General features: G+C 43.1%; 9 protein-coding genes and 1 long non-coding RNA gene across 12 annotated transcripts in view; 4 read left to right on the forward strand and 6 right to left on the reverse strand.

Annotated features, from left to right (window-relative positions):
* Positions 1-22,534, forward strand: part of LOC306917442 (CLIP-associating protein 1-B-like) — a 106,182-nt gene extending 83,648 nt beyond the window's left edge. For all 3 annotated transcript variants that reach the window (XM_079495666.1, XM_079495667.1, XM_079495668.1), the window contains 14 exons: positions 229-292; positions 954-1,117; positions 2,325-2,547; positions 4,135-4,227; positions 6,055-6,201; positions 10,920-11,029; positions 14,359-14,500; positions 18,249-18,486; positions 18,599-18,652; positions 19,451-19,653; positions 20,294-20,422; positions 21,523-21,729; positions 22,104-22,220; positions 22,381-22,534. In XM_079495666.1, the coding sequence (XP_079351792.1) occupies positions 229-292; positions 954-1,117; positions 2,325-2,547; positions 4,135-4,227; positions 6,055-6,201; positions 10,920-11,029; positions 14,359-14,500; positions 18,249-18,486; positions 18,599-18,652; positions 19,451-19,653; positions 20,294-20,422; positions 21,523-21,729; positions 22,104-22,220; positions 22,381-22,464 (1,975 nt within the window). In that variant the 3' untranslated portion in view covers positions 22,465-22,534. The remainder of the gene's footprint in view (positions 1-228; positions 293-953; positions 1,118-2,324; positions 2,548-4,134; positions 4,228-6,054; positions 6,202-10,919; positions 11,030-14,358; positions 14,501-18,248; positions 18,487-18,598; positions 18,653-19,450; positions 19,654-20,293; positions 20,423-21,522; positions 21,730-22,103; positions 22,221-22,380) is intronic.
* A 21,745-nt stretch (positions 22,535-44,279) lies between these two features.
* Positions 44,280-45,468, forward strand: LOC306917262 (uncharacterized protein). The gene is made up of 2 exons (XM_079495403.1): positions 44,280-44,714; positions 44,920-45,468. Exons 1-2 carry the CDS (start codon positions 44,443-44,445, stop codon positions 44,987-44,989), a joined length of 342 nt encoding a protein of 113 aa, XP_079351529.1. The 5' UTR covers positions 44,280-44,442; the 3' UTR covers positions 44,990-45,468.
* A 1,347-nt stretch (positions 45,469-46,815) lies between these two features.
* On the reverse strand, positions 46,816-67,997 carry cyp27a2 (cytochrome P450 family 27 subfamily A member 2). Its single transcript, XM_079495964.1, has 10 exons — positions 67,569-67,997; positions 65,995-66,185; positions 65,295-65,494; positions 64,283-64,480; positions 59,978-60,141; positions 57,361-57,527; positions 52,327-52,408; positions 50,560-50,769; positions 49,997-50,132; positions 46,816-48,806 (listed from the first exon to the last, which is right to left on the reverse strand). Exons 1-9 carry the CDS (start codon positions 67,908-67,910, stop codon positions 50,016-50,018), a joined length of 1,671 nt encoding a protein of 556 aa, XP_079352090.1. The 5' UTR covers positions 67,911-67,997; the 3' UTR covers positions 46,816-48,806; positions 49,997-50,015.
* Positions 60,356-61,828, reverse strand: LOC306917127 (UDP-N-acetylhexosamine pyrophosphorylase-like; the record flags this gene model as incomplete). The annotated part of the gene is made up of 1 exon (XM_079495260.1): positions 60,356-61,828. The coding sequence occupies one exon, from the start codon at positions 61,826-61,828 to the stop codon at positions 60,356-60,358; it is 1,473 nt and encodes a 490-aa protein (XP_079351386.1).
* A 5,284-nt stretch (positions 67,998-73,281) lies between the features above and the next one.
* LOC306917566 (uncharacterized protein) lies at positions 73,282-76,023 on the forward strand (the record flags this gene model as incomplete). The annotated part of the gene is made up of 5 exons (XM_079495859.1): positions 73,282-73,444; positions 73,988-74,116; positions 74,915-75,064; positions 75,723-75,865; positions 76,018-76,023. 5 exons carry the CDS (start codon positions 73,282-73,284, stop codon positions 76,021-76,023), a joined length of 591 nt encoding a protein of 196 aa, XP_079351985.1.
* A 3,314-nt stretch (positions 76,024-79,337) lies between these two features.
* LOC306917567 (kelch domain-containing protein 3-like) lies at positions 79,338-80,381 on the forward strand (the record flags this gene model as incomplete). The annotated part of the gene is made up of 1 exon (XM_079495860.1): positions 79,338-80,381. One exon carries the CDS (start codon positions 79,338-79,340, stop codon positions 80,379-80,381), a length of 1,044 nt encoding a protein of 347 aa, XP_079351986.1.
* Positions 80,382-82,377: 1,996 nt separating this feature from the next.
* On the reverse strand, positions 82,378-85,271 carry LOC306916938. The gene is made up of 2 exons (XR_013789062.1): positions 84,379-85,271; positions 82,378-84,172 (listed from the first exon to the last, which is right to left on the reverse strand). It is a non-coding gene; the product is annotated as an uncharacterized lncRNA (long non-coding RNA).
* Positions 85,272-90,126: 4,855 nt separating this feature from the next.
* map3k2 (mitogen-activated protein kinase kinase kinase 2) lies at positions 90,127-109,574 on the reverse strand. The gene is made up of 17 exons (XM_079495818.1): positions 109,145-109,574; positions 106,201-106,273; positions 104,939-105,060; positions 103,848-103,888; positions 103,202-103,301; positions 101,903-102,016; positions 100,870-100,966; positions 99,933-100,063; positions 99,606-99,685; positions 98,162-98,226; positions 96,234-96,326; positions 95,459-95,710; positions 94,658-94,806; positions 94,103-94,234; positions 92,746-92,875; positions 92,370-92,547; positions 90,127-91,752 (listed from the first exon to the last, which is right to left on the reverse strand). The coding sequence occupies exons 2-17, from the start codon at positions 106,253-106,255 to the stop codon at positions 91,533-91,535; spliced, it is 1,959 nt and encodes a 652-aa protein (XP_079351944.1). The 5' UTR covers positions 106,256-106,273; positions 109,145-109,574; the 3' UTR covers positions 90,127-91,532.
* Positions 109,575-112,669: 3,095 nt separating this feature from the next.
* On the reverse strand, positions 112,670-121,458 carry sumo1 (small ubiquitin like modifier 1). The gene is made up of 5 exons (XM_079495382.1): positions 121,301-121,458; positions 120,860-120,934; positions 120,491-120,568; positions 118,119-118,190; positions 112,670-116,758 (listed from the first exon to the last, which is right to left on the reverse strand). Exons 1-5 carry the CDS (start codon positions 121,310-121,312, stop codon positions 116,690-116,692), a joined length of 306 nt encoding a protein of 101 aa, XP_079351508.1. The 5' UTR covers positions 121,313-121,458; the 3' UTR covers positions 112,670-116,689.
* A 6,055-nt stretch (positions 121,459-127,513) lies between these two features.
* Positions 127,514-130,087, reverse strand: part of fzd7b (frizzled class receptor 7b) — a 3,713-nt gene continuing 1,139 nt past the window's right edge. Inside the window, exon 1 of the mRNA XM_079495453.1 lies at positions 127,514-130,087. This exon is cut by the window's right edge and continues 1,139 nt beyond it. Within this exon, the coding sequence (XP_079351579.1) occupies positions 128,781-130,087 (1,307 nt within the window). The 3' untranslated portion in view covers positions 127,514-128,780.

The raw sequence follows: 130,087 nt of genomic DNA on the forward strand, positions 1-130,087 counted from the left end.
GTGTGTGTGTGTGTGTGTGTGTGTGTGTGTGTGTGTGTGTGTGTGTGTGTGTGTGTGTGTGTGTGTGTGTGTTCGCTGACTTATGGCCACTTTTCTCTTTGTCTTCTGTCATTCTGTTTGGCCATCCCTCCTTCTGTTTCTCTCTCTCCTGCTCACGTTCTCCCCTCTACTCTTTCTCTCCTCAATCTCTCTCTCTCTCTCTCTCCTCAATCTCTCTCTCTCTCATAGTCGTGTGGAGTTGAAGAGGCTTTGTGAGATCTTCACCAGGATGTTCGCAGACCCACACAGCAAGGTAAGACCCCCCCCCCCTCACACACACACACACACACACACACACACACACACACAGTGCATGCACCCCACCCACGTCCTCCCCTCGCTCCAAGTCCTCTCCTCGTTCCAACTAATCCAAATGACTACAGTCAGTAACTTGTCTTTTTGTTTTTTGTTACATCGCATGTCTGTCTGTGCGTCGCTCGCTGTGGACTCTAACCCCAGAGAGTAAGTGTCCATCTCACATCTTTGATCACGCCAGATTACTGGTTTATGTGTAACAGATTATAACCTAATATAACACAACACAACGTTGTGTTCTGTCAAGTCTAATCGCCCACTGGGCATTTAGAAACAATATTACTTAGAAACTTGATTTAATTTCTTGCACAAAGTTTCCCCAAGGGAGTTGGGTTGAAACAAAATGGATTGATATGGGATAATGATAGTAGACACCTTTTGGCAGATTTGCCACACATTTCGCTAACTTATGGCCACTTTTCTCTTCTGTTGTTTCTGTCATTCTGTTTGCCCTTCTGTTTCTCTCTCTCCTGCTCACGTTATCCCCTCTACTCTCTCTCTCTCTCTCTCTCTCTCTCCCCCCTCGCTCCCTCCCTCCCCCCCCTCTCTCTGTCTCTCTCTCTCTCCCCCCTCTCTCTCTCTCCTCCCCCCCCCCCCAGGTGTTCAGCATGTTCCTGGAGACCCTGGTGGACTTCATCCTCCTCCACAGGGAGGACCTCCAGGACTGGCTGTTTGTGCTGCTCACCCAGCTGTTGAAGAAGATGGGTGCTGACCTGCTGGGCTCTGTGCAGGCCAAGGTGCAGAAGGCCCTGGACATCACCAGGTGAGAGAGACACAGAGAGAGAGCAACATCTAATTCTAACGTATAAGCAACATATAAACAGAGCAACTAACTTTAATTCAATACCATTTGAATGAATTGCTGCTACTTGTCGCGTAGCCCTGGTCCAGTGCTTACAGCGAGTCTCTCTCACTGACGCCCTGCCGGAGTCCCATCCACTGCTCACTAGCAGCTTCTCACTGACTCCCTGCCGGAGTCCCATCCACTGCTCACTAGCAGCTTTTCCCCTCTGCGTGCGAGGGTTTACAATTCCCCAAAAATAAACAAAACGACTTAACTACTCACCGACACAAAGCCTGCTAGACCTTAAGGTAAAAGTCTATTCTCGAAGCTGGGAAGCGTCTCAGGTCCCCAGCTTCTCTCTAAAATGCACTATTTTAGTCATTAAATAAAGTGAATCCAACCAGATCGGCGCAGGCAAAACCCGGAAATGCCGTAGTAGAAGAAATGACTCTGTCCGGTACATTGCTTTATTAAAATGGCACGAAGTGCATTTTAGAGAGAAGCTGGGGACCTGAGACACTTCCCAGCTTCGAGAATAGAGCAGTAGATGGGACTCCGGCCAGTGAGAGACTCGCTGTAAGCACTGGACCAGGACTACTTGTCGCGAATGTTTTCTGACTGCTGTCAAGTGTCAACTTTCAAAAGTATAAAGCTAACGTCTCCTACATGATGTATTTCTGCCAGAAAATGCACAATCTTTTTTTATAGTTTCACAAGATAGTATTACCCAAAGTATGAATGTAACACAGCTCTGTTTACACCAGAGGGACATGTTAATGTTCACATTATTAAGCCATTAAAACCATTTTAGATTTTTAGCTCACAGCGTGTGTGAGTGGCCTAATGCAGAGGTTACCAAAATTGGGGTCGTGGGACGGTGGTGTTGCAAAATTATTTTGGGTTACATTTTAAAACCTCTATAGCCCTAGGATAAATACATTACATATGCGGGCAAATACGCACCAATAAGCGTGCACATGTGCTTAAAATTACATCCGGAGTTGGTAGGGTCGAGAGTCAGTGGCAGCATTATTTTGGGGTTGCGGGCTGAAAAGCTTTGGAACCCATGGCCTAATGAATACCAAACTGGGGTTATTACTTCCAAATAAAAAGTTACTTGTAGTAATTCTCTCTCTCTCTCTTTCTGTCTCTCTCTCTCTCTGTCTCTCTGTCTCTCTCCATCCAGGGAGTCGTTCTCATTGGAGCAGCAGTTTAACATCCTGATGCGGTTCATCGTGGACCAGACCCAGACGCCCAACCTGAAGGTGAAGGTGGCCATCCTGCGCTACATCGAGGCCCTGGCCCGCCAGATGGACCCCGGGGACTTTGTCAACTCCAGCGAGACCCGCCTGGCCGTCTCCCGGATCATCACCTGGACCACCGAGCCCAAGAGCTCCGACGTGCGCAAGGTAACGGCGATAGTACTGCTAATTATTATCGTTACTGTAATACAATGTTTCTCAAACATGTCAAGGTCTCCCCTTAACTCTGACAAATGGAACATTTAGTTCCATTTGTATGAGTTCCATTTGTAGAATGCCGAAGTCCTGGCGTCACTGGCTCATCCCCTGGTTCGCAGAAGTTTTTTCTCTATGGAGAATAACATTGGGTCGTCTCAATATGGTCTCAGATAAGAATTGTGGTCCAAAAATGAACAAACTGTCTCTGCGATATTGCCGGGGAGGTGTCTCTGTATCGATTTGTTTCTTTTTTCAACACAGTTCTTGTTGGTATGTGAGGCGATCTAAGATCCCCCTATGGGGATTATAATACAAATAAAAAAATACACCAACCCGTGGAATAGCACCGTCTAGCGTTTGGCCTTTGGTGCTGCAATGAAGGACAGATACAGTTGGGTGCCACCGATATTGTCCCTTATCATTTGACCCATTTAGGCCTGACCTCAAAACATTTAAAAATCCTTCTAAATCCTGAAAAGATCCTTCTAAATTTTCACGATTTTTCAAAAATAGCAGACCTACAAGCTCGTAGCGCGCCACTCGGTGGCGCGCTATGAGCTTGTAGATCTGCTATTTTTCAATAGCTAAATTATAACAATGTTTAAAACACCAAAAGGGGTTCCCGCCCAAAATGGGTTAACTGTCCTTTTGCGCAGATCACGCAAACCTCAGCAAAAATAAAAGGACAATATCGATGGCCTCCAACTGTACATGTACAAATGAGTTGGTGTGGTAAAAAACATGGCTTCAGACCGTCTCCATCATGGTCAACGATGTTTGTGAGATCCATCGCTTGAAAGATGGCCTCCTTGTTGTTCGCTGGGTTTGCAGTTTGTCTTTGCATTTAGTGTCTGTCTTTAAGTTCCGTGTTGATTCTTCATCACATCACAGCAGCGCTGTTTGTTTAGTATTCTAAGCTTTTAGGAAACCCAAACGGGGGGTTTTCATTTCAACAGACCAGGACCGTGTCAGTCATCGAGTTAGCAAAGAGCTAACCAGTGGACGTTGATCTATAATTAGCTACATAATACATCCTCCATTTTGTTTGTTCCCCATCGTCGTCATAACCAGTGATGATACTACTGTAGGTTCATCAACACTAGCTCTGTTAGATTTGTTATAAAGGGACACTTCGCCGATTTTGCACCCAAATCCTGTTTTGATGAAGCTGAGGACATAAATAAACATGACGTGTGAGTGTAATCTGGAACAACATGGGCTGTAATCCATGACAAACTCACATTCAACTCTGTCATGTCAAAGGGGGGAGAAATAAAAAAAAAACACTAAACACTAAAATCACGTTGATTATGTCTTCAACTTTGGCGAAGTGCCACTTTGTTATCTTTTTTTTTGTTTGTTAAAATCCCATGTTTCTTCTTTCATAATCTTTTGAGTTGCATCATCCTCTGTTCAGCTTTTTTTATGTTTTTATTTTTTTGTGTTGTGTTTTGTCATTATTTTTCCAACGTCCTGTTTGTCTTTGTTTCTGGAATTCCCTCCTCCTCCTCCTCCTCCTCCTCCTCCTCCTCCCAGACCCTCCATAACTGGGCTGGGGAAGAGCTGCGTCCCCCCAGCACCGTAGCCTCTCTGCCTGGGGAGGGCAACCTGGAGGAGAGGTGTAAACAGGTAGAACCATCCAGCCAACGAACAGCATGAAAAACAAAACCCCCTCCTTACCGTTGCATAATAACCTTCAATCTCTAACCCGCCCGGCTTGGCCTGTGACCTACGGGAACGGGGTGGGGGGGGGGGGGGGGGGGGGGTGTGGGGGGGGGGGAGGGGTCTGGTATCAGGTACGGTCGCCCCTAAACCATCTCACCCCTCGATCTTTCCGCCGACCTCTCGGTCCGCGACGGTTCTTATATTCTTTATTTTGTTTTACTGAGAATAAGGTTAGAAATAAGTTTAGGGTTAGGAATAGTTTTACTGGGGGTTAAGTTTAGGTATAGGGTTAGGTTTAGGCATAGTTTTACTGAGGTTAAGGTTAGGAATAAGGTTAGGTTTAAACGGTTACTTTAGGAATACCAGGCCGCGCAGTTCCGCCGGCCGTACGCCCGGGGCGAGTTGGTAAAGGGGCGACTCGTTTGGTATTCCAGCTATTCGGAGGGTCAGCTTTAACGGCAAAAACATGGATGTGATATGTGTTGTTGTTGTTGTTGTTGTTGTTGTTTTGAATAAACACAGGACAGGATATCTGGATCATATATAGCAGGCACGTGCACACACATAGACATCAAAGGGGGCTTCAGACCCTGCCCTTTTACCCGTCTGTAAAACAACTGCTCTTTCCAGACCACTAATGCAGCATTTACTACATGGTGAAAGAAATGCAAATGGCCACTCCTTTCCATACCGGAAGGCAGCATTCAGGAGAACTGCTTTTTTCCCCCGAAGTCTCCTGAACTTGAATGCAGCATTTTACGTTGAACTAATTTGTTTCAAACTCCATGTGGTACACAGCCGCATCTCCAGTAGATAAAGAGTGCTGGGTTTTGCGCCCTGAAAATAGCTGATCTACAAGCTCACAACGCGTCGCGCTGCGACGCGTTGTGAGCTTGTAGATCAGCTATTTTCGCTATTTTTGTCCAAAAGTGCCCTCTTACAGGATTTCAGCCCCTGCCTCTCTAACACTCTCTGCACGTCCCTGATATATAGGCCTAAATAATGAAAATGAATGTCATGGGAATGGACTAACTGCTGTGCGGACCAGTATGCTGCCTATAAAGCCTGTACACACATTCATACGTAACCTGGTGAATTATCTTAAATATAATATTTAAAAAAAAAAAATTACAGCCCAAACTGCAATTTTCTAACACGTCTGCGCTCATGCTTCAGTGAGCCACGGTGGCATGCTTTTTTCAGCCACGGTGGCAGGCAGGGTGGGAAAGAAATTACGGCTTGCCAGGCGCCAGTCAGTCAGTCAAAAATGTTGCTGGCGATGCGTTGGATAAATTAATTGGCACTGCAACTCCTCTTCTCTATAGTCAGAAGAGATACATGTACAGTATATATCAGTATGTTGATAAAACAGTGAAAATGCCTGGTGAATTTTCGCAAATTCTCCCAGGCCAACTAGTTGTAAGTTGACTTAATATGTAAAAACTCCAGTTTCCTACCCTGATGGCAGTATGTGACATACCTACACACCTGCATGGATCGCTGGCTGTTTGTTGATTGACTAACCGAACCGTGCCAACCGAACCGATACCTTTAAAAAAAGTTGACCTCTCTCTCTCTTTTATAGCGGCTGTGCATGACCTGTGCGTGATGGCAGGCGGATATATACGTGGCGAATACGTAACGAATCGCCGTGAAGAATCGTTAGATTATCTGAGCTCCTCTTTGACGCTTTGTGTCTGTTCTTGCGTGCGTGTATGTGTGTGCGTGTATGTGCGTGTGTGTGTGTGTGCGTGCGTGCATGCATGTGTGTGTACGTGCGTGCGTGTACAGGCAGCCCAGGTGGTGCTGATCGCCCTGTTTGAGCTGAACACCCCAGAGTTCACCATGCTGCTGGGAGCGCTGCCCAAGACCTTCCAGGACGGAACCACCAAGCTGCTCCACAACCACCTGAGGAACGCCAGCGCCAACACCGGCTTGGTAACTACTAACTAACTACGCTTATGCTTTTACTTTATGGTACTTTAACCCATTTAGACCTGAGAAAAGATTCTACAAATGTCATCTAAATCCTGACAGTTTTCAGTGGTTCTCAAACTATTTCATGTCAAGGATCCCCAAGATTATATGTAGTTGGCGGCCGACCCCCATCTGAAAATATGTTGTTCCAGGGACCTTTCCAGAAGCAAAGATTTGAGCTAAAAATGTTCACTCTGAAAGAATATATATTCAAAGATTTGCGGCACATTTTCACTATTTTTCAAAAATAGCAGATCTAGTAGCGCGGCACTCAGCTTGTAGATCTGCTATTTTTCAATAGCTAAAGTTTAACATAATGCTTACAACACCAAAAGGGGTTCCCGCCCAAAATGGGTTAAGTCAGTGCTTACAATTTACAATTTACAATTTAGGCATTTAGCAGACGCTCTTAATCCAGAGCGACTTACAATAGGCAAGAACAAAAGCATGGGAGTACATCACATATGTAAAAATGCATTTATCGCGAAACATGCGTAAGCTAAGAACGTGACTAGAACATATCTATATATAATGACACTATACATATAAACTATAACTAGAACATATCTATATAATGACACTACACATATATGCTATACTATGCTGTACATATATACTATGAAGTGCTATGACTACATACAATGCACTTGTTGTGCTGTCTACATGACATGCTATAAGTCTGTTTCAAATGCTATATAAGTCTAAGAAGTGCTGTCTAAGGGGGGTAGGGTAAGTGCTATGGGCCATGATGGAGTCTGAAAAGGTGGGTTTTCAGACTACGGCGGAAGATCGGGAGTGATGCTGCAGTTCTGATTGCAACGGGAAGTGCATTCCACAGTTTTGGGGCCAGAAGGGAGAAGAGTTTGGGACGTGTGGAGCGTTGTCCCGGCGTTTTTAGTGAGGGTACTTCCAGCTTCCCTGCGTTGGCTGATCTGAGTGCGCGGGAGGGTTTGTAGGGTTCAATCATGCTGGCAAGATATGGGGGAGCCATACCTTTGGTTGCTTTAAATGCCAACATCAGAGTTTTGTATTCTGTGCGGGCAGCGACCGGGAGCCAGTGCAGGGAGCGGAGCAGGGGGGAGACATGTGAGAATTTTGGCTGGTTGAAGACCAAGTGAGCTGCGGCATTTTGGATCAGTTGGAGAGGCTTCAGTGCACATGCCGGTAGGCCAGTAAGGAGAGAGTTACAATAGTCAAGTTTTGACAGGACTGTTGTCTGGATTAGGAGCTGGGATGATTCCTGGGTGAGGAACGGTCTAATTCGTCGTATGTTATAGAGTGTGAACCTACAGGATCGAGTGACAGCTGTGATGTGAGTTTTGAACGAGAGCTGACTGTCCAGGACAACACCAAGGTTCCTGGCTGTTGGGACAGACGTTACCAGGGCGTTGTCTACGGAAATAGTTAGCTCCCGCATCGGGCAGGACTTAGCTGGGAAGAAGAGAAGCTCAGTCTTGTCTGGGTTCAGCTTGAGGTGGTTGGAGGACATCCACTGTGAGATGTCAGCCAGGCAAGCAGTGAAGCGCTCTTCCACCTGGGTGGCAGAGGGGGGAAGGATAGAAACAGTTGTGTGTCATCGGCATAACAGTGATAGGATATATTGTGAGCAGAGATGATAGTGCCAAGGGATTTAGTGTACAGTGAGAAAAGGAGGGGACCAAGTACAGATCCCTGTGGGACCCCAGTTTGGAGGGTTCGGGGGGATGATAACAGACCTTTCCAGGAGACCTGGTAGGTCCGGTCGGTGAGGTAAGAGGAGAACCACTTTAGTGCCGTCCCGCCGATGCCTAGATCCGCTAGGGTGTCTAGGAGCAGCTGGTGGTTCACTGTGTCAAATGCTGCTGATAGGTCTAGGAGAATCAGGACTGCAGAGTGGGAAGCAGCCTGGGCAGCATTTAGTGCTTCTGTGACTGCCAGCAGGGCAGTTTCTGTGGAGTCGGCCTTTTTGAATCCGGACTGGTTGGGATCTAGCAGGTTGTTATGTGAGAGATGGAGAGAGAGCTGGTTGGAGACAACACGTTCAATGCTTTTTGATAGAAATGAAAGGAGTGATACCGGTCTGTAGTTCTTGACATCTGAGGGGTCAAGGGTTGGTTTCTTGAGGAGTGGTGTTACTCTGGCTGACTTGAGGGCAGATGGGACGCAGCCTGAGGTTACTGAGGTGTTGATGATGGAGGTGATGAAGGGGAGCAGATCAGGTGCGATGGTCTGGAAGATTGGAGACGGGACAGGGTCGAGAGGACAGGTGGTAGGTCTAGTGGAAGTCACTAGTTGTAGGACCTCGTCTGGGGAAAGAGGAGAGAAGGAGGACATGCATGGTGTGTTGGGGTTAGTGTTGGTTGAGTCAGATGCCACTTTATGGGGGAGGGGGGGGAAGGAGCTGCTGATATCGTCAACCTTCTTCTCGAAGTAGTTGACAAAAACATCAGCAGTGAGGGATGAAGGTTGGGTGGGGGGAGGGGGCTTAAGGAGGGAGGAGAAAGTGGAGAAGAGCTTCCTTGGGTTAGAAGTACAGGATTGGATTTTGGTGTGGTAGAAAGAGGTTTTAGCAGTGGTTAGTGAGAGGGAGAAGGCAGAGAGGAGTGAGTGAAAGTGGGATAGGTCATCAGGTAGCTTTGTCTTGCGCCATTTCCTTTCGGCTGCCCTTAGAGGTGTTCGTTCAGATCTGAGAGTTTCAGATAACCAGGGAGCCGGTGGACATGAGCGAGCTGGCCTGGATGAGAGCGGGCAGTGTTGGTCGAATGCAGATGAGATAGAGGAGAGGAAGGATGAGGTTGCAGAGTCAGGTGAGAGAGAGAGGAAGGACTCCAGGGAGGGTAGAGAGGAGAGAATAGAGGATGAGAGGGAGGAGGGGTTTAGGGATTTGAGATTGCGTCGGGTGGTGACGTTAGGAGGGTTAGTGGGTTTAGGCGGGAGGGTGGAGAGAGAGAGGGAGAAGGCTATGAAGTGGTGGTCAGACCTAATTAACGGAGTAACAGAGAGTGTAGAGGGAGAGCAGGCTCTGGAGAACACAAGGTCCAAAACATTACCAGCCTTGTGAGTGGGAGGGGAGGGAGATAGTGAGAGGTCAAATGAGGCCAGAAGGGATGTAACGGGAAGATACTTCTCTGCTGTAGGTAGGTTGAAATCGCCCAGTAGGATCAGGGGGGTGCCATCTTCCGGAAATGAACTAATCAGGGAATCTAGTTCTTCCAGGAAGTTCCCAAGAGTTCCTGGGGGGCGATAGAGCACAATGAGGGTGAGGGGGACTGGTTGTGATATTGAGATAGCATGGAATTCAAATGGACAGAGAAAGGTGAGAGAGATTTAAGACACGGAAATTCCATTTGGGGGACATTAGTAGTCCTGTGCCACCCCCTGCACCTGTTGGGCGAGGGGTGTGGGTAAACTTGTGGGAAACAGAGAGGGCGGCCGGGGTTGCAGAGTTGTCTGGGGTAATCCAGGTTTCAGTCAGAGCAAGGAAATGCAGAGACTTGAGGGAGGCGTGGCCTGAAATGAATTCAGGCATTTTCTTTTTGGTAGCTGCATGGCAGTTCCAGAGGCCTCCCTCCACCACCATGTGGTGACTGGGTGAACGAGCTGGATAGATGAGATTTGAGGGATTTCTGAGACGGTGGAAGTAGTGACTAGGACGGCATGAGGGGGAAAGTATGGGGATGGTGGGAAAACACATTGTACAGAGAAAAATAGGTAATATATATATATATAGTGCTTCCCAAACTTTTTCATGTCAAGGACCCCCAACATGATACTCATTAGCCCACGGACCATCCATCCATCCATCTTCAACCGCTTATCCATAGTCTGGTCGCGGGGGCAACAGCTCCACCAGAGTGCTCCAGACTTCCCTCTCCAGAGCAACATTAGTTACTTCCTCCTGGGGGATTCCGAGACGTTCCAAGGCCAGTGAGTCCAACTGTGCCTTGGTCTGCCCTCCCAGTGGGACGTGCGTCGAGGACCTCCCTAGGGAGACGCCCGAAACCAGATGCCCGAAACACCTAAACTGGCTCCTTTCCAGGCGAAGGAGCAGCTGTTCTCTCTTGTGTGACTGAACTTCTCACCCTATCTCTAAGGGAGATGCCAGCCACCCGTCGAAGACCCCATTTGAATATATATGCCAGGGACCCCCATAAGAGAAGATTTTGACAGTTCTAGCAGTGATTCTCCTCTTAATTTTCATTTCAAGGGGCCCTGGTTTGACCTAAATTAGACTACGGACTCCAGTTTAATGGCATTTCTATCTCTTGACACCCAAATGCATATTGTAAAGTCAATGTTAATTTAACTCGAATTGAGAGCGGGTCCATTTGGTTCAATTTGTACACTCTCAGAGTTACAGACCAATACGAGTCCATTTGGTTCCTGGTTCCTAACTATCAATTAGCTGGGCACCCCCTGTAACTCCCTCAAGGACCCATGGGGGTCCCCGGACCCCACTTTGGGAACCACTGCTTTAAGTACATTATTTTGAATTGTGTACTTCTTAGGAGCATTTCTTCGTTGCAGTATTCTCATACTTTTATTTAAATAAGAAGTTTGTACTTTTTTTTTTTTTTACCACCACCGTAAATAAGTATTGTATCTAGAGGTGCTGCTGTATATATTTTTCTTTTAACACTGTAGTGTACATGTACAGTAGCGCTAAAGACAGCTTTGTGTGTTTTTGGCGTCCCCTACAGGCGTCTCCCAGTAACACAGCAGACCGACGAACGCCTCCCCGGCACCCCAGCAGTCGCAGCAGTCCTCTGACCTCCCCTACCAACTGTTCACACGGTGGTCTCTCTCCCAGGTACGCTAATGCTAATACCTCCCCTACCAACTGTTTCACATGGAGGTCTCTCTCCCAGGTACGCTAATGCTAATACCTCCCCTACCAACTGTTCACACGGTGGTCTCTCTCCCAGGTACGCTAATGCTAATACCTCCCCTACCAACTGTTCGCATGGAGGTCTCTCTCCCAGGTACGCTAATGCTAATGCTAATGCTAATACCTCCCCTACCAACTGAAAATCACAGTACCCCCCCCGGAAATCACAAGAGGATACAGATACTATGCAGTCCTTTAGAGAGTGCTAAACGTTCACACTGGCTCAGGGTTGAAGTGGCCGGTAGAACACCCGGATCGGAACCGTGAGGTTCCCAGTTCGATCCCTGTGGGCTCCCCCAGAGACAGAGTTAGTGTCCAAGTGTCCTTGAGCAAGACGCTGAACCCCTTATGAATGTGTGTGTGAATGTAATGCACAATCTATGTAAAGCGCCTTGGATAAAAGCGCTATATAAATGCACCATTTACCATTTAAACTAGTGGTCGCTATATATATCGGCCTGATATATTGATATATTGTTTAATTCGATATGACGGACTAGTCTGAACTTCATATTCCAATGATGTAATGCAATAATCCAGATTCTTTTTTTAAATCATCTAGAACCTGTTGGACATTGATTGAAACTGAGTAATTCTTGCCTTGTGTGATTTCTGAATGTTTTCTTTTACACCATGCTGTCGAACTCTTACTTCACACGCAGCACTTGTTTTCTTCCTTTGACCCGTTGCTCACGATCTCTCTATCTTCTCTCCACGGATCTCTCCTCTCCTCTTCCCCTCGCCCTCCCTCCTTCACCCTCCATCTCTCTCACCGCCCATACCTCCTCCTTCCTCCTTCCTTCTCCTGCTTTCTCTCCTCTTCTCGCCTTTCATCTAACCTCCCGCTACACTTTTCTCTCTTCCTCAACGCTATCCTTGTCCCTCTTCTTTCTCTCCCTCTTGCCTCGCCATCCATCCCTCCATCTTTCAAACAGTCGTCTGTGGGGTTGGAGTGCAGACGGCCTCTCTAAATACCCCCCCGTCCCCTTCCCCACCCCCCCTACGCCCCCTTCCTCGCTCAAAGCTCTCCGGCGTGCCTACTCTCCCAGGTAACCCCAAACCCCCCACCCGGCCCGACCCGACCCCACTCCACCCCCAGTCCTCCTCTTCCTCTGCTTACCCCTCTTATCCTCCATTTGGGGTATCACAGTACAGCGACTGGGTTTAGAGGCCAAGCCATTTACTGACAAATTGATTCATCCAAAGGTAACCTTTTAATTGGAAGGACGGTTCCATTTGTAAGTAAGAGACTCAACACTCCAGCAGGTTTTCCACCAACTGGAACTCATTTTTTCTTCTCTGTGATTTTATGTTCATTACCGTGACAGAGATCACTTGGTACTGTGAAACCCTATGACTTTAACCCATTTTGACCTGAGATCAGATTCTAAAAATGTCTTCTACATCCTGACAGTTTTCTGAAAAAGCTATGTTTCTATGTCAGTGGTTCTTCGATTTTTCAAAAATAGCAGACCTACAAGCTCGTAGCGCGCCACTCGGTGGCGCGCTATGAGCTTGTAGATCTGCTATTTTTCAATAGCTAAAGCATAACATAATGCTAACACCAAAAGGGGTTCCCGCCCAAAATGGGTTTTAAGGTCCCCAACACACTGTTGTCACCTCTGCACTGCCGGAGCGATAATATGTCCGTTCATCCGCTCACGTTTGTTTGTACTTTCATTCTGTCGTTGTTTGTATCTGTGGACGATGTTTAAAACGTGAAGTTTATTCAGGTCGTGTCTGTCTTTGTCTTCAACTCGTCTCGTCTCGTCTGTCCTTGTGGGGGTTTTCGTCTACATGCACACAACGCAACTATGCATGTGATTGTGCACTGCACCGTGAACCGTTTTAAATGTGGGGTGGCGTTCTGTGACTTCTGTCCCGTTTTACCCTGCCATGGATCAAACACGCTGTCGTACCATTTACACACACACGCACACACACACACACACACACACGTTACGTTACCTTAGGGGTGCAACTGTTTGAATTGTTAAAAATCGGTTGGAAAAAATATTCTGAAAATGGAATGTGCTTGTATTTCGGCTATTTCCTTTACTTTTGTGTGCTTGTATATCTTATCGGCTATTTCGGCTGAATCGGTTAGTCGGACTACTGAATTTAGTTGAGTATAAAAATATTGGCATTTTTTCCCACATTGATTTGTTGTTTATGTATACTATTTTAATTAAAAAATATATATTATTCAAAGAAGTAAATGACAGAATAATTGCTAAGAAAAGAATGGAAAGTTACCAGTTGCACACCGATCGCCAAAACTCTACAAGCTCAACAACTTTTGGCAGAAGTGAACCTTTCAAGCCTGTTTTCTCAACTCGCTGTTGTCAATTTTAAGCTATGATTCCCTGCTTTCGTATGACATGAGCAAACGAAAATTCAGTAAATTTTCCCTCAGTCAAATTTGGTCACATATGTGACACAGTATGTTTGCGCTCGAAAACTTTGGACAGACAGATAGACAGAATGTGAGTGGTCGCAGCTAAAAGATATTCCACTTCCCATTCTGTGTGTTCTGTGTGAAGACGGGAAGGCTTGTTCCATGGCAGGGTCACTCTGTGATGTAACTGTATTGTGCTGTAATGCAGTGGTTCCCAAACTTTCTCATGTCAAGGACCCCCAAATTGACACTCATTAGCCCGCGGACCCCCATTAGAAAATACATGCCAGGGACCCCCATAAAATACGTTTTTTATGGCTCTAGCTGTGATTCTCAACCTGTTAAATTTCAAGAACCCCCCAGTTTGACATGCATTAGTCTTCACGGACTCCCGTTTAATGGTATTTCTATCTCTGGGACCCCCGATTTATATTGTAAAATCAAGGTTAATTTAACTCTGAGAGTGTACAAATGGAACCAAACAGACCTGTTAGGGTCCATTTGTACACTCTCAGAGTTACAGACCCATAAGGGTCCATTTGGTTCCAAACTATCATTTAGCTGGGGACCCCCTGGAGCTCCCTCAAGGACCCCTGGGGGTCCCCGGACCCCACTTTGGGAACCACTGCTGTAATGTGTAGAATGTGTTTATGTGTAAAGCTTCAGAGAATATAGCGCAACACATCCAGGACCACCGCTGGTGACCATCTCTTCATTCTCATCGTTCTGTGTGACAGTGCAGCGCTCGTATAAGCCTACTACTGTTTAATAAGGTCCGTCTGTCTGTCTCTGTGTGTGTGTGTGCGTTTGTGCGGCCGTGTGTGTGGGTGTGTGTGTGTGTGCGTGCGTGCAGTTTGCTGGAGTACGACAGCGAGAACCTGAACTCGGAGGAGATCTACAGCTCGCTGCGAGGCGTCACGGAGGCCATCCAGAACTTCAGCTTCCGCAGCCAGGAAGACCTGATGGAACCTCTGAGGAGAGACGGCAAGAGAGAGGTGAGGGGAGGAGAGGGGAGGGGAGGGGAGGGGAGGAGAGGGGAGGAGAGGGGAGGGGAGGAGAGGGGAGGGGAGGGGAGGGGAGGAGAGGAGAGGAGAGGAGAGGAGAGGAGAGGAGAGGAGAGGAGAGGAGAGGAGAGGAGAGGAGAGGAGGGGAGGGGAGAGGAGAGGAGAGGAGAGGAGAGGCCTCCAGACTGTACTAGGCCTACAAATAATATACAAAATATAGAGCGGTGGTTTTCAACCTTTTTCATATCAAGGGCCCGTTATTTATTCACTATTTGGTCCACAATTCCATGCTGTTGGCAAACGTTGATCAACAATTATTCTACATATTATTGAATTTTAAAGTTGGTTGGTTTGAGTTGGTTTGATCTAACCAGCCTGATGATGATGAACAATGTAACCACAGCATTAATACATAAATAATAAGTGATCTAAGTTATGTTTGTCTAGTTTATTAGGAATACAAACTGCAAGGCAAAGCCATTTGCATATGACAGTGAGAAACATCTTATCAGTTCTAGAGCTGATCAGATATACATCTCCAACAAAGCAAACTGAAAAACACAAAATATAGATTAAAATGTACACTTTAATACCAAACAAATGCCAAGAGAAAAGAAAATATTTGTTAGTCAATCATGTGACAGTCAGAACAATGAGAGCAATGCATTTTAATGCGGGAGCTGCAATGCATTGTGGGTAACCTGACAAAACCACACTTTCTACACTTATATCATACTGTGGGAAACACAATCTGTGGTTTTAATCACACAAACACCACAGAATGATGTAAAATCTTTCACTATGGATGATAAACTGAATCCACCGAGAGCAACCATAAGTGAAACAGTTAGGCAGAATGTCATAGCTTCACAGCAACGTTCCCTTTGCCATCTTTCCTTGTCTTGGGGTGGTATTGGTTACTCAATGAACGTCTAGTGAGAGCAGCCATGCTAACACCATGAGAACAACATATACGCATCACCCGGGCCTCGTGTCTGGGCTATGATGCAATTTTTGGAACCTCTTATTAGTAAGAGAAACATTTAAAATGTTGTCAAAATGTCATAAGATTTGCCCCATGCTGCCTGCCTGCCATCTGCTGGACATGTGATGTAACTGCAGATGTTTCTCTACATGACTTTTCATTAATTCTGTAGTTACCTAATAATCAGTGTTGAGACTTGTTATTCACACATACTTCAATAAAAGTAGTAAATGCCAAAGGGGAGAAACACAGGAGAAGGATAAGTCCTGCATTCAAAATTGTACTTCAGTTAAAGTAAAATGATTAGGATCAAAATATATTTGACACCAAAAGTAATAGTACTACTAATTATGGAGATTTCAGATTGATTGATTAATACAAAGAATTTTAGGGGATTTTAGACCCCCCCATTATATATTTAAAAATGTGTTAAGTTACTAATATTAAGGCACGACTTGCAGTGTTTAATAGATTTTTTTAAATTTATTTTTGCTGTTGAATAGATTTTTCATGTTCAGTAAATTCCGCCTTTCACAAGCGTGAAAGGCGGGGCCATTGCCTAGGTGTTATAGAGTGTCGCAGTCCTGCCCCCTTTCATGACGACGCCAGGCCCAGGAAATAATTCCCAATGCATTTTTCCCATAGACATTTCAAAAAGTATTTATTTACAAAGCCAATTCGAGTTGTGACAAATCATGACAACAAACACAATATTTTGGACCAAACAAATAATTACAAAGAAGAAAAACAACAAAAAAAGTGTCGTAACCTGCCGTTTTTTCCTTCTTTCTAATTATTTGTTGTCGTGATTTGTCACAACTCGAGTTGGCTTTGTATGAGGCTTAAAAGGTCTTTAAATAAATACCTTTTGAAATGTCTATGAGGAAAATGAACGGGGAATCATTTCCTGGGCCCTGGTAGGGGGCGGGACTGTGACGCTCTATATGTTAATTCTATTCAGAACCCCTGAATAGGCAGAGTTCCTCTTCTTGACACTTCTTTTCAGTAGCAAAGCAGTAGAATTAGCATTAAACCATTCTGGGCGGGAACCCCTTTTGGTGTTAGCATTATGTTATGCTTTAGCTATTGAAAAATAGCAGATCTACAAGCTCATAGCGCGCCACCGAGTGGCGCGCTACGAGCTTGTACGTCTGCTATTTTTGAAAAATCGAAGAACCACTGACATAGAAACATAGCTTTTTCAGAAAACTGTCAGGATGTAGAAGACATTTTTAGAATCTGATGTCAGGTCAAAATGGGTTAAGGCTAATCAGTGACTCAGACCTGCAGGACCACCAGGGACATGCAGAGAAGTGTCAGAGAGGCAGGGGCTGAAATCCCGTAAGAGGTCACTTTTGGACAAAAATAGAGAAAATAGCTGATCTACAAGCTCTCAACGCGTCGCAGTGTGATGCGTTGAGAGCTTGTAGATCAGCTATTTTCGGGGTGCAAACCCTGCACTCTACGACATGGATTTAGAAACAATTTAGTTAAACACAAAATTCTGCGTTCAAGTTCAGGAGCATTCGGAGGGAAAAAAAGCAATTCTCCTGAATCCCGCCTTCTGGTATGGCATGGAAAGGAGTGGCATTTGCATTTCTTTCACCATAGTAAATACTACATTCGTGGTCTGGAGTATGGGGCGGTTGTTGGCTGAAGCCCCCTTTGTGGTCTATGTGTGCACAGACAAAGTCAGAGAGAGAAGGATGAGGCTGGCAGGGCACTGTGTCAGGCACCCACAACTTGACGAAAGTAAATTGACTCTGTGGGAGCCAACTCACTGCCAAGCAACACTGCGGTGCGACAGCTTAGCTAACACTGTAGAGCTCAAGAACCTGATGTTAGTTAGATAGGAGAGTGTGGACTGGACCTGATGTTAGATAGGAGAGTGTGGACTGAACCTGATGTTAGATAGGAGAGTGTGGACTGAACCTGATGTTAGATAGGAGTGTGGACTGAACCTGATGTTAGATAGGAGAGTGTGGACTGAACCTGATGTTAGATAGGAGAGTGTGGAGGGCAGCGATCCAGGAGTCCTGAGTTGGTGTTGGCTAAAGCAGGGGTTCTCAACCCGTGGGTCGCGACCCCTCGGGGGGTCACCAAATTATTTTGGGGGGTCCCCAAATAATAAAAAAAAAAAGGGAAAAACCCCTTTTTAATTTTTTTATGCAACTGAATGGCTGGAAAATGGAAATGAAGAGTTTACATATAGTACACATAGTACATGCATACACCTTACCTAATGATTATATCTGGTTTCAGTATTTATTTATGGTGTATTGTCTCTATTATTAAAGGTTATTGTAGCAGTCAATTTATATTGGGGGTCGGGAGTGGGCGGGGCGGGGGTCCCGAGACGTTGTATTTTCGGGGGTCCCCGGCTAAAAACGTTGAGAACCCCTCCTCTAAAGCACACTCTCTAACTAAAAGCCTGCAGGGAAAACATGCATTTTCAGAAAACCTTCGGGAAAGCATGAATAGTTGGAATGGCACTTCTCTGAGGTTGTACACTATGGAAGCATAACGCTGGCAAAATTCAAATGAAAAGGCATTTCTCTTATTTCAATTGACTTTTCGTATTTGCCATTTCATTTGAATTTTGGCAGCTTTATGCTTCCATAGTATACAAAGCAGAAAGCACCTGTGCTAAACCCCTCTCCTCTCCTCTCCTCTCCTCTCCTCTCCTCTCCTCTCCTCTCCTCTCCTCTCCTCTCCTCTCCTCTCCTCTCCTCTCCTCTCCTCTCCTGTGGTCAGCTGGGTGGGGGAGCGTCGTTGGACTCGGGAGTGGACATGGTGGAGGGAGGAGGAGGAGGAGGAGGGCGCATGGCTCTGGACAACAAGACGTCCCTGCTCAACACCCCGTCGCCGCGCTCCTTCTCCGGCCCGAGGCTCCGCGACTACAACCCTTACAACTACTCAGACAGCATCAGCACGCTGGACAAGGCCTCGCTGAAGGAGACCCTGTACGAGGACGAAGGCCACATCAGAGACGGTGAGATGCACACACTGCTAATGATCTTATTGATTACCAGTGGTGGAAAAAAGTACTTGCCTAGTTTTTTTTTAACATAAACTAATCCTTTGATCCTACGGTTGGTTTGTAGGCCGGCGACAGGACGGTGGTGAAAACAAGAGCATTCACCCCAAGGGCTTCCCTGGTGAGTTCCTGTTTTATTACTGATCTACTAACTAGACAATAATTGATTGATTATTACTACGAGTTATGTCCCAAAACGTTGTTACTGTACCTAGCTATAGCTATAGTTTCTCTAGAATGTAGTGATCTATTTGCAATAATGTATAAACATCATTAAAGTCATCATTGCACAAAATAATGGCATCAATATTTCATTCAGTTGATCGTCCCTATAAGATAAGGACGACCTCATACATAAGTTACCGAATGTCATTGAATATTCATGTACATTTTTAACCTGAGCCTCATACGCGGTAAAATCCTCACTGTTAAAGGGACACTTCACCCTTTTTGCAAAAATTATAGGTCTATGTTAATGACTTTTAGAAGATTTTTGAACACTTTCCTGGGGGTCTTTACGTGTGTAATGTGTGGTTTTAGATATTTTAGATTTTAGCAGTGAGCCCAGTGTCTCTGATGTCATCGACACTAGGCTCACTTCCTTCCACGACTACATGTTGTCTCAGTAAGACAGCCCCTCCCCCTATCCACAAGGAGGAGCAGTGCACCAAAGCATCATGGGAATTGTAGTCCAGGAAGTAAGTGAGCCCAATGTCCATGACATCAGAGACACTGGGCTCACTGCTAAAATCTAAAATATCTAAAACCACATATATTACACACACAAAGTAAATCCTCTAAATGTCATTAATATATATATTTTTTGCAAAAAGGGTGAAGTGTCCGTTTAACATTACTCCAAGGGGGTAAGTTTTGACGTTGGCCCTCCTGTGTGTCCCGTTGCTTGTCACCCATGCAGCGGGTCCCGCGGAGCAGCTGGAGCTAGTAGGGGAGCTGCTGAAGGAGCTGACCCAGGGCCAGGCGGGCGAGAGGGGCCCAGAGGAGAGGCGGGCGGCCCTGCTGGAGCTGCTGAAGGTGGCCAGGGAGGACAGCCAGGTGATCTGGGAGGAACACTTCAAGACCATGCTGCTGCTACTGCTGGAGACTCTGGGAGACAAGGACGTAAGGGCACACCGTACCGCCGGAAATGAACCCATTTAGACCTGAGGACAATTAAACCCTATGTTTCTATGTCAGTCGTTCTCAAACATTTTCATGTCAAGGACGTCCAAAAATATCTGTATTTGGCCGCCGACCCCCATGTGGAAATATGTTGTTTCAGGGACCTCCCCAGAAGTAAAGATATGAGTTAAAAAGCTTCTTGCTTGTGAAAGAATATATATTCAAAGATGTGTGCCTATATGTATCGGGTCTGGATCGCAAGTGTCTGTGATCAATCGTTTAGTGTGAAAACCACGCCGATATAATGACAGCGACTGATTTGTATTTAGTTCATAAGTTAAAATAACTATAACTAAATGCATTTGAAATTAAATAAAAATGTTACTTTTCAGGATTCCAATTCAAAAATAGCGTCACAGTGTGACGCGTTTTGAGCTTGTAGAGCAGCTATTTTTTGCTACGACAGTAATATGCAATGTGGCCCCTCTGGAATGAGTGTGGAAATATAGTGGCCCTCTCCATCGTCAAAGTTGCCCACCCCTGCTGTAGAGGATTTTGCTGTGCAGAAAATAGTAAAATACCCTAAACACATCATCTCTCTGTGTCGTCCACCTTCCTCCTGCCACGGCGTGACGTGCAGCACACCATCCGGGCTCTGTCGCTGCGCGTCCTGAAGGAGATCCTGAGGAACCAGCCGGCCCGCTTCAAGAACTACGCAGAGTTGACCATCATGAAGACCCTGGAGGCCCACAAGGACTCTCACAAGGAGGTGTGTGTGAACCAGTGGCGTGCACAGATAGACACTAGGGGGTGCTAGAGCACCCCCTGCCCTTTTGGCAATGTGCCCTTTTGAAAAAAAAAACAAAAAAACGTTTTTTTCTTTTTTTTGATTTTTCAAAAATAGCAGACCTACAAGCTCGTAGCGCGCCACTCGGTGGCGCGCTATGAGCTTGTAGATCTGTTATTTTTCAATAGCTAAAGCATAACATAATGCTAACACCAAAAGGGGTTCCCGCCCAAAATGGATTAAGGCAACCGGCCGGTTCCACGCACTGCACAAGGTGCCCTTTTTTAACTTGAGCACCTGCCCCTCTAAATGTCTGTGCACGCCACTGGAGGTGTGTGAACCACGAGCAGGGTTCTCCTTAGAGCCGGACGCCCTGGGCCCATTATACGTGTCTTAGGCGTTTGCACATAGGACGCGTTTTTCAGGCCGAATATCGGAGCGAATGTCGGAGCACGGGGAAAAAAAATCGACCACACTGCTGCCGAATAATAATTGCGTCCGTATAAACAGGTTTTCGGGCCCGGGGTCTTTTACTCAAGTACATTTTGAATTCCGTGGCTTTTACTTGTAACAGAGTAATTTGTAAATTGCAGCATTGATATGTTTTTACTTAAAGGAGAATTTCAGGCTAGAAGGCTTTCTTAACTTTATTTGTAGTCGTTACATCCCCACCAAAGAGGTCCAGGTGTTATTTTGTGCAAAAATGCATTATTGGCTATTTCCCCTACCATAAGCCCTCAATGGGGCGTTGCGTTTTAGTGCTAATTCACTTATTTCTATCGCTCGAAAATCGAAAATCATCATAATGTAAATAGTGTCCCAAGCAGCACACTTTACTACTTATTTCGATGGAAATATGCAAATTAGCACTAAAACGCAACGCCCCATTGAGGGCTTATGGTAGGGGAAATAGCCAATAATGCGTTTTTGCACAAAATAACACCTGGACCTCTTTGGTGGGGGCGTAACGACTACAAATAAAGGTAAGAAAGCCTTCTAGCCCGAAATTCTCCTTTTCATAAAACAAGTAAGTACTTCTTCCACCACTATGTGTGACTAACTATGCCGCTGTGTTTTGGCAGGTGGTGCGTGCTGCGGAGGAGACGGCCGCCACCCTGGCCGGCTCCAGCCATCCAGAGCAGTGCATCAAGGTGCTGTGTCCCATCGTGCAGACGGCCGACTACCCCATCAACCTGGCCGCCATCAAGATGCAGACCCGGGCTATAGAACGCATCGCCAAGGAGTCCCTGCACTCCCTGCTGTCCGATATTATCCCCGGACTGCTGCAGGTATGTAACACACACGATGGGGGCTAAAAGAAAAACCCTTTCTTTGTAACATTCTCTTGTATACGGAGTAACCTCGCGGCAGACTATCCAGCATATAGCTATATCCACCTCGGAGGAAAGTCTGGTAAGACGGACAGTGTCGGTAGGCCAATCAGAGGCATGTCTGTGCTCGGACGTAGAATATAATTAGGCATGTGCTGTGTGTCGCAGGATTTTGACTTCACAGTGCCGTTACAGTGTGGTGTGTGTGTCGCAGGGTTATGAGTGACATCACTGTGTGTGTGTGTGTGTGCGTGTGCGTGTGCGTGTGTGTGTGTGTGTGTGTGTGTGTGTGTGTGTGTGTGTGTGTGTGTGTGTGCGCGTGTGCGTCGCAGGGTTATGACAACACAGAGAGCAGTGTGAGGAAGGCCAGCGTGTTCTGTCTGGTGGCGATCTACTCTGTGATCGGAGAGGAGCTCAAACCACACCTGGCTCAGCTCACAGGCAGCAAGGTACGCATGCACGTAGACACACACACACACACACACGCTCGCGCGCGCGTGCGCAGTTGCGCACGCACACGCACATATACACACACACACACACGCGCGCGCGCTCGCACGCACGCACGCACGTTCTATAACCGCCGTCGTATTTCTCTCCTCCTCTCAGATGAAGCTCCTCAACCTGTACATCAAGAGAGCCCAGACGTCCACCAGCAACAGCAGCAGCTCCTCCGACATCTCCTCCTACTAGTTCTACACCTTCACACCACCAAACACCACCCAAACACCACCCGCTTTTACTGGCTTGCAATAGAGGGGAGAATAGTAAGTGGGGTGGATGGGGGAGGGTGGGGGGTCTTGGTGAATAAGGGGTTTCGAGGAGACTGGGTTCTCTAGTACTTTCAGCAATTTCCCCCCCCCTTCTGTTACGACCTGTATACCTCCATGCCTAGCTTGGCTTTCACTGTCATCGACCGTAAACCACCACCACCACCACCAAGTTCATCTTCTTCGCGTGGATTGAATAAAGGAGATGACGACGTCCATGGAAACCACTCAAAGACCACCGTCTCACTGGGATGAAGGAGACCTTTCAGAAAGGAGGGAGAGAAGAGGCTTCGTGAGGCGAAGAAGGCCTCGATTCCCACTAGTTTGTCCATTATTATTATTACACTCCTCCCTGTTCTGGTTCGGTTTTCAGGAGCCGACCACCCAGATGAACTCAGTGACTACAGTATATTTTAAGAGGCGAGGCTTTGCACCCCCAAAAGCTGTCCTAAAACTGCTATTCACTCTCCCTCCTCCTCCTCCTCCTCCCTCCTCATACAGTTAAGGTTTAAAAGTCATTGATCACGGTCATTCATTGGCCTACGATGGAACCGAAGTGATGTTGGAGATGACAGTGTTTTTGAAAGGACCAAGCATTATACAGTAAACCCAAAACCTAACTGGCTCTTATCCGGCTCCTTAAAGGCTCAGTTATCAACTTTGTTGAGGGACTAAAACGTCTTATATTGGTTACTGATGGAACGGAGCTCCGTTGATCTCTCAGAAATTTGTGCGGGTCCTTCTTGTGTCCAAGACAAATTTATTGAGCTTAAAAGTAACTTGTTTTAGCGAAACGAGTTGGAGCGGCTTAGCTTAGCAGCAAAGAAAAAGGCAATATGAGGTGTTTCTTTATATAATACGAGACCAGGCCTTGCGCCACGCCCCAAACCTTCTTTGTTGCTTATGCCGTGTTCATACTATACAGTTGCACGCCGCGGTGTCGTGCACCGAAAAAGAAAAAAAAAAGCAGATCTACAAACTCACAATGCGTCACAGCGCGATGCGTTTTGAGCTTGGAGGTGTCTTATTTTCTGTACACAACAACGCCCGCTTGCGACTAAGTGTGACTGCGGCTGTAGGGCGTCTTCCCAGAGGCCGGGTATACGGTGTGTACCCCTCCCATACGGTGTGTACCCCTCCCAGAAGCAGGGGGTACGATGTGTACCCCTCCCAGGGGCTACGGTGTGTACCCCTCCTCCCCCAATCTCTCATCCTCCTCCAGCGATGAAGGCTGCATTCCTCTACAGGGGAAGTTAACTTGACCTGTGTTTATCAGTATTCTACTTTTTTGTTCATTTATAGTACCTTAACTCTACTTCTCTTAACAATATCTTGCTTTGACACATCAGACCTGGTGGTTCCCAATTTCCCGTCCATATTCTGGACAAGTTACAGTTCTCCTGAGTGTCTCTTCTTTAAACCAGGTGATTCAATTAATTGCATTCAACCTGGTGTTCTATTGGTCAGCGAATTAGTCCCAGAATCAGACGACCTAAATGAAATAAGGCTGTACTACGAATTGAGAACCACCATTATATTTTATTGAATGTAAAAAGCGTTGGAATGATAATGGGTGTCAGTTATTATTATTAATATTATTATTATTATTTCCTCTTTACACTACTGCCTCGTTGCATCCGGTCTCGAGGATCAATTTAAAAGGGCATTGGAGTGAATTCCAATCAGTCGACGATCGATGGAGGAGCATTTAGACGTGTGTGTGTGTGTGTGTGTGTGTGTGTGTGTGTGTGTGTGTGTGTGTGTGTGTGTGTGTGTGTGTGTGTGTGTGTGTGTGTGTGTGTGTGTGTGTGTGTGTGTGTGTGTGCGTGTGCGTGTGCGTGTGCGTGCGTGCGTGCGTGCGTGCGTGCGTGCGTGCGTGCGTGCGTGCGTGCGTGCGTGCGTGCGTGCGTGCGTGCGTGCGTGCGTGCGTGCGTGCGTGTGTGCGCGCCATATCGGGCAGTTAATGGTGGCACTGCAGTTTGGAAGGCTGTGTTTTAAGCGGTCCTTGTGAAAAAGAGTAATAGTGGTTGACATGGTGGTTCTCCGTCTTGGAAAAGTTACATTCACATTTTGCTTTCTAAATAAAGCCCTAACCACACCAAAGGGTCGAGACGGTTTTCTGCGTCGTCCCAGCGGTGTGTTATGTCCTGTTGTACGTTGACACATGTCGTCCCAAATGATTCAACGCATGGAATTCAATGGCCGCCCAAACCACACCAAAAAAGTCACCATGCAACTCCTTGCAACCGTTTGGACGTTTGGTGATCCTTTGGTGTGGTTGGAGCTTAAGCATTTAGCTAATGCCGTCGCCCTGCTGTGGCAGATTACCGCACGTGTGACAGTTAGACATTTCTTCCAATTACTTTGTGCTTCTGTTTATTCCGAATTCTATTTTAATTTATTTTCAGATCTGCCTTAAAAAATGTTTTAATTACCGGCTGCTATTGATAAATCGACAGAAGGACATCGGCTCTCTCTGTCTTCCACTGTTAAATAGAATGACTACATTTTACTTTTAAAAGAGTTTTTCTATTCTACTGTTCTGCGCCTCTTTTTGTAAGTCGCTCCGAAGGAAACATGAAATCCCAGATTAATTAACAGTCTGTATTCATACTATAGGATCATTTGGCTGGCCAGTGATTGTGTACAGAGAATCAAATGGAATGTTTAAAGGGTTTGCATACAACTATCAGATGTGTCCATAAAGAAACAACACATCTACAGAAAGACATTGATGAACCATGTATTTGGGTTTTTCTTTTTTACATGACACAATTGGATCTTAACAAGGTTTTAGAATCCCAGCATTTCATGGAAGTTTTTCCGCATGTTAATGACCGTGTAACCTTTCAGTTAAACCGGTGGTTCTCAAAAGTGGGGTCCATTCATTCATTGACCCTCAGGGTTCCCTGAGGGGGTTCTAAATGGACCCTTACAGCAGTGGTTCCCAAAGTGAGGTCCGGGGACCCCCAGAGGTCCTTGAGGGAGTTCCAGGGGGTCCCCAGTTAAATGATAGTTTACAAATGGAACCAAACTCTCAGAGTTAAATTAACATTGATTTTACAATGTAAATTGGGGGTCCCAGAGATAGAAATGCCATTAAATAAGGGTCTGTATACTATAGACTAATGCATGTCAAACTGGGGGGGGGTCCTTGAAATTAAACGGGTTGAGAATCACTGCTAGAGCCGTAAAAATATTCTATTATGGGGGGTTTCCTGGCATGTATTTTCAAATGGGGGTCTGCGGGCTAATGAGTGTCAATGTGGGGGTCCTTGACGTGAAAGAGTTTGGGAACCACTGCCTTACACGTCTGTAACATTGGTATATAAAATGTTGAAAGTTTGAGAACCACTGAATTAAAATGGAGAAAAAACGGGACCTGCTAGAGCTGCAGCTACAGTATGTCACATTTGAGTGATGGCAGTGACGCACACTAGTACTGCATTATTATTTATTTACCCTTTTCACAAGGACCTGAATCGAAGCCCTCTCTGTTCTTTTACTCAGCAGAATCCTGCGCTGTTCCTTTATCTCTGAAAGGGTAAAAAAATGTACCCATTAGAGGAGTCCAGAGTTAACGGAACATTTCAGGATTTTGCTGTGTGGGGGGGTGGAGGGGGGGGGGGGGGGGGTGTCTGCTGTCTTACAAGCTTGTGAATCTACAAGCTGACAAGTCAAGACTACTGTGATTTGTCGAGTTTTGTTCCAAAATACCACATTATTTAAAGATGGAGTGGCGTGATTTAAAAAAAAACATTTTCCGTTTTGTATGTGTCTGGAGTTAACATTACTCTAACAGACCCCCAAGTGTGGTTATAATATTCAAATAGGTCTTCCCTGTCTGTGTATTTTCGCTTTCTTCCTGAAAGCTGAAAGCCTTTGAATCAAAAGGCCCCAAAACGAAATACACCACTTTAGTGACATCATAACATTATCCCTAACCCCTCCCTCAACAGCTGTGGGCGAGGCTTAAGTGCAGGGGGGTGGTGCTAAGGTGAAAACCAGGTATACTTAATGAACTGGTGGGTGTGGCCACATAAAAACACAATTTTAACACTTTCTGTACACCTTTTTGAAAGAAATCTTCCCCCTAGTATAGTCATAGTACCTGATGATCATGTTTTAGGGTGGACAAAAATCCCAGCACTCCATCTTTAACACAATTATTTATTATATATACATACTATATGTACAGTATGCGCAGCCTGTCCAAAAATGCCATGTTTCATGTATGTAGAATTTCCCAAATAGTACACCACCATATAATGGTCATTATTTTCTCAATGCCAGTAGACAATGGGTCTATAAATGGGTCTCTTTTAGTGCAAAGTGACACTGTATTATGTTTTTATTTCAGAGCATAAATTGATCGACTGTATTCATTTGGCAGATGGTTTGCCTTGATAGTATTTTGGAACGAAACTCCTTATCCTCATCAATTGTTCCTAAATTGAATGTATACGCCGCTCGGGGAGGAGTCCTTGAAGAGTAAAAATGTGAAATATTAGTATTATGCTTTTATAAAAAGAGCAAAATGGGCAATACTTAAAATCTAAGAGAGAGAGAGAGAGAGAGAGAGACAATCTGACTAATGAGAAATGACGTATAAAAGTCAAATCTATTTACAAATGTTTTAAAAGTGCCAGCAATTTTTGGGGAGTTCAATTCCTGTGGAACAAAACAGAAGGTGAATGAGTATGAGCGAGTATGCTATTAGGTCTTTGGAAATTAGCAATAAATACTCACATTAATCCAACTTGGATTGTCATTTTCCATGTCGAAGCACTGTATATGTACCATTGTATTCCTACTTTAAGATGCTCTCTCTCGCTGGTCAATGTACAGATAAGTGTCTTTTTCTTTCCTTTTTTTTCGTATTTTGTTTTGTGCACCTATAAAAAATGTTATTGCTGCTTAATAAGAGAACACATTCTAATCACTGCGCCTAATAAACTCCAGTGTATGTACTGTATGTACTGTACTGTGTCTTGGCAGAATATGGTAAGGCTAATTCAGACCGTGACGTTCCGATGCGTGTATGTATGCTCCGCCGTACACCGTTGCCGCGCGTCGTGACAACGTTGTGCGACGAAGTATTGTTCAGTTACGTTCTTTCTTCGGTCTGAACTAGGCTTTATAGCTGCAGTTACCATGGAGACGAACACTTCCTATAGGCGGGAAGATCAAAGACCTGTTTAGAATCTATTTAAAATACTTATGCGAAGGGGATTGACTTATCTTGTCTGGTGCAATAGACGCACTCAGATATCCCAAATGTCTATACGCACGTCACGCGCCCATTTTTGGCTTACTGGGCACTAGGCCCAACCAAACTGTCCAGATTCAAATGAAATCGCTTCTTAATCGGTCTGCCGGACTATTAGGGTTATTTAAATACTGTAATGTGATTGATTGCTCTAGCCTGATGCAATAATAGAGCCAATTGTGTCATCCCAATTGTCTAAACCCTGCCCGTTCGGCACAAAACGGAAGGCAAAATGTACTAGAACGCCAGACCAGTGGGTCGCAAAGCGGGGTCCAGGGAGTCAGACAGGGACCCTGAGGGGGTTCCCAAATGGACCCTTCCATGTCTGTAACTCTTCAGAGCGTACAAGTGGAACCGTTATGCTCTCAGAGTTATTACGAGGTCCTTGAAATGTAATAGTTTGAGAACCAAAATGCACTAGACTGAAGTGAGTAATTTCTTATTGGGTGTGTCTTGAAGGGAATGCTTGTTGTGTAATCGATGCTAGACCAGGCCTTATTCTGTCTCTGTAATGCTGTACAACCTTGAAACAGGCTACATTCACTACGACTGTTAACGTACTGTACCAGTGCATCGGACATTTTATTTCATTTTCTCAAATGTGAGAACTGGGCAATTTTAACCACTTAAAGCTCCATTTTATAAAAACATAAAATACAAAGTATTAAAAAAAAATTAATGCTAGCAAAAAATACCGAAATAACGTGTTGCAACGCAACACATTATGGCCTATTTTTTTGTTTGTTGCTATTTTTGAGAATTGTCAACATGCCCAAAATAGGTCGGAAGTGGTTAGCCGACTCCACTCCACGACTGAATGTCACTTCCGTCGCTGATGACGCTCTCTCGGCGTCTCGTCCAGTGAAAGTGTTGAGCGTATAGTAGCCTAGGCGTACAGCTTGACTGAATCTCCTTCCCCGTGTTTTTGTACAGTACGTGTGACACATTATGATATAAAAGCCGTGAACCTCCATGTCAAAGTAGTCTGTGAATGCATGACATCACAACGATCTTAGATTGTCAACATTCCCTGAATTATGATGTTGTCAAACGAGGTTAAAAGCGCGTTTGACGGAATTAGATGTGTGCTTTGACAATGCGCTGTTAGTTCTAGATCTAAACATGCAAACAAAGTTCCTGACCAACACGACAGATCTGTATGTTCTTAATTATATCAGCAGGCTACCGTATACTTAAAATTGGCTTTCATGAGGGTGGGGGGGGGGGAGCAAATGGCGACTGTTGTGCCTTGCGAAGACCTGGTTAACACACTGCTCCGGGCAGCGCACCCCCCCACGCCTCCGCCTCCCAGTTCCTCTGTGTGTGTGTATAGTGTCAACACACACAGAGATGACAGATCAGAATTGGAAAAACAATTATACATTTTCAAATTATATTGTCATTATGCTTAAATTATCGCTTTGGCTAAAACGCTGAATTCCGCTGATAAAGTAGGCTATGTACATATAACTACAGGCATTAATATAATCTACCGCATATGTACAATTATATAGCCTACATTTAACAAACAAGCTTGATTGACATTTGTAAATACAGTAGGTCAATACAAAAACCAATAGGTCGAGGATAAAACCAGAAAAGCACTAAGGCTTCTTTACATCAGGTATAAAGTAAAACGAAAATGTGACAACCGTATCGAAAAAGGGGCAGAAGAAATGGGAGGCGGAGGCGCGGGGGGTGGGCTGCCCGGGGGAAGTGTGCTAACCAGGTCTTCGCTTGTGCCTTTCCTTGTTGCAATAGAAATGGTTCGGTAATATTTTTATCGTGCTCCTGTTCCTGGTGTGGATTTGTCTATTTATGGAGTATTTTAACTGCACAGTAGTACCGCTGCAAAAGTAATGAAAATCTCCCTAATATAATGTACCATATTATAATTAATATAGTAATGTAATCACAATAACACAACGTAAACACATTTGGATTGTGTCATTACATCGGGGGCGGCAGTGAGTACTAGTGACTATGGGCCGGGGTAGAGTGACCGTATGGCAACTGCAAGGTTCCCAGTTCGAACCTGCATGGGCTGCCCCTGAGTTAGTGTCGAAGTGTCCTTGAGCAAGACTTTGAACCCCTAATTGCTCCTGATGTGCAGGTTGGTGCCTTGCATCATGGTTTCCTCCGCCATCGGTGTGTGAATGGGTGAATGTAATCTCTGTAAAGCAGTGGTTCCCAAAGTGGGGTCTGGGGACCCCCCAGGGGTCCTGGAGGGAGTTCCAGGGGGTCCCCAGCTGAGTGATAGTTTGGAAGGGTAACCAAGGGTCCATTTGATTCCATTTGTACACTGAGTTAAATTAACCTTGAATCAGGAATCAGGTGTTGAGAATCTCTGCTAGAGCCGTACAGATCTTCTCTTATAAGGGTCCGCAAGGCTAATTAGTGTCAATTTGGGGGTCCTTGACAAACGTGAAAAGGTTGGGGAAGGGGATAGCATTATTTCAACAGTATTGCTGTGCAATTGGAATACTTTGCCGTTGGTTCATCCACAGATAAAGCAGTGTTAATTTAACTGTTTTATGAATACATGAATACAGAGTTTTTTGTTTTTTTTGCAGTGGAAACACACTGTAACAAAAGTCATTTATGAATTGTTACAGCTTGCTCTACTAATCCACTAATCACATGCTCGCAGTAAAACCCAGGGTGTCAATTTATCTCTGTAGTACAAAGTGACCCGTAAAAGAGTCCATTAATTTGTACACTTCCAGAGTTACATTAACACTGGAAGGTTTTCCTGTGCAGGTACAGTATATATAGGCTGTGGCGTAACTTGAGACGGACAAAAGTGTTAAAAATGAAGAGATGTTCTGCTGTAAATATGCTTAAATGCCACTGGTGTGATGGTAATATTTCCATTGAAGGCCTTTGGCGGTTTGTACTTTGCTCCTATAAAGAAACCACTCACGATGCATGCGTTTATTTTTTAGTTATTAGTATTATTTCATGCTATACAATATTTATATTATGTTTCATGGTTTCCTGTGTATGACTGTACATATTTACATGTTTTGGTTGTCTTTCACCTGTGATAGACTTTACAGACCTTAAAAGTTGAAAATAAACCGTCAGACTTCTAAATGATTGCCTTTGGTCCTTTGTCATGATGAAATAAATAATTATGGAGACCGCAAGTCGCATTTACTATGAAATCATACATTTTTGTCCGTCAGTCAGTCACAGTCACTCCAATTCCCCATATATGGGAAAGCCCCCATATATGGTGCCCAGGTCTCGTGACATCACTCATGATGTCTATAGTAATTGTGACGTGCTGTCGCAATTAAGCCCATATAGGATGGAGATCCCTGATGGCGTCAATATTGGCCAGCAACTCTACATCTGACCTCAAACCTGGAATGTCAGAACAGGTCAGCTCCATAAATGGAGATCTAAGGGTTTGAGCAGATGTAGAAGAGTTGCTGGCCAATATTGATGACATCAGGGATCTCCATATATGGGCTGCCTTAACCCATTCTGGCGCGCTATGAACTTGTAGGTCTGCTATTTTTGAAAAATCGAACGACTGACAAATCTGCCTCAAATCTTTCAGAAAATTGTCATGATTTAGAAAAAACATTTTTAATTTCGACGTCAGGCCTATGTCACAAGGGTCACTCATGCTCCAACCAAACAAAAATAAACAAGATTAAAAAAATAGAGAAGGTCAAACTTGTAGCATCTTCCAGAAGATGCTACAGTAAAGTTCACTAGCCTATTGGTTTCCAGGCAGCCCATATTAATGTGTGGGTGAATGTAATGCACAATCTATTGGATAAATGCACCGTTTACCATTTAACCAGTTGCCCCACTGAGGAGCAGACATGCAGCTACTTAATTGCTTTTGTTTGTAAAGTAAAAAGACTGTAAAACAACCTGGAGTTCACAACATGTACTGAACACAGCACAACACTGACACCTGCTGGACACAACGAGACACAGCATGTATTAAGCCTAGTGCAGGTGGTTCCAAACAAAGCAATGTCATTGGGCAATGGGCATACAGGACAGGTGTCAATCAACTCTAGTCAACATATTACAGGTTTGACAGAGTCTGAGAGTGTGATCCCAGTATGGCTCAAGAGATAAATCTGGAACTTAGAAACCGGAGGTGCAGTGTTCAAACCTCACATTTTCACTGTTCATCTAATTTCTGAAAGGTGGGTCAAGTAAGACGTTCTCACTTGAAATTTCTGTGCCAGTGGCACAAGTAATAATGTCCGGGGTTTATAAACTGAAGGTTCTAAGTTCAAAACTCAAAAGCAACTCAATAAAAAAAGGTTTATAAACTGAAGGTTCTACTAAGGTTCAAAAATCTAAAGCAACTCAATAAAAAAAGATTTATAAACTGAAGGTTCTACTAAGGTTCAAAACTCAATAAAAAAAGGTTTATAAATTGAAGGTTCTACTAAGGTTCAAAAGCAACTCAATCAACAAAAATAATAATAGTGTTCAAACCTCACATTTTCACTGTCCATCTAATTTCTGAAAGGTGGGTTAAGTAAGACGTTTGCCGATATATCTAACATCCCAGTATGGCTCAAGAGATAAATCTGGAACTTAGAAACCGGAGGTGCAGTGTTCAAACCTCAAATTTTCAGTTTATTCATCTAATTTCTGATAGGTGGGTCAAGTAAGACGTTTGCCGATATATCCAACATCCCAGTATGGCTCAAGAGATAAATCTGAAACTTAGAAACCGGAGGTGCATTGTTCAAACCTCACATTTTCACTGTTCATCTAATTTCTGAAAGGTGGGTCAAGTAAGACGTTTGCCGATATATCCCTCATCCCAGTATGGCTCAAGAGATAAATCTGGAACTTAGATACCAGAGGTGCAGTGTTCAAACCTCACATTTTCACTGTTCATCTAATTTCTGAAAGGTGGGTCAAGTAAGACGTTCTCACTTGAATTTTCTGTGCCAGCGTGGCACAAGAAATAATGTCCGGGGTTTATAAACTGAAGGTTCTAAGTTCAAAACTCAAAAGCAACTCAATAAAAAAAGGTTTATAAAATGAAGGTTCTACTAAGGTTCAAAACTCAAAAGCAACTCAATAAAAAAAGGTTTATAAACTGAAGGTTCTACTAAGGTTCAAAACCCAAAAGCAACTCAATAAAAAAAGGTTTATAAACTGAAGGTTCTACTAAGGTTCAAAACTCAAAAGCATCTCAATAAAAAAAGGTTTATAAACTGAAGGTTCTACTAAGGTTCAAAAATGTAAAGCAACTCAATAAAAAAAGGTTTATAAACTGAAGGTTCTACTAAGGTTCAAAACTCAAAAGCAACTCAATAAAAAAAGGTTTATAAATTTAAGGTTCTACTAAGGTTCAAAATCAACAAAAATAATAATAGTGTTCAAACCTCACATTTTCACTGTCCATCTAATTTCTGAAAGATGGGTTAAGTAAGACGTTTGCCGATATATCTAACATCCCAGTATGGCTCAAGAGATAAATCTGGAACTTAGAAACCGGAGGTGCAGTGTTCAAACCTCAAATTTTCACTGTTTATTCATCTAATTTCTGAAAGGTGGGTCAAGTAAGACGTTTGCCGATATATCCAATATCCCAGTATGGCTCAAGAGATAAATCTGGAACTTAGAAACCGTAGGTACATTGTTCAAACCTCACATTTTCACTGTTCATCTAATTTCTGAAAGGTGGGTCAAGTAAGACGTTCTCACTTGAATTTTCTGTGCCAGCGTGGCACAAGCAATAATGTCCGGGGTTTATAAACTGAAGGTTCTAAGTTCAAAACTCAAAAGCAACTCAATAAAAAAAGGTTTATAAACTGAAGGTTCTACTAAGGTTCAAAACTCAAAAGCAACTCAATAAAAAAAGGTTTGTAAACTGAAGGTTCTACTAAGGTTCAAAAATCTAAAGCAACTCAATAAAAAAAGGTTTATAAACTGAAGGTTCTACTAAGGTTCAAAACTCAAAAGCAACTCAATAAAAAAAGGTTTATAAATTGAAGGTTCTACTAAGGTTCAAAATCAACAAAAATAATAATAGTGTTCAAACCTCACATTTTCACTGTCCATCTAATTTCTGCAAGGTGGGTTAAGTAAGACATTTGCCGATATATCTAACATCCCAGTATGGCTCAAGCGATAAATCTGGAATTTAGAAACCGGAGGTGCAGTGTTCAAACCTCAAATTTTCAGTTTATTCATCTCATTTCTGAAAGGTGGGTCAAGTAAGACGTTTGCCGATATATCCAACATCCCAGTATGGCTCAAGAGATAAATCTGGAACGTAGAAACCGGAGGTGCAGTGTTCAAACCTCACATTTTCACTGTTCATCTAATTTCTGAAAGGTGGGTCAAGTAAGACGTTCTCACTTGAAATTTCTGTGCCAGTGGCACAAGTAATAATGTCCAGGGTTTATAAACTGAAGGTTCTAAGTTCAAAACTCAAAAGCAACTCAATAAAAAAAGGTTTATAAACTGAAGGTTCTACTAAGGTTCAAAAATCTAAAGCAACTCAATAAAAAAAGATTTATAAACTGAAGGTTCTACTAAGGTTCAAAACTCAATAAAAAAAGGTTTATAAATTGAAGGTTCTACTAAGGTTCAAAAGCAACTCAATCAACAAAAATAATAATAGTGTTCAAACCTCACATTTTCACTGTCCATCTAATTTCTGAAAGGTGGGTTAAGTAAGACGTTTGCCGATATATCTAACATCCCAGTATGGCTCAAGAGATAAATCTGGAACTTAGAAACCGGAGGTGCAGTGTTCAAACCTCAAATTTTCAGTTTATTCATCTAATTTCTGATAGGTGGGTCAAGTAAGACGTTTGCCGATATATCCAACATCCCAGTATGGCTCAAGAGATAAATCTGAAACTTAGAAACCGGAGGTGCATTGTTCAAACCTCACATTTTCACTGTTCATCTAATTTCTGAAAGGTGGGTCAAGTAAGACGTTTGCCGATATATCCCTCATCCCAGTATGGCTCAAGAGATAAATCTGGAACTTAGAAACCAGAGGTGCAGTGTTCAAACCTCACATTTTCACTGTTCATCTAATTTCTGAAAGGTGGGTCAAGTAAGACGTTCTCACTTGAATTTTCTGTGCCAGCGTGGCACAAGAAATAATGTCCGGGGTTTATAAACTGAAGGTTCTAAGTTCAAAACTCAAAAGCAACTAAAAAAAAAAAAGGTTTATAAAATGAAGGTTCTACTAAGGTTCAAAACTCAAAAGCAACTCAATAAAAAAAGGTTTATAAACTGAAGGTTCTACTAAGGTTCAAAACCCAAAAGCAACTCAATAAAAAAAGGTTTATAAACTGAAGGTTCTACTAAGGTTCAAAACTCAAAAGCATCTCAATAAAAAAAGGTTTATAAACTATAGGTTCTACTAAGGTTCAAAAATGTAAAGCAACTTAAAAAAAAAAGGTTTATAAACTGAAGGTTCTACTAAGGTTCAAAACTCAAAAGCAACTCAATAAAAAAAGGTTTATAAATTTAAGGTTCTACTAAGGTTCAAAATCAACAAAAATAATAATAGTGTTCAAACCTCACATTTTCACTGTCCATCTAATTTCTGAAAGATGGGTTAAGTAAGACGTTTGCCGATATATCTAACATCCCAGTATGGCTCAAGAGATAAATCTGGAACTTAGAAACCGGAGGTGCAGTGTTCAAACCTCAAATTTTCACTGTTTATTCATCTAATTTCTGAAAGGTGGGTCAAGTAAGACGTTTGCCGATATATCCAATATCCCAGTATGGCTCAAGAGATAAATCTGGAACTTAGAAACCGTAGGTACATTGTTCAAACCTCACATTTTCACTGTTCATCTAATTTCTGAAAGGTGGGTCAAGTAAGACGTTCTCACTTGAATTTTCTGTGCCAGCGTGGCACAAGCAATAATGTCCGGGGTTTATAAACTGATGGTTCTAAGTTCAAAACTCAAAAGCAACTCAATAAAAAAAGGTTTATAAACTGAAGGTTCTACTAAGGTTCAAAACTCAAAAGCAACTCAATAAAAAAAGGTTTGTAAACTGAAGGTTCTACTAAGGTTCAAAAATCTAAAGCAACTCAATAAAAAAAGGTTTATAAACTGAAGGTTCTACTAAGGTTCAAAACTCAAAAGCAACTCAATAAAAAAAGGTTTATAAATTGAAGGTTCTACTAAGGTTCAAAATCAACAAAAATAATAATAGTGTTCAAACCTCACATTTTCACTGTCCATCTAATTTCTGCAAGGTGGGTTAAGTAAGACATTTGCCGATATATCTAACATCCCAGTATGGCTCAAGCGATAAATCTGGAATTTAGAAACCGGAGGTGCAGTGTTCAAACCTCAAATTTTCAGTTTATTCATCTCATTTCTGAAAGGTGGGTCAAGTAAGACGTTTGCCGATATATCCAACATCCCAGTATGGCTCAAGAGATAAATCTGGAACGTAGAAACCGGAGATGCAGTGTTCAAACCTCACATTTTCACTGTTCATCTAATTTCTGAAAGGTGGGTCAAGTAAGACGTTCTCACTTGAAATTTCTGTGCCAGTGGCACAAGTAATAATGTCCAGGGTTTATAAACTGAAGGTTCTAAGTTCAAAACTCAAAAGCAACTCAATAAAAAAAGGTTTATAAACTGAAGGTTCTACTAAGGTTCAAAAATCTAAAGCAACTCAATAAAAAAAGATTTATAAACTGAAGGTTCTACTAAGGTTCAAAACTCAATAAAAAAAGGTTTATAAATTGAAGGTTCTACTAAGGTTCAAAAGCAACTCAATCAACAAAAATAATAATAGTGTTCAAACCTCACATTTTCACTGTCCATCTAATTTCTGAAAGGTGGGTTAAGTAAGACGTTTGCCGATATATCTAACATCCCAGTATGGCTCAAGAGATAAATCTGGAACTTAGAAACCGGAGGTGCAGTGTTCAAACCTCAAATTTTCAGTTTATTCATCTAATTTCTGATAGGTGGGTCAAGTAAGACGTTTGCCGATATATCCAACATCCCAGTATGGCTCAAGAGATAAATCTGAAACTTAGAAACCGGAGGTGCATTGTTCAAACCTCACATTTTCACTGTTCATCTAATTTCTGAAAGGTGGGTCAAGTAAGACGTTTGCCGATATATCCCTCATCCCAGTATGGCTCAAGAGATAAATCTGGAACTTAGAAACCAGAGGTGCAGTGTTCAAACCTCACATTTTCACTGTTCATCTAATTTCTGAAAGGTGGGTCAAGTAAGACGTTCTCACTTGAATTTTCTGTGCCAGCGTGGCACAAGAAATAATGTCCGGGGTTTATAAACTGAAGGTTCTAAGTTCAAAACTCAAAAGCAACTAAAAAAAAAAAGGTTTATAAAATGAAGGTTCTACTAAGGTTCAAAACTCAAAAGCAACTCAATAAAAAAAGGTTTATAAACTGAAGGTTCTACTAAGGTTCAAAACCCAAAAGCAACTCAATAAAAAAAGGTTTATAAACTGAAGGTTCTACTAAGGTTCAAAACTCAAAAGCATCTCAATAAAAAAAGGTTTATAAACTATAGGTTCTACTAAGGTTCAAAAATGTAAAGCAACTCAAAAAAAAAAGGTTTATAAACTGAAGGTTCTACTAAGGTTCAAAACTCAAAAGCAACTCAATAAAAAAAGGTTTATAAATTTAAGGTTCTACTAAGGTTCAAAATCAACAAAAATAATAATAGTGTTCAAACCTCACATTTTCACTGTCCATCTAATTTCTGAAAGATGGGTTAAGTAAGACGTTTGCCGATATATCTAACATCCCAGTATGGCTCAAGAGATAAATCTGGAATTTAGAAACCGGAGGTGCATTGTTCAAACCTCAAATTTTCACTGTTTATTCATCTAATTTCTGAAAGGTGGGTCAAGTAAGACGTTTGCCGATATATCCAACATCCCAGTATGGCTCAAGAGATAAATCTGGAACTTAGAAACCGTAGGTACATTGTTCAAACCTCACATTTTCACTGTTCATCTAATTTCTGAAAGGTGGGTCAAGTAAGACGTTTGCCGATATATCCATCATCCCAGTATGGCTCAAGAGATAAATCTGGAACTTAGAAACCGGAGATGCAGGGTTCAAACCTCACATTTTAACTGTTCATCTCATTTCTGAAAGGTGGGTCAAGTAAGACGTTCTCACTTGAATTTTCTGTGCCAGCATGGCACAAGCAATAATGTCCGGGGTTTATAAACTGAAGGTTCTAAGTTCAAAACTCAAAAGCAACTCAATAAAAAAAGGTTTATAAACTGAAGGTTCTACTAAGGTTCAAAACTCAAAAGCAACTCAATAAAAAAAGGTTTGTAAACTGAAGGTTCTACTAAGGTTCAAAACTCAAAAGCAACTCAATAAAAAAAGGTTTATAAACTGAAGGTTCTACTAAGGTTCAAAACTCAAAAGCAACTCAATAAAAAAAGGTTTATAAATTGAAGGTTCTACTAAGGTTCAAAATCAACAAAAATAATAATAGTGTTCAAACCTCACGTTTTCAGTCCATCTAATTTCTGAAAGATGGGTTAAGTAAGACGTTTGCCGATATATCTAACATCCCAGTATGGCTCAAGAGATAAATCTGGAACTTAGAAACCGGAGGTGCAGTGTTCAAACCTCAAATTTTCACAGTTTATTCATCTAATTTCTGAAAGGTGGGTCAAGTAAGACGTTTGCCGATATATCCAACATCCCAGTATGGCTCAAGAGATAAATCTAGAACTTAGAAACCGGAGGTACATTGTTCAAACCTCACATTTTCACTGTTCATCTAATTTCTGAAAGGTGGGTCAAGTAAGACGTTTGCCGATATATCCATCATCCCAGTATGGCTCAAGAGATAAATCTGGAACTTAGAAACTGGAGATGCACGGTTCAAACCTCACATTTTAACTGTTCATCTCATTTCTGAAAGGTGGGTCAAGTAAGACGTTCTCACTTGAATTTTCTGTGCCAGCGTGGCACAAGCAATAATGTCCGGGGTTTATAAACTGAAGGTTCTAAGTTCAAAACTCAAAAGCAACTCAATAAAAAAAGGTTTATAAACTGAAGGTTCTACTAAGGTTCAAAACTCAAAAGCAACTCAATAAAAAAAGGTTTGTAAACTGAAGGTTCTACTAAGGTTCAAAACTCAAAAGCAACTCAATAAAAAAAGGTTTATAAACTGAAGGTTCTACTAAGGTTCAAAACTCAAAAGCAACTCAATAAAAAAAGGTTTATAAACTGAAGGTTCTACTAAGGTTCAAAATCAACAAAAATAATAATAGTGTTCAAACCTCACATTTTCACTGTTCATCTAATTTCTGAAAGGTGGGTCAAGTAAGACGTTTGCCGATATATCTAAAATCCCAGTATGGCACAAGAGATAAATCTGGAACTTAGAAACCGGAGGTGCAGTGTTCAAACCTCACATTTTCACTGTTCATCTAATTTCTGAAAGGTGGGTCAAGTAAGACGTTTGCCGATATATCCAACATCCCAGTATGGCTCAAGAGATAAATCTGGAACTTAGAAACCGGAGGTGCAGTGTTTAAACCTCACATTTTCACTGTCCATCTAATTTCTGAAAGGTGGGTTAAGTAAGACGTATGCCGATATATCCAACATCCCAGTATGGCTCAAGAGATAAATCTGGAACTTAGAAACCGGATGTGCAGTGTTCAAACCTCACATTTTCACTGTCCATCTAATTTCTGAAAGGTGGGTTAAGTAAGACGTTTACCGATATAACTAACATCCCAGTATGGCTCAAGAGATAAATCTGGAACTTAGAAACCGGAGGTGCAGTGTTCAAACCTCACATTTACACTGTTCATCTAATTTCTGAAAGGTGGGTCAAGTAAGACGTTTGCCAATATATCCAACATCCCAGTATGGCTCAAGGGATAAATCTGGAACTTAGAAGCCAGAGGTGCAGTGTTCAAACCTCACATTTTCACTGTCCATCTAATTTCTGAAAGGTGGGTTAAGTAAGACGTTTACCGATATATATCTAACATCCCAGTATGGCTCAAGAGATAAATCTGGAACTTAGAAACCGGAGGTGCAGTGTTCAAACCTCACATTTTCACTGTTCATCTAATTTCTGAAAGGTGGGTCAAGTAAGACGTTTGCCGATATATCCAACATCCCAGTATGGCTCAAGGGATAAATCTGGAACTTAGAAGCCAGAGGTGCAGTGTTCAAACCTCACATTTTCACTGTCCATCTAATTTCTGAAAGGTGGGTTAAGTAAGACGTTCGCCGATAATTCCAACATGCCAGTGTGGCATGTCAGGAGATAAACCTGAAACTTTGAAACCAGAGGTGCAGGGTTCAAACCTCACATTTTCACTGTCCATCTAAATTCTCGAATGTGGGTTAAGTATTACATTCCCGATTATAGTTTACATGCCAGAGTGGCTCAATAGATAAAAACTAGGCTTCATAAACCTAACGTCATAGGTTCAAACCTCAAACAAAACAAAAATGCCAACCAAAAACCTAAAAAAGAAAAAAAGCCAACTAAAAACAAGAACACTCAAACCTGAAAAAAGGAAAAAAAAACAACAACTCAAGCTAATGTGAAATCATTAAATAAAAATTGCTGCTTTGCATAATATGTAAATTAATTAAGCTCCTCCCCAAGGAGGCAGGCTCCCAAAAAAAGATCATCCCTCTAGAGGCGGGCTCCTAAAAAGATCCTCCCCCTGGAGGTGTTCCCCCAATGCTCCTCCCTCTTCTACCGGAGCCAAAAGAGAGCGTGAGGAGGGAGGCGGGCTTCCTCGGCACTCTTCGCCTTAAAAAGCCAGAAATTGAAGGTTTACCCTGAGCAAGATTCAAACCCACCACCTTCAGCTTGTGAAACCTCTGCTTTTCTCTTGCGCCACTCGGCTTTTCACACTTATAAAGATTTGGAGGTTGTATTTAAGGTTGAAGGGAGAGGTGACGGGTCAAGGGATGAAAATCCACATCAGACACCTCTACCCCTGACAGAATGACTGAATTTGGAGGTTGTATTTAAGGTTGAAGGGAGAGGTGACAGGTCAAGGGATGAAAATCCACATCAGACACCTCTACCCCTGCCAGAATGACGGAATCTACAGATATACCCCCTGATGATCAGGGTTCATGACTAAACTGAGATTTAGACTATTGTTTAAAACCATCTGTGGGAAAATATTTCATTCTGTTACCCACATTTACTCTTTCATTGAGCAAACAAGATGTTTAGTTTGCATACCAGTTATTGGCATCTCTCTTTTCTTAGTTTTAGATAACTATAGCACTTTTAATCAACCAGAAATATAAATGTTCTTGTTTAATAAAAACTATAGCATTTTTAATCAACCAGAAATATAAATGTACTTGTTTGATACATTACTTTTGCTGTATACTCATTTCAGACTTTACATTTAAAGAAGGCGGATTTACATTTGTCATAGTATGACAAATATCAAATTAATAATCAATTATAGGCTGAGACCCATACTTGTGAACTGCATTCTGTCTGAGTGACCCGGGATGAAAATTTAATCCAACCACTTATACATTTCATGTATTTATTTCAACAAACACCAATCAAAACATCTGTGCTGTGAACAATTTAGACTAACAAGAATAACACATTGTGACATTGTATGCCTTTCTTTTTTTAACTATAGAGCACTGTACTAAATACTAACTACAGTTTTTTACAACTTAATGACATAGTATATCATAACTTCATATACTATTCCGATGTCAATGTAGGAATTTTAAAAAGTGACACCTTTCTGCTTGTGATGTTGGCAGGATTTCATTGAAAAGGTTCAATTGAATTAAAAATAAGCATACTGTAGGCTACATCATGACATTATTAGTAGGCTAATGATAATTATGATGACTGTTTTCTTTTACATGGGTAGAAGGCAACATTTATGTATTTACAACATACTTTTTAAGTTGTTTCCCTTCCAGCAGGTTACCTAGGATACCTATAGGATTAAGTGTAGCCTAAGGAGCCCAACTAAGGCCAGTTTACCCATTTACAGCATAAATACAATTACATTTACAGCATAAATAACCCAAATATAATCATTGAATCATTACTAAGGTGTTTAACAACATATGTACTTACTGATAATGTCTAACAGGAGAAACAATTTAAACAAACAGACATTTCTGATCCTGAAACAAACATTTCTGAGCCTGCATGTTCTCAATCAAACTAATTACATCCTGCTTTCTGGAGTTGTCATGTGACTAGCCCACAGCAACAGGGTTGGTGTTTTGGACTTTATTTGAACCTAAACCACAGAAATACAATTCGCAGCATAAATAACCCAAATATAATCACTGAATCATTAGTGTTTAACAAAATATGTGCTTGCCTTAGCCTACTTACATGTCTAAACAGGAGAAACAAACATTTGAGCCTACACCTGATCTGCCATTTTCAGCGAATATATGGAAGGGACCAAGTACCAATATTATAATAGCCTACCACGGCTACCAGTATAATGCCGAATTGCCGATATAATGTAATATAGCACCTAAACAAATGCCACACATGACGTATGGTAGGCTATAGGTAGCCAATGCTACCCTCTGGCGCTTGAAACCATGTATTACATTTAGCAATTCAAACTTGCCACAAGGACAAGGGCATCAATTTTAGAGTCTGCTACTACAACTCTACAATTAAAGCAATTTCAGTGAAATTATAAACAGTGAAATAAGGACATTATTCTCTGGACTTTGGATCACATCTCATTTTCATATGGGCCTTGTGTGCATGACTGTAACGGCGGCTACCTAGCACAGCTCTGCATAGCATAGGTATGGACCGGTATAGAGTAAACAAAGACAGAATGTAACAAATGCATTTATTGAAACTATAGGGGGTGCAGGCAGCTCAGAGTTATGCAGGGGGGACGCCGAGTTGTCTGTATTTCTTGGAAGGTGCGGACGTGCCGATCTCATCATACACCTAAATGAACAGATAAGGCACATTAGTTTAGGATTAAACAGTACAGCATACTTTTTAATTGACCAGTAATGGTAAGACTTGTGAAGAAGGAATGTAAATCTCTGATGTCTAAGCGTACCTCTGTCTGTTATCATCAATAAAAGGTTCTCATCCATCCTCCTTCTGTTCCACAGTGGGTGTGTAGTACTAGTGTTCGGGCAAAAGAGTTCCCTTCGGGTATACGCACCCCTTTTATTAGTTCCGGTTGGAGTGGACTATAATGAATTTAATCATGGTGTGTGTATATTTTAGAGAACTGGGGAACAGTATGGGCTAACCAGGTAATAGGTACTCATAAAAGGCAGTCAGTTGACTCAGTTGGGTCTAACCAGGATACACCGATACAGGATAGGTGGGCACAAATTAGGAGGGGTCCGTCCAGGTAATATTAACATATCTATGGCCAAGTTGCCAACACAGTTTTACACATTTCTTCAGAAGTTTAACACACACACACACACACACACACACACACACACACACAAAACTTAACTTAAAAAAAAAACACAACTTAAAAATAAAAACGTAAAAAGAAAAAAATTACAAAAAAAACCTTACAAAAGAAAACGTACACAAAAAAAACTTACAAAAAACACACACGCACGCACACATACACACTAAAAAAAACTTAACTTAACTTAACTTAATTACGTACGTAATTTGTTCTAATTGTTATTGCAATTCTTACTTGTTGAGGAAGATAAGGTTGAATGAATCTAGATTATATTAAGGATAAATGGGAAATATTCAGTAAAGTATATAAAAGAGCTTAAAGGGTAGGCTATACATATTCAGTCAGACAACTCAGCCCGAAAGTGAAGACAACTCACCCCGAAAGTGCCCGAAAGTGAAGGCAGCTCACCCCCGAAAGTGAAGTGAGTTGTCCAGACTTTCAGGGTGAAATGTCCGGACAACTCACTTGGAGGTGCAAAAAGGGTGAGTTGTCTTGTTACCCTCTAAGGTGGGCACCCCTCGTGGGCACCATAGAGTTATATAGGCCTAAGGTGGGCACTGGCAGTACTGTACTGGGCAGGACATCTGGGCACAGATGTAAAATTGTCTATTTTGTTCAAAATGGAAAAAAATAAATGTAATATTTGAAAAGTAATGTAAAAATGTAAAGTATAGGCCTACTATAGCTACATACATGATGTGAACATGCTGTCTATCATCATGTCTATCATTAGGCTTATTAGACTATCAAATGACTGGATATAGCCTACAGGTTTTGAAGCAATTGCAGAAATATTAGACCATATTGTCAAATCTTTTAAGCATGTTAATTCTAATCATTTGTATAGGCTACCTTACATTAACATTTTCCCCATTATAATAATAATTATTATTATTATTATTATTAACATTTTGGAGCCAATTGAGTGCCCACCTGTCCTGCCATGTCTGTCAGATGAAAGCGACTCGGGTTTGAAAATAGCCTTTATATAGGCTTGTTTTCATAGACCTGCATGCCTGCTTGTGTCTGTCGCGAAATCTGGCAACACTGACGATGAGCGGCAGTGGATGCAGCAGGTGTTTCTCATCGTAATCTCAGGAAGCCTATTGCCCACTTCAGTACTTTCTTTCATTCCATCATCATATCAGTAAACTGAGTAAAGAAAGAATACTTTGACTCCGCTCTCTTGACGCCATGGCAACCACCAAAGACTACCAAGTCTACGATACAGAAAGCAAAGTGGTTAATAACTTCGTCTGCGGCTGCAGACGAGGCAATTGTATCGTAACACAACACCCGGACTACATCGTGGACACCCGGCACTACTGCGCCGCCATGACGGCCGCCGAGAAGGAGTTCTTCATCTGCGGCCTGCTGTACACGCAGTGGGGCCGAGGCAAGAGGTCCATGCCTTACTGGGTGGAGGGGATCCAAGTCTGCCAAAAGATGTTTGAATTCGTTCACTGGTAAGCTAAAGCAGTGGGTCTCAAAACCTTTTCATGTCAACGACCCCCAAATTGACACTTGTAAGGAATAATTAGCCCATGTAATGCCAGGGACCCTCATAAATCATACGATTTTTACGGCTAGCAGTGATTCTCAACCATGTTACCATTGTTTCCATTGCGGTCCTATGTCTGACAAGACAAATGAATGTGTTATTTCATATAGCGTGGACCACAAGACCCTGACTGACATCGTCAAGAAGTTCAAGGCAAGATTTGTTCCCATCTCTCCCTGATCCTATGGCAATGGCATCATCTGGCATGTGGTGATGGATGGAAATGTTCAAAACCCACAAGTTGATGCAATAAGGGACTGCTGCATGTGACGTGTGATTTTTGGAATAAGTTTGTGCATATACTTTAGACATTTTACATTTGTTTTATTGTAATGACAGCGATCTGTAATATGCAAAGTTCGTTGTGCATATTTTTTGTGAAAATTGAGTGCGACAGTGATTTTTGGAAGTTTGTGCATATATTTTTGTTAAGAAAATTGATATTTGTTTAGTGTAATGGCAGACAGCGATCTGTAATATGCAATGTTCGTGCATATTTTTGTGAAATTTTACTTTGATTTAAGTAGGCTACATTCATTGTAGATTGTAAACCAATGCATGCAAATGTTCAGCACATTCTCAGAATGTTTCTGTCACCCATATTTTTGCCCTCCTCCACCATTCTTTATGCAGTGCATTAAAATTTACTTTTAGGATCACTTTTGCCTTTTATTTCCCACAGCTAGGCCATTAATGTGACTATCATACATGTATTGTTTTGTTTACTATAGTAAGACTTCTTTCGAACCCTCCTCCATTATACAGGTGGTAGACTTTTGTGTACTTTTGGTTGTAAAACAATGGCTTGTGAACCATTGAAGTATTTATTAACAGTTTGCAGAATTACAGTACATTTCAAGCACAACTCAATACAAAAACTGTTAACAGTGAGTGGACGACCCAATAAAGCACTACACTTGTTTACAAGAGGGTCCACCTTGTTCAATTCATCAGACCCAATATAGTACTACACTTGTTTACAAGAGGGTCCACCTTGTTCAATTCATAACATTAGAGACGTACAAATATACACTTCTATATAGCCAAAGAACAGGAAATCATCATGGGAGGTAAAAAGGGAAAAGAAAACATGTGAGGGGAAAAAGCGGTGGGTGGGGGATTCAGATTTTCGAATTTTCGGGGTCCAGTTTCGAATTGGTGCCCTCCGTAGATGAGCTTGCCGATCAGCTAGCTTTGAATATTATATTTGATGTAGTATGAGGCGGTTAAGGATAGACCTCTGGGGGACCCTGGTTGAAATATACCTGAAGTGCAAAATGGCGTCAACCCTAGTGTCCCTTTTCTGGGCATGTCAGAACTCATAATAGGAAAACAAATAGGACGTTTGCATTGACATCCCATCCTGTTTTTCAGGGCCCTTATGCTATGTACAGTATATGTACCAAAAAAGGTCCACGATAATGGAACTGCTGTGACCAATGAGGGCCCGCGATGTCTACATTGAGTAAAGTGGGAGCAGCAATATCGACAGTGCTTTCCCATCCCATTCCCCATAGTGGTTATGAGCATAGAACCCAATATGTAGCCTAAATGTTATGGAAGAAGCTCAGCATAGTTCCAGCAGTAGTCTCGCTTGGCCAGTCCCCAGCGGTTGCCCAAGTCTACATACAATTTATTTTATTTTTGTCGTCTGTATTTGGTACTATACTGGTTCATCCAGAGGATAATTCTAAACTATGAAAAGTATTATAATTGTGTTAACTGCCAGTAGCTACACATTTGTTAAACTGACAAAGGATAAACTTATAATTAAGGATTGTCAATTATTGTAACTGAATCAGGCCTGCAAAGGGCTTAATTTAGAATGGTTAGCATAGGATGTTTCACCATAACGTCAGTAGGTGGCAGTATACACCAACTTGAGATTCATTTAGGATTAAAACTACTTGACTTTCTATACCAGTGTGTATGTTATTTCAGTACCCACAGAATTGTCTCTGCCCTTCTCTATATTAACTCAGTTTGTTTTCACATACAAAAACAAAACTTCTGACAACTTTATTCAACACAATGTGCCATACAACAGTCATCACACATTAATACAGAGACGTGAGTTAATTAATACCTTGATATGTCAAAGTGCACTTGATTTCACTCAAACACAAACATACAGAAAGGGCTAACTTTACAAACACCACAAAGACAAAGTGCAATTTACTATTGCATTGAGACTTGAGTTAGAGAGCAAGAGATGGAATCTCTCACACACACACACACACCCTTGTACAGCATTTCACCAACATCTAATCAGAGCTTTCATTAATAATTACAATGATGACAAAGTCCAATTTGTTGCCAGTCATGGGTTACCATGACTGGCAGCCGATAAAAAGGTAGGTTTATAGTATACTCTATAATAGCTTTCATAAATTCATAAACAAAACATCATATTTTCCTAGGCATTCATACATAAATGTAAAGAGTCTTTTACACACCCATACTGTTACATTTTCCAAAGGCTCAAGAAACTTCAACCATTTGTCACATCATTCTGAACTTTGAAGGGACACAAAACCCTACACTGATTTCACAGTTTGTTTTCAGGTTCAGGTTTAAAACTACAGTGGAATAATAACATGGCAGGCTAATAAGCAACACACCTGCTGAAATGAAAATGGGGTGTGTTACGGCAAGGTCACACATGATGACGTACTGTACGCTTAAGAAATGTTCACTTCCATTCTACGGAAGCAAGGGAGTAGACCAGGGTTTCTCAAAGTGGGTGCCGTGCCACCCTAGAGTACCGTGACTCAAGTCTTATTCAGAATACTATATTTGGAATTCATCAATTAGTAAAACACAGTTGCACTGTACTTGGTGAGTTCCATAAACACTCTCTTAAGTCTTAAACTCTTAAAAAAATAGCAGATCTACTGTGACGTGACTATTTTTGGTGAACGTTAACCCCAGCATCCCAGAATAGGGATGCTGGGGTTCAAGTGGTCAAGTATAAGTTATTTTCAATCTGTCCCTATAAATGGAAACTGATATTCTCTCAAGTTCTTTCCTCCGTGATATACTGTATCTTGGGGGGAAAGATTTGCATATTTACGTACCGTAATATGACATAAGATTCTAAAGATTACGTCATTCAGGGGTGCCGTGGATGAAAAAGTTATTTACAGGGTGCCCTGAGTCAAAATAAAGTTTGAGGACCACTGGGGTAGAGCATCCGGCTGCAGTGTTTTGACGCAATGCTTTCAACGGGTCTGAAGTGTGGATTTCAACATCGATAACATTTGACCAGGTGTTTCAGGTGTCAGAAGCACCATGGTTGGTAGACATCTAGCTTGTTGTTTTCTGACATTGAAGCAAACACGCCAATGTCAGTCCAACAAACTAAACACCAGGAAAAAAACGGCACTGCCATGCATCCGACACCTCGTCGGCATGCGTTGGCTACAACGCTTTCTGGCGCAGATGTTTGACCCGTGCCCAGTGCCACGGGTGTGCCAATGTGCAAGCATAGTACATAGTAGGTTGACAGTAGTCAGCCTAAATCTAAAATACCCATTGTTCATTTTATTAGCTGCAGCTGTGTGTTGCTTCCATCACAGTGTACTATAAGGTCAGTCTCATGCAGCCTGTCATGTTTTCAGCCTTCTGAGGTTTTTAACCCAACTACGAAATCAGCCTATGGTTTCATGATGGTTGTTTGATGTTGATATCAGGCGGAACGTATACCATATACGTATACGTAAGGCTCAACCAGAGTGTTCATTAACTTATGAACAGAAACAATTATAAATTAACACTGATGATTTTACTGTGTAGTGCAGCTGGCTACCTGTAAAAAAAACCACACATTTTACACATTTACAGTGCAGGGGTAGTTTCTTGTGTGCACCACTCCACTTAAAGTATAAAGTGAACTTCCGTGGTGTCGGCGACAACCAGTTGATTTCATTTGATTTCTAAAACAAATACCCTTCGTGTCTTCTTGTTCTACAGGTTTTGACAGCTGATGAGGCAGAGCCTGCAAAAAGTATAGAACGTGAAATTAAAGTGATTACTCTCATGACAAGACAAGTTCAGAAACTTCACCGATAGAATTTTTATATAATTAATGTCCTGTGTGTGTTGTGTGCATCACCAAGAGATGTGTAAAATGATTTAAACTGAAATCTGTACATTGTATGTCCTACACAAGATTCAAAACCAAAACGTGAGAGCCCAAACATCTATTGTTCAGCCAGGATAGAATCCCCACTTGGCCTGAGGGGATGCTAGTTACAGTATGTTGTATTAACATGCTCTACCATACAGATCATTTTATTCACTAAAATAAGTTACAGATTGCAGCATTAATGCTGCTTAATGGACTCTTGATTGTGATCCTAAGGTTAGAAATAGATTTGTTTTAGCCTAATATTGTACCTGCTGTTCTACAAGGTGCAGAAATCACAGTTTGAGGCTTTAACCCTTGTTTTTCTATGCCATATGTGAGACTATTAAGATTTTATGAAAGCACATTTTGCTAGTTTGAACACTTCAAATGCTCTAATCTTAAATTAATGACCGAAAATAGCCTGAGAGCTTGTAGATCGGCTATTTTCGCTGCACAACATGGTTCCATAAGACATGCTGGCTTCTCAGTTCTCAGTCATCGCGACCGAGAACTTTAATTACAATTTAGGCATTTAATCCAGAGCGATTTACAGTAAGCAAGAACAAAAACATTGTAATCTATACTAATCTATACTATGACGTGGCCTATAGACGCCTTATCAGACCTATCAAACCACCAGACTTATCAAACCACACCTCCAGTCGCTGTCATAAGAACGGGAGGTGCGCTCATGATCACGACAGCAGAGCCTATTTGTGCACAGCTGCACGCGCACCTGCAGTCCATCAAGTATAATTTATGCTTCGTCCCGCGATGGTGTCGCGCACGCAGACCTCTACGCTCACAACAGTCGCATCTGCGATGCGATGTGAGCTTGTATATCAGCTGTTCTCTGTGCGCAATACAGTTTGGCTTTGAAGTATAACTGTCTCCTAGGGTGCACCTCACTAGCCAACTCACAAGAGGAGGTTGAATGGACTAAAACCAGCGCTCCCCAAAACAACAGGTTTGGAGATCTGTTGGGATTTGATTACATGAAACAGTCACCCGTGCGCCCAGTCCCAATGTTTGTAAACAAATAATTGGTCTATAGTTACCATGTGTAGGTTGACTGGTTCATCCTCTGGGTATGAAACGCAGGTTGATGGGTTGTGCTGGGATGAGCAGGGTCCTGGTCTTGGCCTCTACACTAGGGGCGCCCTCCTCTGGATGAACCTCATAGTGCTGCATCAGCTGAAGAAGAAGAAGAAGAATGATCAGAACGCTAGAACTTAAGTGATGTCACTATTGCTACTTATGTGGAGCACCTGAAGTCTAGATCAAAAAAACTGCCTGAGATGTTTCGCTGAATTGAGACTCACAATTATATGAACTTGTGACTGGAGCCATACTGTTAACTCATTTTCCTTTCCCCTCTCCTCTTTATTTATCTTCCCTTTCATCTGATCACTTTCTTGGTCCATCACTCTCATCTGATCACTTTCTTGGTCCATCACTCTCTCTCAACCTCCCTCTGTTTCTCATGGTGTGACCGCAGTTACCGTTGTTGCCAACACTGTGTGTGTGTGTGTGTGTGTGTGTGTGTGTGTGTGTGTGTGTGTGTGTGTGTGTGTGTGTGTGTGTGTGTGTGTGTTTCCCTCCATTCCGGTCACCGACTCACCCTGGAGAGAGCAAAGTACATCTCCATCTCGGCCACCCTCTTGCCCACACAAGCACGCACACCGACCCCAAAGGGAATGAAGCTGTAAGGGTGGTGCTGGAAGCCACCGGCCCCCCCGTCACGTAGCCAGCGCTCTGGGATGAAGCTCCCTGCGTTGGGGAACTCTTCCTCGTCGTGACTGGCCGCGTAGTGGCACAGGTGGAACTGGGTCTGGATGTTCACACACGTAGGAGACAGAGGGAAACGAGGGAAGGGGACGAGGAGTTGGGGCGATGGAGAAAAGTCAAAAGTCTTCCCATAGCGCAGGTTTACATACAGTAGTCACAGTACAAACACTAGTGATACTAGTCTGACAAGTTACAACACAGAAGTCTACTTTATTGCAAGTTTGTCCATCCAGCAGTTAAACTTTTATGTTTGTTTTGTTTTACAATGATGTAGATGTTTGCTGTAGATAAATGTATGAATGAGAGATGTCTGCCAGTTCTGTCTGTGATTCTCTGGTCCTGTGTCAGCCGTACGACCATAAACCTAGTCACACAAGTACATTTCAGTTTCCAGCCAAACACCACCAGATGATTTCACAGCTGCCTGCACCAACATCTCTTGTGCCATGTCTCTCTGTTCCTGAGATGACCATGATCATTTTCTTGTCTTAATTGTGGCCTTGACCTTTGAAACACTAGTGAAAATATCTTTCAGTATTACAAGTATTTGGATATTTTCACCTGTAATGACAAATAGAGGTTCAGTTAAAGTTGTTAATTAGCCCTTCGCTAAGTCCCTCCCAAACCCTTCCTTGTCCAATAGGCACGTTAGCAGCGAGGAGACAGGGAAAGCTGTCCTTCTCACCCACTGAGATGCATGTTAAATGACGGGATTTCTCAAAATGTCTTCTAAATCTAGTCAACCAGGCCTGCAGTAGGCTATGCGCTGGACATGTGCATGGCATTATTTAAATAAACTATAAATACGAGGAAATGACAGAGGGACTCGAGAAACGGTACCCAACATCAACTTTAACGACTGCCCGACAGGAGTTTTCATGTTGCACGGTAAGACTATGGTCATTAGTACCAGTAAGATGCCCTAAAGGGCGAGGTCGCGTGCACGCATCCGCCTGGGTGACCGCAGACTGCTGGGCGAGCACTGGCAACTTTGGCATGGGGGGGTCAGATCAACACATGGAATGAATTCTGTACTGGCCATATATGGAGCGTGTCTTGAGTGTACAGGGTTTGATGAGTTCAGATCAACATAAGGAATGTCAGAACAGGAAGGACGGGTGGGGATGGATCAACATATGGAATGTCAGAACAGGTCAGCTCCATATATGGAGATCTAAGGGTCTAAGGTTTGAGGTCAGATGTAGAGTTTCAGGTCGGCTCCATATGCATATCTAGGTGATGATCCAGTCTTTTCCACGGTTAGATGAGGTCAGTGTCGTGATCTTCATCTATGTAGATGACCATATATGGTGGTGTGATATATGGAGACATGATGTCACGAGGCATTGGACAATCTGTTTTTGGGGTTTAGCGAAGGGCTAATTGTGTCTTTGGGACAGCCTTCTCCTTATTTGTTTCATCAAGTTTCATGACAATAGGCCCATCTGTTCTTGAGTTTGAACTTGTTTGTGACCTATTATTTATGTATCTGCCCGTTAAATCAGCTGGTGTTTGTTTGGACTGAAACACTGCATACACTCGGACTGTCATGTCCCTTGATCACACGCCACTGGACATGTGAGTGAGTGAAAACACCTACCTTCTTTGGGAACCAGTAGTTGTCCACAACCACTTCATTGTCCACTGTCAAACGGCCATTTCCAGGAACCACAGGATACAAGCTGGTGGAATAGAATATATATGACATAGTATTTTAGACAGCAAAGCTCAACAGCAGATATATATATATATATATATATATATATATATATGGACATAACATGTGAAAAAGAAAGAAAGTCTGCACAAACAGCTTTCATTTCATTAGGTGATGAAGGCCAGTCATGGCCGAAACGTCGTGGACTATGTCAGTGTTTTAATCTAATAAAAACACTGTGGAGCAGTAGCTGTTTGTGCGGACTTCCTTTTTTTTCACTGTATCTACCTATAGTCCAACACCAGCGAGGAACTGGATGTGCGCAACTATACACAACTATACTTGTGTTTTTTAAAATATGGACATAACATAACACACAAGTTCTATCGTATGGACTATGTTCTGAGTCAAACTCCCACACACCATTTGCAAAAAAGATGGCAATGTGCACAGGTTTCTCTATATACATTATTCATTGACCTTTCTCCCAGCAGCATCCATGCGGCTGCTGAAAATGAGACATATATTGTACTGTATTTGTGTGGATACCGGTATGTCTGTGTGAGTGCGCATGTTCACCCCTGTGTGTCTGCAATGCATCTGTGTTTTTAGGCATGAACAAACCTATTCAACATCTAAGCACGTTCCACATCATGTCTGCTGGTATGCAAAAACAACAGTGAAATCTGATTTGGAGAACACAACAGTCCTGCAGGTTCTTGCATTGCACTGCATTTCCCTTGAGTGAGTGAGTGAGTGAGTGAGTGAGTGAGTGAGTGAGTGAGTGAGTGCAGAGTGAGTGAGTGAGTGAGTGTTTGTTCACACGTAGTCAAATTCTGCAGTCACAAAAGTCACTGTGGTCAATGTGTGTGTTACACAAACATTGTGTAAAGGCACAAAGCCAAAAACAGTGCTCTGTTTTGAGAATACACCGTTCTGCAAACCAACCTTCCTGTGCTGGAAGGAATGTGTGCATTTCCTGACTATCTCCATGTCCTTACATAACCCCGCCTGCACACAGCCCTGAAACGGTTGTCCCTCCCATACCGCTGTACCTTATCTACTGCATCAGACACAATCACTTTCATGTTCTCTGAGGAGACTTCTGTGTAAGTCAAAACCAAACGTTCTGTAAGACAGTGGTTTTCAACGTTTTGGTGCCCAGGCAAGTCAAGATCTCAAGGTGCACCTGTATTCATAGCGAAAAACAGACAATCTACAAGCTCCCAACGCATCAGGATGTGACATTCTGTGAGCTAATACTGTACTGTAGATCGGGTGTATATGGCAATTTATGGTTTGAAGATTTTCTAAAAAATATTAATTTAACAGATGTTTTTGTTAAATAACTTTATATATCGGCTAGTAATCTTTGCTATAGTGTGTTTGTTCAATAACAGGGGTCTCCCGTCGCTTCAGTAAACAGAAAATACATTTCAGACTGGATACAGAGAGATAAGGCCAACCAAACATAAGACAACCAAACATACTGTAAAACATTTGACTCTGAAAGCAGGGCCATTGACAGTACATATATTGCACATTGGAGCAATAGGACCTTATGTAACATTACATTGAGACATCAGACTTGGACTTAATTGCAGACATAAGCACAGACCCACAGCTTAATATTTTGACATTAACCACAGAGAACCCACTGCTTAATATTTTGAAACCGGCACAATGTCTGATGTTCTCATCGGAGTGTAGACACAGAGCAAGTAGCAGTGTTACTTAATACTTATTAGGTTACTAATTGCAATAACTTGCAAGTAATTAGTCATCTGCAACTGACTACATTTTAAATAAAATATTACCAACCCTCCAAGTTGCTATGATGGACTGCAAGATATGAATTGTGGGTTTATTAAGTGCAAACAATTACTACTCTATTTACCTCTGTCACGAAGGAGAAAACTGACCACAATTGTTTCCAATTAGGGCAAGCAGAGCAATAGGGGAAGTAGTAATCACACTACATAGCTCATGCGCAAATACAGTAGGCCAAAGCCTGCTAACAGATAACAGATCATCAAATAACATGATGACAGAAACGGTTGTAAACAGGGTAGCAGACAGTGAGACAATCCTGGCACTGTGTGTCAAAGTGTGTTTTGTGTGCCAGACACAAACGACAGCTAAGGTCACTCAAGTTTACATTGTATCGAAGCCTATACACCAGTGGTAGGCAACAGGCCTGTCGGTGATATCTGGCCCGGAAAGTTGTTTTGCAAATAATTTACAATTTCTGACTCACTTGACCAGTCCAACATACTGTAGGTAGGATGTGGTTAGCAATGATGGCTTTGCACTGATGAAACATTCTTTGAATGTTCTGTTTTCACTGTCTACTTTAATCTCTATTTTGATAAAACTAAACATGTTTAAAAAACAATCCCAAACTGTGTTTCACATGCCTAAACAATGCACCGTTTGTCCGTTTCTCTCGGTTCTTAAGGAGACCTTGAAACAATGAATGAGCTCTTGTTCTAAAAAGGAGTAACGATCCTCCAAGTGCCACATTCAAGGATGGTGCCTGCACAAAATGATTACACAAGCGTTTCAATCTGCAACATTTGACTACACACATTTCAGTAGTCATACCACACACACACACACACACACACACACACACACACACACACACACACATCTATTTATTAACCTCTATAGCAATATAATTGTACATAAGGTGGTTGGTTGCATGTTCCCATTCCTAAATTAGCCATTGATTGTATTCTGGCACACTTGGGAAAGGCTCGCTCAACTCGAGGACAGACTAGCGACCGCGGGGGGATTCGAAACAAGAATAAAGTCTGGAAAGGTTATAAGAATATACTGGGTGCAAATTCAGATAATACGTAAAAAGGTATTACAATCCGCACTCCCTGCAGAGGTCTTAGGAGAATGTTCATGATAAGTAGCAGCAGTCTAACAAACGGACACGTTCGTGGTAACAGGTACGGTCGCCCCTTTTCCATCTCGCCCCACTACTCTACCTAGCTGTAAATGACAAACATAATTCATGTTGGTGATTATATAAAAGGTATTATCATATTAATTTATCATTGTTAAGTTCACTCTGTATATCCACAGGCATGATGATGCCATTACAAAACATGGGCTACATGGAAGAAATGTGTTTAATAAAACGAAATTACCTGCTAGAAGGTCCTGAATGAACTTAATTAAGCAGTCACCGTCTCTGTGTCATGTTAATCTTTCTTCGGAGTATAGAGATCGACTACTATACAATCAAATAAATCTGTATACAAGATAATTTCAGATTTCAGAGAGGGAGGGAAATACTAAATGAATTGTTAACTACATTAAAACATTTTGCGGGGGCGAGTTGCTAAAGGGGCGAGTCGTTTGGTATTCCATTTCAGCACGCAAGCCTTCATCAGTGTTAGTCAGTTGATGATGGAGGGCCAGTTGTATTCTGGCACCCCGTCAGATGGCTTAGAAGAGAATTGGCCCAGTGCCAAACTTACTTACTGACCTCTGCTATACAGTAGAGATCTTTATATTTGAGTTACTGAACTTTACACAGACAGACGCACAGAAAAATCCAGACATCAAAGGTGTAAATTGCGCTGCAACATTAAGGTACGGTCACACATGCAGGATTGCATGGTCGTCAGGATCTGCAACACGCTGTCAGGCTGGATTACCAGCCTAGGTGCCCGGACCACTAGGCCGGCCCTGGCCGGATGCAAATGTTTTAGTTGTGGGTTTGTAACTCTACCCCAAGTGAAAATTGTGCACTGCAAGGCACAGAGAATGAACATCTGATTTATATAGCCAGCAGCTAATTACACAAATCAGTACAAGGAATCGCCTTCTATAGCTGTAGAGATGCAGTGGAACCACCAACCAGCTCAAGAATAAAAAATCACACCTGTGTGAACTGAGTGGTGTTAGGTCTTATATAGCCTGATCAGCTCTGATCTGACGTAATGAAATCACACCCGGATGTGATTTCACAACTGGCTTTTTTTGTGCAGAAAAAATGAGCATGGTTGCTACGGTCATCCAGTTCACCCGGGTGTGATTTAATTACGTCAGAAATTATTTTGAACATAGCAACCATGCTCATTTTTTCTGCACACAAAAGCCAGTTGTAGGAGTGGTTTACACCACTCAAAAAGAAAGCCCGTCAGTGATACTGACATTGATTCAATGCTAAAACATTTTGGAGGGACAACTGAGAGAAATCAAATGTCGGTGATGATTGCGTATAAAAAACTAAACTTCTGAAAAGAGATGACAAAGATTTAGTGCCTTCCTTTAAAGGATGACTTGATCATCCATCGTGTGGGCATGTTGAGAGGTAGGTTCAAAGTTGTCTCCGATTTCTTGCGCCACTGCTTGATCTACGGTTAGATTATTTAGTGATTCTCTGGGCGTGTCCTTATGTGCAATCTGTGACTCCTTGCTGCATTCCCTGTCATCTCCAGGCTGCACAAGCTTCTTTTAGGATACCAAACCCTAGCATGCCTTTCAGTCAATCCAGAATGTGTATTCAATCACACGTATCACATCTCAGAGTGCAATGGGCTCTATGCACATAGAATAACTCTTCCTATTTCCGGGTCCCTTCCCTACTTCCTTCACAGGTGTTACCGATGATACTAATTAAGGCCCTGTTCCATTTAGTGTACAGCGGTTCTCAAACTGTTTAATTTCAAGGACCCCCATGACTCTGAGAGGGGTCCATTTGGTCTTACAGACCCGTATGGAGCCATTTACAGTAGAACCCACTCAAGGACACTGTGAGACCCACTGGTGTAGCAGAGTGTTTACAGTGAGCCAACATACAGTAGCACAATAGCAGCACACTGACTACATTAGTATCATCGGTAACGCCTGTGAAGGTCAAGGAAGAAGGGAAGGGTTCCAAGTTCCTTAAAAAATGGTGTGCGTTCATAGAGCCCATTACGCAGGGTTTTTTCACGGAGGTGGCGGTGGCCTCACCGTAGTGTCTCCTTTATCACGGCCTTCATGTACGGCATCCTGGCCAGGTCTTCTGATGTGGGCTCCCGTCGGCCGGGACACACCGCCTGGACCTCACTGTGGAGGGCCGTCTGGACCCGCAGGTCCCTGGACAGGTGGTACAGTGTCCAGGACAGCGTGTTAGACGTCTGGGCCCGGGAGTTGGACAGGAAAGAAGAGGGTTGGGTCGACAGAGGGAAAGATAGTCGGAAGTTCGGAACAAGCGAGAGAAAATGCAGACAGGCAGGACGGAATGGAGGCAAGGGCAGGGAGGAGGAAGGAGGAGGAACAAGGCGGGGAAGAGAAGTCAAGGGAGATGGAGAGAGACAAAGAAAGAGAGGGTTGAAAACCAGTTACTGCATATAAGGCCTCTTAACCACATATACTTAATATATACTTAATTGACCGGGATACCCCAGGTTTCTATACTGTACTTGGTCCACTCCTTTTTCCCTTCCCTTTTTCCCTCCCTACACTGGAAATGGATAATCTTTAGAGTACAATCTCCCATTTGTGAGCACAAGTTTGTGAGCTTGTAGATCTGCTATTTTTGCCAAATGTTCAGCCCAGAATACACTGTGGGTTCATGTGGTTCAAGGACCAAACCACCATCCAAACACAATCCACCATCTATTCACAGCTTCAGCCATATATCATACCTTGTTTGGTGTATGTAAACCACTTATTTCCAACATGAATGTTAAATGTTGGCTAAACATCATTGTGCTGTAATAAGTAATGGAAGTTTGAGTTAGCAAATCAATCCTTTCTGCAGGGTCTATTTTCAGCGACACCAACAGCAGCACTAACAGCACAATTTATTACTGTATATTTACCATGTTGGATACCTATCTCGAGCAAGTTACACAAGTCCCTGCAAGTTGAAGTTAAATTTCAAATGCTGAAGATTGAAAGGTACATGGAGGTGTTATTATTATTACAGATTATTTGTGTTAACTCAATAGCTTCGGGGCTTGTTAGCTCATCTCGACATATTATAAAGCCGTCACTGAATCTCCAAGGGAGAACACATGATAATAGCAGCGTGCACCACAACAAACCTAGACCACACCAGGGAATGCAGCCTGACTGGCTGAAGTATGTCATTTTAAAGTATGTGCACATGCGTGTGTGTGTGTGTGTGTGTGTGTGTGTGTGTGTGTGTGTGTGTGTGTGTGTGTGTGTGATAAAGAGAGATAGAGAACATATTGTACACTGTGTGGCAACATATACCCTCAAGAAACAACAAATCAACTACACACCGAGGAAGGGAAGCCATTTGTGCCCTGCAGCTGTAAAACTATTTGAACAGCATGTCTATACTTCAAGTAATTTATCCGAGCACTGAGTCCCATCTTGTATTCTCACTCCCATCTAGAACTTATGTTAGTGAGCAGTTTGTGGATTCAAGGACAGTTGGAAAGGACAGGCTGTTGCTGGGATACAACTCAACATTTTGGCAGGCAGACAGGTTCTCTGAAGAAAAATGCACCCGAGGTGTTGGAGAACCCTCCCACATTTTGTCGAGACCAAAACATTCATGTCTGACATTAACCTTTGATCCCAATTAAAAAGCCCCCAAAAGATCTAAAATAATCTTTGATCCCAAAAGGGTCAACTATCTCTTCGGGGCAGCCCAACTGGTGATTCCTACAAAGTTTCATGAAAATCCAGTCATCCATTTTTATGGACAGGTCAATGCCCTGAGACATGTTGCTGCAGGCAGTGTAGTAAGAGGTGTAAAGTGTAGACATTTTGAAGTGTCATTAGAAAACCAGACCGCTGCAAATATCTACCTGCCAAGTCTGTTTCTGCTGCCCTGCCAAGAACTACAATCTGCCCTTCAGCTGAATTTAACTGATAAGTGTTGTATGCCAAGGGGCATGCTGTAGCATCCGATATTTCATTAATTTATTATGGAAATAAAAAAGGTATGCAACACAAGCCAAGACTTGACACACATCATGTGTGTCGAGACTTAGCTCATCTCTTGTTTGAGATCATCTGTTGATTTGAGTTTGACAGCAAAACGTGATTTAGTTTGTCATATTTTAGTCATCTGAAATGTTTTAGTTTTAGTCTAGTTTACCTAAAATCTCATGCTATGTTTTGTGTTGTGAGCTTGTAGATCGGTTATTTTCAGCATGCAACCAAGCATAAAATGACTTGTCTTTTAGTTCTACTGAATCTCTTCTCCACTAGTCCCTCCCTAACATTTTAGTCTAGTTTTTATTTGTTGTTTATTGCGAAATTGTCAGTATAGAGTGCCGAAGTCCTGACGTCACTCAATCATCCCCTGGTTTGCGGAAGTAATTTCTCTATGGAGAATAACATGGGGTCATCTTAAAGTCTCATAAGAATTGTGGTCAAAAAATAAACAAACTGTCTTGTCATCTTAGCCTATTGTGCTGAATATAAGTTGGAATTTTTCCAATGGAAAGACCCTAAACAACAGGGTGGTATTATAATCGAGGACTAGACTACCGTATGTGACATTCAATGTTTTTATTCCACAAATGAGTCTTGAAAAACGGGGGTCGTCTTATATTCGGCATGATTGCGGTATTTTGATTTTATTTAGTTATTCGAGGCCTCTTACCGTGTCGACTCCGCCCAGCAGCAGTTCGGTGAGGCTGATGTAGACCTCGGGCAGGGAGATCTTGTCCGAGGACAGCAGGTAGGTGAGGTACATGCCCTCTGCTGGCCGGCCCTGCTTCACCTGGGCCTCGATCTCTGCCATCTTCCTGTTGATGAGGCGGTTGGCTGCCATGCACGCACATGCACGCACCCGCGCACGCGCACACACACACAAACACACACACACACACACACACAAAGTCTTGTTTTATAGGGAATTGTTTTATAATAATGATAATATTTGAATATATTCGATATTCGGGCCAATATTGTAAGACCAATATTCAAATTGAATTTCTGAGAAATGTTCACAGCTCTAGTAGAATTAAGTTTCCACTATTTATTGTTTATTATACGTTATTCTCCCCAGACCCTCTTCCAGACCCTCCCCTCCGTATGACACCAGTGGGGAGATCTCACATGTCACCGGCAGATCCGTTCCACCCCTCAGGCCGGGCGCGGCGGTCACGCGGGTGCCGTTCTCGTCGACCAATCGTCCCCCGGCGTTGAGAACCCAGCGGTGGTGCAGTGACATGAGGGCGTGTCTGGCCGTCGTGGGCGTGTCCTTACCGTCCGGACTGTCCGCGTTCTTGACGGGAGAGAACTCGTCCTCCCTCGGCACCTCGTACACCACAAACGTCTCGGCGAACTGGAAGCAGTCAAAGACGAACTTCTCCATTTTGATCCCGTTCGGCCTGTCCGGTTCGACCGTCCGCCCCCGCGCGTCCACATGGGGGATCTTCTTGTGGGCCGCGTGGTGCCGCAGCCGAGGCTCGTGCTTCCGCACGACGTCCTTGAGGAAGGGCAGGGCGAAAACGTGACTGGCGGTGTTGCCGGCGTTGAACAGCAGGCGCCCGTCGGCGCGGCGCTTCTCCGCGGTGGCTGGGCTGATCTCGCTGTACTCCACCACCCGGTGACGCCCGTCCACCTTACAGACCACGCCCACCGCCTCCGTGGGGTCGGTCTTCTCCACGACCTTGACCCCGCAGTCGGCGCCCTTCTGCACGCACAGGCCGACGAAGGCCGGGTCGGCCACTTTGACCAGGATGTTGTCCACGCAGTACACGTGGACGTACTCGATCCCCCTGCGGACCATGTCGTCCACGATGCCCTGGCTCCCCAGCGCCCTGTACAAGCCTCCGTTACCGTCGGGCGCCATGGACACCTTTCCTTTGCTCTCCAGAATGATCTTTCCGTCGTAGTCCATGGCCGGCAGCGTGCCCTGCTGGAAGATGATGACGTCATTCTCGTTCAGGCCAAAGTAGTCGTGGCGGGAGAAAAAGTCTCGCGTGGATTCCGTCGTCCCGCCGCTGGTCATGATGTACCAGGGAATGCGGCAGTTAGTCTTGTGCGTCCGCTCGGCCAGCCGCTGCAGCTTCAGAATGCGCTCGGCCTGGAGCTGGAAGAGGGTCTTGCGGGAGGGCAGACCCACGTCGTACATGCCCTTGGGATAAGGAACGCCCAGCCTGGTTCCCTGGCCCCCGGCCAGGAGCAAGGCGGCGACCGCGTTCCGGGCGATGCGGTGCTTACCTTGGGCCTCCCAGTGTTCCAGGCACCCTTCGTCTCGCGTTGCGCTGCCGAGCATGTCTCTGGGCACGGGTTCCATGCGGGAGTCCAGCGTCTGCTCGTTGCCACCGGACATCGCCATGGCGTTCTTGAAGAATCCATTGATCTCCTGGAAGTCCATGGCCTCCAGGTCAGTGGTCATGGCATGCTGCTCCTCTGGGCTCAGCTCTTTCCAGAATCGCAGGAGGTGAGACTGGCCGGCTTCGGCCAGCCTGTGGGCTAGTTTCTCCCCGTTACTCGGGTCCATGATTAGACTTAAGACTTTTTTTTTGGTTCTCTCTCTTCCATCTTGTAAAGGTTAGCCAGTACTAGAGAGTTGCGTCGATGAGGGGCAAGAAAACAGCACCAGTCACGCGGTTCATGTAACTCAAAATAGTGACAAGCGCTCGTAGACTTCTGTAACAACGTCCAGATCAGGGCTTTGTTACTGTTCGCCAATAGAGGTTTATGTTGAACCAAGGCCAGTATTGGCCTTGGTGAACGCAGGTGAATAGAATGCTCTGGCAAGTACTTGGAGGCTGGTGTATGTCATCTATGAAATCAGTACAGTGACGTCACCCTATCTTCATATTTGGACATATAGTATCAAGAGACATACATATCGGCATAAATGTATGTGGATGTATGTACAGTATGTGTGCATCGGGTGGAAATGTTACTGCCAAGCATGTCATATTACGTCACATCAAATCCAACGCTTGACTGCCAAGCACGCAATATTGCGTCTTATCCTTTCAGTAAACATTCAGTAACATATGAGGTAGGTTGCTAGGAGATGGATGCAACCGGAAATTAACCGGAAGTGAACATTTCGCCTGCCGTTCGCCGCCACGTATTATCAGATTTAGAAAATCTTTTCCCAGATTGCGTTTTTGGTCAAAACAAACTATATTCAATGTAAAGAAGTAAAGAACCAATGATCGTGTTTACGAAATGAGCTTTCCGGGTGAAAAACAAGACGCGTCGTGGGTCCCGTGGGTCGACAAAATAAGGTAAAAACACTGACAGAAGAATGAATTAATGAATACCTGGCAATCTTAATAAAAATGAACAATGAGAACAATGCACTTTATGACATCATGTTTATCTTGACAATGAGAGCTGTTGCGTATTATCCATGATAAGAGATTAAAGTGAGGGTAAGTTTCCATTATGTAATTTAATTAATTGGGTGCATCAGCCTGTTCATAAGATAAGATAAACTTTTACTGGTCCCCAGAGGGAAATCCAGGTGTCATAGCAGCAACAGCAGCAGTGTCGATTTTGAAAGCAACTTTTGCTTTAGTTTTAGTCATAGTATTTTTAATACAATTTAATTTAGTCTTAGTCATATTTTAGTAATCTGAAATGTTTAGGTTATTCTAGTTTTAGTCTACAGTTGACTTTGTCGACTAAAATGTATTTTGGCGGGACCTTGATGGCGTCGTAAATGCCTGATTTTACACGTGGTTGCATGCTGAAAATAGACGATCTGCAAGCTCACAACGCGCTGTGAGCTATTTTCAAAGCGAGCGCAAACCAAAATGACTCTACTTACTGTGTGGAATGAAGGGTGTATTATAAAGATCTCAAAGTCTGCCAAAAGGGCCCTCTCGTGCGATTGACAATTTGACATTGGGACAGCCCTAAGCCATTGAGCAGGGAATTGCGTCTCAAAGTCCATGAGTGTGTGTGTACACTGGAATCGGGCCACCGTCTCTGGAGCGGTACAGGGTGTCCTCGCCTGGCCTGCAATCAAATCCCAGCGCAGAAGCACAGACTACGCCCAAGTAATCTCAGACGAGCTAACTCTGTACCATCATTTAAAATCTCCTCTCAAAGCTTTTGATTGATTGATTGATTGAAATATTTATTAACAGTTTGCAGAATTATATTTCAAGCACAAACTCAATACAAAGGCTGTTAACTGTGAGTGGACGACCCAATTAAGCATTACACTTGTTTACAAGAGGGTCCACCATGTTCAATTCATCAAAAGCTCTCCTTCACTAGTTTATTTGTCGAAAAGTTCCAAATCATGGAACCAAACGTGAAGGCATTTGGTGGCCTTTTATGTGATAGGCCTGTCTAGTTACCGTAATAAAGGCTTTTTTAATCTATCCTTGCTCAAGAGTGTGCTTGAAGCCCGTCCCGATGGGACACCTCCTCACTATAAACTAGTTTTAACTTTGAGCACCTCATCACCACAAGGACTCATATCAGTGGAGTCATCATCACCTTTTTGAGGTAGCCTATGTCAATCATATTGACGTGTCTACATGACGTACAGTATGGTACAGTAGCTGCACCAGCAGGAAAGTAAACAACCCCTGCGAACGACAACAGTGTTAACGAACGTCTGATTCATTAGATTCAACACTTTTTAGAAACCCCTCACGATTGTGTCGGATGTGTAGGTCACGTCTTCGCTTGCTTTCAAGAATAGAAGACGATTTTCCAATTTTAAGGCGATAGGACATACAAATTGCAACAGGCGCTTCTCGATGGCGTCACACCCGTTCTTGCCAAGATCCCGCCTGTAGCTGACGCCGATTTGTTCGCCCCGGGCATGGGACGGTTCAACGCCAGTCCCCGAGCGATCCCAGATGAACTTGTGAATCAATCCAGGCCCCCATCTGGCGGAGTCAGGTTATTCGTGCATGGGTGTGGCCTGAAAAGGTGGAGGACCACTGTGCTCTCTCTCTCTCTCTCTCTCACCTACCTACGTCGTAGAGGTCGTCCCAGGCCTGGACGAAGCGGTCCCAGTGGGGCAGGAAGGCGCGGGTCCAGCGGGGCATGAACAGGACCGTCTCGGACAGCGTCAGCATGGAGTTGACGGCGGAGATGAAGCGCAGGGTGTCCTCCGGGATGTCCTCCAGGAGACAGCCCAGGCGCGTCTCGAACAGGATGGACGAGATCCCTGCATGCGAGCAGGGAGGACGCAAAAGGTTACAATTAGTTTTGTATTTTTCCATTTCAGTTTAGTTTTAGTTTGTTTAGATGTTTTTGTAATTTTTCTAATTCGGTTAGTTTAAATTAGTTTCTAAAGCGGGTTTTAGTTTAGTTAGTTTTATTTTATACTTTGGGTTATTTGTCACTTGAAAAAAGATATAGCATTTAAAAATGTATTCAGTCACAGATGAACCAACCACTAAGTTTTGTTTTTGATGCCCCGGGACTTTCCCCAACTAGCGGTACTCTGGGGGACGAGGATTTACTATTCTGTGCCTCTGTTGCAACTCGAACGGGGATGAGTCGGCTCAAGCGAACTTCGCAATGTTCCACATGGCAACTTGCGCGCTTTAGCACACTCGTGGAGTCTCTCGTGGCTTCCGCGGTTGTTGGACAAATAGTGGCGGCAGTGGGATTTGATCCCAGGAGGTGTAGGTTGAGAGTTCACACGGAAGGGAGCAGAGGTTCTCATATTCTATTGCCTCCCTTTTACCCCCCACATGGGGGAGGGGTGGTCCAATGCAGAGGAAATGCAGCTATTCGTTCCAGCCAAGCTCCACAATGGTTTAAATTAGCTTTTTCAAATCGGGATGTCATTTCATTTTATAAGCTCTGTTTGAAAAAAGATGAAATGCTTCCATCAAAGTTGCATACCGGTATAACTAGCACAGGAATTAATTGACATATTCTGCATCCCTAGGGCAACATTTTATAATGTCTCTGACCAACCGAGATTGAAAGGACCCATGTAGTTTACATGGTTTTAGGCCCGATTCCCCCACCTTCGAACCCAAATCTGTAGAGTTCGGCGGGCAGGTCCGAGATGGTGGCCCCGTCTGGGCTGCGTAGGCGGAGCACCTCGATGCGCTGGAGCAGGTCGCTGACCACCTGGTGGATGACGGGGGCGTAGGCCGACACCTCGCGCAGTTTCAGCATCTTGGGGTTGAGGGCGCTGCGGATACGGTACCACTCTGGACCCGTGCTGAAATGGAGGGATGGTGGGATGGTAGACAGGGGAATACCATTCATTTTCAACATTGAACTATGTCATTAATATACCTTTAGAGTTGTTGTGTGAAAATAAGTGGAAAAAAGAATCCCCCCCCCCCCCTGTTTAGCCTAGAAGTGGAGGTCTACAACTTGGGGTCATGTGATCAGTGACATAGGGAAGGTGTACTCTGCAGGCCAAAGAGTACACCTACAAGCCTACAAGCTCACGCGTGTCACAGTGCGACACTTCGTGAGCTTGTAGATTGGCTATTTTCAGCCTACAACCAAGAGTAAAATCAGCCATTACGACACCATCAAGGCCTGCCAAAAAATGTCGACTAACTCAACTGTAGAGTTAGTCGACTACAACTAGACTAAAAGCAAAACCTTTCAGGTGACTAAAACTTAAAAGAATTTTATTCTTTTGACTGCATGACCAAAACTAAGTCAAAATGTTGCTGTAAAAATCAACACTGCCACCCACTCACTCACTCCACATGCAGTCCGTAGGCCTGTCCTCGGAGGTCCCGGTACTCCCTCCAGTGAGGGAGGTCGGTGCGGACGGGGTAGCGACCCTCCTGTCTGATGACCTGGGCTATGAGCTCCGGAGACGCCACGTTGATCACCTCCAGCGCTCCGAACTTGGACCGCCAGATCGGCCCGTAAATGCGCTTGTGATCGACCTGCGTTGAACGAAACATAAATAAATGTAAGCGAGAATACGTAGAATTGATCAAATTAACGCACGAAGTAAAACAAGAATCAAATGTCTCATATCCCATATCCAACAGCATATATATGGGTACGTACGGATATGCGCACCGGGAGCGCACTTACGTATTAGTTTGCAACTTTGCATTGCACAGTGCGCTAGATAGCTAGATAGCTAGATAGATAGATAGATAGATAGATAGATAGATAGATAGATAGATAGATAACGTGCGTGCGTGCATGCAAGGTTTAATAAACTGATGGCATCATCAAAGACATAATGTTTAGAACATAAATAAACTATAGGGCCAACAGTAAAAGATTATGTATTGACCTAATGAGCTTTTCCAAACAAACTAGTGCAGGCGGTAGTGCCAGTACAAGTACAAGATACAACCAACGCAAATGTTTATGGTTGATAAAGGCAACGTTGTTTTTTTAGAGCCTTCAATATGTCACTATATGTAACTGGATAGTGCCAATTCAATTATTTTGCACAATAAACTGGAAAGCCTATGGACCTACAGCCCTAAGGTGAACAACAGGTTACACTAGGCTACTACAAAACAACACGAGTTGGAAGGAGAAGAAAGTCAACATTGGAGAACAAATAAAGCACAAGTAGGCTATTACTTGACCCCCTCCCTCAAAAAATCCAGATCACTTACATATTTTAAAACAGACCTGAAGATCCACCTTTCAGCAGGCCCAAGGGAGAGGAAATTATCACCCCCCCCCCTTCCCTTTTCCTCACTCTGTACATAGTACATACTTTTTTTTGTTATAGATGATAGTTGTTATTCTTCATGTCATGTCTATGAATTGATTGCATATGGCCTTAATGGAAACAAGACCACAAGGACTTTTTTTTGTGCTATCCCTTTTGAACTTGACTGTACTCTGTTGCTGTTTTTACACTTATGTTTAATAAACTATTCAATTGAATCAATCAACATGAATACTGCAATGTAAAAATACTGAATTCAAAATTCAAATTCAAAATTTACTTGAGTAAAAGTATTCGTATCAAAATGTTCTAAAAGTACTCCATGTGCAGAATGTCTCATTTAAAGTTTTCAAATGTATATACATATTTTGAAAATAACAGATCTACAAGCTCACAGTGCATAGCAAAGCTTGTAGAAGTGGTTAATGTGTGTTGTAAGAATAATCAAAATCTACAAACTGCAAAGTTTTCAAATAAATGTATACAATAGTTGGATCTGAGATGTAGTGGAGTAGAAGTACCAAAAAAAACGTTAATCAAAGTACAGTAAGTTTATAGAATATTCCACCACCGCAGAGGGGGCAATAAGCCTAATTATAATATGAAAATTATAATTAAGTGACATTACTTGCATGTGGTGGGTCCTAGTGGCGTATCCCTTCACAAACAACCCATACACCGTGGTAGCCACACTTGGTCCTGGCAGGTCGTTAATGCTTTTATATCGCCCCGGGACGGTGTTGGTTCTGGTGGGGACACTGCTGGTATTGATGGTCGTGGCAGTAGCAGCAGCAGCAGCGGCAGCGGCAGCGGTGGCGGTGGTGGTCGCAGCCTGTCCATTCAGGTGTCTACAACATGGAGACAGCCGGAGATGATGATCAGAACCCTCCAGGGTGCCGCCACCACGGCCACCGCCGCCTCGGAGGGCTGTGAGCAGCGGCCTGAGCGCAGCGCCAGCTGGGGTTCCCATGGTGCGCGTCCCGTCCGTCGCGCGTCAAGAAAGAGAGGCGAGCGCACCTGGGAGAAGATCTGTGGTGGTTGTTTTGTTAAAACAAATTCACTGTGTAGGGTGGGCTGGGCTGGGGACGCCCATTCAGCACGGCAGCACGCCCATACTGCTTCCGTGATGTCTGTGTGTCAATCCTGCAAAACTTGTTATGTCATACTGATAAATGCAACAGAAATCTGACTGTTTACGTTGATGTCACTGTGTGCCACCACGGGGGATCGAATGAGGTCAAGTTCAGTCCATTGAACTCTATTGACCTAATCTGTAGTGCGAGATGCTGGGACTAATTAGTTACTTCAAACCACCCTAGCGTCCTTTCAAAATATACATATATTTTTTTTAAATAGGCAAATTGAAAATGTGGAAAAAATATTTAATATGGGGATTAAAAGTGAAAATCAATTGCCAATTGACTAGCATAATGACGTTTTGGATCGGCCACTTTGCCAATAAAAGAAACAAAATAAATGCCTCATTGGACGTTTAACAAACACGGAGTTTGTGTTCTAATGCTGCCATCTAGTGGTGGTAGTGCGCTTATGAACATACTAGGGGTAATTTCATTTTTGGATGGTTTGGCTAATTGGCTTGAATCTTGATCATAATTAAACTCTTGGCGTTCACAATACTGGTTCCAAAAATCTGAAGACAGGAGAATTTTGAAGTGTCTAAGAGGGCTAGCAGAGAATGGTTTAGGACAGGGAAGCTGAGAGGGAAATGAAGCAGGGACCCCTTATTACATTACATACAATTGTGTTCCAATCTGCAGATTAAACCATTTTTTTTAGATTTCATAGATAGTTCCATAGACTAGTTTGACAGCACAATCACCAGTGTATGTTGAATTCATGTTAATGTGTATCATCAGACTTTCATCAATACTAAGTCAACTTGACATGCCACACTGTTTTTTTCTAAAAAGAATACTATGGAATCTAGCATTTCCTGTCAGTGTGTTGGTTGGTTGGTCACCCCAGGCAAGCCCCCAGGTCATTGTGACATCACGTGACATCATCAGGGATGGAGCATGTGACATCACGTGACATCATCAGGGATGGAGCATGTGACATCACGTGACGTGACATCACGTGACATCATCAGGGATGGAGCACACGACATCACGTGACATCATCAGGAATGGAGCATGGGACATCATCAGGGATGGAGATCCCTCATGTCATCAATTTTAAGCCTATGGAGATCCCTGATGTCTTCTATAGAGGGTATGCGCATGCATAAAGTGAATGGCAAATCGAGTGGCAAAGTGAGTGGCAAAGCAACATGCTAAGTGAGTTTAACATTGTTTAACGTTGTTTAATGCAATCAGATAGGACTTTTCTGTTTGGATGTATGGGCTGACACTCAGTAGGCATAACTTCCTGGTTTGATGATGATGTCACGCGCATACCCTCTATATTGGCCAGCAACCCCACATCTGACCTCAAAACTCAAACCCTTAGATCTCCATATATGGAGCTGACCTGTTCTGTTCTGTTGATCCTTCCCCATCCATCCTTCCTCTTCGATGTCTCCCTTTTGACTGATACCTGTCCATTTAAACTCTAGACGGGCCTGCTCCAAAGTTATTAGTGCAGCTGCGTACCGAAAGACGGCGAAAACTAGAGTTCTTAATAGGCCCGAAAATTAAGATCTTACCCCCCATCCCAAAGCGCCAGCGCTCGCCCAGCAGTCTGCTGTCACCCAGGTGAATGCGATCTCACGCGACATCGCTTCTCGCCCTCAGGCGTCTTACTGTTTTTTAACTACACCAAGCCTACACCAAAACTTACACCAAATAATAATAACAAAACTTCTTTGCCGAAAATACAAGCTGAGCTTGTAGCTCTGCTATTTTTGGCTCAGGTTTTCCACAGAATAGGGATACTAGGGTTCAAGTTTTAGTACCCTCCTCTGTAGTAACTCTGAGGACCCCCTATAGGGGTCCCGGACCCCCTGTTGAAGACCCCTAGGGTTTAGGAGGTTAACAAGCTATATAATCAACTCACTCACAGCACACACACTTTTGTTCTTGTTGTGGTCAGAGTTGTACACATGAAGACATAGGCAGACAGAGCTGCACCAGTGGTTGACAGGAAGCTGCATCGACCACACAACAGCAGCGTGCCGCCCGGTTTGATTCCGTTCAGAGACCTGTGTCTGTGTGTGTATTGCACGTCTCTGCCTTCAGCTTCCTGTCTCTACTTTTCAAGAACAAACGCAACAAAGTGGTCAATGTGTGATCGCTCATGCATGTTCTGAAACGTGTGTGTGTGTGTGTGTGTGTGTGTGTGTGTGTGTGTGTGTGTGTGTGTGTGTGTGTGTGTGTGTGTGTGTGTGTGTGTGTGTGTGTGTGTGTGTGTGTGTGTTCCGTCTCTGTTTCAAAGTGGAAAAATAGATTGTTGTACAGAAACAAGGCATGTACTTTCTTTCATGAGTAAAAGATGATTCCGAATTAATTCAGGATGTGGTATAAAATGATCATTATTATCATTATCATTTCTTTGACGTGTAAACGTTTTTGTTCTCAGTTGCTGCACACCTAGAAGTTTTATTTTTCCGTTGCAGGACAGCACTCTAAACAGTGAGATGGCCTTTCAGAGTTGTTGCTCTGTGTTTGGGGATGCTGTGTTTTGCTGCTGGTTGTGCCTGTAAGTATTTCCATGTCACAAACCTATACTACTACATCACTCACCCAGGGACTATGTTGCCTGCCACGTTCTATCTGTACCAACTACTGTAGGTTCCTGCAACACTTCACTAACACACACACAGGACATCTGTCTGTCCCTTCCCTATATGACACCCTGGCCCTCACTTCCAAGTGTCCTACGATAGGACTCCTACCTATAGAATCCCCTCCTCTCCCTGTGTAATGAATGTCCATCCCAGTCAAGACTGCTGACTATCTCGCCAGTCTGAAAACTCATCTCTCTTCAGACTCCACATAACACCCTATAGGAGGAGTTTTCAACAGGTGGTCCGTGGACCACTGGTGGTCCGCGAAGGTATTGCATGTGGTCCCTGACCATGCATTTAGTAATGTTAAGATTTGTAGATATTTAAAAATGTCTTTCCACTCGTTGAGAAACAGTGAACTGAATGACCCGGTGACCTATAATGACCGTCCATGTAGTCAAGTTGGAGGTCAAGAAATTCAACAGAAAAAGGGAGTTAGAATCTCAAGAGGGGGAACTAGTGCACCAGATTGTCTGGTTGAGTCATTATTAGTAGTAGTCAATGGACCATTGGTTGAGAAACAGGATGTATAGCATAATATAGCAAGTGTTACAAAAGCACTAATCTTAGCCCATATCCCTATCCAGGTTCCCAGGTTGATTCTAAGTCAGGGTGGTGGTCCCTCGTTCACAATCAGTTGAAAAGCCCTGCCCTATAGCACCCCACTACCCCACTACAGCACTGCTACATTTGCTGCGTGAAATATAGCAGACAGGAAGAGGGGGGCTGTGTTTTTAACCACAAACTGGCATCACACATTGTTAGTTATCCTTATTACAGTCTAATCACATTGTCACCAGAATTAATTTGAGGCAGGTGGTACTACTTTTATTATGGCTTTAATGGGTGTGTGAAATCCTGTGCGGAGGCCCAGGATTTCACACACCCAAAAGCCATCATTCTATTGGTCACTTCATCACCTCAAGTGTAGCCTACTGTGTTTTGCATGCACGCACAGTCAAGTGTCTCTGAAACTACTTGCTTTGGTTTGACAGTGTTGAAGTCAGACTAGAACAGCAGACAGCTCAGACTATACTGCCACAGTGAAGACTATGTAGGACAACACGGATATTGACAAAGTGAGTAAGATATCCTTTAAACATTATTTTGAAATATAGTGCATTATATTGTACGGTAGTCACTTAATGCATAATATTAAAATGCACTTTTTTTTTAATACTGTTTTTATTAGGCATTTTGTATATGACATAACTTCAGAATATTTTTGACAATGATAATGAGTAATTAAGCGATATAAAATCAAAAAAATAATGACAGGTAGTGTAAATGTTCCAAATACAATACATAATAAAATAGGTGTATAAATGTGATTATTAAAATGCACATTAACCAATACTTTCACCAATTATCTTTCTGAATACTGAAGTAACATACTATACAGCATATGCTTACTCTTATAACACTTAATTTTGCACACAAAAAAAAGAAATTATATATTTAACAATCAAACAGCACTGGCGTTTTGTTGCACGATATATAATAGCAGACAGGAAGGGGGGAGCTGTAACTGTTTCCTGCTAGAGAAAGAATGTCATGACTAGAGTGCCATTGTACCACAAAGCCTACCCATGATGTTCAGAGTCATTATTTCTAACAGCAATTTACATAATACATTAATAGTTATTATTAATACCACAGTCGCACAGTGTCACCACTATTATGAACGCTTTTTATTTATTCAGTTAGAATAACTTTACTGGCCAATTGTATGAGGGTACATCGACAGCAGGGGTTGGGGGAGTTTCATTCACTTTGCCCGCCCTGCAGGGTTTCACAGAATTCAACCATCTGAAAGCCATAACTCTGTTTGTTACAGTACGTCAACAACGCGTACATTCTGCGGTCAAGACTTGGTTATTCTGTTGGTTGGTGCATGCATCACATGTGTGTCTGAAACTATTTGTTTGGTTCAGTGTCAACTCTGTGATAACGACGAATCCCAATGTAGGACAACGTAGATAATTGACAAAGTGAGTAAGATAACATTTACACTATATTATAGTGTCCTTTATTGTAATCACTTAAAGGTAGGGTAAGTGAGGTTAAAATAAGTGTTAAGCTCTATATTGTGATAGTAGCCTACTCATTCCTATAGAGTGTTTGTTCACTAGTAACAGGAGTCTGGAGATGTCTCTCCAGCTTTTTATTAAACAGAAAATGCATTTTCAGGTTGGGATACCAATTTTATCCAATCAGGATTGAGAACTCAGTCAGGATACAGATTAAACAAGTGGAATTGTAAGTGATGACGCAAAGAAGTGAGCAGACAAAATTGGATCTGGAACACTATACAAATTAAGCTGATGAATGGCTACTTTCTCCTGATTGGCGGAGATTTCATCACCTACCTGACAATGAATGTTCTGTTTATTAAAGTGCTGGAGAGACAGGGAGACCCCTGTTACTGAACAAACACTCTATAGCAATGATTACTATTAGAATAGAGTGATTTAACCTTTTAACAAAAGTCACTTGCACTCACATGCATTAAAGGTAGTGTACCTTTAATCAAATGCATGTTTCTAATATGTACACTATTAACATTTACTAATTCTCTTTTTCGTCCTTCCTTCAGATGTCTGCAGATATTTCTGAGCAGCCAGGCACATCGAGGCGTGTGAGGCGCGGTGGAGGAGCCAGGGAGCAGAGGCAGGAGGCGAACAGAGTGGAGGAGGAGACAGTGGTGCGCGTCGATGGAGGAGCAGACCGTGGCTCACAGGGGGTTACAGCACATCCAGGTACAGTGCAAGGACTATTAAAAGAGGACAGGAAGTGAAGACCGTACAGTGGACTCCATGTTTCTCCCTGGAAGGAAAGAAACATGCGCAATGGGCTATATGCAGCACTTCCGCGTTCAGCTTCCCTTTCTTTCCTTCCAGGGAGCAACATGGAGTCCACCGTAAGGTCTTCGCTTCCTAACCTTATTTAATTAACCTTGGTACAGTACACTCTCTTCTCACATCGCCCAATATTTGAAGTAGTATTTACCAAATGCTAGCAAGGCATATGCCACCATGTTGCATGGATGACATTCTAAATTGGTATTAAATGCCTGCTCCCGTTTCTCCTCTCATTTCATTGTGTGACATTTTAGATAAAGTCGCCTTTTTATGGGCATATTAAGTTCCCTGAAGAAATTGAAGATGAATGAGTTCAGTGCACCAAATCACTACCACACGCACACGCTCGCACGCACACACACCTCTGTTCTTTGAAATGAAACATTGAAGTGAACATTGAATCACATTAAAGTTGAACTCTATTGTACTACTGTTCTCCAGCTGTCCGGAGAGAACTCATCGTCCAGAGACAGCTCAACATCCAGATAAACATCGTCGGACTGTGTGCAGTGATTCTCACGCTGCTGTTTGCTATGTTCACACTGAGAACCGTAGACATAGTCGTGCACTGTGAGTATCAGAAGGTCAAAGGTCAATTTCATGCAGTGACTATAACAATAAGAAAATTACCCTTATTTCTCACACAAGAACCCTATACCAACCGTGCTTGACTTTCGATTGTGTGGGTTCACTAGTACTTCATTCTATATGTTAATAATTCATTCACACATTACAAAAAGCCTGATGAGGATGGTTGACTTTTCTTCTCCTCAAAAATACATTTCCACACAGCGGCTTGACCTCATCGTGAACATTGGTGACTAGCGACAGTTTGTGTTTATCACAGTGGTAGAAAGTAACTATAAGTACATGTACTCAAGTAAAGTACAAATTTGAGGATTTTTTTTACTTGCTGGAGTATTTCCATTTTTCTATACTTTTACTTCTACTCCACTACAATTATTCGAAAACTTTAGTTACTAGTTTTTATTTGTATTATTAATTAAGTACTATTTAAACTTTCGCCATTTGAAAATAGCAGATCTACAAGCTCACAATGCGTCAAGCTAGTAGATTTGCTGTTTTCAAAGGATTTTTATACATTTGAAAACATGTGAAAAGGAACATTATTCATAATGAGTAGTTTCTACTTACCCGTAGTATCGTACTTTTGGAAATTAAACGTTAAGTACATTTTGATACTAAATAGTATCATATGCACTTTTACTCAAGTAAATATTATTGAATTCCAGACGTTTACTTGTAACCGAGTATTTCTACATTGCGGTATTGATATTTTTACTTAAGCAAAACTTTTGAGTACTTTTTCCACCACTGTGTTTATCATCACCTTTTGGTCCTTTGCAGATAAATCAGCCAATAAGAACGTGACCCTGGAGAAAGAGGAGCTCCAGGCCAGATATGACAACCTGAAACTGAACTTCCAGATGATGAACGACACCCTGACTCAGGAGATAAAACAGTTAGCAGAAAGAGCAGAAAAAGCGTGTGATAAAGGTGAGAGAGGCCGTGTTCATTTCGCCTAACTAGGATGAAAAATGTTTGTCCATTACCCTTTTTCACTGACAAAAACACAACAAAAACTAAGCTATGATCACCAAAACTAAGACTAAATATATTGACAATTGCCTAAAATGTTAGGGAGGGACTTCACTAAACACCAAAAGGGAGTTTTATGCCTATTCAGATGGTGCCGGCCTATATCTGCTGCTCAAGAAGAAAAACAACCAAAAAAAAGGGTTGTAGCCTGCCCTCTTTTTCTTCTAATTATTTGTTCGGGCCCAAAAACAATTGTTTATTGACATGAATTGTCACCATCCGAGTTGGCTTTGTCCGAGGCTTACAAGTCTTTAAATAAACACTTTCTGAAACATCTATGGGAAAAATGAATTCGAAATTCTCTTCCCGGGCCTGTCGTCGGGCGGGACTGCGACGCTCTATGCTAGGGCTACCTTTATTTCAGGTCACATGTTCAAGAGCATTTAAGTTTGACATACAGTACATATTTTCTAGGTGCAGAAACACCATCTGAATAGCTTACCATCCACTACATCCCTCCCTGACTAATGGGTATCACAACTAAACTATATGTGCGAGAAATGATCAGTGCATTGATAATCCATCCATAACTATAAAACTCCCCTTTGGTGTTTAGTGAAGTCGTGTCCCGATGGATGGCGGACGTTTGGATGCAGCTGTTATTACAGATCTACTGATCGGACAACCTGGGCGAAAAGCAGAGAATTATGTGTGAAGCTAGGAGGATATCTGTGGGTCATCAACAGTCCAGCAGAAGAGGTTAGTGTATCTGTCACTCTGTGTGTGCGTGCGTGCGTGCGTGCGTGTGTGCGTGCGTGCGTGCGTGCGTGCGTGCGTGCGTGCCCGCCGTTGGGCCAGGTGTCCATCATCAATCCCCTTGATTGACATGCAATTCTTTGAATATAGTGAAGATCTAATTGAAGTAGATACAAAATAATGATGGTTTAATATTGTTGACAAATCATCAGGCATTCATCAGAAGATTGGGGGGAGGAAGGTCATGGCTTGGACTGACAAAGAAGATGGATAATAAGACATGGATATGGGAGAATGGAACACCATTGGAAAAAAGCCTCGAGTAAGACACGTTTTTCTACTGTAATTCTATCAAAGTCACTGTCTGTGAGTGACTGAGTCGATGTGGTTAGTTAAATACAGTTGGAGGCCATCGATATTGTCCTTTTCTTTTTGCTGAGGTTTGCATGATCTGCGCAAAAGGACAGTTAACCCATTTTGGGCGGGAACCCCTTTTGGTGTTTTAAACATTATGTTATAATTTAGCTATTGAAAAATAGCAGATCTACAAGCTCATAGCGTGCCACCGAGTGGCGCGCTACGAGCTTGTAGGTCTGCTATTTTTGAAAAATCGTGAAAATATTTATTTTCACCCAACTGTAAATACATCATGATGTTCTTTATGGTTTACTCTGCAGGAACTGGGGAGTCGAAAAGACAGGCTACATCGAGTGGAACTGTGCAGATTACCTACACAGCGACGGGACATGGTCTGATAATTTATGTAAACCGCGTAATGATGATCACTCAAACAAAAGGTTAAACAACTGGATCTGTGAGAAGTGCAGTTCCTCTTAAACAGAAAAGCCCAAACATTTACTATGAAAACCTGCATCTCCCGACCATCCAACGGTACAAAAACCATTGCTGTAGATATATAAAAAATATATAGCGGTATAATATTAATCAAATTCGGCGATTCAGTATTCGGATTCTTTTCAGCCAACTGTTTCCCATATTTGGTATTCGGTTTTTCGGCCAAGAATTTCCCATTCGGTGCATCCCTAATTTTAATACAATATATCTTATACAATTGGTGGTTGTATTGTCTCTCTCTGCTCTTCTATTGAGACATTAGATCGTGTCAAAGGTCATGTCTTACCCATAGACACAGGATCTGATTAATTTTATCCCCTGAGCAAGCAGGCAGGCTCTAAAAGCTCCATTAAATATTTCAGCACATGCACAGCAAACCGGGTTGAAATCCCGGCATAGAAGAGGGAAGTTACATAGTGCATTTAAAGCAAGAACGCCCGCACGACTCCAATGTCTTAGTTTCACTTAACAGTCTTACCGGGTGCGCGGTCGAGGAAAGTTAACTTTTCAAGAAATTCTCTAAGGATGTCCATTATTATACTATCAATATCGATAGTATAACGCTGACGAAGGCTATACGCCGAAACGCGTACGTTGTGCTGTCTGCTCTGCAGCATACTGTGCGAATATAAAATAAAAGTGCCTTAAACCAAATGACATGTCCGTGAGTGCTGGTATTCTCTCCTTAGAGAATTTCTTGAAAAGTTACATAGTGCAGCTACTGTATGTGACATAGTGCAGAGCTCTATGTACCTTAGCTCTGGTCCATAGCCTGGCAGTAAAGTGCATTAGGCCAGGGGTTCTCAACCCGTGGGTCGCGACCCCTCGGGGGGTCGCCAAATTATTTTAGGGGGTCCCCAAATTATTTTCAAAAAAAAAAAAAAAAGTTTTAAAATTTATTTTCACGATTTTTCAAAAATAGCAGACCTACAAGCTCGTAGCGCGCCACTCGGTGGCGCGCTATGAGCTTGTAGATCTGCTATTTTTCAATAGCTAAATTATAACAATGCTTAAAACACCAAAAGGGGTTCCCGCCCAAAATGGTTTAAGGTTATTGTAGCAGTCAATTTATATTGGGGGTCGGGAGGGGGCGGGGAGGGGGTCCCGAGACATTGCCAAAGCATTTCCGGGGGTCCCCGGCCAAAAACGTTGAGAACCCCTGCATTAGGCTATGGACCAGAGCTATATGTACCATGAATCTGGAAGTGAGGAACACACGTGAGAATGTTGTTCTCTGAATACAGTTCAGTATTCAACACCATTGTGTCCTCCAAGGCTAGATCATCACCAAGCTCAGAGACCAAGGATTCAACTCCACTCTGTGCAACTGAATTCTCAACTTTATGACAGACAAACCCGCAGGTCAAAATGTACAACTCTGTTTACTTTTGTTTTGTTATATTTTGCATGCCGTTTGTACTTTTTTTCACTGTTTCTATTTTGCTTTTATTTTATGGCCTTTTGAACTTCTTCTTACAATTGCAGTGATTCCTTTATGATGTATTCTATTGTTACTTGTAAACAGTGCAATTTCAATAAAATATTTTAGTCAATTTGCTTTTATTTTGACTTTTTGACCTTCTGCTTTAAGTACAACAATTCCACTTCCTGCAGTGTTTGCCAAAGAAGTAATCAAAGATTATTTTAAAAACTGTTAATACAATTTTCAATCAATCAATATACCATTGCAGTGATTTCTAAATAATGTATTGTAACTTGCAATGTGTGTGAAATTATCTAAATCAATTTGCATGTTCTTTTATACAATATAATTACGACAACAGCAGGGGTTTCTACTATACTACTTATAGTATTTCCATTGTTTTCATACTTTACATGCACTTACACTCCACCACATCTCAGAGACAAATATTGTCCATTATACTCCTACAATTGATAGCTTTAGTTACTTTGCTAGATTTAGATTATAAATCCAGAACATACTGTACATACAACTGATTAATGATTATTATAGGTTTTACCACCCAGCAGCACACAACGCAATTAAAACCAGCTCCACCCAAATAAACAGTGATTGAAGCGATTGACACATGAATGCATTACTAAGTACAGTCCTGGCTATACTACACAATGAGTACCTTTATGTTTGGCACTGTAAAAAAAGAAAACTTTGAACTTTTGTACTTTTACTGAAGTCTGAATTGAATATCTTGTTATCAAACGATGGACGGTGGTCCATGGCTCAAATGCTGAATAAATAATGGGACTTGATATGAAATAAAATCACACCTGTGTGAACTGAGTGGTGCAAGGTCTTATATAGTCTGATCAGCTATGTCAGTGACGTCACACACTAACCATAGCAACCATGCTCACCTGTGCACGGACACGTACACAGGTACACAAACATACAGACAACCATGCACACCTGTGCACGGACACGTACACAAACATACAGACAAAGCTGGTTGTTGGAGTGGTTTGCACCGCTCAAAAGGTTGAAAACCACTGCCATAGCAGATTGGTCAAGCTTCGTGTGACGTTTGTGCCCACTCTATCAATATAAGCGACAACAGAGAGCAGGATTTCAGTTCAAGTAGAAGTCACCTCTATCTGCTTTTATCCCTTTGAAGCCGGTCTCTGTGAAATGTTGCACTGGATGGTGCACCTGAAAGGAGGGCCGGTGAGAAGATGTGCCGCTGCTGTGGCAGTGGAACACAAGGTGTATTCCTTCGGGGGGAAATGTTCCTTGGACATCTACGACAACATGGACCAGATGGACGTGCACGTCTTCAACACCGTGTCTTTGAGTTGGACGAAGTTGCCCCCGGCGGCAACTGTGGGAGGAGAGGCTCCCCCCATGCGCCGCTGGGACCACACAGCCACCCTCATAGGGCGTACCGTCTACGTCTGGGGGGGGATCAATTGGGGCGACGAGCTCAGCGACGTGCTGTACGCGTTCACAATCGACACGCGCGGGTGGTTCAAGCCTGGGATCTCCGGGACACTTCCGGACCGGAGGTTCGGCCACTCGGCCTGCGCGTCAGGCAACGGCATGTATGTCTTCGGAGGATTCAACATGGAGGCCAGATGCACTAACGACATCTACAAGTTGGATGCCGCCGTAATGGTCTGGTCGCTGATTAACACCCGAGGCACTCCGGCACTCGATCTATATCATCACACTGCCAACATCATAGGGAAGAATATGTTTGTATTCGGGGGCTTCAGCATCAACTTGAACCGGATCCACTACAACAACATCAGGGTGTTCGACACCGAGACCGACCTCTGGCTGAGCACGCCCTCCACACAGCTCCCGGAACGACGCTGGGGTCACTCGGCCTTCGCCCACAACGGAGAGCTGTACATATTCGGCGGAGACAACTCGGACGGGACGTTCGACGACCTGTGGAAGTTCACTCCGGAGACGTCCTCCTGGAAGGCGATCAAGGCCAAGGGGGAAGGCCCGTGTTCGTTCATGTCCAGGATGTGCTACAGGATGTGCTGTTGCACGGTGCAGGATCGTGTTGTCCTCTTCGGTGGTGAAATCACGCCCGACGAGCTGTACATCTTAGACTTAAGCCCTAGTCTGAAGACGCTGTGCAAGCTGTCGGTCATTCAGTACGGTTTGGAGCAGTCGGGACTCCCGCGAGACAGCCGGTGGGAACTTGAAACAATGACTACTGCCAACAGCAACTGAAATGTTCGCATGAGTATTCTCCCTGCCAGAGAGACCCCCAAAAACGCGTATCACTCCGTGAAACTGAGACGAGGAACTATTGTACACAGCATCATACCAGCAAATAGGGAACTCGACTACCAACTGAACTGCATGCACCAGGGCAAACATGGCTGCAAAGGGGATCTGTTAGAACTACGAATAGATACCGTACGTACACCCAGTTGATCTCCATCAAGGAATGAATGTAGAAACAAAGAAATCATCGTGGGCAAAGGCACGGAACAAGAGGATGATTTGATGATGAAATCGGATGATTTGAAAAGGATAACTGGGAGTGGGAAGGGAGATGCAAAGGTGGAGACCTTTGTGCGTGTGTGTGTTTTTTGTGACCGGCGTGGGAGAGGTGGGAGAGGAATACTGGAGAACTCGCCAATTTACCAACTTACCGCAGCGAAAGGTGGAGAGAATGAAGTTTCAATGTTTTCATCGTTATGCTAACATGCTGTCTTCATCTAACCTGACTCCGCCAGATGGGGCAGCAGAGAGTACACTGGGTTCCCCCCTCCTGCTCCCAGGAGGGGGGAACCCAGTGTACTCTCTGCTGCCCCATCTGGCGGAGTCAGGTTAGTCTTCATCAGTATAGTATGTCAAACCCACAGATGTTATACAGTAGTTCATTTCCAAAGTGATCAAATTATTTTGTGCAATTAAATGGTCAGCTATGATAAAAACTTGAGTATGTGAATAACAATGATAGTAGGCCTACCAATTGAGGATATCTTTACTAATGAATTACATTGTTTCAGTACTTTGGTGTTTAAACTTTATCATTCCTACTTCATCTAGTGTAAACTGTAAACAACTATCTTCTCTCTCTCTCAATTCAATACAATTTAAATAAAGGTGAAGTAAAACAAAAAATGCACTAAACCACGGTGAGTCTGAAAACCTGCGAGTTCTCCGGTTACCAGAGAGAGACGGGCGATAACATGCAGCAAGCATGAATGTTTGTGTGGTATATCCTATAGCCACATCAGTAATGGACATCATCTATGTGACGTCCATTACTGAAATCAGCCAGCCTAATCTCCCTATTAGGGTCAAGTTTCAGCCCAATACGACCTCCACTGACTTTCAGAATGACATTTAAGCTCTTCAAAATAAACAAATATTCACAATATGTGAAAAAGATTCATGGATGTACTTCATTGGCCTGCTAGTAGCGTGCACAAGAAATGTGCCTGATTAGCCTAGTGATTAGCAAGATTAGAGACACAGCCAAGGTTGCAATTTACATACCTGAAATAGAAAGACTATTTCTATGCATTTTATGACTATTTCATTTCAATTAGTCACCTAGCATCATAAGTAAACCGAGAACCGTCAGTCTAACAGTAGAAGATGTGTACATTGAAACTATAAACACTATAGGATCCGTCTTAGCTTAGTTTTTATGTAGCTTTCATCAGTTAATAAAAGGTAGTCGAACATTTTCTGTCATAGTTTTAGTCAACGAAATGCCCTATGCATGGGCATGTCATAATGAGTGAACATTACGTGAATATAGAAAGACAGCGGAACAGAGCTGTTAGAAGACATTTGGTGTAGAGGGAGAAAAGGAGGGGCCCTGCATGGGGACCCCGGTCAACTTAAGTACATCGTTGCTGTCGGGCAAACTAAAACTTTGCCGGTGACAAAAATGTGGCTAAAACTAAACTGGAATTGTATTCAAGACAGACTGAAACTAAATCGAAAATTGCTGTTAAAATCACTGCAAAGCATAGTGAGCTTTGGCTATTTTCAGCATGCCACAAGTGTAAAATAAGCCATTAAAGGCCTGCCAAATACATCTTTGAGTTTGCCAACAAAATCGATTTAGCCGACTAAAATTAAATCAAAATTTGCTGTCAAAATCAACACTGGCATAGGAAGGGACACTATAGCGTTGGTGTGGTTAAAGAAATAAAAACAAATATATATATATATCACACAAAGACAGTCACACCACGAGGGCCATGAAATAAATATCTTTTTATTGATTTCATCATCATAGTCATAATTGTCGTCGTAATCATGAACACAGAGCGTCCCCTCCGTTGCGACACACCAGTCTTGCCAAAAAATAAAAAATAAAAACAGCAACCATGTTGTCGCCACTGCTGTGTCTCTCAGGACCCAACCATGCATAAAATCTCCCATATTTTTCACTTTTGTCATTAAAAAAAGAAAGAAAAAAATATATATTAAAAAATTATACGTACCACTGATATACAGATCTGATATAAACAGACTCATTGGTCACAAACCAATCTGAATTATAAACATGGCTTCTTTTACAATACACCGACCAAAACATGAGGGTTACAAGTACATTTTCTTTTTTTTTAAAAAGGGTACATTTTCTTTTTAATTTTATACATTTGTACATGATTTAATGTTCATTTTTTTAATAGTTTTTTCCAATTTAACTTTTTTTTCTTCCTCCTCCTAGTCAGAATGCGCAAGGCATTTTAGGGAACGCAGTGTCCCCCTGAGCACGAACTGCAGTAAATGCACGTGCACGACACGCAAACAAACACACTAAAACACACACGTCGCATACACCTTAACTCTATGACACACACACACACACACACACACACACACACACACACACACACACACACACACACACACACACACACACACACACACACACACACACACACACACACACACACACACACACACACACACACACACACACACACACACACAGAGTGGCAGCAGTGGCTATAGACACAAAATACCTTATAAAACTATTGTATTTTTTTTAGGGACCTTTGCTGTTGTTGCAAACACAGTCTCTTTTCCAGCAACCTAAGAGTTAACTCGCAATGGTGAATTAGACCAATGGTTCTCAACCTTTTTGGGTCGTGACCCCCAAAATAATCATTTTAAACCCCCCCTGACAAGCACTCGGAATAGAGGCAAAGCGAGTGACATCATTGTACCCGGAAGTTATGGAGGAACTCCTACTGAGTGGCAAAAAACAAAACAAAAACTTTCTGGCCTTGACATTGACAACCCATCCATCCAAACAGAAAAGTCATATCGGATTGTATTAAACGACGTTAAACTCACCGACATTGCAGCTGTATGGAAAGCTTGAATTATCCTCTATCTGCAATGTACAGTATGTGTTCGTTTCATAAGAATCCACCATAGACAAGACATGTTATGAGCTACTTTCTGTCAAGACATTCCGTGCAGGTGATTATAGTGTCAGAGTTTGGAAGCCTGCTGCATTATGTGCAATTTAGAAACAGGTGGTACGAATGACCATTGAGTGATTTCCAAGGAGCACTTCCAACCTCCAATGGTTGAGGCATTACATTTAGGGCACGTTTGGAAATAGCTCACTGAGTGCACTGTGCAATGCAAACTAATAGAGTGCGCTCCGGTGTGGTATTATTTCCGAACGCGCCCAAAGTTTAGTCGGTTCCACAGATAAATATTGTGAAAATAGCAGATCTACAAGCTCACAACAAGCTTGTAAATCGGCTATATTTTTTCTTAAATAATTGGATAATTTAATAATAATAATAGATTGCAATTCTATGAGCTTTTCTATGCACTGAGTGCAAAGCACTTTACAATGGTCCATTGGGAGGTGAAGCAGCGAACAGTCAACAGTCAACGTGGGTACCCTCCTGGGGGTCCCGAACCACAGGTTGAGAACCACCGAATTAGGCCATCTAACAGTGAAAATAAACCCTTACATTCAGGTAGAATCCGTTGCTAACTGAACCACAATGAATCAACATGCACTGCACATACACACACACACACACACACACACACACACACACACACACACACACACACACACACACACACACACACACACACACACACACACACACACACACACACACACACACACACACACACACACACACACACACACACACACACACACACACACACACACACACACACACACACACACACACACACACACACACACACACACACACACACACACACACACACACACACATCCAGTCACTCCTTTATCTCTGTGTAAAAATAATCGATCTTAAAATGTGCAAAAGGTCAACATTGCTGACAAAAAAAAAGTAAACAAAACAAAAAAAAAAGAACACATGCGTCCGTACTTAACAGAGTCGTACAAATGACATCCGAAGCGGAATTGTGAAGAAGCATCAGTGATTAAAAAAATAAACAAATGGTAAAAGTAATATACCTTTTTCAGATATAGTGCATAACGGGTAGTTCGCATCAAGCCCCCCCAACCCCCGCCCTCCCAACCCCCGCCCCCCCCTCCCAGCACCAGCAGAATATTCAACAAGCGACACACCAGTCACGAAATGTTTGAGGCAGTGCTTAACAATGGATACCAGGGGATATGTCGCCATGTTGGAAGAGAGACACTTCAAAAAGCCCAATTTATGTCATATATATATATATATATATAGTATGTATGTATGTGCTACTTGTGTAAAAAAGCAAAGCAAAGTTCTTTGTTTACCCAGGGTAAGTGGACTAAGCTCGAGATGCTTGTTTACAGCCGCGCCCTGCTCATAGAACATTTCATGGTTGGGGTTCAATGCCTTGCTCAAGGGCACTTCAGCGGTGGTAATTTTAACGTGCCGGTCCGGGGATTCAAACTGGTGACCTTCCGGTATCAAGACCGCTCCGCAAACCGTTCGGCCACCGTGTGTGGCGCTGTAGTACGATTCTTTTGTGTGCGCTGTACAACACACGACACAAGGGGTTTCTGCCCAACAGCAACGATAAGTCAATCCCTTTGTTTTGTCAAATGGATGAAGAGACCATTGTCTTTTTCCTTGTCACTATTCAAACATGGCGGCATGTCCCTCCTAGCCATTGGTAGCAACATTATGCAACACTTCATGACAGGATATTTCTATTGCCCAATTTCTTCCAGAACCTCCATCAAAAAGTACCATTTACGTATCACCCCCCCCCCCCCCCCCCCCATAAAATGACCAGGACCAATTTGCCTATTTGCTTCCGAGAACCTTTTTCTTTCAAGGACATGGTCCACTATGTCGAGGTGAATTAAGGGGCGGCTGGCGAGAGAGCCAATGATATAAACCGAGACAAGAATGGAGTCATAGAAAGCACTTTATGGTCCATATGTCTTTGTAAGTAAAACGGACAAAACAAGTGCTATTTCAGCATGTATGTGTGTGTGTGTGTGTGTGTGTGTGTGTGAGAACTACAGTATGCTGCTATGATTTGATTGGCCCTTTAAGTACCGAAGGATTTACAGCAGAGGTGGTCAACTTGTTCTCTAGTTGCCCACTGAGCAATAGTCCGGCTTTTAGACGGCTAAATTGCCGTATAAAAACAATGTGGTAAAAATAGTCTAAAAATGAAAGTGTTTGTGGTCTAGGCGCGATTCATACTCCTATTTTAGAGCCGAATAAAAGTCGGTTCGGCTCTGTAGAGCCTACAATGTGACATCATTTGAGGTTCGGGGGGGGGGGGGCGGGTACCGTCCTAAAGTCGACTCTTCGGTGCTACTGAAAATGTCTGACGAGCCAAAATCATTTGGGCACTAAAGCGGTAAAATAGGAGTATGAATCGGCCCCTTAGATTAGACGTTGAAACAACGCCGTTTCAACGTCTATTTATAGCCTGGCTAATCAAGATCTAAATATAAACAGTCTATAAATAGACGTTGAAACGACGTTGTTTCAACGTCTAATCTAAGCCTAGACAGCTAAAAAACTCAGTCATTTAGACAAAAAAAATGCTCAGTGGGTAATGGAACCAAATGGACCTGTTTGGGTCCATTTGTACCTTGAAATTTAAAAGTTTGAGAACCACTGCACTAGAGAGTGCTCTCGATGGAGTGTGTCCATAGAGAACTGAAAATATCTGATCTACAAGCTCACAACACGTCGTGCTGCGACGCCTTGTCAACATGTAGATTCGTTATTTTCAGTGTGCGACACGTTACACGACAAAGTATAAATGACGCATTAGGTAGGCTCGGCCAATGGGGATACTGACACTTCCATCTTGAAGGAGTAGTTCACCAAAAAACATGACTTATTCTCTATCAATTACATGAAGCCTTGGATTCATGGAGATTTTTTTTAATTTAATTAAATATGTTGTCACATTCCTGAGCCAATAATTTGATGACCGGGTCATCGATCGATAGGAGACTCAACCGATCATTAAATTCTTGGCTGCCACATGACGTCATTTCTGTAAGCCAGAACGTTCGAGAGTAAAGTGGCCCTAAACAATATCCATGAATTCAAGGCTTCATGGGGTGTGTAATTGATAGAAAGAGAAAATAAGTATTTTTTTTGGCTGAACTACACCTTTAAACGAAGCACCAACCAGCACCACACTCGAATGACAATTGTCGTGGGGATGCAAGCCTCCTTAAGATTTATTTTAATACCGCTTGTGTATTATTTTGTGACGCTGGGTCTTGATTCGTGGTCTCTCTTTTATCCTATTGTTACCTCCGCCCACAGGGATCCAAAGTTCTCAACTCATTCGATACATTTCTGTTGGCATGTACAGTAACTGTGACACTGCATACCCTGTTTACGGGTGTTTGGCTAGAAGCTGCGTACCTTCAAAAGCAGAGGAACGGTACACTTAAGTGCTCTGATCGACCTTGTCTCCTGTATACTGAACACCTACTGTACCTCTTCAGTGTGTATCTACGTTTGCAGACAAGTGGAGTGTGTAAAGCTTAAAGCACGAACCAAGCTGACGGTCGGCTGGAAACAGCGGGGGGTTTCCGAGTGTTTGGGGGTGGTCTCGTGCGCCGTAATCCTCACAGTAGGTCACTTTTTATCCAATTAGAGAACTAATAATCTGGTTGCCATGCAAATTAAGAGGCGACCCATTTGTGCAGTGACAGCAGTTTGTTTGAGATTTCTTTCCCCACCTCACAAGGGATCATTGCCTCGACACAGTGACCTCCCCCGCTGTTGTTGACCAACGGTCAGCATGGTCTATTTTGACCGCGAACATAACATTTGACACTAAATACACCAGTATAACACAATGGAGGCTTGACTGAAGCACATCTTGTAAAACGGTACCATTCCAACACCGGGGTACAAGGACCCAAAACATCTGTACGATGCTGGAACGGTCCTGCGCGTCGTGAAGCTTTTTTTCTTTTTTTGACAGATCAGTGCAACGACTTAAGCTGTCCTGGTCACTATTTCCAGGCAAGGTACCTGTGGCCCCGATGGCCGACATCGAGTCGCTAGCTAGCAAAGCTATGAGCTTCTTTACAGGCGAACGGATCTTCACCATCGTACCTGGTTTGTCAGGCTAATAATAATCCGGCCATTAACACGCGAGAAGAGGGATTCTGCACCCTTGAAGAACATCCACGTTTACGCCGTTGCCCTCGGATATATGCACGACTTTGAGTCTACAACAGTACAACAAAACATGGATAAACTTGAAGGCTAAATCAGCGAGTGAAATCTAGTCAACGCTAAACCTGACAAAACACCGGGACAGTGTCATATAGCCGTACGTATGGCCAATCGACTGTGAGAGTCCCTCCCCTGGCCATGTGTCGCTGAATCGCTCAAACAGCCCCGGGAATCTGACATGACGAGCCTAGCTAGACCAGTGGTTCTCAAACCTCTTTGGTCATATTACGGTATATATGTAAATCTTTCCTCGTAAGATACGATGTCACGTGGAAAACTCAAGAGAATACTTAGTTGCCATCATTTAACCACTTGAACCCCACCATCCCTGAGGGGAACATCCACCAAAAATAGCAGATCTACAAGCTCACAACGCGTCACAATGTGACGCGTTGTGAGCTTGTAGATCGGCTATTTTTTGGTGAGGAGGTTTGATGGTCGGTCTTACTAAGTATAGAGGGTTTAAAGGGGCATTCCACTCATTTTCAACATTTTACTATGTCATTAATGTACCTTAGAGCTGTTGTGTGGAAAAGATACAAACGTCCCCCCATTCTGTGTTTCCTAGAACTAGAGGTATGAAAAAAATCATTAACATGGTGAAACACATCTTGATGATGTCATCAAGATGTGATTCACCATGTTAATGATTTTTTTCATAATTACAGTTCTAGGAAACACAGAATGGGGGGACTTTTTTTTATTATTTCCACACAACAGCTCTAAGGTATATTAATGACATAGTAAAATGTTGAAAATGGGTGGTTTTCCCCTTTAAGTGGTTAAACTGAAGTGATATGGATACATTCCAATATGATCAAAGTATTCTGCGGAACCCCTTGGACTTGCATCACGGCGCCACTTTGAGAACCACTGGCCTAGATGCTTGACAAAACGGAACCCGTCTCCATTCCATTTCAATAGTGTCAGGGTAATATGACCACGGTCCGTTTAAGCGTATCCACACAGTCGAGACAACATTCCACGGGGGTAAAAGGAGAGGCATAAAGTGAGAAAAGAAATCCGGTTTTTGCTTTGGTTGACTGGCTGGCATCCAGTGCTTCATTCCAAGCAGGGCAGGGAAAACTGCCTTTTCAGCACAGCACCAGGTAATTGAAATAAAAAATAAAATGACCAGTCGTTTTCACTATTTTACAAGCTGAGCTCAACAGTGACTGAAAACATTGACCACAGCATCTGACAAGTGACTGGACTTAAAATCCCCAACATTGACGGTTATGCTCAGAGACCACACGTACAGAGTGGAAATTACGTTGTGGTTACCGTATATTTCCAAATAGTAGCCTGGGCGTTAATTAATCGTTTTGGACCAGGTGGCTATTTGCAGCAGGCTTCTCTTAATTTTTGCACTGGGACACAAATTAGGAATTGGGCTGAAGAAACTGCAAATAATAGCCCTGGCTTTGGAGGGGGGGGGGTGGCTATTCGAGGCAGGGATATTATTCGGAAATATACGGTATTTACCTGACCAAGTGTTGGCAGATAAAACTGACCAGCCACAGCCAAAGTTGACCAGCATTTGTTTCTGGCCGGTGGCAATGTCCCAACCTGTTGTCAAGCTCGAACCGTGCAGGGACCAGTTAGTAGTGACCAGGAATCCCTGCTGAACAGACAAGGCAGAGGCGGACGACGTCCCGAAGGGCTGAAATCGAGATCAGCTGGAGTGAAGCTTGAAGTGAAGGCAGTTAAGTAGGTCGAGGAGCCACGGACACTTACGAGACCTGGTGGTCCACAGGCGTCCGGCGGTTTAATGTTATGTTATCAGAGACTCCTGTGGATGCTAGAGAAGCTTCCTATGCTGTTTTCCGTTTCTATCGTATCGTTTTGTTTTTTTACAAAGAAAAAGGCACACGGCACAAAACAAACTACGTGGCGGGGCCGAGGTCTGATGAGTAAACTAAACTCACTAAGGCCCAAACCACAGCAATGCAACTAGTCGCAACTCCTTGTAACTCCTTGCAACAAAACAGTTTTAAGGACATGTCACACCAATGCAACTAGTCGCAACTCCTTGTAACTCCTTGCAACAAAAGAGTTTTAAGGACATGTCACACCAATGCAACTAGTCGCAACTCCTTGCAACAAAACAGTTTTAAGGACATGTCACACCAATGCAACTAGTCGCAACTCCTTGCAACAAAACAGTTTTAAGGACATGTCACACCAATGCAACTAGTCGCAACTCCTTGCAACAAAACAGTTTTAAGGACATGTCACACCAATGCAACTCCTTGCAACTCCTTGCAACAAAACAGTTTTAAGGACATGTCACACCAATGCAACTCCTTGCAACTCCTTGCAACAAAACAGTTTTAAGGACATGTCACACCAATGCATCTCCTTGCAACTGCCATTGGGGATAATGGTTGCATGCAACTACTCGCAAGCATTTGGTTGCAAGGAGTCGCATGGTGAATCATTGGTGTGGTTTGGGCCTAAAGATTGACATAATGTAAGCAGGTTGACAGGAAAACTGAAAAAGACAAAGACCGGAAACGGAGTGTGGTGGTGATGGATGGGGGGGTGGGGGATTCCCTGCCAACAGCTCAGGGCACATTTGCTAGCTTATGACCAGTCAAGTACTGTGTGTGTGTGGTCCCTCAATGGGATAACATGTGGCGTTGAGCTGTTGCTGGTAGAGGGCGTGCAGATAGGCCTGTCACAATTACATCATCGTCTAATCGCAATTATTTGAGATAAGCGCAACTATTTCCGTCATAATCTATGTTGAAAAAAGTTTACATTTTCCAAAAAAATAGCACAAATGCCAGATGTACAAGATCACAATGTGTCACTTTGTGACGCATTGTAAGCTTGTAGATCAGTAACTTGTTGATTTATTAAAGTTATTTCTCATATCTGCCCTGTGCAATTTTTGATGAAGCCTAAATAGGTTCCAAAAACACAATTCAAATTGTTAATCGTAATTATTTGTGCGACAATTCCATTTGTAATGGTGACAGCCCCGCGTACAGAGGGGGCGTTAAAGGCAGAATCGTGACAGCGGGGATGGGATTAAGGAGTGCTCTCTGCTCTCTCTCTCGTTTAAAATCTATTAGCAGCGGGTTCCGGGAAAACAACCCAACGCGTCGGGTTTTCTTTTTGCAGCAGAGTACATTCTGGGGTCAGGTCGAAGAAGGGTCGAGGGATCAGGTAAAGAGGGAGGGAGGAGGGGGGGAAGCCACTCCAGATCCAATCTCCATATACTAGGTCCACAACACCGATTTAGTCCCATTCACAAAAAAAACAACCTAAAAAACAAAAACCGACGGAAAGAAATCGTACAAACATAAAAAAGGAGACATTTTCAAAGGAGTTCATCTCATCTCTTTTTTGGGGGCGAGGGGGGGAGGGGAGTGCTTACCCCCCTTTCTATGTGTAATTAAGGTGCAACTTTTGTCTAAAATAAAAACCTTTGCGTTCCATATGGGCCGACCTCCATTGAGGAGACCCAGGAGGAGTAGGTCGTCGCCGCCCCTTCCCACCGAACACTCCGGTTTTCCCATTCGCTAAGATCCTCCGTGGCGAGTTCTTTCTGGTCCAATGGGGAGCGGGGAATGGGATCAGAGGTGGGGGACACCCTATCAGTAAGGCCGTGTCTGGCGGTTCGGCAGGGTAGGGTGAGGGAGGGAGAGCGACCGAGGGAAGAGGGCAGGGCTTCGAGGTCCAAGGGGGGGTCGCAGCCGGGGGGGGGCTAATGCACAAAGATGTGCCTCAGTAGTTCGTCGGCGGACGGCCTCTGCTTGGTGTCCACGAAGATGCGCTTGAGGAAGTCGCGCGAGTGGTCGGACACGTGGGCGGGCAGCGCCGGGTTGGTGGGCTGCGTGGCGATCTTGAAGATGGCGGCCATGGCCTCAAACTCCGCCCACGGGGGCCGCTGGGTCAGCATCTCCACCACGGTGCAGCCGACACTCCTGCGGACGACAGCGACGGCACACCGTTTCACAGACGGTGGGTTGGGGACGACCCACTTTTATGGGTCGCGAATAACTAATTATAAGAATAAGTATATATAAGAAGACAAGTGTTGGACCATAATATGCTGTTTGACGCAGCAGTGGAACTGGTACTGCTAGCGCTAATGGACTAAAAAGGTGTCAGTGGAATATTGCTGACACACACATCAGGAGTGTGTATGTGTGTGTGTGTGTGTGTGCATGCGTCCTGAGGCTCATGTCTTGGAATGAGCTCTGGAGCATTCCAGAGCTCTGGAGCTCTGGAATGAGCTGCCTCTGCACATAAGACAAGCCCCCACTCTTCAGGTGTTTAAATCACGCCTCAAGTCGTATCTTTATTCTTTGGCTTTTCCAAGCATAGTATGAGCTGTTTTTGATGTTGAAAGTGACACCATGTACTGTATGTTGTTTGTTTTTAAATGAAGTTGTGATTTGTATTATTCTATTGTAAAGCACTTTGGTACAACTTTGTTGTTATTTAAATGTGCTATATAAATAAAGATGGTATGGTATGGTATGGTATGGTATGGTATGGTATGGTATGGTATGGTATGGTATGGTATGGTATGTCTTACCAGATGTCAGCCTTCCTGCCGTAGCCCTCTCCGCTGATGACCTCCGGACTCATCCAGTAGGGGGTGCCGGTCACCGACTTGATGCCTGTGCCCGACAGGCAGATGGTCTGCAGACGCCTGCTGGCCCCGAAGTCGCCCAGCTTCACGTTCCCCACAGAGTCACGCAGGATGTTGGCCCCTGCGCGAGGGAACGGCTCAAAACAATCAAACCCACTCACTGGCTGACCCCATTGTCCCTTGTGCGTTCACACACACACGCCAGTTGGTATATAGGCTGACATCTGGTACAGGGTATAGGCTCTACGCATATTAGAAAGAAATCAGGCCTTTTCCGACACACACACACACACACAAGCACACACACACACACACAAACCTTTGATGTCCCTGTGGACGATCATGTTGCTGTGGAGGTAGGAGACTCCCTCTAGGATCTGGCGCGTGTAGCGCCGCGTCACGTTTTCCGTCAACGCCCCGTAGGACTTCAACTGGTCTTTGATGGAGCCCTGGAGAACGGCACGGAAAACAAACGCGTGAGTACCTTTCTTTCCACAACGACGTGGCTTCACGTAGACGATGTATTTAGCTAAAAAAAAAACGTTTGCAGTAAACTTTCTTTTCAGAGCTACAGCTGTGTGCGGAGTGCGGATGCCTTCTTTGTCTCACCGTTACTTATTTTGTCTTGCACAAAGAGACTACTGGATGAGCACAAAAGAGCGCTTTGAACTATTTATTTAATTTAGATGCTTTTTCCCCCAATTAACCACATTGTACCTGGTACCTGTATGTCACTATGCGCAAAAACGTTCAGCTTTCACAAGCTCGATCTGTCGTATGATGAAGTACTGTATAAGTACAGCTTGCGTGATTTAAACACAGCTAGAGGCGCTTTACAGCATTGGTTCAGGGGTGCTTGGGGCATACCAGCCTGGGAGTCCCCAGCCAAATGAGTTCATATAGCATCACAATCATTTTAACCACTGAAATCATATCTTTTTTATACTTTGGCTATTCAAAAGCAGCAGATCTACAAGCTCATCTGCTATTTTTTGAAGAATCTTAAACATGTATGCAAATCTTTGAACATTCAGTTTCTAAAGCGATTTTTTTTAACTCAAATCTTTGCTTCTGGACGTCCCTGTGTAACAGAGTTAGAAATATCCTTCTTGTATTCATTTCTACAAAATCGATGTGCTTGCCTTTCAATGTATTATACTAGTATATACTGTAGTTCTAGAGCCACCTGGTGGATGAACAGCGCAGCTGCGTGTAGTGTCTTTGCCTCAGCAGATGATACTAATGAACGCTGTTACATTTAGTGTACAGTGGTTCTCAAACTTTTACATTTTAAGGAACCCCATAACTCTAACCATAACTCTTAGAGTGTACACATTTCCATTTGTACACTCTGTCCACACTCTCACTCCACTCCCCAGAGTTAGTGTTGAAGTGTCCTTGAGCAAGACTCTGAACCCCTAATTGCTCCCCATGTGCAGGTTGGTGCCTTGCATGGTCCCCTCCGCCATCGGTGTATGAATGAGTGTGTGGATGGGTGTATGTAATGTAAAGCGCTTTAGATAAAAGCGCTAAATAAATGCACCATTTACTCTCTCTACACTATTCAAAAGACTATGACTAAATTATATATATATATAACTATATCGAGGAGTTAACAGAGAGAAAGACAGAGAGAGAGAGAGAGAGAGTGGGAGGTTGATGGACAGGGCTCTCACCCCCGGCATGTACTCCATGAATATGGACAGTGTTCTCTCCGTGGAGTCTCTCAGACAGCCGTAGTACTGGACGATGCGCTCATGGCACAGGTTCTTCAGCAGCTGGATCTCACACTCCAGTGCATTCACCTCCTGGGGAACAGAGAAATTAGAGACAGAGTAATTAGAAACACATGCATGACTTGTCCCCCGCCCCCCCCATGACTTGTCCACCGCCCCCTCTTGACTTGTCCACCGCCCCCCCATGACTTGTCCACCGCCCCCCCATGACTTGTCCACCGCCCCCTCATGACTTGTCCAACGCCCTGTCCACCACCCCCTCATGACTTGTCCACCGCCCCCTCATGACTTGTCCACCGCCCCCCCCATCATCAGAGTCTCTAGACCGAGTGGCAAAACATTGAGCAACATGGAGCATTGGACAGAATAAATGTTTTGTTGATCCCATGATCCGCAGTCATTTTTTAATCAATCTTATGATGAGCTTTTCTTTTATCTGCTGGTATTAACAGCAAAACTACATTCTAACTCATTAACACGCCTCTGTTCTCTCACCTTGCTGGTCTCGGGGCTCTCGGGGTCAAACTGGACCTGCTTCACGGCCAGTTCCCGGCCGGTGTCGGCGTCGTAGCAGAGGAAGACCCGGCCAAAGGCTCCCTGGCCCAGCAGCTTGCCCAGACGCCAGTTGGTGGGCGCCCGAGGGGCTGGTCGAGGAGAGGAGAACATTGGAACCATGATGAGAGCGCTGCCCGGCACAACATCCATCAACTATATATTTCTTTTGGGTTGCCTCGAAATTGAAGGCTCCAAAATTAATCATCACTCGAACGTAGTAACTCTTTACACGGTAAAGCCACTTCCAGAACTGTTTGTTTGTGCTTGTGCATTTTTATATTCACAATTTCACAAATCCACACATTCTGAAAGAGTTTGATTTGTAGACGCTTTTTTTTCCACATTTCTTTTCTCAGGTCATGTGGGAAAACATAATAGTAGTTTCCATCACGAGAGATTGAAAATAACTTCATACTTGACATTTAACCACTTGAACCCCAGCATCCCTATTCTGGGAAAATTCACCAAAAATAGCAGTTTTTTTTCATATATAAAATGTATTTATTTGTCATATCTGCCCTGTGCACTTTATTATTAAAAAAGGCATTCATAACGTTCCAACGGCAAAAAAAACCAATTAAATCGTTAATCGTAATTATTTGTGTGACAGTTAATCGTCAACTTAAATGTGTAATCGTGTAACCCTGACCAGGAACGCATCTGTGTCACCTTAGCTTAACCACTTTAACCATTATTTAAAACTTTAGCTATTGAGATAATAGCAGATGAGGGGGGACTCACAACGGCTGGGGGGGCTGATGTCCATGACGGAGAGGGTAGGGGTGGTCGCCGGCTGGGGGCTGATGGCCTCGTTGTCGCTGCCTCGCCGCGGCCGGCGGGCGGGAACGGGGCCCGGGGCCTCCTCCAGGTCGGGGGTGAACACGCTGCTGCCGCTGCTGGTGCTGGGCGACTGCTCCCCCGTGGGACTGAAGCTCACCGGGGAGCGCAGGCCATGCACCTGGGTCCTCCGCGCGCGCGGGAACGTCTTCCGACCTGGGGAGGAGAGGAGAGGCCATTATAAGCCTGGATACTAGCATCCGTGTCATTTTAGATATTTGCTGCCGACATAATGTAGCAAGTAATATAGGGTAAAATCTAGAAGGCATTTCGTTGCTGTCGGCCCCGCAGAGCGAGGCCTTGTGGGGTTATTTTCACAAAATGTGCCTGTGGAAGAGAGTCAAACTAAATGTAATGACTACAATTCCAAGTGCTTGTCAGGGTGGGGGGTCCCGGGGGGTGGGGAGGGGGATTTGGGAACCCTTTGTTCTATAGACCTTATGCAGACCGCGGCCATCTTGCCATTAACCCATTCAGGCCTGACGTCAAAAAAAAAAGAAGTCACATTTTAACGATTTTTCAAAAATAGCAGACCTATCTGCTATTTTTCAATAGCTAAATTATAACATGTTTAAAACACCAAAAAGGGGTTCCCGCCCAAAATGGGTTAAGTTAATGGCAGGGCGGCATTGCCATTGACAGCCCATACATCCAAACAGCAGACGGTGAGCAGACTCACCGTCACTGTAGTCCTGCAGGCCAAAGGGAATGCCGTAGCGCCGCGGGTACGTTCCACCCTTACCCGACTTCTCAAACACTGGGATGTCGTACTCTGCAGGTCGGGAGGACAGAGAATAGGGTGAACAAACAAGAAACACTAGGACGTTGTTGTGACGGATGTCTTCAATGGAGTATTCTAGCATGTCGTTGCTGTCGGGACTTTTTTTCACACTTTTTTTTTCCATCAATCAATGCTCTTGAACACTCTTTACGTCTGTGTTGTTGTTGTTGTTAACAAGAAATCGAACGAGGGAAAGTAACCTCACAATACCAACTTTGATGAGGCAGTATTGCTTTGCTTTAAAAATATATGGTTTTCTTAATTTCCTGAAAATTATTATTTTTCTTTTCCTGAAAAAATAACATTTTGGAGTTAGGCGGTTTATTCGCGACAGCAGAGATAAACAGGAACCGGAAAAGAAGAGAAAGCAAACTACTATTTTTCACTATGAGCTGTTAAAAAAAAAGAAAAAAAAGGAAATTAAATCATTTAATTTTATTTTCTTGTCCAAACTCCCAAATCTAGTCTTTCGATCTACATCACGTCTTGGCAATATGCCTTCGGTCATCGTCATTTCTCGATCCCAGATGCAGATCATTTCTGACAGCATCAAACTGGAATGACAAAGACATATATATACACCTGTCCCCGTGCATTGGGAGGTCACATTCAAAACCTGTCTAGCAATGCATCAAGCACACCCTCGCCGTCATCCAAGGGCGATGATGACATTTTGTGCATGTTTCTGGCAACGAGGGAAACCACCACCGCCTCCAAAGTGCACCTCCCTTAATTACGTCATGTGAGAAGTCCATTCTAAAGCTGACAGTGATTACTTTCTTAACCCATTTTGACCTGAGATCAGATTCTAAAAATGTCTTCTACATCCTGACAGTTTTCTGAAAAAGCTATGTTTCTATGTCAGTCGTTCTTCGATTTCTCAAAAATAGCAGACCTACAAGCTTGTAGATCTGCTATTTTTCAATAGCTAAAGCATAACATAATGCTAACACCAAAAGGGGTTCCCGCCCAGAATGTACTGGGCTAATGTGGCAGTATCCAACACAGACTTACAAACTCATCGTGAGCACCATTGTACCCTCTCACGCAAGTTAGTGTGGAACGCGCATTTGTATGCCTGTAGTTTATTCTTTCCCCTCATTGAGATCATCACTGCACACAACAAGACCCTAGAAGACGTTCCTATATTTGAATAAACAATAGAGGATATGCGATTATGCGTAATTAATATTATGCGACATCATCATCATACCCGGAAGTTATGCAGGAATGCCTACTGAGTGGCAAAAACTACTTTCTGGCCTTGACAGCCGATACATCCAAACAGAAAAGTCCCATCTGATTGCATTAAATACATTTAAACGACATTAATAAACCCTCTATATATGGACTGTAGACAGCCTCTCAATGTGTATTGTGTTTCTGACTGATAAAGCCATGGAAGAATGTGACACCTAGTGCTACTCATTTTATTATAAAAAATAGAATGCTTGAATAATCTTAATGCTTTTAAAAAAATATGTTGTATTTGTATTTATTTTTATCATACATTTTATACTGGCAGGCAATGGGTATTGGGCTAATGGCTTAAGTTGCCATTTATTTGAAGTGTTGTAATTTTGGTCGATGTCAGCAAGGGCATGCGGTCACAACGGGTCTCCTGAGGAGGAGGGTCTGAAGTCTGTCCTGGACAGGAATCGGATGATGATTATTATATTGTTTGCATTAACAGCAGAACCTACATAATGTGTTTTGAGTATATTTAAGAGTGTTTTTACTGCAAGTGACAACTGGAAAGAGTCAGCCGATTACACTGCAACAAAGCTCAGTTTCACCACATAGACAGACAGACAGCTACACCTTACCTGGAAAGTCTTGGTGGTTGTCTGGGTAGCTCTGCGCCCTGGGCATTCTGGACTTGGGGTAGTCACTGTGAATGGGTCACAAACAACAGGAAAGCCTTAAGGACACTGGCAAATCGACAATAAGGGCCGGTTCATACTCCTATTTTAGAGCCGAATAAAAGTCGGTTCGGCTCTGTAGAGCCCAGAATGTGACGTCATTTGAGGTTCGGGGAGGCGGGTACCGTCCTAAAGTCGGCTCTTCGGTGCTACTGAAAATTTCTGACGAGCCGAAATCATTTCGGCACTACAGTGCCGAAACAGCGGTAAAATAGGAGTATGAATCGGCCCTAAGGCGAGGCCAGGTAGTCGCCTGGCCAAATCAATTTGAAAACACGACTGAGAAAAAGCGATATTTTTAAAGCGAATTATTCACGTCGAAAATTCACCCCCTGTGTGTAAAGACCTTTAGCACCAGAAGAACAGAACAAAACCTTAACAAATCACACCAGGGATATAACACAACATTATACAGGCTCCTCAGGTGAGATGATGTAAAGCAAAAGCTACAAAAAGAAAACTCCAACGTTAACCCCACTGTGGGGGGACTACAGCGTCATATTTTTGTTATTTTTCACTGCATGTCATATTATGATGTGCAACATCTAGTGTCACCTATACAGCTTGCCATGTTTATACCACAACTCCCATAAATAAACATAGTGCTGGTGTGCCCAACAACTGATGACTGATTTGATGGTCTGATGCAGATTCAGATTTTGGAGAGTCCGAGTCCAGGTTTTCTAACCAGATTTTCAAAGAATAGTAGATATAGAAGAACTTGTATTAACACCTTGAGGGCTCGGGCCTATTTAATCCATTAATAAAATGTGCCCATCGTTTATAGCCCCCGGACCACTTTTACCGGCGGACCGGAAGTTGTTGTGAATGTCTGTGTAGCAGCTAACAATAGCCACACCACTCTAGAGTCGATCGACAACAACGGGAGGTAAGAATAAATCTATCGCGACTAGCGACTGGACCACGGAGCGCCATCTAACACAGGATCTTTTTTCATAATTAGACGGGATGATTTAGATTGCGAGTTATGAACGTTTTAAGATTTTCGTCCGCTAAACAGGCAGGGAACATTTTCGATGACATGTCACTGTTGTGCAACACCGAGGATTGGGCAACAAGCACTCCTAGGCTGTGGAGCGATGCGACCGGTTTTGATATCATTAATCTCCGTCGTTTTTATCAATCTCCGTCTCGGGCAACTGACCGTGCACTTGAACTTGACGGTGATCTCCGTCTTGCGCCTCCAAGGTGTTAACAGTATTTTTCTTTTCTTTTTTACATTTTTGAAAACTTTTGAAAAGGTTCGCCGATGCCTAAAATAGGGTCTACAGGTCGAAAGTGTTTTAGAACAAAAGTCAAATAATGGCCGATATATGGTTTGTCTGACCTGTCCAGAGGGCTGTCTAAGGAAGGACAGCTGCCTGACGCAGAGTTCTCTGGACTGCTCATGGACAGAGGGTCCAGCATCTGGAGAAAGACAATATAAGTTGTTAAAAAGAGATCAACACACATTCAAAATAAAATTACACACACACACACACACAGACAACCATAGCTGCTAGCGCAGCACAATTAATGTTTATTTTTTTGGATCGCTTACAAGACAGCAGTACTCAGGGCTGTGATATGTCAGCATGAAGTCATCAAATACACAGTCTGCACACAAAAACCATGATGCAACCGTAACATGCACACATGTACACACACACGGTACCTGGTCCATGCTCTCGGGGATGAACTCCCCCTCGCTGTAGATGCTGGTGAAGGAACCGTTGCGCGCCACCTGCTGGAGGTTGTCGGGAATGTAGCCAGGCGGAGGGGAGCTGCGGTCTGTAGAATGAGAGCCTGGGAAGGACACAGGTTCTTTACTTTTCTGATTTATTTTATTCTTTCTCTGCTGCTAGCTGTTAGCATAAATGAAGTTAACCTATGACGGCCACTTTAAGAGAAGGAGTTTGCCTGCCCCCCACACACACACTTTAGTATCATTAGCACAAGCACACACTCCCTACCTGTCGCCAGAAGCATTTACATTGAAGCACAAAGTCACAAATTAAATCCGAAATTTGGATGGCAGAAGATCCACCAAGGACAGCTCTCCTGGATTCCGACTTATGGAGTTTTGAAAATCCTGCTTGTAACCGATTTCAACAGTGATCAGAATTTACGTCCCATAGCTGGTGGTGACGGGGCGTTGCCATAGCAACCGGACCAATGTTAAAAGCCGTTGGGCTCAACCATTATATACACAGAGTATACGTGAATATATACGGACCTGGTAGAAAAGGAGTTAACCAGGTCGTCCTTGTCTTACATGTTTTTGTCCTTGCTACACAACTTTGAATTACTTTTTTATTTAACTATTAGAGCTGTAAAGCACTTTTGAGCTGTATTTCTTTGTATGATAAGTCGCATATTGTATAAATACAGATTATTATTATCATCACATCTTTGCTACAACATACACTACAAAACAGACAACAGTACATCCACGATACACTGCAAAGTACCTAAGAATACATAAAATATCTCCAAAGTGATACACTTTAAATGACAGACATCTGTAGGTTCCATGACCAAAGAAAGAAAGACCCCCCCCCCTCGGATGAAAATGAGGGTACAACACGACGCAGCCAGGCATAATGCATTACCTATCAAAGCCAGCATGGTCTTCTTGTCTGCGACGCTGAAGCCCGTGTTGTCCAGGTCTTCATTGGACGGCAACAGGTCCATGGGAGAGGAGGTGGTCTACACAGGTCCGACAATACAGAAGAAAGAAACCTTTCACAACCTGCTACAATCTACATGACATTGAGGTTTTCTGCTTATGCACAATATTTAATAGAGTGTCCGCCCTGAGACTGGGAGGTCGGGGTTCAATCCCCGGCCGGGTCATACCAAAGACTCTAAAAATGGGACCCAGTGCCTCCCTGCTTGACACTCAGCATCAAGGGTTGGATTGGGGGTAAGTCCCTGCGACATACTAGCGTCATGTCCAGGGGGTGTACTTGTACATCAAGCTGCCTCACGCTACAGAAACAGGAGATAGGCTCCTGCCCTATGGGCCTCATGGCTCGGCAAGGCTACTTTACAGATTTAATCGGCCATGCATCGGTGGTATCGGACGATAATCGCTTGTTGACGTCACATCGCCAAGTTGTCAAAAGTCAAACTTTTCTCCAGGTGACTATTTAATAACATAATGTGACACACTGTATTATAGTTCCCCGTGTTGGATTTCAAGCATATTTCAAGTATCTGCATGTTGATCTTCACACATACACCGTACTGAAATTAAGTGGAAAATGGGGAAAACGCATTTCAATGTCTAAGAAGAAAACTACGGCTACGCTTGTTTGGAAAATGGCCGGCAGTCATGTCAAGTGTAATACATGACTTGTAGGCAACGGGCTACAAAAATGCAAAAAACACCAATGTTGTCCTAATCCTCTGGCGTCTGGCATTTTGTGTCATATTAAACTTAGTTGTCCAGAGTCCACCAGGGCTCAATACTAGGCCCCTTTCTGTTTTCGCTCTACACTAAATATCTTCATTGAAAATATCTGCTATATCTGCAAAAACGTGAACTCAAACAGAGCAGAACTGATTTCGATACATGATCCCGTGTACCGAGGCTGGAACCTAATAAATTACATTAAAAAAAACGAAAAAGAGGGTCCTGACCTGCGAGGAGAGCTGCAGCACCAGCAGGATCTTCAGACTCTTCATGTGAACACTGCGGTCCAGCAGCTCCACGGCCTTGTCCAGGTCATCCTGAGTGGTCAGAGGAATCACCAACTAGCAAAGGGACAGACGGAGACACAGACACAGAGAGAGAGGTCAGAGGAATCACCAACTGGCAAGGGACAGACAGAGACACGGACACAGAGAGAGAGGTCAGAGGTATCACAAGACGTGGCAGCGCGACGTGTTGTGAGCTTGTATATCTGCTATTTTCACATGCTTTCACAGAAGACACTTCTATGGAATCCAAATGACTGAAATCGGTCGTGGCGACTGAGAACTTTAATCCATGCAGACGGTGACACGGACACAGACCAGTGTTGATGTTTGACAACAAATCACAATTTTACTCATAGTCTTTCGTATAATTCCTTTTAGTTTTAGTCATAGAAAACGTCCTAGAAAACGGGAACTCGTCTAGATTACCTATTCACAAAGAGTTCTTTGTAATTGGTACCTGCTTGATATCTGGGACTGGACGCAAACAGGACCTTGGGGGCAGCACTGCTATTGTGATTAGTTACATCACTTAACCGATTGATGATGGTAAAAAAAGGGAACTGTTGGGTTAGTAATTTGTTGGCATCAGTATAACAGAGAAAACCATGTGACCAGAGAGCAATGAGATCCAAGCTCCCCTCATCAGTGTAATATGAGAACACTACTGTAACCATTTCCTCTTAAGTCAGCGGAAAACAACAACCATACCTAAAACTGGTTATAAACACCAGTTCCTATTTTGGGGCTAGGTATTTGTATTTTTTTCTTGTGCAATCAAAAAGGGCTATTATGGGTAAATGCTAGAACCAATATCTGGTTGGAAAACATTCCAGTGATACCACAGCACTACATGTGCTACTACTAAGGGTTCCAAAACCTTTGAGGCCGCAACCCCCCAAAATAATCCTATTTGAACTGGGGAGCCCTCACCCTGACAAGCACTTGCAATTGTAGGCATTACATTTACAGTAGTTTGACTCGGTTCCACAGATAAATATTGTGAAATTAGCCGAACTACAGGCTCACAACGCCTCGCACTACGAGGACCAGGAGGCGTCAAAATGCGTTCTCAGCGGTAAATGAGTTAAATTGTAACTTCATAAATGCAGATACTCTGTATACACTTATACTGTATGTATGTTGGTTTGTTAACTCTTGAGTAAGAAAACAATCATCTGGGGACCCCCCAAAATAAATGTTCCCAGTTTGGGAACCGCTGCTCTACAATACACAATCTACCTCGTTGTTGGTGTAGTGAAGGTCCATTGTTTGGCCAAAGGCCACTCTGGCTTTGGCCTTCAGATCATCAAGCTTGACAGGACGAGGGAACTGCAGAATCCTACAGAGAGAGAGAGAGAGAGAGAGAGAGAGAGAGAGAGAGAGAGAGAGAGAGAGCGAGCGAGAGAGAGAGAGAGAGAGAGAGCGAGCGAGAGAAAGAGAGAGAGAGTCCAGAGATAATTTTACAGAGGAGAATCACTTCAGTGTTGTGCACAATATGCATGACTCGTGCCAATGGGAACATTAAAATGAAAGTGTAATCCAGGAAATTGCATTACAGTGATGCTGTAATGATGACTAAGTTGAGAGTCAATCAATTTTAGAAAACATTTTCAGTTTTCGCCCCCAACAAGGAAACCTCAACGGGCTGCACAGGAAATGCATTTGTGAAATATGGTAAATATTTCTGTACAGATGAATGCAATATATTAACATTAATCTAAGACAATTGGAGTCTGGATGGATACAAAGTTAGATTGGGGGTGGTATTTATTTACCGTAATAAATATAGCATAGTGGTTGTTTTTTTTATCAGCCGTTAAAACCGTAATTTGAGGGACTACATGGCGGTTTGAAAAAAGAAAAATCAGTGCTGCTGACGGCTTACCTCTTTTCCCCTTTAAATTCGAACTTCACTCGCACGTCGTTCTATTTAAAAACAGAGATGGTTTGTTGTTAGATAAACAGTCGCAGTACCTGAGAGAGCAAAGTGCGCTATAAACCCACACAACATGTCTACACAGCTGCAAGGTCCAATTTATAAATTCATCAAATTGCACTGGTGCTTTTGAACATGGAGTGTGTTGAAGTGCACATTCTCAACTGGATCAGACTAAATCAAGAAAGCGATCACACGACGCTGGTACCAACAGGACCCACCAACGAAAGAACATTGGATGGACATTACTGAGGAACTGTATGTTATGGAAAAACTAACATTCATACTTAGACTACAAGAGGATAAGTTCTATAAAATGTGGGAAAAGTGGGATCTCTTCTCTCAGCCTAGCGATAATGCAAGAGGATTTCAATGAATGTATCTTGTAATATGAAAAATGCAGCTTTGTCTTTTGTTTTTGTCTTCCTCTTTTTGTTCTTTTTTTTTCGTATTGTCCTGTTGTTTTGTTTTGTTGTCTGTCTTTTCATCAATAAAAATTAAGTCCCAAGTCATTTATCCACATGCTGTAAACTCTCCGTTCTCTCCATTGTCCTTTTAAAGAGTATTGTGCAGTTGTGTTTCATTAGTTTGTCTTCACTATTATGGTGAACATGTATTGCTATTGTGCTACCTTTACTGCAAACTACATTTCCTATATTGCACAATAAAGCCTTGAACTTGCAGTGCAATGGTTATGACATAAGGGATTTTCTCAATGCACTATCCATTTACCACCATCATCAGTCTTTTGTGAAAATGTTGAAAACTTTATACCGGCTGCAGCAGCCATTCTCAACAAAGCACAACACTTCAATACAGCCGATATGGTAATGGTTTATCATTGTGAATTATTCAATGAAAACTATTCTAAAAATACACAAAATACTTCAACACGTGTCTAATTGTACAAACCTTATCCTATAAAAACAGGACAACCGAGTCGGTGTGTAACGAATAACAATAATGCTAACAACATTTCCATAGCGCTTTATAGTTGTCATGCAGTGGAAAATATCTCAACGGAGTGAGGCCAGGCCAACCTGGTTTTTGGGCGAGGAGCTCTTGGGTTTGCCCAAGTCCGACAGCGACATGGCAGGACGACTGGAGTGGCGGTGCAGTTCAGCCAGATCCTGCATGATCGAATTCAACGCCTCCTGCTCATCTGTGCCAGCAAACAAAAGAACATCCGACACATTCCGTTAGGTCTCTCGTCCCTCTCGAAAGGGGTGATGATGATGATGAATGATGCACCGGGTCAATTATTTTATTTTATTTAAAATCCAGTGCTCTCTTCAGGACGGGACACATGGTTAACAGTAGACGGAACATAAATCCCCAGACACTCTGATGCAAGATCTGTTTTAAAAAACGGTCCCTTTAATTAAAGCATGGCTGGACAGGAACAAACGAGTTTGGACTCACAAAAAGTCTTCATGGCTGACGATGCTTTTTTAATGGATCTTGCAACAGAGAGCCACGGTATTTATGTTAGGTCTACTGTACCTGTTATTATTTGCTCCAGAGAGAAGCAGCAGGCAAATGTCTCAGATGTACAAAAATTACTTTCCAAAAAAAAAATCCCAATATTTTCCATTGGTCTCTAGTTCTTTCCTGGCTCTGAAGATTTTGTGTATATCACAGACTATTACACCATGTCAGAGATGATTCGGTATCAGTATGAGACAACAAACTCACACAATAGAGGATGTTGGATTCTTTCCAATAGTCAAATGATCATAAATAACACACCCCCACACATTATGACACATACATGGATTAAAATTTCACGACTGAAAATGTTTGTCCCAATCTGCGATTTGTGAAACAGTGTGAAAGGAACACACACACACACACACACACACACACACACACACACACACACACACACACACACACACACACACACACACACACACACACACACACACACACACACACACACACACACACACACACACACACACACACACGGTTTTACTAATATTGTCCCTGCTGTTCTCATACTAGTGAAGAAATTCCAGACTGAGGCTTTAACCTTTGTATTAAAGATTTTATGGAAGATGCTTCCGCACATATTGCTAGTTTGACCACTTCAAATGCTCTAATCAATCAATATTTCAATCAATCAATCAATCTTACAATATTATTGAGAGCGTATAAGCTCTATTTTCACTGCGCAACATGCTTCCGTAGAAGACATGCGTGATTTCTATGGAATCCAAATTACATCAAACACCAAATGAAATCAGTCGTGGCGATCGAGAACTTTAATCCATGCACACACACTCAAATGAACACATACCCATCATCATGGCACGTTGATTGACCCAGGAGTCCAGGAAAGACGATTCACCCATCAAAGGGGCTCCTTTCTCCTGCAACACCAGTGGACACAAATCATAAATCCTGACATTGTGCTGAATGAGATATGATTATTAGTATACCAATTCCGATGTCAAGTGGCATAGTACAGTGGCTCTCAAAGTAGGGTCCAGAGACTCTCTGGGTTCCTTGAGGGGGGATCCAAATCCAAATGGACCCTTACAGGTCAGGTAAGTTTGTAACTCTAAGAGTTCCTTGGCCTTGATATTAAAACGTTTGAGAACCACTGATCTAATGATTCCATTAATAATTGTTAAAAGCAGCTACAAGTTATTAAAATAATAATGTCAATATTAGTACAGTAAAGGTGGTTGCACACCGGACACGTTTTTCGGAAAACCGATGGAGAAACGCAGCTAAAAATCCGAAAATCGCGCTCGGTGTGTGGGGACCTTTAGAGTATAAAACAATAGTGCTGAAGCATTCAAAATAACTGATGAAAATGAGATGGCATCAGAATGGCATAGACCAGGGGTGCCCAAAAGGTAGATCGTGATCTACCAGACATTCCCCTAAAAATATATAATAATACAAAATATCTTTTTGGCATCTGTCACTTGAATTAAGGTGACTTGATTGATTGACATCAAAAAGGGCCTGTCAGCTCAAACCCACAATGCAATACTTGCACACAAAGTCAAACATCAGTAGCATTAAGGTTATTTAAAAAAGAAAAACCCAACCAATTCCATTTCCCCCCTCTATTTCCCATTCCAAGTGCGTTTGTCTCATATGTAACGTCTCATATGTAACGCCAGTGCCAATTTTAAAGCCCACTCAGGTACATTTTTAAACTATTTGGTGGGTAGATCTTGTTGAGCTGGTCAGATTGAAAGTAGCTCTCAAGTAAAAAAGAAAAGCGTGGGCACCCCTGGCACAGCCTAATCGCCGATACTGACACGAGCATTTTTTCCCCTTGTTTATATTTTCCGATACTGACATAGGTATGTCAGTATTTAGAGTTAATTTTAGAATAGTTCCAGGAACCACTCTAAATTTGCCTGTCTGTCAGTTCAGCCACAGATCAACCCAGAATAACAGCCTGTTGGGTGATTAACTATAGTCAATCAGCATGGCCCCTGGCATTATTTACCTAAATGGATATAGTTATTTATGAGGGATATCACAGCCTAGTATTCATCACAGTTGTATCATGTTTATTACCTGCATGATATGACGCATATGTCAACAATACCATGATCACATAGACTAGACGGGGGCTGCAACATTGTCGAGCTTTTTACAAACAATGCAGTGTTTGCATCAATGGTGACGCTGAGAGAAACACAACAAAGTTTCTAATAGCTACATTAGCCACTTTTAGCAGCACTTGTTTATGACTTAACTTGGCTAACGTTAGCAACTTAGCCTACACAACGCAGTGACGTTTCCCCTGTGCAACGTCGATATTAAATCGGACGAGTGGGACGCCTCGCAATGTTTAGAAACTGTCCGAACGAGAGGCTGCAAAGCAACAAACACGACGACAAGGTAGACCGTCCGAAGTTAGTTCGTAGGAGAAGCTAAGTGGCTAAACAGCTAGCTTATCACAGTTCCGTGTGTCGACCTGGAATGTACATGATATCCAGGGATGAGACTGTGACGTCGCCGTCATGCGGAAGTGTTTCAAAGTTGTCACTGAGTGTGAGAGTGAATAAAGCAGCCCAATGATAAGGGGGGATACATTTGTGTTGACAAAATCAACTGTAGATTTAGTCGACTAAAATATTCCAGATGACTAAAATATGACAAAGTATTTGATTTGTTTATTCAAAAGACTATGGCTAAACTACTAAACTCTCATCCCCATATATCACAGTCCATTTATGATGATAGAAGGAAGGAGTGTGCGCCCCAATATTTCCAGACTCAGGTCTCCTTGAAGAGGAGAAAAAACCTTTCGACTGTAAAGAGTGTGACAAGAGTTTCAACACTTCACACAGTCAGGCGCTCTGCAGGTGCACCGGCGCCTCTCTCCACACTGGAGAAAGACCTTCCCACTGCAAACACTGTGACAAGAGTTTCAGTCAGTCAGGTGATCTGAAGAAACACCCTGGAGAAAAACCCTACCACTGTAGTGTTGGCGGCAGTGGCTCAGAGGTAGAGCGGCTGGATGGGAACCGCGAGGTTACCCTGTTCGATCCCGGGCTGCTCCAGAGTTAGTGTCCTTGACAAGACTTTGTTTGAACCGCTAATTGCTCCCGATGTGCGGAAAAACAAACCAGTACCACAATATTCTATTCTTTAGTTGGCACTTTAGTCAAGTAGCCAGCCCATAGAGCCCCATTGTGAACCCGGACATGTTGAGTACACCAAGGTTTTATGTTAGAAATGTTTAGTATGGATCCCCAGCATGTAGAAACTGCCGGATGCTAACTTGCATATGTTGAGCAATTTTCATAATTGGCATAATATGTGACCATACCAATTACAACCTATAGAAGGCAAAATATTCAAAATTTCATCATGCTTTATGTAGCATGTGACATGTCAAACTAGGGGGTTTGCCCCCCTAGTTTGACACATCACATGCTATTACAATGTAAAAAAATAAGGCAATGTAAACGTATGTTTTCTCGTGCTCAGATGAATTGAACATTAACGACCCCAATGGAAACAAGACAATAGGATTGAACTACATTCCTGTGCTGTTTTTCTGCAGTATTCAATCAATTTCAGTTTGTGACGTCACCGTAGCATCCTTGTGGCGGACGGCGACGGCGGAGCTGTCAGTGTCAGCCTCATCGGTGGCTAATGTTAGCCGCTTAGCATGTCGCTGGCTGCTGAGGCTAAAAGAATAACAAGTTTCCCCCCCGCAGCCACCATGCATGCATCGCATTGGACCCGTGTGCCGTTTAGTTTACCTGGGTATAGATGCGGGTCGTGTCACTTCCTCATCCACAGGGGGGGTCCCCGGGTGCGCCGGGGGTCCCCGGTTCGGTGACAGACAGACGGGGAGCCCCGGCGGGCCCCGCGGAGCTCGTTTGAGGAAGAGAAGTTTTGGAGACCGCCTCGAACTTCACTCGAGTCCTCTGGGCCGCGACGAGTCCGTCAGGGCCCGAACGTTCCGAAGCAGATCCACTGTCCACCGCACTGCCACTGATCCCCGGTCCGATGACCGGACAGCGTCCCCCGGGGTACACGGGATGGATCTCACACCACTGTTGCGTGTCCGATTATACAAAACACCACACCAAAGTTTACACTGCTTGCAATCCGCTGCACATTATGATCACCACAGACAGACAGGCCGCCGTAGCTCTCTCTCTCGTCTCTGCTGCCTGGCCTGCCCCCCCAAAATCACAACAACATACACACACACACACACACACAGGCTGTGATGTCACAGGAACGGATGATGCTGCACCTGACCCCAGCATGACATCACATTGACTGTGAATTCCTGGAATATGCTTGAAATAAATAAATACTCTTGAAGTAATGTCCTCCTTCTCACCATTGGAATGTGGTTTAACGTTGGATCATCATTTATAAATGGGAAGATATGCTTTGTATGCACACAATAAAATCCTCAGTGTTAATCTTATGATAGGCCTACTACAGCCAACCCTAGAATGGTTGTGATCACAGCCAGGCAGCCATTCTACTAGGGCTAATAATATTATCCCTAGAATGGCTTATGATACTCATTCATTGCACCATCAACAGGCTGGTATGATCAATGTTACAGCTGCAGACCTCGCACAATAAATTAGTTTAGGTTGATCATAAACTTTGATTGATTGATTACTTCATTAACAGTTTGCAAAAAGTACAGTTGAACAAAAACTATGCAAAACCCCGAGGGCTTGTTTCCACTGTGGTCCTATGTATACAATTAATCCAGATTCAAGACACATCCCTGTTCATTTTGGAAGTGGCTCATTTTGATCGAGGAGACAGCATCACATTATTTAAATGTTTGTTTCACACAGCATTTAAACAATGTGGTACTGCAAATATGTATGCCATTTCTTATTTATAATTTTTGCAACCTTTCTATTTTTGTACAATGCATATTCAAAAGCTGTATGGGGAAGGACTAATGTGTTTTATACACTAACTGCAGTGCAGCATCTGTATGCTTAATTCACCTCCGCACTGCGAGCAAATGTCTAGTGTGGTGGATATTTTCAAAATGCAATAAAAGGTATGAGTGATGCCCTCATGCTGTAAATTAGCAGAACAAGTCAGCAACTGTAGTTACTGTACCAGCAGCAGAACTTACAAGCAGACACTCTGTCTCTGGCGCTTGTTTATTTATGATATATACTTTTATTTATGTTTATTTAATTTGACAGGGACAAAAGTCACAATACAAAAGACAATGCGTGTTTGTTCAGGGGATCTCCCGAATTCTCAGGTTGCAATATCAATTTTATCCAATAAGGAGAGAGAACTACAACACTAATTACAATTACTATAGTCTGGTTGCCCTGTTAGGCCCTGTTAGGGCAACCACACTAGTGTTCCAGTTCCAATGTTATCTTGACATCTCCATATTTGGGCATATTGAGAGACAGACAGGGATCTCCGATCCATACACGGGCATAAAAAGGACAGAGACACTGAGCATATGCTCTACGAGCAGACTTGGCACACCACAAACAAATTGTGTAAAAATGTGCTTGTCACAAAATCTCAATTAAGGCACACCTGAACTTGTCTACGCTACACAATACACTATGTATTGTACTGTTAATGTCATGTGTTTTGTATTGTATTTTCTTTTTACTTATTAGCTGTTAAACTGTGCAAGGACTGTCCTTTGTCTATATAGAAGTGTCTATTTGTACGTCTCTAAATGTTTTTGATGAATTGAACATTGTGGACCCTATTGGAAACAAGTGTAATGCTTAATTGGGTCGTCCACTCACAGTTAACAGCCTTTGTATTGAGTTTGTGCTTGAAATGTACTGTAATTCTGCAAACTGTTAATACATTTTTCAATCAATCAATCAGGACTTTGTGTTGTCCTCAAACTGCTGTTATGTGGTTTTATTGCTTTTCGAATAAATGAAATGCATCAGATTTGGTGTCCAGTAAGATTTTGTTCCCATGTTTCGAGATGTACTCATTTCATGTTCCTGTTATATTTTGAGTTTGACACTTGCTTTGGCACTGTAAACGTATGTTTTCTCATGCCAATAAAGTTCCTTTGAAATGAGTTGGTTAAAAGAAAATGAAGCAAAGCACACATACACTAAAACTATACAAAAGCAATAGAGTAATATACTGCAGATAAGGACGTGCACAAACTCTTTTTTAAATATTTTATTCCAAAAAGCAAAAGTATCATCCTCAATATTTTCAAACCACCTACATCAACATCCCTCCGTTTATCATAAAGAAATCCTTTCGCCGTGGTGAGATCAGTGTTAACGGCAAGAGCTGTGGCTTGAACACAAGAGAAAACATCCCAGCTGTCATGTCCTGGTTGGGTTTGAGCTGGTGCAGTGACTGTGCATCAACATCTGCTAAAACAAGAGGTTCTCAACACTGGTGATCAGGGACCTCCCTTATTTCATATACTATGCAATTAACAACTTGAGTCCCATTACAAAGTGTCACATCTGGGGAAATCTAAAATTCAATGCATGGGCTAGAACAGCAGCAACAAACCTACTGTATGTACCATCCCAATATCAAGGACAGCATTATGGTCTTTGCATTTACAAAAAAAATAAAAGGGCCCAGTTTGGGCCCTTTGATAAATTTAGATGTCACCAGACACATATAGGTGGTGATCACTGATTGTACACTATATAACATTTTTGACAATCGTTGACCATGAAATAAGGATGCCATGTAGAACATATGCTTCTTTTCCCATGGGGATCAGCGTTGAGAACCACAGAATTCAGACAGCATTTGTACTGCGGCTTCCGTAGTCAAATAACACGACTACACCCATGTCCCATGCGCGGATACGGATAGGTGTATCAACAGACAATGGTGGTAGTTTTCCTCTATCAGTACTTAAATACACTGGAACACAAGGATGTTTTTGCTGATTCAACGCTATAGCTTGTGTATTTTATCTTTCAGACTACTACAGATTACAGAATCTGCTAATGAAGTGTTTTGACTGTCAAATACAGAGTGGAAATTGTAGCACTGCTTGTCAGAATTTCAAATGCATTTGATATTACAAATAAGTCTAAAAGAACACTCAGTCACCCTGAGAAGAGATGTCTGAGGTGATCTTTTACATTGGCAGGTCTTATAAATTATAAGTGCACATATACATCTATTGGGAGTGTTTGAAATCTCGGAAATATATGTGCACTTGCTGTTCATGACCAGACCACTGAAACTGGCTGCTTTGGGCACCCACAAATTTGTGAAACCACCAATTAATCACTTCGGACATGGCTACAAATGACAACATTGAGAATAAACAGGTTTTTCATTCCAACCCCAACAGTACACAAGCTTATTTTATTTAATTAGTTGGCCTCCGTCTTGTTAAAGGTGTGTTAATTAGTGAAACCAGTTGGTATGGCATGTGGTTGGAATTAAAACCAGCCACGGGACAGTTGGCCTACTATGACCACCCAACTTCAACTACTGCGAGTGACCCAAGTTGCAGCTATAGAAATTGAGATCAGGCAAACAGCGGATGCCCAGGACAGGCAACGTTGGCGGCTGGAGGTTTTTGACTGCTCCTGAATGTCTAATGGAGGTGGATGTTGGAAAGTGACCAGGTGCCACTAGAGTTCAAGCTGAGGTATAGAGAGAACGTTTGTTTCTTTAGCCTAGAGATGTGAATAATAAGTGTCAAGGTTGACTGTCCATCGACATGAGGAATGCCTTCGGGGAGCTGAGTGATGCCATTGCATTTATTTAAAACCATCTCTGGTCATCTCGTTTGTTGGCCTTCTTATTCTTAATATGTCACACACACCACTGACTCGACCTTCAATGATAAAATTACATTTGATGTGAATCTTTAGGGAGAACTTTGTAACAGCGTACAAGTTGAATGAAGAATAAACACATAAGATATACACAGAATCACACTCACATATCACTATTGAATACAAAATATACAAGTTGAGCACAATAATTATAAGAAATAAACAAAGCAAAACAAAAATGATACAGACATTGTATCAGGTCAAACAATTTGCAATGATTATAATTTTTCACAGCAATGCCTTTGCATTGCCATTTTCAAATGACTGTCACATGTCACATTACTTTTTCCCTGCCTTGGTCTGATGAACATTGACAATAAGTTGAACAATTAAGGTTGTTACACACGAGGAGCGTTACTTTTATGTGATTCATTTGAATTAATTCATGTGAAATAATCACCGCCAATTTGTTTAGTTGTCACGTTCCTGGTGTGTAAGGACCTCCTGGTAAAACCTTATTTTTTTTTCCTATTTTTTTTTTTTTTTAAACAATCATAGAATATCGTCATATCAGAAATACTCAAACAATGTAATTTCGAATACCTGAAAGCAACCATAGACATTAATGCAAAATGAAAAAAGTTAAAACAACAATATTTTGTATCCCCAAAACCATGTGAGATGAGCAGTCATGAAACGCCAAAATAGGGACAGGCATTCTAACTGCATCTGTACAGCCCTCGGGAATATTAATAGTGTCCAATCATGTGGCATGAGGGAAGAGTCTATTACGCTTTTCATTACAACCACTACACGGGCTGATTTGGCTTTAAAATCGTACACACCATTGTACATCAAATAGCCCAAATATACATAATGCTATCAGATATTTCTTTTATGTTAAATGTATTATTTTTGCCGAATGTTTTTCTATTTTGGCCTATTATGACATGCCCAGAAGAAGCTAGGGTAAGGGTTCATGTGGTTAAATACACATTCAACTAATTCAACATAACCAACCGATGCAGGGGATGCCGCCTGCTGGCTCAGCCAGTTACTGCACGACCATGTGCCTTGTGAGTCGTACCTCACGTCTCCCGTCAGGACAGGGATGGGACGATAAGAAAAGCTCACAATCATATCGCGGAGATTTAAATTTATTGTGAAATGTTCCTCGTCAGACGATAAGATGAATTCGTTTTTGTTGAGCTGCAAATTCAGTGTCACTTAAATCCTCGATACTTGATAAAAACGGACCTGTAAAGAGCACATTTGGTACGCTCTTATTTCACACAAACAGATTCGCCAAAAATAGCCGATCTACAAGCTCGCAATGCGCTGTGAGCTTGTAGATCTGCTATTTTTGCCAAATGTTCCCACTCCCAGAATAGCGATCAAAAGTGACATTTTAAATTTTAAGCATCATTTGATAATCACGATAATGTTAAAGCTGCCAGCAATGAGTAAAATGCTCCCTAAAAAGATTTAGTCTCTGTGACACATCTAGGGGCCACAATCTGCATTCAAAGATGAGTTCCTAGAAGCTTTGTCATTAGTCGAAAAAAACCCGGTTGAAATGACAGGCAAATCAACGCTTTAGGACATTTTTTGATTGCAGATTGTGGCCCCTAGATGTGTCAGAGACTTTTTTTGAGTGTTTTACCCATTGCTGGCTGTCTGAATAATAATAATAAAATAGAAAAAGTCATTAAAATGTTGACATAATATTGCTTTTGTCACAATAATCGTGACATTTAATTTTCATATCGTCCCATCCCAACTACTGACTCTCTGACCTTTGCTTCATGTGTCTCCATATTCTACGATCTAACGAAGCAGTAGAAAAAGAAAATAAACCCGCATAGCGTTTAGTTTAAATGAGGCTGAGGTGAGTCCTCAGTTCTAATACTTGTCTATTAACAGGTAGCACTATGACCAACATAACAAACCTCTAGAACCTTTATTATAAAGGCCTTTTAATAAGATTAGAAGAGAATAAAATATGAATAAATCTCAAGCCATCTATAATAAAGGCAAAGCAGAACTCCCATCATCTCACAAGTTGGAATATCTCCAGAATTATTACTTCTGAAAGTGGCAGGAGCATATTAGGGCAATTGCATATAATCTGGGACAGCTATTGTCAATGATCCGATCATAATCATATCGGTATGTACACCGCTCTCTGACAAACGCGACGCCTTACACCGGGGCTCCACCGGGCACGTCAGCGTCGCGTCTCCGTCACCGTCAGGGAATGTTCCCTTTTTAATCAATGAAGGGTGGCTCCACTGCCCGCGTTGCGTTGCGTGACTGCATTAAAATGGCCCCGGTTCGTTTTTTGACGCACGTGACGGAGACGCAACGCATCCGGTGGAGCCCCGGCGTTACATGGTTTTGATCGGTACACTCCGTTCTTTATAGCAGGTGACTTGGGAAGGCGGCATCTTTAACGAATCACCTCAGATCTGCATGACTGCGTTTTAGCCACCCAACGATCAGACACTATACATGATAACTCTTTAAGAGGGGACGCATCCACACATTTGGATGGTAGTGTAACTATCTTGCAGGCTAAAACATCTCTGCCATTTGGTGTGTAGTCAAAAATCCCCATGGAAACTATGGATGGGATTCTAGAGTCCAAAAATCCCTATGGAAACTATCAATGGGAATATATAAAATAAATGATGTGGTTCACTCGCTGTACTACATTTTGCTGTGTGAAAAGAAAATATGTCATGGATTTAATGGTCTTTTGTTAACATTGTAAAATGTTTTATTTTGCTATTGAAATGCTATGGGCAAGAGCAGCATATGGCATTAAGCGTATCGTGAACGACCATCTCAAAGACAACAGAGCTGTCGTTCACATCGTACAACTTTGAACATATCCTCATGTCTTAATTTGACCTTATTCTGAACGTGTTCATTCATACTTTGCATAGGAACTTGTGAACCAAGCACACCAAACGGTGAAGACGCTAATGTTTGACATAAGACTCTTCTACTGCGGCTCTCAAAACTACGGTTCATCAGAGCACCAACAACACACGGTACAAGCGAATGCATGGCAGCCCCACTGCATCATATGAACACATCTAGTTGATCAGCTAGTGCTACTGTAAGGGGTTACTGACTGAAGGAAAAACAACAACTCCATAATGAAAACAATAAAAAAAGAAAGACAAAAATTAGGGGTGGGGATTTGTCAGCTCAAACTCCAGCCGGAACACTCGCCGTGAATGCACCACTGGGCCGAGGCTGTAGTGTCCCTGCGTCTGTGGGAGATGTGAGCAGTGACTTGTCACACCTCTGCGTTTCCACGAGTCAAAGAAACGGCTCTAGTCTTCTTCATCCTTACCTCAGTCTCGCTCTTTCTGCTTTCGACTCTCGCCACTCAAGCGAGGAGGCCCTGATAAAAGAGTCGGATCGATCCAGATGGTTTGAAAAAAAAAGCAAGAAAACTAATAATAATGTACATTACAAAAGAAAAATCCAAAATAAAATTCAAAAAGGGAAAATAATAAAAAATAAATGCAGGAGGTTTTAATCGTTCCAAAGTCCTCCGGTCTGTTCTTGATACACTTCGATGACATCCTCGTCCTCCATTCCCAGCTGAGACGAGAGAAGACATTGTTTCAGAGATGTTAAGTTGAGGACACAAGAAGTTAAAGCTGCACTATGTAACTCTCCTCGTCAGATCCTGTGTCTAGGTCAGACATGACCTTTGACACGATCTAAATGTCTCAATAGAAGAGAAGGGAGGCAAAATACAACCACCCCAATTGTATACGTTTTAAGTTATGTAAGGGATAATGTCTGGCTAGCTGGTCATTGTTGGGAGATAATAAGCCTATCTCACAGAATTTCCCCGCCCCCCTTAATACGCCCCCTTTTGGGGTTAGTGGTGATAGCGTGACGTCACTCCATAGACGCTACATGTTAACAGAGGTAATTTAAGAAGTCTACAACTTTTGTCTTCTCAAGGTAAGGTTTGTTCTATCTGTTCGAGCTGATTTACCATCTTGTTTGCTTCATAATAATATTGGTCTGTCACATTTTTACATTAGAAAATGTACTTAGATGATCCCACTTATTACAAGGCTACTTACATAAAATAATAAATAGACAGTTGACACAAAAGGGCTATAAGTAACATGCGTTGTATTTACGCTATTTAGCATAGAATGTCTGTGGGTATTCCGCTCAAGAAAGTAGTTCCTTTTAAAGGTTGTACCGGACCGGCACCTCTTTTACGTCGCTGATGCGGATGTGCGAATTGATATGAGCCGAGTGCTCTGAGGCAGGCTTTGATCAAAGCTGACGTTGATTAGCTATCGGTCTGTTATAGAGCGGACATTATCCAGAATTATTACATGGCTTGGTTGAATGCTTGATTCTGATTGGTCAATCGCTGAATTCAGCAGTGTGTTATTTCTTGATAACAAACCGCTGCCTAATCAAACGCTCTGAGCACCAGCTGCGCGGCTGCTCCCCGCTTGATTTACTGCCATTTTCAACATGACAGCCATGTAAACAAACACACACACACACACACACACACACAGGCACACACACGTAATAGTTAGGACGTAAAATTAGGGTAGCGTCACGTGTGTCGGGAAGACGGGGACTAGAGGTCTCTCTTTCTCACTCTTGTGTGCACACAATACATCATGTCCACTATGGTGTAAGATCCTTAATAAATATTTGTAAGCTTTAGAGCTTATTCCAGTGTGCAGACTTTTTTTCTATAATTAACCTCGGTCCTGCACCTGGCTTTTAGTGAGTGGATGTGCGTGCTCTTTAGTACTTTTCCTCAAACGTATTCAGTACCACAAAGAATATAACTAAATTGTTGTAATTGTTTTTACCACTTCACAGTAAATGGAAGCATAAGAATATGAACTTTGGTGTGCGGTACTTTTCTACAATCCCACAGTAAGGGACAGGGAAGGGAGAATGGTGTAGCTACCTCTTTAGGGGTTTGGTTGTCTGCGATCCTCTGGCCTTCAAAGAGAAACCGTAGCGTGTTCATTGGGACCCCCTGTAAAAAAAACATACAGCATCATCATCAGAAACCACAAGGATGTTAAATGTTCCAAGATTATATTGATCTTTGTACACTGTCAAATGTACCACTGCGCCACCCGAGTGCCCAAAATACTACACACACTACCTCCAACTACACACACAGGCCTGAGTTACACAGTGGTGGTGAAAAAAATAGACATCCCTTTCCACCTTTCGCTAAACAAATGGGTTTCTTACAAAGGGTACAAGCAACATGAAAGAGGGAGCACTAAATGAGCAGTCAATGCACTGGTCTCATCCCAGCAGTAGGTTACAATAGTGTGATAAATCCAAGCTGCCATCTTCAGATGTACTCATATCGCAAATTTCCATGTTGTTCCAGGGACCCACAAGAAGCAAAGATTTGAGTTAAAAACGTTCGCTCTGAAAGTATATATATTCAAAGATTTAAAAAAAATAGCAGATCTACAAGCTCGTAGCACGGCACTCAGTGCCACGCTATGAGGTCTTGTACGTCTGCTATTTTTCAATAGCTAAAGTATAACATAATCCTTAAAAACACCAAAAGGGGTTCCCGTCCTGAATGGGTTAAGTGGTGGAAAGAAGCACAACAGTAACGAGGTGTACAGGAATCACATATCTGCAAACACAGTAGATTTAGCTGAATGTTCTCTTTTAGGCCGGACCAAAAAGAATGCCTAGCCTAGGTGCATTTTGTGAATGAATGAATCACAATGCAGGTAGTTGGTGAAGCCCAAATGTACAAGCTGGCTGCTTGTTTGAGTGTGACTATACTTTAACCAACTTTAAACCCATAGGTTTGTAAAGTAAGTAACTGTACGTGAATTTGTTTTTAAAACCAATAAACACCCCCCCCCCCCCCCCCCCCAAAAAAAAACACCTTTAAACCCTACAGCCAGGCAGGGGTCGTTTTTCAGGCCAAGGACCCTCTAGCTGAGAGAGATGAAGCAGGGACCCCCCCACTACTACATGTATACAATTGTGTTGCAGATTAAACTTTTTCATAGACTTCATAGAATTGTAGAAAAAAGTATGTTGGATTCATGCTAATGTGTATTTTCAGACTTTTAAACACTTAATACTTAAAATATGTCAATACTTAACTAACAACTAACTTAACCTTTGCTCTGTACTTACACTTGGCCTGCTCTTTTTTCCTTCTACACCAAACCTATTTGCCGAAAATAGCCGATCTACAAGCACACAATGGATTGTAGTCAATCTCCACTAAACAATTAGCATTGTGACGTGTTGTGACTGTGAGCTTGTAGATCGTCTATGTTTTTGCCTCAGAATGCTACACCCCCAGAACGCTAGGGTACAAAAGCAGTAAGTACTTTAGACTGCTATGGGTGGAGATGGGGGGGGGGGGGGTACTAATGACTGATGGTGCGCTCATCTTTACAGTAGCATAACGTAGCTGGGCTCAGGGCTATACTCGCACAACACCAGAGGGAATGCCTTAAGCGAGAGGGAGAGCAGGAGAGAGAGAGAGAGAGAGAGAGAGAGAGAGAGAGAGAGAGAGTTGGGAGGAGCTGGCTCAATGTTGCAAAGTCACAGGACTTTGATTTAAACACATAGCACCTACAAACCGCTGGGCTACATCACTTGTGCAACAAAGTGCAGAATAGAAGCTTTAATAACAAAACGTCTTCATCAATTGTGTTGGCAAGAACCCACATTATAAACAAACGGTAGACTTGTATACGATAACATGGCTGTTCTGAGTGTTCTTAGTGCTTAGTTAAAAGCTTTTCCCAAATCAAGTTATATTAGCAATTTTTGCCACATGCTATGGGATCTGTAGTGCCCAGTTGCGTCAAGTCTGCATGATGCAGTTCGGTTTGCAGCTGCATGCACATTGCATGCACATGGATTAAAGCAAAATAACATATCACAGCTGAAAATTGACCACTTCAGTTCAAATACTCTTAACCGAAAACAGGCTATGTACAGAAGTGTCGTAATCTTGCCTTGCACTTCCGACACCAACTCTAGGGGAGCCCGGGTTTGAACTGGGAACCTTGCGGTTCCTATCTGGTCACTCTACCCCTGAGCCACTGCTGAATGTTCAACTTCAACATCAAATATAACGATGTGAGCTGGTGTAACGATGGGGGTTCTTCTCGGTTAATAATAATACTCAGCTCCATAAAACAATAAACCAGTGGAGTATCATTAACCAGTGTTGCGGACTCTATTTTTTCTTCCTGTATAAGTATTACCGTCTGTCCAGCACCTGGGCTAGAGTGGATGTGCATGCAGCATTAACTCTTTCTGTGTCAACCTTACCTGTCTCTGGCTGTAAGACTCCTTGAGCTTCTTTAAATGTGTCGTCATTTTCACCTTGAAGTGTATTTCACTGTTGTCCTGGAGGCAGACAGAACACGTCCATCACCAGACATACACAGACAGACAATTCAATTATATTTTATTTCAACCCCAAAGGAGATCCATATATCACACACACACACACACACACACACACACACACACACACACTGAGCACTCCAGTATGCTTAAAGGTAGTCTTGCGTAGCCAGCCAACTATTCCACAATAGTGTATATGAAACACGAATCCTAGACATTCATAATATTAATGGCTAGGATTCATGTTTCATATACACTATTATTATACTACTACTATTATATCACTCTTACCTGTCCGATCACTTTGAGTTTGATGTACTCTCCTTCCTTCTTATCCCCCCCATCTTGGCTGGAAGGTTTTGTCTCCTACAAAAAAATAAATGGTCAGCATCATTAGCTAGCCAGCCAACAGCCTCGTTTTAAACCCGCCTGGACGATTAAAACCGTTCATTTTAGTAGCGTGTCGTTAGACGCACGCAAAACGTGGGCCTTGATCTCAAATTCGGAGTTGCATATTGTAAGATAACTTGGCAGGTTATTTAAAAAATGCAGATGATATAGCCAGCTAGCAGATGTTTGCTAACAACAACAAGGGGCCTGCAGCTAGTTATCTTAGCTAGCATGTTAGCTAAGTGACTAGTATGCCACTTAAAAAGCACGCAAGTTGTGTTTTTTCCGTGTCACACGCGCCAAAACCACATAGAAATGATATAATGTGCGCATGCAGCATACCGTATCTGACATGGTATTCCTGTGTGGTGGGAGTTTGTAGTGGATTTAATTTGTTGACAGTGAATTAAAGCTTCAGTCAGATGTTCACTCTCTCTCTTCTTCACTGATCGCTTGCTTGTTGTGAGCAGCTCACCCGGAAGCACTAGTACACACAATTTACCCCTTTTTTCAGAACAAGAGTTGCTAAAATGAATGACAAAATAAAATGCAAACGATGCAGAGTTGAAAACCAAATTCCAAGATGCAATCATCATTATTATTTTTGATGAATTGAGTATGAAGGACCCCAATGGAAACAAGCATGCGTATGCGTGTGACATCTTCATCAAACCAAGGATAGTCTAACCAGGAAGTTATGCAGGAACGCCTACTGAGTGGCAAAAAACTACTTTCTGGCCTTGACAGCCCATACATCCACACAGAAAAGTCTTATCTGATTGCATTAAACAACATTAAACAATGTTAAACTCACTTTGCCTGTTGCTTTGCCACTCGATTTGCCACTCGATAAGCATGCGCATACTCTCTATATAGGCATAATTGAAATGAGAGAATTTTTCAGGCCATTAACGCATTTCTTGAGACAAAAATAAATCTAAAATGCAATAGCATTTATATTTAATTAATCTACAGATGTGCTCATTCTATGACAGAATTAAAATGATAAATAAAAAGGACCCAGGATATAGCCAGGATATTATTGAAGTCGATTAATGAAATTGATTATTGAGGGAGATATTACCACTAATCAGTTGGTTTGTTGGTTTCTTAATTACATTAATTTCTTACATTAATGGGCTATTAATATTATTAACTTTCACCTCGAATTGTGGAGACACAAGAAGTATTATTTATTTATTTATTTATTTGAATTCTGCCTTTGTTAATGTTCTATGGTGAACGCATTTTAATAAACTGGCAAACTGTGTTTTCAAAATGCAGATGACACATAAATCAATCAATGATACGTTAATCAAATGTCTTACATTCTTCTCCCATGTCCTTTATATTTCCAGCTGGGCTAGAGCCTGTTTATCATGGGAGCTTTTTGTTGTTGCTGGTCATAGTTTCAAAGTCACTTATTTTAACCAATCCTTAGGCCTACTACATTTCAATGACAGGGTCTCACTTTTAATTTGGTAAATAATGTGGACAACTACAGACAGTACATTTACCAACTTAGTAATGACGAAAACACAAGGATTGGGTGCCTTTGTGTTGCAGCAACCAAATCATCAGATTTTGCTTCATGACGTTTTCTCCAAATGATAATTTATCTCTGGTTAGCGGCATGGCCATGCACAATTTAAGTTTAAATCTGGCTTTTTAATGCGATTCAGATCGATGGTTCAAAATAGATGAGACCGAAACGCTCAACTGAATGTAGTAGCGCTTCTTTGCCAGGAGATGGCACTCTTGTCCCATTGATGAAACATGAAAGTTCAGTTCAGACGTTACAATGCATGTGGACGGAGAGTCATAAGTTTCTTTCTACTTTTACAACTCCAACATGTACAGCCCAAGATAAGCCCTAAAGCAACATGTTTATATATTTTCTGTATTGTCCATACATAAAAATAAAACATTTATGCAAGCCAAGGCAGAATCCATTGAATTGAACTGTGAGATTCTCTGTAAAAATGTGTTGGCTCTTGAGCACTGACCAAAATTCTAGGCTGGTTTAAACTGCAGGTAATAGGCTGCTTTTGGAAACACAGACATCATGACCTACATAGAACACACACAACACACTGGTGTTACTATACTTGTGAGGACATCAAATTCTTGGTTATAATAAATCATGCACAAAGCACACAACTCTAAAAACTCAACACCTAAAATGTAACCTCTGAATGTCTAATCTTAACCCTAATCCCAACCTGAATCTTTTATAATATTGTAAGCCCAACAAACAAACACGCACGCACGCGCGCGCGCGCGCACGCACACACACACACACACACACACACACACACACACACACACACACACACACACACACACACACACACACACACACACACACACACACACACACACACACACACACACACACACACACACACACGCATGTACAGATGACCAACTTAAATTGTATTCAAAGTGAGTTTGGAACTTCTGGCCTCCGTTATGTCTTCAACTAGGCAAAGGGAGAGGGGGGTATGGAGGGGTAAAGGTGAGCATATATACAGCAAAAGGAAGGGGGACTCGCTTGAAACATGCTACACCGGGAAAGGGAATATTTATTTGGACAGCGTCTGATTTCACAGAGGCCCAAGCGAGGGGAGTCGAGTCTGGGGGCGAGGAAAAGAGAAGAAGGGAAGAGAGAGCGAGAGAGAGAGAGAGAGAGAGAGAGAATGAAGAGAGGGGGGGGGGTCAGTGACCATTGACCAGTGACAGGATAAAGGAAACAGAGCGGTGAAGGTAGAGGCGGAACGGCCGGGGGACGGGGGGAGAAAGTGAGATGGCAAGATGGGGAGGACAGGAAAGCAATAAGGGAGAGAGAGTGGGGAAGAGAATGAGAGACAGAGGGGAGAGAGAGAGAGAGAGAGAGAGAGAGAGAGAGAGAGAGAGAGGGGTCAGGGCAGTAAACAGACCCCCAGTCAGTCCCAAGGTGCCTGGGCCTGGGTTAAGCCTGGGCCTGGAGGAGCTCACATTTCCAAGGCTGGGATACCTCACAGTGGCAAAACATTACCAGATGTGGGCCAGGAGAGAGAGAGAGAGAGAGAGAGAGAGAGAGAGAGAAAGAGAGAGAGAGAGAGAGAGAGAGAGGGGGAAGGGACTGGAACTCTGTGTGTGTGTGTGTGTGTGTGTGTGTGTGTGTGTGTGTGTGTGTGTGTGTGTGTGTGTGTGTGTGTGTGTGTGTGTGTGTGTGTGTGTGTGTGTGTGTGTGTGTGTGTGTGTGCGTGCGTGCGTGCGTGCGCGCGCGCGCGCGAGAGGGAGAGACTTTCAGACAGAAAGAAATGTAGGCTAAAATCTCAGGGCAGATTTGTAGATAGATGTGGTGGGGAACACCACTCCATTTTACGCTGCGTTCCAACGCGTGTCCACACACAGCAAAACTGAGATAACACAACACGACCTACAACATTAGCCGGGCTAACATTCCCCCCCCCCCCCCCCCCCCATGCCCTGGTCTTACAAAACGATAGCATCTGACAGCGAATAACAGGCTTTCAATTGCCCTGACATTTTTACTGATTGAGTTATGCAGACTTGCAGCGGCCTACTTGTTTGTGGCAGTCAGTGTGAGCCTGGAGGGCTCAACAACACAGCAAACTTCAGTCGTGTTCATTTAACTATCAGGGTTAATTGTGTGGAGTCACTGCTGTACACAGGAAACTAACCCTTTTCTCCACCCAACTTGCCACGGTTGCTTTAAGATTAGTAGATCTTTGAGAATACATTTTGCCCAAACACAGGATCTGATGCAACAAGACCCCATCAATTGTGCTATTAAAAGAACCTCCACATTTTGGTGGGTATAGGAATTAAGACAGTCTCACGAGCCGCTGCCTTATATTTACCAGGCTACTGGCCGGGCCAGTCGCTTGTGTTTATTTCTCTAATGTGGCATACAAGATCGACTTTGTTGCTGTATAGTAGACTACTGTCCAAAGTTTTTCCAATGACTTTTGCCATGTTGCCAACCTGGTATATATAAGTTTCTAGCTTAACCTTACCCGTGTCTAGAATAGCAGACTGCAACCTCACTAGGATCTCAAGTTAGTGTAAGTAGCCTACACTAAACCCAGTCAAGCGCTGTAGTGTTTTTAAAGCTCGTGGTTTGTGTGAATTTCCCACCCCAGCTGCATACCAGAAACAGTGGCCTAAAATGCGATTAGTGTGCAAATCTCGTTGGAGAGTGCCAGTTGTACAGCGCTCACTGGCCACAACTCAAGGCCTCCAGGTCACACACAGTAAGCAGACAGCTGTGTGGACCCACCTGTGTCTCTCCTCCATGAGAGCAGCAGACAAAGGACAAAATGTGTGAGATGGATCCTGGAGAAAGCAGATGGCTTCCCCTTCCGTTCTGCTCTGAGAAAGTCTGGAAGAAACACAGGCCTATTATTCTATATCTCCCACATCGGGTCATCATAATCCCCCACCCCCCAACACTCAGCTTGCCCAAATAATCATTCTAAGGACACGTGAATATTTGTTACATGTATTATTTCTGGGCGTAGCAGCCTTAACACATTCACAATACTGTGAATGTGTGTTGCACTAAATCTAAAGTCCATCTAAAGTTTAAATGGAACTTACTAACTAGAACTATAGAAGGTTGCATATTACAGTTTAGATCGTACACTAGTGTAAACTGTAAGCTGCTAGTTTACAACAGCAGGGCAGGCGACCAGGAGGAATGTCTCTGACTCTGACCCACTTGTTGTGGGAAAGCTGCATGGGGACTGAGTGAGTCTAGCAATAAAGGATCCGTTTTTCAGCATGGTAGGGCATGACAGAGATTAGCACGGGTCCCTATAGGTAATAATGTCCCACCACACTTCCCCTCAATGACGCCTTCTGTCTCTGGTCTAGACAGGTTTAAATGAATTAATGGATGCCACTTGAACAAACATGGGCCTTGTGTGTCTTCTCAAGCCCAGCGGGCTGTCGTTTCCAACACCATCTACTGTGGCGTTGAAGTGCCATTTTAATATTGGCTTATTTAGAACTTCTATTGAAAGACCGCTACGAATGCACTTTATATGAATATATAGCGGCGGAATTACTCCAATGTACTCCCATTTAATGAAAGCAACTTTCTTGATGCGCTCAATACGATGCACGATGATAGTGGTGGGGGTAATATAATTTAAGTAGGCCAGGCCATCTCTCTCAATAGCTGAAGCTTATTTTACTGTATCATATATCACAATATGTGGAATAACAGTGTAGAGTTGCATTCAATAAGCACTAGGCAGGATATGTGGATTTAATATTTTCATCAAGTTTGTTTCTCAGATTTATGACTTTTGAGCAGTTACTCAAAAATATATATTTTTTAAGTGACCAAATTATTTCCTATACTGCTTCAAACTTTCTAGAGGAACCTCAACAAGTATATATCCAATTTGTTTTTCGTTTCCTACATTTCAAATATAGGCTTATATATTATTATTTACTTTTTTCCAAAGATTAAAAAGGGTTAACAAAAACAATTCCAAAAACTTCCAAAATGTCATATAGGCCTATAAAATTACAGAAATCTTTAAAGTTTAAAAAGTAGTGAAAATAGCAGATGTACACGCTTGTAAACTTGTAGCTGTGCTATTTTCACTAGTTTGGGTACCGGAAAACAAACGTCTAATTTCTCTTTTGGGTCTTCTTGATCTAAAAAGTTTGTGATGTGAACCACTGTTCTGGAGCTATAAGTCACACTTCTCCAGCTGTGTACTCGCAGGACGCAGATAGGGTTTGGCTTGTTCCTCTCAACTTCTAGCAGGGCCAGAACAAAGGGAAAGTAGAGGCAGGGGCTGTGGGGTGGGGGGTTGCACCGCAGAGAAAGAGGGATCAGATTTCACGAGGAAAAGAGGGGATAAGCTGCCTTGAGGCATTCTGGTAATTCCTCTTGCTCAGAGACGCTCAGGGCAGGAGCCAGTCGAACACTGCTTCTCCACCTTCCTGCAATAAACCAGTGGTCATTTGTCAGTGTAAATATGTGTTATCAGTACCGTTTTTAACGACTTAAACCTTGGTATACGTCATTGATCGGAGTCCCCCAGGGGTCTACTCCTCTAGGTAATGCTCATTTTTCCCCTCACCACCAAATCTTTGTCGAAAATAGCTCATCTACAAGCTCAGTCACAGACTGACAAGAATCACAGTGAGCCTGTAGATGAGCCATTTGCACTCCAGATGCAAATGTTAACGACAGGGTTCATGTGGTTAAATATAATTATTATTTTGGCCTCCCATGCTTCTTCAGACCAACAAATTCAGTTGGGCTTATCTCCATATTTACCCCCACCCCCCCGTAAATTAACGGCCGCCCTACTTGATCATACTACAGCTATACATGAAAGCATAAAAAATAGCTCAAGCTTGTCATTCTGCTATTTTTGAATTAGAATCCTGAAGACAACCTAGAGAGATCCTGAAAAGTTAACAGTTTTGGAAAATAAGGTTTCCACCGGACAGAGACGATATGACACAATGCAGAACTTTGACTAAGCACCTCAGGTCACCAATAATACTCCAGAAAAGGTCAATTTTTTAAAAACTGTAACATTTTTATTTTGTAAAACTGTACAGGGTACAAGCTGTGTAGCGTTGAGGGGCAAAAACAATCACTTAGAACAAGTAAAAAAAAATCTTATAAATACATAAGTTCTTTTCAAAAGGGTGGATATTTACAAAATGCATGACCTACAAATGAGGCAGCTTTGCTGATTTTCTTTTCAAAAAAAGGTTCCTACAAAGGCGCGACCCCGAGCGAGTTTTTCCTCAGCCGGTTTCAGTTGCGTTGCACACGTGATTGTTTTGGGATGAGTGCCCAAGTCAGTCTATGCTACATGAAAACTCATCAGCAACAACATGGCAAACAGACGATAAAGGGAGAAAAAAAAGACACTTATTTACTAAACATTTCATATCAAATGCCTGAAGACATGGAAAATGAGGGGCGTGAAATGGCACTGATACAACTTTCATTCCACAGTTATCTCACATTCCCTGTAGCCTGATTTATACTGTGTTGCGCATCAATGTCTCGCACCAAAAATTGCTGATTTACAAGCTCACATCGTCTCGCATCGTGCCGCTTTGTGAGCTTGTAGATCGGCAATTTTTGGTGGGTGAGACACCACTAAAGTACAAATCTGGCATATCTCATATAAAAGTGTGAAAGTGTGGACAAGATTGCTGGGGGTTAGGGACAAAGAAAGGGCAGACATACATTGTTCATTGTGTGACTGAAAGTTATAAAATATAAAAATAAGTCTTTTGGGTACACGGCACATTGTGGTCCTCCATGGTTCATTATTCATGTTTTCGACAGTACCACTGAGCTCTCGCTCTGTTTCAAAAAGACCTGAAAGAGTTCAGAGGAGCCACATGCCAGATCTACATCCGCCATCCTGTTAAAGCGAACAAAAGGCCCAGTCAAAAAGGTTCATCGGCGAGCCAGAAGGAGGCGCTCAGCGGACTAACGTCCAGCTACGTATTTAAGAGAATGTTCAGGCATTAGTCCACCTCGCGTACAGTTCTCCTTGGCCCAAAGCCTTATCTGCTGCTCAACCCCACCCAGCTGTGTGTACGAACTAACACAGCCTACAGGTCCAGTGTTTCTCAAACAGTGGGCCCGGTGACCCCGAGGGGGGCCGTTGAGATGTCCCGATAGGGGCCATGAAACGTAGAACCACCTTAATAGAGGATTATTGTGTAGCTAATAATGTGGGCTTCTTGAGTTCAAAAACAAAACAAAAAGAACAGGTCCCGTGTGTTGAGTGGCTGAGAACCCCAACGGGCCTCTAGTCTACACCGTCGTCTCTCCTTGATTGCCACTGCTTAGCCGTTTGTAGAAGCGGCGCCACGACTGCAGCGTCTTCCCCGACCAGATCCAGAATCCCGAGGTGATGCCCACGATCATGGTCATCAGGTACTTGATCATGAACACTGTGAAGTCGGGCGAGGCGGGCGCGAAGTCGCCCGCCGGGCACGGCACAGCGAAGCGCTTGCACGTCTGCATGTGCCACGTGCGCTCCCACTGCGCCCGGAAAGCCTGCTCGTAGAAGTGGCAGGCGATGACGATGGTGGCGGGCACGGTGTAGAGGACGCTGAAGACGCCGATGCGCACCATCAGCTTCTCCAGCTTCTCCGTCTTGGTGCCGTCGTGCTTCATGATGGTGCGGATGCGGAACAGCGACACGAAGCCCGCCAGCAGGAAGGACGTGCCGATGAACAGGTAGACGAAGAGCGGCGCCAGCACGAAGCCGCGCAGCGCGTCCACGTCGTAGATGCCCACGTAGCACACGCCCGTCAGCAGGTCGCCGTCCACCTGGCCCATGGCCAGGATAGTGATGGTCTTGACGGCGGGCACCGCCCACGCCGCCAGGTGGAAGTACTGTGAGTTGGCCTCGATGGCCTCGTGGCCCCACTTCATGCCCGCCGACAGGAACCACGTGAGTGATAGGATCACCCACCAGATGGAGCTGGCCATTCCGAAGAAGTACAGGATCATGAAGAGGATGGTGCAGCCCTCCTTCTTGGTGCCCTGGGCCACCGTCTTGAACCCTTCGTCCTTGAACTTGTCGATGCACACCACCTTGTCCTCCAGCAGGAAGCCGGCCACGTACGCCACCGCCACCATGAAGTAGCAGCCAGAGAGGAAGATGATGGGCCTCTCTGGGTAGCGGAAGCGCCGCATGTCCACCAGGTAGGTGAGCACCGTGAACAGGGTGCTCACGCAGCACAGGATGGACCAGATGCCGACCCACAGCTTGCCGAACTTCAGCTCTTCCTCGCGGAAGTACATGAGTCCGTTGGGCTTGGAGGTCTCACAGGGAGCGCCACAGTCCTTCACCCCCAGGAACTGGTAGTTGAGGTACTGCGGCACCTGGAGCTGCAGCGGGCAGGAGAAGGGCTGGGCAGGGCGCCCGATGAACGGAGGCAGGGTCATCTCGGGCATGTTGGGCGGCGGGTTCGACGTGGGGGCGTCCGTGTCCGACGTGTTCTGGCCCACGCAGATCTCCAGGCCGCCGTGCACGGGGAAGTTCTCGCAGCGCAGCCGCTCGGGCCACTGGAAGCCGAACTTGTTCATGAGCGCCTCGCAGCCCTGCCGCG

This window comes from Electrona antarctica (genome assembly GCF_951216825.1).
Source record: "Electrona antarctica genome assembly, chromosome: 24".
NCBI classification, from domain to species: Eukaryota; Metazoa; Chordata; class Actinopteri; order Myctophiformes; family Myctophidae; genus Electrona; species Electrona antarctica.

What these genes read in the sequence shown, in the direction of transcription:
- LOC306917262 (XM_079495403.1), top strand. Translation starts at nt 44,443, where the DNA reads ATGGCAACCACCAAAGACTACCAAGTCTACGATACAGAAAGCAAAGTG. An exon ending in ATGTTTGAATTCGTTCACTG is followed by an intron (nt 44,715 to 44,919) that starts GTAAGCTAAAGC and finishes TATTTCATATAG; the next exon opens with CGTGGACCACAAGACCCTGA.
- cyp27a2 (XM_079495964.1), bottom strand. Translation starts at nt 67,910, where the DNA reads ATGGGAACCCCAGCTGGCGCTGCGCTCAGGCCGCTGCTCACAGCCCTC. An exon ending in CTAGGACCCACCACATGCAA is followed by an intron (nt 66,186 to 67,568) that starts GTAATGTCACTT and finishes CGTTCAACGCAG; the next exon opens with GTCGATCACAAGCGCATTTA. An exon ending in TGTACTTTGCTCTCTCCAGG is followed by an intron (nt 50,133 to 50,559) that starts GTGAGTCGGTGA and finishes CTTCTTCTTCAG; the next exon opens with CTGATGCAGCACTATGAGGT.
- map3k2 (XM_079495818.1), bottom strand. Translation starts at nt 106,255, where the DNA reads ATGGGTGAATCGTCTTTCCTGGACTCCTGGGTCAATCAACGTGCCATG. An exon ending in GAATTTAAAGGGGAAAAGAG is followed by an intron (nt 103,302 to 103,847) that starts GTAAGCCGTCAG and finishes CTCTCTCTGTAG; the next exon opens with GATTCTGCAGTTCCCTCGTC. An exon ending in CAACCACCAAGACTTTCCAG is followed by an intron (nt 96,327 to 98,161) that starts GTAAGGTGTAGC and finishes CCCGACCTGCAG; the next exon opens with AGTACGACATCCCAGTGTTT.
- sumo1 (XM_079495382.1), bottom strand. An exon ending in AGTCTTACAGCCAGAGACAG is followed by an intron (nt 118,191 to 120,490) that starts GTAAGGTTGACA and finishes TTTTTTTTACAG; the next exon opens with GGGGTCCCAATGAACACGCT. An exon ending in ACAACCAAACCCCTAAAGAG is followed by an intron (nt 116,759 to 118,118) that starts GTAGCTACACCA and finishes CTCTCGTCTCAG; the next exon opens with CTGGGAATGGAGGACGAGGA.